Genomic DNA, 144179 nt, shown 5'->3' with positions numbered 1-144179 from the left:
AGTTGCTATAAAATTTTCATTAGTTTCTAGGGTTCTAAAAACGCTTATTCTGTCAAGGATTTTTTTTTTTTTAGTTGAAGTGTAGTTGATTAACAAGATTGTATTAGTTTCAGGTATACAGCATAGTGATTCAGTTTTTGAAGATTATATTCCATTATAGGTTATTATAAGGTATTGGGTATAGTGCTATACAGTAAATCCTTGTGGCTTATCTATTTTATCTATAGTAGTTTGAATCTGTTAATATCATAATGCTAGTTTGTCCCTCACCCTTCTCCTTCTCCCATTTGATAGCCATGAGTTTAATTTCTATGTCTGTGAGTCTGTTTATGTTTTGTATTGCAATTCATTTGTATTATTTTGTAGATTCCACATATAAGTGATATCATACAGTAACTGTCTTTCTTGGTATGAATTATTTCACTAAGCATAATATTCACTAGGTACATCCACATTGCTGAAAACGCAATATTTCTCTTTTTAATCACTGAATAATATATATGTGTATATATATACATATATGTATATTAATACATATATATTAAGAAGATATATATATATATATATATATATTCTTAATCCAATCATCTGTTGCATTGTGTGCATGTATATTTTCAAATGAGTGTTTGCATTATTTCCAGATATATATTCAGGAGTGGAATTGCTGAATCATATGGTAGTTCTATTTTAATTTTTAAAGGAACCTCCATACTGTTTTCCACAGTGACTGCACAAATTTACATTCACACCAACAGTGTAGGAGTGTTCCCTTTTCTCCATATCCACTCCAACATATTATTTGTAGACTTTGATGATAGCCATTCTGACAGATATGAGATGATAACTTGTGGTTTTGATTTGCATTTCTCTAATAATTTGCAATGCTGAGCACCTCTTCATGTGCTTGTCAGTGATCTGTATGCCTTCTTCGGAAAAATTTCTTTTCAAGTCTTCTGTCCATTTTTTAATTGTATTGTTTGGTTTTTCAGTATTGACTATGAACTGTTCATATATTTTGGATATTAATCCTTTATTGGTTACATTATTTACAAATATTTTCTCCCATTCTATAAGTTGTCTTTTTGTTTGTTGATGGTTTACTTTGCTGTGCAAAAGCTTTTAAGTTTGATTAGGTCCCATTTGTTTATTTTTGCTTTTATTTCTTTTGCCTCGGGACACTGACCTAAGAATATATGGTTACAATTTATGTAAAAGAGTGTTTTGCCTATGTTCTTTTCTAGGAGTTTTAAGGTCTCATGTCTTATGTTTAGGTCTTTAAAATATTTTGAGTTTATTTTTGTATGTGTTGTGAGATAATGTTCTAAACTCATTGTTTTACATGTGTCTGTCCAGTTTTCCCAGCACCACTATCTTTTCTCCATGTATATTCTTGCCACCTATGTCTGGATAAATTAACTGTAGATGTGTAGGTTTATATCTCAGGGCACTATTCTGTTTCACTGATCTATATATCTGATTTTGCGCCAATACCATGTTGCTTTGATTACTATGTCTTTGTAGTATAGGATACAAAAGCATAACTTTCTCAGAGGTATGGGATAGTTATATCTCCAGCTTTGTTCTTTTTTTTTAATCAGGATTGCTTTGGCAATTCAGAGTATTTTGTGATTCTATATAAATTTTAGGATTATTTATTCTAGTTCAGAGAAAATGTCCTCAGTATTTTAATAAGCATTGCATTAAATCTGTAGATTGCTTTTTGTAGTACAGTCTATTTTAATAGCATTGATACTTTGAATCCAAGAGCACAGGGTATCTTCCATTTCTTTGAATCATCTTCAATTTCCTTTATCAATATTTTATACTTTTCCACTTGTACGTCTTTCATCTCCTTGCTTAAGTTTATTTCTAGGTTTTTTTTGTTTGTTTTTGTTCATTTGTTTTTGGATGTGATTTTAACCAGGATTTTTTTTTAACTTTCTCTTTCTGATATTTCATTATTAGAGTATTTAACATAAATGTAACAGATTTCTGTATATTAATTATGTATCCTGCAACCTTGCTGAATTAACTTAATGATTCTAATAGTTTTTGAGTGGAGACTTTAGGATTCTCTATATAGAGTATCACATCATCCTCAAATACTGACAGTTTTACCTCTTCACATCCCTTTGGATAACTTTTATTTCTTTTTCTTGTTTGATTGCTGTCACTAGGACTCCTAATACTATGTTATATAGAAGTAGTGAGAGTGGGAATCCTTGTTTTGTTCCTGAATTTCACAGGAAGACTTTCAGCTTTTCACTGTTGAGTATCTTGTTGGTTGTGGGTTTGTCATAAATGGCCTTTATTATATTTCCTCTATACCCACATTGATGAAAGTCTTTATCATTCATTAATGGATGTTGGATTTCGTCAAATGTTTTCCTAGGTCTTTTGAGATGATCATGTATTTTTGTCTTTCCTTTTGTAATATAGTGTATCATATTGATTGATTTGCATATGTTGAACTATTCTTGTGACCCTGGAATAAATCCAACTTGACGATCGTGTATGATAATTTTATGTATTGTTAGATTAAGTTTGCTAATATTTTGTTGAGAATTGTTGCATCTATATTCATCAAAGATGTAGGCCTGTAATTTTCTTCTTTTGTAGTGTCTATATCTGTCTTTGGTATCAAGATGATGGTGGCCTCATAGAATGAATTTGCAAGTGTTCCCTCCTCTTCAATTTTTTGGAATAGATTGAGAAAGGTAGGTATAAGTTCTTTGTATATTTGGTAGCATTCCCCAGTGAAGCCATCCAGTCCTGGACATCTGTTTGCAGGGATTTTTTTTTTTCAAATTACAGATTCTATTTCACTTCTAGTGATCAGTCTGTCCAATTTATCTTTTTCTTCTTCACTCAGTCTTGGGAAGCTGTGTGTTCCTTGAAATTTGTCCATTTCTTCCAGGTTGACCAATTTGTTGGCATAACAGTTTATAGTATTCTTTTATGATTTTTTTTTGTATTTCTGTGGTATCAGTTGTTATTTCTCCTCATTCATGTCTTAATTTGTTTATGTAGGTCCTCTTTCTTTGCTTCTTGGTGAGCCTGGTTAGAGGTGTGATAATTTTTTTTTTTACATTTGAAAAATAAAAGCTCTTGGTTTTATTGATCTTTGCTTATTTTCTATCTCTCTTCTATTTCTTATCTCTCTCATCATTATCATTTCCTTCCCTCTGCTGACTTTTGATTTTGTTTGGTTTTCTTTTCCTAATTCTTTTAAGTGGCAGGGTAGGATATTTATTTGATATTTTTCTTGTTTCTTGAGGAAGGCCTGTATTGTAATGTAGTTCTCTCTTAACACTTTTTGTTGCATCCCATAGATTTTGTAAATTTGTGTCTTCATTGTTGTTTGTTTCTAATTATTTTCTGATTTCTCTTTTGATTTTATCATTGACCTATTGTTTTTTTAGTAGCATGTGTTAATTCTCCATATGTTCTTTCGTTTCCCTTTTTTGTTTTTGTAGTTGATTTCCAGTTTAATACAGCTAGGGTCAGAAAAGATGCTTAATATAAATTTCTATCCTCTTAAATTTGTTGATGCTTTGTTTGTGACCTAGCATGTGGTCTGTCCTAGTGAACATTCCATGCATGCTTGATGAGAATGTGTATTCTGGTTTTTTGGATGTAGGGACTGTAAGTATCAGTTAAGTCCAACTGGCTTATTGTGTTATTTAGGACTTCTGTTGCCTTGTTGATTTTTTGTCTGCATGATCTGTCAGTTTATGTCAGCGTTAAAAGTCTCCTACTCTTATTGTATTATTGTTAATTTCTCTCTTTATGTTTTTTAGTATTTGCTTTACATATTTAGGTTCTTGTGTATTGGGTGCTTATATATTAATGAGTGTTATATCCTCTTCTTGTATTGATCTCTTTATCATTATATAATATCTTTTCTAAAAAATTTATTTTATTCAAGTATAGTTGATTTACAATGTTGTGTTAATTTCCACTGTACAGCAAAGTGATTCAGTTATACATATATATACATTCTTTTTCATATTCTTTTCCATTATGGTTTATCACAGGATATTGAATATAGTTCCCTGTGCTTTACAGTAGGACCTTGTTGTTTATCCATTCTATCTATAATAGTTTGCATCTGTCAATTCCCAACTCCCAATCCGTCCCTCCCCCATTGCCTCTCCCCCTTGGCAAACACAAATCTGTTCTTTATGTCTGTGATTCTGTTCTGTAGATAAGTTCATTTGTGTCATATTTTAGATTTCACATATAAGTGATATCATATGGTATTTGTCTTTCTCTTTCCGACTTACTTCATTTAGTATAAAAATCTCTAGATCCATTCATGTTGCTGCAAATGGCAATATACTGCCCTTCTTTGTCTTTCATTATAGCCTTTGTTTTTAAGGTCTATTTTGTCCAATGCAAGTATGGCTATCCCCACTTTCTTGTTATTTCCATATGTCATTTCCATCTCCCCACTTTCAGTGTGTGCCTTTCGCCCTGAAGTGGGTCTCTTGTAGGAAGCATATTGCAAGTTATTGATTTTTTTTAAATCCAATCAGCCACCCTATGTCTTTTGATTGGAGCACTAAGTCTATTGACATTTAAAGTAATTATTGATAGGTATGTACTTATTACCATTTTATTCCTGTTTTCCAGATGTTTTTTGTTTGTTCTTTTGCTCTTCTTTTTGTTTTTCCCTTTGTGGTTTGAGTATTTTCAAACCACACTTTTGTACTATGCTTTTGTACTACTTGTGTAGTCTGCTTGAATTACTTTCTTTTTCATTTTTGTGTATCTATTGTAGGTCTCTGATTTGTGGTTATGTGGGGTTCATATATGTTGACCCATAATTATATCTACTTGCTTTAAACTGATAGTCATAATTTCAAAAACACATTCTAAAAGATCTACATTTTTTACTCCCCTTCTCCACATTTTGTGTTTTAGATGTCTTATGTTATATCTTCATGTGTATCACTTTACTCTTTATTGTAACTATAGTTGTTTTTACATATTTTTTTTTCAATTTTTAATCTATTTGCTGACTTATTTAAGTGATCCTCAATCCTTACTATATATTTTCCTTTTCTCTTGGGATTTTCCCTTTCCTGTAGATTCTTGCTTCTTTTCCATTTAGAGAAGACCCATCAACTTTTCTTTTAGAGTAGGTTTAGTATTGCTGAATTCTTTTAGTTTTTGTATGTCTGAGAAATTCTTTATCTCTCTTTCTATTCTAAAGGATAAAATTGCTGGGTAAAGTAACCTAGATTGCCAGTTTTCCCCTTTCAGGTCTTTGATTATGTCATTCTTTTCTGGCCTGCAAATTTTCAGCAGAGAAATCAGCTGATAAGCTTATGGGGCTTCCCTTAAAATTGACTCTGTTTTTCTCTTGCTACCTTTATAATTCTCTCTTTATCTGGTTTTTTTTTTTTTGCCATTTTAATTATGATATGTCTTGATGTGGGACCCTCTGTGCTTCTGGTACCTGGATATCTGTTTCCTTCTTTAGGTTTGCGAAGTTTTCAGTCATATTTCTTAAAATACATTTTCAGCCCCCTTTTCTGTATCTTCTCCTTCTAGAATCCCTATTACATGTACGTGGGCATGTTTTTTTATTATTCCATAGATCACCTGTGCTACTTTCATTTTCTTTGATATGTCTTCTGTCTGCTGTTCTGATTGGGTGATTTCCATTATTCTGTCTTCCAGATCACTTATTCATGGTTCTGTGTCATCTAGTTGGCTATTCATTGCTTCTTGAATGATTTAACTATCAATTTTTGTTTGAGTTATCTTTATATTTTCTATTTCCTTGTTAAAAAGATCTGCTTTTATGTCAATAATCTCTCTCAATTTAGTTAACATTTTTACTACCACCTTTTTAATTCAGTGTCTGGTAGACTAATTATCTCTTTATTTTTTCAGGGGATTTCTCTTGGCCTTTTGATTGGGAGTATTTCCTCTGCTTTTTTATTTTACCTATCTTTCTCTATCTCTATGATTTTAAGAGTAACAGTTATCTATTGTGGTCTTGAAGAGGTATTTTTATGTGGGAGCACCCCTGTGTAGACAGCATGTGTTGAATGTCTTTGGTATCAGGGCTGGTTTTGATGTGGACACCAGCCATATCTTTCCTCAGGGTATGCTGGCCTCTATCACTTTGACAGTGGATGTGGTTGGTGTCAGAAGACCTGAAGCTTGCACAGTGTGTGAAGTGGGACTTGCTTTTTGCTCCATGGTTATTGCTACCCTCTTAGGGGTGAGGCCTGCTCCCTACTTGCTATAGCAGAAGCCCTGAGGGTCAGGTTTGAGCAGGCTTTGTTCCTTTTGAGTTTGTGTTTTGCTCCAAAGCAGGGGAGTACTGAAGTAAGTGAGGTTCATGTGCTCACAGAGGTCTGATGCACCATGTGTGTAGACATCCAGAGCTCTGCTGAAACACAGCCCAAGGTCACATACTTTCACCTGTTTTGGTTGTCCCAGAGCTACTGCAAATGCTATGGCATGGAGTGGGTGGGGCCACAGTGTTCACCAGGCTAGGGCTGGGGATCAGGGTGTTGTGGCAGTAGGAACTGAATTGGCTGCACTGCTGTCAGGGATCTGGGCTGTTTCTGGGATGCTGATTGAGCTAGCACCAATACTGGCTGCCACTGCCCCACCTGAACCACATACCAGGTCCCTGAGCCTCCTCTGAATCCTTAAATCAGGTCTTCTCCCAGATCCTTTCTGCCCCAGATGCAGCACCAACCTGTAGCATGAAGTGGGCAGGAGCAGAGCATTCACTCAGCTGGGAACAGAACAGCAATGTGGTGCTGATTGGGGTGGTTCCCAAGATGTGGTTTGAGTAAGAGCCAACAATGGCCACCACTGTCCCACACAGACCACACACACCCCATGCTCCCAATCTGTGTCTCTAGATAGTCTTCTTCCAGAACTTGTCTGCTCCAGACCTCGTGCTGTATGGCATTGAGTGGGTGATACTGGAGCATTTACTTGACTGGGAGTGGGGACCACAGCTTACTGGTCAGAGTGCCTCCAGTAAATGTCAAAAATGTCTGCTGCTGCCCCACCCAGACCACACCCCAGGCACCCGGGCTGGTTCTGCAAAGCTAAACCAAATCTTTTCCTGAGCCCAATTGGTCCAGATCCCGTGCCAGGCTGTGTTGTGGAATGAGCAGTCTGAGGTGTTTGCCCCACTTGGATTGCAGAGTGTGGCAAGGCAGCAGCCACTAGTGTGGAGCTCTCTCCATCCTATTTGTTGGCAAGCCAGCACTTGCACCCTCTTTGTAAGTGGGGTCTAGGCTTCTCCAGCCCTTGAATCTGTCCCAGTAGTTCTCCTAGTAGCCATGTCTCCTCTGTGTAGATCTCTGGAACACCATGTGGCAAATGGGATGCTCAGTCTGTGGCTTGACCTGCTCACTCCCCAGAATGAGGGTCCACCCATAGACCATCTTTTCCTTTCAGATCTTTTCTGGGGGTGGAGGTTCTGATGCTATATCTCTTTTCCATCCTACCTGGTTATGTGGAAGTCTTTTTTGAGCTTTGTTTGCATAGGTATGCTTCTGCCAGTTTCCAGTTCGTTCCCTGTGAGAACTTTTCCACACATAGATGTATTTTTGATGTTTTTAAGGGGGGCAGTGAGCTCCATATACTTCTATTATGCCACCTTGCTCCAATTCTCTTTGTCAGTTTTGCCAGCTTAATGATTGTTCCAGTAGAGTGAGCTCCCTGCTTTGCCATTTTCCATGTTGTCACTCTTGTAATGTATTTTTTATATGATTTATACAAAACAAATAACAGACTATTAAGACAAAATACATGAATTACAAATGGAAATAATTCTCTTACTTGTATTTACAACTTACTTATGAAGATATTCTCTATGGGATCTAGACTATTGACAAGCTTTGCTAAACCTTTGAATTCTATAATATAATCAAATTATTTCCCAAGCTTGTCCTTTTAACAATTGTCTTTATGTTTCCTCAAAATCTACTTAGTAGAATTTAAAAAGTAGTAAAATTTCTTAAGCAAATGTCTTTTAAAGGGATCTTATTCTATGTATTCTAGTACATTTTATTGGAAGTCAAGCATATAGTATTATAGTATCTAAGAAATTTTTAATTATATAAAAATTATAAAAAATTTTAAAGGGATTTATCATTTTCTTTTAATATAATCATGAATGGGTTAAACCAAGACTGAACATCTTAAATTTTTTAGGCTACAAGTGATTGTAAACAACTAAATTCTCCCCTAAAGAATCATACTTCTCCCCAGAAGATGTAAGAAACCCACCTGAGGAACAGTGTTGTTACACTGCACAGACTAACATACCAGATAATTTTTCCCCTCTACATTTCATTTCAGTTAAAAATGAGAAATTAACTGAAGAAGAGAACTTATTTTGTAATAAATTTTTAGAGTCAATTCCAGTTTTGTTTATGCTATAAGGATATACCACATTTGTTTATCCATTCATCAGTTGATGGATGTTACCACTTTTTGGCTACTAGGAATAATGATGCTATGAATATCAATATACAATTTTTGTGTGTGAACATATGTTTTCAGTTCTTTGGTGGTGTATTCCTAGGAATGGAATTTATGGTCATATGGTAACCCAATGTTAAACACTTTTAGGAGCTTTCAAAATGTTTTCCAAAGGGGCTGCATCATTTATATCTGTTGTTTATTTTGTTCACTGCTGTATCTCCAGCACTCAGACTATTGCATAGTAGGTCTCAATAAATAGATACTGAATGAGTGAATAAATGAATGAACATAGTTCTTGTACTTATTAACAAGTTTTCTCTCAAATTAGTGACAAGCTCTTATTTAAAAGAAGAGGTTTTAAGGAGGCATTCCTAATCTCATTCTCTTTAGTTAAAGCAGAAAAGAATCTTAGATAGTTACCTACAACTCAGGAGCACATGTTTTCTCAAGAAATAATCCTCATGAGCATCACTTAAGAATACAGGAATTACACATTCAAAGTAACATGAGAAGAAATGGTGGGAGTAACAAAAGTATATATATAATATATATTATCATTTATTCATAATTAAAACTTACTAATATCATCTCAGTTTGTTAGTGTATATACTAATAAAAACAAGGTGAGGGACTTCCCTGGTGGTGCAATGGTTAAGAATCTGCCTGCCAATTCAGGGGACACAGGTTCAATCCCTGGTCCAGGAAGATCCCACATGCCATGGGGCAACTAAGCCTGTGTGCCATTAAGCCCATGCACTGCAACTACTGAGCCTGTGTGCCACAACTACTGAGCCCATGAGCCGCAACTACTGAAGCCCACATGCTAGAACCCATGCTCTGCAACAAGAGAAACCACCTCAATGAGAAGCCTGTGCACCTCAAGGAAGAGTAGCCCCCACTTGCCGCAGTGAGAGAAAGCCTGTGCACAGCAACAAAGACCCAACACAGCCAAATAATAATAATAACAATAATAATAATAAAGAAAAGAAAGAAAAAAAAACAAGGTGATAAGATTGAACCTCATAAAAGGTGGTTTTCTATTTGTTTATGCAGTGGGCACATATTACATTCCTCTCTCTAGGCAACTGAACACTGTAAAAGAATAAAGTGATTGCAACTACATTAGCAGAAACAAATAGCTCTACTAGACAAGGTGCTTCCAGCTTGTTGACAGTTTCAGAGTTCTATCTGTAATCACACAATATTTGGGTATATATTTAAAGGTAATATTTGCCCTATGTACTCCAGATACTTGAGTAAAAACAACTTGGAAGCTGTTCCTATTTTAAATTCCTAAGAAATTCGTTGTGTTCTCATTCACTATTAATGCTACTAAGGGTTATGCATGTGAATGCAAGGAAACAATAATTTCTTAATTATCAGATATTGATGTGTTGCTGTATTTTGAACACCAGGTCAGCACTTGTTTCACCTTGAAACAATCGGTGAGCTGAAAGAATTCTAAAACCACTTAACTATAAAGTAGAATTTGTTTTCTTAAATAATGTCAATGATAATGAAATATAGGCTCACATGGAGAAATCATTTTCATTTAATATTTTCATGTTTCTTGCATCTAATTTAAATGATAGTAGGATATTTATCTAAATTTATTTTGATGCTGTATAATGAGATGCAGTTCAAAGCAAAGCATTGATAAAAAGAGATGCTTGGATGTTCTTACAATCAGGATGGAAAAATGTGAACTCTATGAAAGTTTAAGGGAGACAGCAAGACTGCCACCATTTATTTAATTCCTGTAAAATATTAAGCATTGGGATCTCAGCTTTACATACATTATCTCATTTAATCGTCACATCATAGATAAAGTATTATAATCCTCAGGTTTATAGCAAATGATTCTGAGATTTTAGAAGCTTTATTGATCAAGAATGCTAAAGGAGGAAGTGGCAGTGCTGGGATTTAAATTTAGGTTGCCTCTAAAGCCCAAACTCTTAACTACTCAACTATCATACTTTGTTCAAAATATTACTGTAACTTTATGTTTTGGTGTTTTCTTCTCTTTTTCCCTGCGGATCGCGGGCCTCTCACTGCTGTGGCCTCCCCCGTTGCGGAGCACAGGCTCCGGACACGCAGGCCCAGAGGCATGGCCCATGGGCCCAGCCGCTCCGCGGCATGTGGGATCCTCCAGGACCGAGGCACGAACCCACGTCCCCTGCATCGGCAGACGGACCTTTAAACACTGCACCACCAGGGAAGCCCCTATTATTGTAATTTTAAAATAAGCCCCTTTGTAAACTTTAGGTTCATTCTAAACAATATTATTATTATTATATAAATAGCCTTTTCATATTCAATAGTAATACATGGTTGTTAAATAATTAGATAATACAGAATGAAACTATCTAATCTTATCAGTGCTCAGTGTTCAATTACAGAGAACAGAATCTTTTTTTTTTTTTTGAGAACAGAATCTTTTCCACCACTCTAAACCAAAAGAGATTTTACTAAATACTAAATGGCTTACAGAATTATTGTAAAGAGTAAAGAGACAGATTCTAGGTTGTGCTGTCAGAAAGAATGCCGGAGCCATACCACAGGGAATTACTGATTCTTAAATGATTAGAAGTTAGAATTCAAAATAATGCCATCACTACCAGGACTGGGAAACTGTTCCACAATGTACTCTGTGCATTCTATACTACACAACGGCAAAATGGATGTCCCATGGTCAGCTTCTTGACAATCACATTACAAGTGACTCAACATTGGGACCCCTTTGATGATGTAGCAAAAAATCAAATGATTCTATGACTATGCTTGTGAGAAGAAATGGAAGTAACAAAAGTATATCTACTGCCTCACTTGCACCTTCCAAGTTTCCTGCAATAACATGGGGTTTGTGGGTGTTAAACAGATACAGAGCCCAAGCTGCAATGGAGCCTAAGGAATGGAATTTCTAACTTTCTAGTCTCTACAGAATAGGAAAGCATCTGAGAAGAGGTTGGAAGAGGTGTTGAGCACCAGCCATCATAGCTGCTAAGCCCATCTGACATAACCACTGTGAGCATTTGTTGCTTTTTCTTAATATTTATAAATCAGTAAGTTTGTGCATCTCTATAATCTGATTATTTTTTTATTGAATAGCTGAGTCATATTCAATTTTATGGATATACCACAATTGATCTAATAAATCCCCTATTTAGAAATGCAGACAGTTCCAACATTTTTAATATTACAAACAATGTTTCAATAAATATTTTTGTTGCTAAATCAGTGAACACATTTATAATATTTTCCTTAGGATAAACCTTTAGAAGTGAATTTCTAAGTAAAGTATGCAATACTAATTTTAGAGAAATATATATCAATTTATCTTCTTACTAGCAGTGTACACAATTACCCATTTCCCCCCCAAATCTGGCCTACATTGGGTCTTATCACTTTTTAAAAAAGATTATCATATTACTAAATTTTGTAGTTACTTGACTATTAATTAGGTGGGACTATTTGGGGGCTTACTTCTGGTATAAAGTCTTAGAAATAATTCTTGGTTTTAAAGAGGGCACAAAGAACAACGGTTTTCCAAATGTGGTCCCTGGACCAGCAGGAACTTAGAAATGCAAATTTTTATACGCCCACCTCAGACCTACTGATTCAGAAACTCTGAGAGTGTGGGCCAGGGTTTGTGTTTTAACGAACACTGCAGATGATTCTGATTCATGCTAAGCTTTGAGATCACTAATTTAAAAGATAATTAATGGCTACTCCTACATCCCTTTTTTAAATAAAAATGTTTTACACTTAAATTTAAATTCATTTATACACACATGATATAAAAATTTACAAAAATGACCATATCAGTCTTTTTTTTAGTGAAGTCTTTGAAATACACTCAAATTAATGGCAAGAATTTTAAAGTAGTAACCTCTATTTTTGTAAGCAAGAGATGCAAAGAAAATTATATTCTTATATGTTTCTGGTAGAAATGTGATTTTAAATGTGATTTCATATAGCAGAATTCTCTTCTTTGGGAACCTAGGTAATATAAATGAAATTTTCAGTATGTAAGGATCTAGGAAGTTCACTGCAACATACACCACGCACTGCTACAATATGTGTCACTGCATTATAGAGGGATCCATAGTGACGAATAACTAAAAGTAAAGTGAATTTCCATCAGTAGGGAAATTACTGAATAAATTATGGTATATCATCACATTGAAAAATTTATTGTCACTTAAAATTAAAGCTACCCAGTTGAAGTGAAGGAATTTTCATTAATTACAGTTGGGTAAGAACTCTACCTTTCTGGGTAATAGACAATGCTAGAACATCTGTTTATACATGTCTATCCATATACTTATTAAATCATATGAGAGAGGAGAAGAATGTGACAAGATGTATACTAAGTTCTTAAATTGTATAACTATTGGGGGTAGTATTGGTTGCTAATGTGAATGGAGAGGTAGAGAAAGGTCATACTTTTATCATTATATGCTTTTATCAATACACCTGCCTCGTTTAATAGTCTTTTAATCTCATTTTCCTACCCCATAAGCATCTCATGAGGATAGGTGAGAAGCAGCAGCATACTGCAGTAGTTAAGAACCCAAATTCTGCAACCTTAAGGACTTACTCCAAATCTAGGTTCAACTACTAATGGCTATATCGCTTAAGGAAGGCAACTTTAACTCTCTGTGGCTCAGCTTTCTCATCTGTAAAGTGGGAAATAGCACCTATCTCATAAGTTTGTTGTGAGAATTAAGTTAATATATGTGAAAAGATTAAACTATGCCTGTCACTGTTCTAAATGAGTTAATATATGAGTTACTATTTGCTTACAAAGTGTTTCATTTTATTTATTTATAAATTATTAATTTATTTAATTAACATTACTATTAAATTAAAAAATAAAATGTATAAAAGTCTTGACACAAAGCAGGTGCTCAAAAGTTAGAATTGTTCCTAAAATGCAAGTGACCACCTTCTTTCTTCTCAAAGGACATATTCCACTACTATCACATGCTCTTTCTTCTAACACCTATTCTCTCAACTTCCCTGGGAATATAACAGTTTATTAGTTTCTGCTATACTCTGGTGTTTCATTTCTTTTTTCTTCCAGTTTTATTGATATGTAATTGCCATACAGCATTGTGTAAGTTTAAAGTGTATGACATAATGATTTGACTTACATACATGATGAAATAATCACCACAATTGGTTTAGTGAACTTCCATCATCTCATATAGATACAGAATTAAAGAAATAGAAAAACATGTATGTTTTTCCTTATGTTGAGAACCCTAGGATTTACTCTCTTAATAGCTTTCATTTATAACTTACAGCAGTATTAATTATCTTTATCATACAGTACATCCTTAGTACTTATTTATCTTGTAACTGGAAGTTTGCACTTTCCGACTGCCTTCCTCCAACACCTCTTCCCCTCACCTTCTGCCTCTGCTAGCCACAAATCTGCTTTTTTTCTATGAGTTAGTTAGTTAGTTGGTTACACTTTGTTTCTGAATTGTAATTGACCTTCAACACTATGTTTGTTCCTAGCCCATAACGTAGTGATTCAATATTTCTGTACATTTTTAAATGATCAACATAATAAGTCTAGTTGTCATATGTCACCATACAAAGATATTACATAATTATTGATTATATTCCCCACACTGTACATTTCATACCTGTCACTCATTTTTCTGGTAACTGAAAGTTTGTACCTCTTGATCTCCCTCACCTATTTCTCTCCTTTCTCCATACCCCTCCCCTCTGGCAACCAATGTTTCTTCTCTCTAACTGTAGTTCGGTTTCTGTTTAGTTATGCTTGTTCATTGGTTTTGTTTTTTAGATTCCACATATAAGTGAAATCATACAGTATTTGTCTTTCTGAGTCTGACTTATTATACTTAGTATACTACCATCTAGGTCCATCTATGTTGTTGCAAATGGCAAGATTTCATTATTTTTCATGGCTAAGTAACATAACTATATATATATATTCATTTATTGATGTGCACTTAGGTTGCTCCCATATCTTGGCTATTGTAAATAATGTGCAATGCACAGGGGTGTATATATCTTTTCTAATTAGTATTTTCATTTTCTTTAGATAAATACCCAGGAGAGGATTTGCTAGATCATAAAAATAGTTCTATTTAATTTTCTTTAGCTCTATTTTTAATTTTTTTGTGAAACCTCCACACTGTTTTCCATAGTGGCTGCACCAATTTACATTCCTACCAGCAGTGCACAGGGTTTCCTTTCCTCTACATCCTCACCAACTTATTTATTCATTTGTTTGTTTATTTATTTATAATACCATTCTAACAGGTGTGAGGGGATATCTTACTGTGGTTTTGATTTGAATTTCTCTGATTAGTGATGTTGAGCAGCTTTTTATGCGTTTATTGGCCATCTGTCTGTCCTCTTTGGAAAAATGTCTATGCGGATATTCTGCCCATTTTTTAAATTGTTTTGTTTTTTTTTTTTTTGACGTTGAGTTGTATGACTTCTTTGTATATCTTGGATATTAAACCCTTGTTGGATATATCATTTGCAAGCATCTTCTCCCATTCAGCAGGTGGTCTTTCCATTTTGTTGATTGTTTTCTTCATTGTGCAAGAGCTTTTAAGTTTGATGTAGTCCGATTTGCTTATTTTCCCTATTGTTTCCCTTGCCTGAGGAGACACAGCCATACAAATATTGCTAAGACCAATGTTAAAGAGCATACTGCCTACATTTCAGGTCTTACATTTAAATCTTTAATCCATTTTGAGTTTATGTTTGTATATGGTGTGCAAAAGTTTGATTCTTTCACAAGTAGCTGTCCAGTTTTCCCAATATCATGTATCGAAGAGCCTGTCTTTTCCCCACTGTATATTCTTGACTACTTTGTCATAGATTAGTTGCCCATATAACTTTGGGTTCATTTCTGAGCTCTCTATTCAGTTCCATTGATCTATGTGGCTGTTTTTGTGCCAGTACTGTTTTGATGGCTACAGCTTTTTAGTATATTTTGAACTCAGGGAGCATTATACTTCCTGTTTTGTTCTCCTTTCTTAAGATTGTTTTGATTACCTGGGGTCTTTTGTGTTTCCACACAAATTTTAGATTATTTTTTCTAGTTCTGTGAAAAATGTCCTTGGTATTTTGATATGGATTGCACTGAATCTGTAGATTGCTTTGGGTAGCATGGTCATTTTAACAACATTTTTTCTAATCCATGAGCACGACATATCCTTCCACCTGCATCACCTTTCATCAGTTTCTTATAGTTTTCCAAGTACAGGTATTTTACCTCCCTACTTAGATTTATTCTTTTTAATAAGATTGTAAATGGGATTATTTTCTTAATTTCTCTTTCTGATAGTTCATTGTTAGTGTGTAGATTTCTCTATATTAAATTTGTATCCTGCAACTTCACTGAATTCATTGATGAGTGCTAGTAGTTTTTTTTAATGATTTCTTTAGGATTTCTATGCATAGTATCACGTCACCTGCAAACACTGAGAGTTTTACTTTTTCCTTTCATTTGGATTCTTTTAATTTCATTTTATTGTCTGACTGCTGTGGCTAGGATTTCCAATACTATGTTGAATAAAAGCGTGAGCATTCTTGTGTTCTTCCTATCTTAGAGGAAATGCTTTCAACTTTTTACCATCAGATATAATGTTAACTGTGGGCTTATTGTATATGGCCTTTATTATGTTGAGGTATGTTCACTCTATATCCACTTTGTTGAGAGTTATTATCACAAATGTTTAATTTTGTCAAAAGCTTTTTCTGCAACTATTGAGATTATCATACAATTCTTATTCTTCAGTTTGTCAATAGTGTATATCACATTGAATGATTTGCATATATGAAACCATTCTTGCATCCCTGGGATAAATCCCATTTGATCATGTTGTATCATCCTTTTAATGTATTGATGAATTTGGTTTGCTTATATTTTGTTGAGGATTGTTGCATTTAGGTTAACCAGTGATATTTGCCTGTAATTTTCTTTTTTGTGTGACATCCTTGTCTGGTTTTGATATTGGGATGGTGCTGTCCTCATAAAATGAGTGTGGAAGCATTCTTTCCTCTGCAATTTTTTGAAATAGTTTGAGGTTAGGTGTTAACTTTTCTCTAAATGTTTGGTAGAATTCATCTGTGTGGCCATCAGGTCCTGGACTTTTATTAGTTGGAAGTTTTTTTTGATTACCAATTCAATTTCATTACTGGCCATTGGTCAGTTCATATTTTCTATTTCTCCTGATTCAGTTTTGGGCTATTGTACATTTCTTGAAATTTGTCCATTTCTTTTTGGTTGTCTATTTTATTGGTGTATAATTGATCACAGTAATCTCTTATGATCTTTGTATTTTTGTGGTCATGGTTATAACTTCTTTTTCATTTATGATTTTATTGATTTGCGCTCTCTCTTTTTTATTGATGAGTCCTGATAAAGGTCTATCAATTTTGTTTATTTTTTTTCAAAGAACCAACTCTCAGTTTCACTGATCTTTTTTTATTCTTTTTTTTTTTTTAGTCTCTACTTCATTTATTTCTTCTGTCATCTTTATAATTTCTTTCCTTCTACTAATTTTGGGTTATGTTTGTTCCTCTTTTTCTAGTCCCTTTAGGTTTAAGGTCAGGTTATTTATTTGAGATTTTTCTAGTTTCCTGATATAGGTTTTTATTACTATAAACTTCCCTCTTAGAACTGTTTTGCTGGGTCCCATAGATTTTGGATCATTATGTTTTCTTTTTCATTTGTCTCCAAGTATTTTTTTATTTCCTCTTTGTTTTCTTCAGTGATCCATTGGTTGTTTAGTAGCATATTGTTTAGCCTCCACGTTTGTGTTTTGTGCAGTTGTTTTTTTTTTTGTAGTTTATTTCTAGTCTCATAGTGTTTTGATCAGAAAGGATGCTTGATATGATTTCAGTCTTCTTAAGTTTACTGAGACTTGTTTTATGGCCTACCATGTCGTGTATCCTGGAGAATGCTCCATGTGCACTTGAAAAGAATGTGTATTCTGCTGCTTTTGGATGGAATATTCTCCTCTCTCTGTCTCTGTCTCTCTGTGTCTTCTGTCTCTGTCTCTCTCTGTCTCTCTCTCTATATATATATTCCATCTTGTGTAATGTATTGTTTAAGGCCAGTGTTTCCTTATTGATTTTTTGTTTGGATGATCTGTATTGATGTAAGTGGGGTGTTGACATCTCCTATTGTGTTACTGTCATTTTCTCCCTATGTCTGTTAATATTTGCTTTGTATATTTAGGTGTTCCTCTGTTGGGTGCATATATATTTACAATTATCAAATCTTCTTATTGGTTCAATCCCATTATCACTATGTAATGTCATTCTTTGTCGCTGGTTAAAGTCTTATTTTAAAGTCTATTTTGTCTGATATAAGTATTGCTACCCCACCTTTCTTGTTGTTTCCATTTGCATGGAATACCTTTTCTACTGTGGTATTTCTGAAACAGGTAATTAAAGACTTTTATTTCTGATAACTAGAAAGAAGGCAATAGGGCTAACAAATGACATACATTAAGTTATTCATTCATTCATATTTATCAAATGACTGTTACTGCTGGCACAGCACAAGGCAATTGGAAAAGAGCAGTAATGAATGAAGAAAAGTTCTCTATGTACTAGAGTTTATATCAAATTAATTATTCAATTTAAATTATGACATAGAGAATAAAAAGAAAGCACAAAGTCAAAGAATTCAGTAGAGAACAAAGAAAATAGGCAGAGGTCAAGTCAGGTAGGGCTTTACAGGCCATATGCAAGGTATTCTATATATCTAAAGCACAATGGGAAGGCAATGGGATGACATAATCAGAACTTTCCTTTTAAACAGTTAAATATGATGGATTGAAGATGTGTTTTCCTGCCCCTCTTGAAATGACACTGAAATGACAATACAGCAATGAAAGGCTATAAATCCAATAGGACAAAAAGAATAGGAGAGGACACAGGAGTTGACAAAAAATGTCAATACCTTTACAAGATAGAAGAAGGTGGAGTAGTAACTGCCTTCCTGAGTAGAGGGAGATTAAACCTCTAGAGGCAGATAAAAAATGAGAAGTTAGTGCACCACCTCACAGAGCCTCAGAAAAATGCAAATATGAAGATACTTGTACTGATTCTGCAGAAGTTGGGGGTAGGGTGAAAGGCTAAAAAAGGTGGGGTTAGGAGTTAGTGTAATTCTCTAAGTGTCTTGAGGCTCAAGTCTGCACCCATAAAATTCTTATGGTCAGGTGATTACACTTCTCCAATCTTGCAAATAAAAGTGTTTTTCCCTGGAGATAGAAAGGCTCCAGAAACAAGACAATAGGATTTCAAGAGGGCAGATTGAGGCATGAGAAAAAGGAGGGTTAAGTAAAAGCAGACAGACTTTAATTATTATCCCACATCTCTAATGAAAGATTAGATAGTCCTTCTCTGATATTTTGGGATGCTCCACTTCAAAAGTACGCTGAATCATCCTTCAGTGAAGCTCACTGGTTGTAAGCCTTATTAATGCATTTCAACTCCATATTATAGTGTTCTTAAATAGAAATAGAGAGCATTTACATCTAGTCATTTTTATCAGCAGACACCTGAGAAAATCCCACAACATGAAAAACAACAAATAAACAAACAAACAAACAAAAGTTATTCAGGGACACATAGTTTTACAGGCAGAAGCCCTGTGTGTCTCCCTTTGCCTGGCAAAACAATAAAGCTATCTTTTTCTACTTCACCCAAAACTCTGTCTCCAAGATTTGATTTGGCACCAGTGTACAGAGAGGCTGAGCTTTGGGTAACGGTTTTGGCAACCATGAAGGGAACAACTTGGGGATGGTTCCAGGGGTGTCCCTGAAGGCCAGATCACCTTGGACCCTTGCCTGGAAAGGCTGAGCCCCAATCATACCCTGTCCAACACTCCAGCAGCTGGACTCTGAGGTTGGAATAGATGATAGAAGAGGGACAGCCCTAGCAGCTGCACTTTTGCCTTGAGGATGTTCCTCTCTTCCTCCTGCCTGGACCACCCTAGACTTCCTCCTCCAAGAAATTATTTTGGGGAAGCAGAAAAGATAGCATCTTATGTTGTGACCTCTGCCAGAATCTGGGTCTCCCCTCACCTGGAAACTTCCTTATATCCCTCCAAAGCTGGCAGAAAAGATGCTGCTGAAAGTGTGAAAAAGAGCAATGACCTGAGCAGCAGCTTGAAGAAAAATGGAAGGGACTCTATGATGTTCTTATTACTAGTCAAGCTTCTCTAAAATTGCATGGAGTAAAACTGTGGGTACATCACACTGGAGTAAGAAGATTACCAGAGACGAACCAGCCAAGCCTGCCTACAGCCAGTGAGCAGACTCCCAAGAAGCAGACATCTCACCCTTTGTGAAATTGTTTGTTTTGACAAATGGAATGAAAGTTCTGTTTTCTTATCCTTTCTCATACCTTTTACTACAAAACTATAGATTCATATACTGATTCTTTCAATAATTTTAACTGCTAGATATGTGGTCAGCTTCCTATTTCCAGGTCTTCAGGATTGCCTTAATGGGTTTTCCCCATACAGGGAATGGTTTGAAAACAACTGGCTCTAAGTCTCTCCAAAGTGCCAAGCCTGGACTAGGTTTCAGGCTTATTCCTAAGGGACTGAGATCTTAATCATATAAGACTTAGATCTGGGACTTGGAACTCAAATATTTCTAATTCAGTATCTATTCCTCCAAATTTAGGCAGGACTACACCGCATCTCAGCAGGAAGTAGTCACAGCAGTCATCACCCTATTCCCTCAAAGATTTGGGAAAGATAAAACTGAAATGGGGATTAAAATCAAGTCCCCCTAAAACCAACTTCCTCTGCCGAGTTTATGATTAACATCTCTATTATCCAAAATGACTGTTTCCTCTCTTGTCCAACATCTGTTCTCCTCAAGATTGAGGAGTATCAAAGAAAAGGGGGTAATGAAACCAAGTGGGGACCTGTGGGGCTCCTCGGCATGGAGGCCTTTTTGTCCCCCATTTCTTTGTAGGCAAGACTCCAGCCTCCATGACTTTCCCTGAGTTCCAAAGGGCAGATTCAAGCAGATGCTAATCAAGAGAGGAGCAGCCAAGAAACCACCTTAGGCAAGATTAAAGGGACCAGAGTAGCTCATCAAGATTAGGAGACAGACCACCTGAGATGAGATTAAGAGAGTGCGTTAGTCAGAGTTCTCTAGTGACAGAACAAATAAATTTCAGAGGTAGTAAAATTTTTGGTTGGAAGAACCCCTGCATGATCATTTACTAAAATGAGAGTGTAATAGATGACAAGCCATTGTTTTGCAAATAATTAATGGATAATTCTAGGTCTCTCATTTGATCTGCATGAATTTTGGTTTATTGACATACCAGTTTCACAAAATGAAAGCACAGCTCGAAGTCCAAATCCCTATTTGTAGTTTTCTTTTTTCTCTTTTCTATTGAGGGAATGGTATTCTTTAATCCACACTTTTGGTATTTTAATACTTAAATTGCTACAGTTCATGATACGCTAAAATGTGGTGATCATTTCACAATGTACACATAAATCATTATGTTGTACATCTTAAACTCATTCAATGTTATATATCAATTATATCTCAATAAAACTAGAGCAAAAAGAAGTTATTCAGAGGGAAAAGACACAAGACAGAAGCAGTGAAAGAAAGTTAAATATAACAGTTAACATGGTCCGAAGAAAAGTACAGACTATATGTCCATGAAATAAGAAACAAAAACAATCAATAAAAAGTATGGGGCCTTCCCTGGTGGCACAGTGGTTAAGAATCCACCTGCCAATGCAGGGGACATGGGTTCGATCCCTGGTCCAGGAGGATCCCACATGCCACGGAGCAACTAAGCCCACGTGCCACAACTACGGAGCCTGCATGCTAGAGCCCGCAAGCCACAATTACTGAGCACGTATGCCACAACTACTGAAGCCTGCGCGCCTAAAGCCCGAGCTCCACAACAAGAGAAACCACTGCAATGAGAAACCTGCGCATGGCAACGAGGAGTAGCCCCCGCTCGATGCAGCTAGAGAAAGCCCACGCGCAACAATGAAGACCCAACACAACCAAATAAATAAATAAAATAAAGATACGTGTTTCCCAAATCGCCCTTCCACTGAATGTTGGAGGTTTGTGTAAAAAAAAAAAAAGTATGCATATCTTAAAACTATAATAGCTGAAATTGTAGAAATTTAATAGAAAGTTCATAAAAGAAAGTCAAGCGTACAGATAGCCAATAGGCACATGAAAAGATGCTCAATATCACTAATTACCAGAGAAATGCAAATCAAAATTACAATGAGTTATCACCCCACATAGTTAAGAATGTCCATCATCAAAAAGTCTACAAATAATAAATGCTGGAGAGGGTGTGAAGAAAAAAAAACCCTCCTACACTGTTGGTGGGAATGTAAATTGGTGCAGCCTCTATGGAGAACAGTATGAAGGTTCCTTAAAAAATTAAAAATAGTTACCATATGATCAAGCAATCCCAATCCTGGGCATATATCCAGATAAATCTCTAATTCAAAAAATACAAGCACTGCAATGTTCATAGCAGCACTATTTACAATAGCCAGGACATGGAAGTAACCCAAATGTCCATCAACAGATGAATGGATAAAGAAGATGTGGTACATGTCTACAATAGACTACTACTCAGCGATAAAAAAAGAATCAGATAATGCCATTTTCAGCCACATGGGTGGACCTAGAGATTATCGTACTAAATGAAGTAAATCAGACAGAGAAAGACAAACTTCATATGATATCACTTATATGTGGAATCTAAAGTATGATACAAATGAACTTATTTATAAAACAGAATCAGGGCTTCTCTGGTGGCGCAGTGATTGAGAGTATGCCTGCCGATGCGGCGGACACGGGTTCGTGCCCCGGTCTGGGAGGATCCACATGCCGCGGAGCGGCTGGGCCCGTGAGCCATGGCCGCTGAGCCTGCGCGTCCGGAGCCTGTGCTCCGCAATGGGAGAGGCCACAGCGGTGAGAGACCCGTGTACCACAAAAAAAAAAAAAAAAACAGAATCAGACTCACAGATATAGAAAACAAATTTATGGTTACCAAACAGGAAAGGGGGAGGATAAATTAGGAGTTTGGGATTTGCAGATATGAACTACTGTATATAAAATATATAAACAACAAGGTCCTACTATATACTACAGGGAACTACATTTAATAACTTGTAATAACCTATAATAGAAAAGAATATGAAAAAGAATATATATATACACATACATATATCTGAATCACTTTGTTGTACACCGGAAACTAACATAACATTGTAAATCAACTATACTTCAATTTTCTTTTTAAAAAAAGAAAATAGGGCTTCCCTGGTGGCGCAGTGGTTGAGAGTCCGCCTGCTGATGCAGGGGACACGGGTTTGTGCCCCGGTCCGGGAAGATCCCACATGCTGCAGAGCGGCTGGTCCCGTGAGCCATGGCCGCTGAGCCTGTGTGTCCGGAGCCTGTGCTCCGCAATGGGAGAGGCCACAACAGTGAGAGGCCTGCATATCGCAAAAAAAAAAAAAGAAAGAAAAGAAAGTCAAGGAAATTTCCCAAAATTTCAACTGCAAAGAGTAGGGGGTGGTAGAGATGGAAAGCAGAAGAATAACAAAATAAAAGATTCAATCCTGGTGGTCCGAAATCCAACATAAAGGAGTTCTAGACAGATGCAAGAAATAGAAAGAAATAGAAAAATAGAAAGCAAAGGATTATCAAAGGAATAAATCAATAGAATTTCTCAAAATTGAGTCTCTGAAATGTTCACTGAATATCTGTCAGGATAAATGAAAACGTGAACACAATGGAAAAGAGAAGACACCAAATCTTCCAGAGTGATGAATCAGATTGATTAAAATAGAATAGGAGCCAGAATAGAATAGGACTTCTCAATAGCAATACCCATGCCTGCAAGCCAGAAATCTGGTCATCATCATCACCACTTGGGTGTGAATGACAATGCCATTCTCCAAATTAAGAAATATAGAAAAGGCTCAAGCATGTACAGGAAGTTAGAATTGGGCCCTTATGAACCTGAGCTACTATAGAACACAGAAAAGGAATGTGGTAAAAATTTAAGTAAATTAAAATGTAATATTTGCCTCTGATCTTCATTTTCAGAGTGAGCTCAGCTGTTTTGATATTTGCTCACTCTCTTACTTCCTGTCTTTGGGGTCAAGTAATATTTGAAATTATTTGAATGAAAAAAAATGTTGACTGCCATATCAGTAAACAAAGGGTGTTGCAGCCATCAAGCCATCACACTGCAGCCACCCCAAAAGTGAGCCTTTGAGGGAACTCAGGATAGAAACAGAATGCCTGCCATTAAGCAGTCAATCACTGCAGCAATCCTTGCAAAGGTGCACCCTGAGGAGACTCAGGATGGGAAAGCACAGGATATTGGACCCACATAGTTAAGGTGCATATCAAAGGAATGATTTCAATGAGCCCAGACTCTTGCATCTTCCCATATATAGAAAAGTGCTAAATTCCTTAACTTAAGCTATCTGGTTTTCTTTAACAGTAATCTTTTTATGTTCAGACTACCTGGTTTTTGTTGCAAAAACTCCCATATATCCTGAATCCTCCCTTACCTTTTTGGAGTGGTCCCTCAGAGTGATCTAAGAGTCCTGTCTCCCAGGCTTGGGCTTGAATTCCTCAGAAAATCCACCAAATAAAACGTAACTCTCAACTTCTAGGTTGTGCTTTTTTTTTTTTCAGTCGACGATAGTTTCAGGAATGATTCACAAGTTCCCCTTACCTCAGGTAGATCTCTACCTAAGAAGTTAACTCCCTCTCCTCCATATTTTGAAAGGGGTATGGGAAGAGGAAAAAGAAAGAATTGGAAAAGCATTGAGCAAGCAGGGATATCAGGGAGTACTGAATGTCCAAAATGACCACTCAAGAGGCTAGTTTAGCTTACACAGGAATTCTCATAGGATCTTCCCCCCCAAACCAATTCCTCCTCTACTTAATGCAAAGGTCACTCAGAATGAAACTGTGACAAAGACCCTTACAGCCTGTACTTTTTGACTATCAATGTCTCACATTAGCACAGCAAATGGTGTTCAGTGTCAGCCTAACCTGTTCTCCCGTTCCTTACTACTTTAGCAACTCCTTCAGAGTGTTGGTGAGGAAGTATATGAAAATCTGTATTGCATGGTTTATTAGGCTCTTATTAAAATAGTTGGCAAAGAAATTTAAAGACTGTGAGTTTAAATTCTTGTCATCTTATCCTTAATCATTGAAAAAAAAAATGACTTTCACTGCAGTTTCTACTTTCCCAAAACTCTTACCTGAGCTTTAATAAGTGACATAAAATCCTGACTTGACCCACCTGTTAATGAACTGTGAGATGGCCTAAAGATGCCATCTCTAGATGGCCTAAAATAAATCAAATCCTTATGGTATTAATTTTAGAAGAAAGCAAAAATATTTCAGAAAAATGAATTCAGAAAAATGAATATCCAAGTGAAATTAACTCTGCTTGTTGTGGAAACACAGCAGTAGGAATAGTAATAAACAACCAAATAGTAGGAACAGCATAAACAAATACCAGGAAAGTTATTTTCAGAATTTGCTTACTTAATAATATTTAACACTGAAATCAAACATAAGAGGGTCATTAGAGAGACATTCTGCCTTACCCCACATAAGCAAGTAAGTAGTATAAAATCACTGATTTGGTCATCCCACACAAGAGCTCATATAGTAAATATGAAAACACAGCATTACATTACAAGTTGTTTCATATGGGTCTGTCTAGAGTGTGGAGGACTGGAGGGCAAGGACAATTGGAAAGGGCCTTACTAAAATCTGTTACAGCAGGACCCTGAGGGGCCTTCCTGAGTACAGAATCTCCTCTCTGCCCCCAATTTCTTGATTGTAAAAAAAAAGGCATTAGTCTTCAAGGTCTTCACTGAGTTCCAAAGAGAAGGCTCAAGCAGTTAATGATTAGGACAATAGAGTCACAGGACGGCTAGTTCCTCCTGAAGATAGATATACAATCTGATGTGTATCTTTGAGTTATTCTGTAGAAACTAAGACACCCCCCCCCGCCCACCAAGGTGGAGGATGGTGACTACATGCTCACCACAAGCATGTAGGCCCCAGACTGGTTGGAACCAGAAGGTTGAGGTTTCCAAAACATCAGCCTATTACCTCACCATCAACCAATCAGAAGAATGTCCACAAGCTGATCACAAAACATATGACCTTCTTTCCTAACACTGTCTTTAAAAACCCTTGCCTGAAAGCCATTTGAGCATAAGCTGCCTGTTCTTCTTGCTTGGTGCCCTGCAAATAAATCCTTACTTTGCTGCAAACACCCACTGTTAGAGTTTGGCTTTCTGTAACATGGGCACAGGAGCCCTTGTTCAGTAACACTTATCTTTAAACATAGTGGATATTCAAGATTTTTTTAAATGACAGTGAAATTATTTCTTTAGTCAATCTGATCTAAAAAAATCCCCAAATCGATGTGCATTAAAAAAAAAAAAGGAAAGGAAGCCTGCAGATTTTACTTTCTCTTAATTCATGACAAAAATAGTCCTAGTTATACCAATTGTCCTATGAATCAGGTCAAAATGATTCAACTAATAAATGCTCCCTCCTGGGATGTTATGCTGAATATTTATAGTAAGCTTTACCAGTGTTCTTACAGAGGAAATAATTTATCACAAACTGTCAAACAGTTTAAAATAAAACAATCTATTCTACAGGAGCAAAACCTGCTGCCCCAAAATGTCTCTTTGGCATGTAGATTATTTTGAGCTGAAAACAACAGTACCAAAAAGACTCAGGAAGAAAACTTCAACCTTCCTCCTAGCTGCCTAAAAATATGTAGATAGAGCTGTCCAGGAAGGGAGCTATCATCATAGGTAACTATTGTATGAACTAGATGTGTAGACTGGGAGGAACCTAGCAAGGTCTCTTTGTTAAAATTTCTCTTGTCTCCATGTTGCCGAGAACACACTTGTTTACCAAGCATTTGCTTTCCCATCTCCATGTGAATTGCCTTCCTCCCCTTCCAGGTACCAAACCACTACCCCCAACACCGTTTTTTGCCTTTAGCTGAAGAGGGCTTTTAAGGTGAGGGCTGCAGCCATTTTGGTGAGTTACTCATTTTTCCTGAGTCTCTCCCACTGTATACATGTTATATATATATTTTTTTCTCCTGTTGATTTGTTTCAAATCAATTTAATTCTTAGACCAGCCTGAAGAATCAAGATGGGTAGGGGGAAATTTCTTCCTCCTCAACAAGAACAAATTCAGGATATTCCACTTCTAAAGTAAAGAATCCTTACCTAACAAAGGTTAAATCAATCTTCAGGTTATAATATGGGATCAAACTCTGCCTGAAAACAATTTAAAAGCAATGTAAATGCATTTCCTGTAAACTTGTGGCACGTGTTTATTAGCATTATTTTGTAGCTTTAGCTCCATTAGTGATTATCACTCATTTGCATTAGAGAATTATGAGTCCAAGCCCCTCAGTCATCTTCTCGACTGAGATAAACACCTGAAAACATTTCCTCAGGTTAAGCAGTTGTGTGTGTGACAGATTTGAAATTAACCCTCCTCCCCTTTAACAACTGTGGCTTGTCTTTTTCAGTATTTAAGTCACTTGAAAGGGTGATAAACGGGTTCAGGTTATGCAGTCTCAATTGCCAATTCCAGATTAGTGGACAGAATCCTAACTGAATATTAATAGAAATAACATATTTTGTTTTGTGATCTCCTAAGTTTAATAAAGAAAAAAATCAAAAAGGCAATAAATTAAAATTTGACTATTCAGTTTGTTTATGCATAAAGAAAAACTGAACTGGGTAATCAGTAAATGCACCTCATGGTGAATTTCACTACTAGTAATAAAAAGACCTCTTGGGTTGAATATTCTGTCTCTAAACAATCATAGTTAGAAATCATTTTTAAAATGCTTTCCTGGTATGTCTTCTTTCTATAGACATCTAGTTTTATTACTCATCTACTCGTTTTTTCAATTTAACTTTTTCAGTTTGTTTTCAGTTGTAATGACTTTTCAGAAAAGTAGAACCGGATAGAACACATCCGTAGTCACGTTGGAGAGAAGAGGGGATTGGGGTACGGAGGCTGAAAAAGGTACAGAGAAAACCAAGATTTCTCGCCCTCCTGTGCCCCTAGAAGAGCATCCCCAGCCTCCGCAGGACGACCCAGCAGGGGAGCCGGGCCGCCCCTCCCCCATGGTCTCCCCCTTCCCCCGGGGACTAAAGAAGGGGGACGGCGCGTTCTATTGGGGGTCACCGGGCCGGCGCCAGGCTGCGATTGGAAGCGCCCCCGTCAGGCACCCGCCAGAAACACAAGCGCTGCAGCAGTCGAGGGCTTTAGTTTTTTTACGTCCCCCGCCCCCTGCCCTCCGCACTCCATGCTGGGTCTCTCTCCAGCTCGCTTGGGCTCGTTCGCGCCTCGTGAGAGTTGGCAAAAACCTCGCAGCCGCCGCTGCCGCCTCCGCCTCGCCCCGATTACCGCCCCAGCCTCTCCCCCTTCTCCCGAGCCCTCCGCTCCCGCCATGGGGCCAACATGGGGCTCCTAAATTGCCGCCTTTTAGCTGCGCGCTCTCCGGCCAAAGTCCTCGAGGGCCGGTTATGGTTTACGGCGCTAGAGGGGCCAGCACAGAGGTAACGGGAAGGGGAAAGGACGGCTAATTGGGGGAAACAAGGCCAAACGATGAGTTTCCAAAAGGAGGACGGAGTGAGCAGCCTGTGCCAGAAGGCGCTGCATATCGTCACCGAGCTGTGCTTCGCGGGCCAGGTGGAGTGGGAGAAATGCTCGAGCATCTTCCCCACGGACAGGGGCAGCCAGGGCGGAAGTAGCACAGGTAATTGGGGGAGGGCTCCGCTCGCGACCTCCCAGTCGTCTGGGACCCGCGTCCTCTCGGCTCTAAGCTCCCGGGTCCTGAGCCTTCAGTGCGGCGCCGGCGCATCTTTGGGACGCCGCGCTTTCCTATCCTACCTCGCTCCTTCCTTCTGGTCAGCTCCTGGTGACTTCCAGCGTGGACTCTTCGGGTTTTGTCTCCTCGCCTCCATCTGCCCGGCTTCTTCCACTTCTCTGGTCCACTCCATACCCGCCGGCGCCGTCTCTCGCTCCCAGGCGCCTGCACCCCCTCTCTCTGAGCTTTCCCACGCCTCCGATCTCCCTCCCGGAGTGGAGGGGCGAGCGCGAGCGGCGGCGTCCGACCATTAGCCGAGCGCTGCCCTCGGGGGCCATTCGCCACCCGGACTCTGGTTGCCCTAGCTTGTCCCGTGGGTGGTGGGTCGCGGCTTGGGGAGGGGGCCAGGCGGAAGAATCCGGGCGTGGACGCAAAGAGCCGCGTTGGAAATGGGGCTGCCTTGGCCCCCGAGAGCAGAAAGGATCCCTGCAGGGATAACCCGCGGCCGCAAGCTGTCTAGCATTTGACAGTGTGCAAAGCCCTTTAATACATATGACTTTATAGGGCTTCATGACAACGTTGGCCCAACAGCAGGGATTATGGATCCCATTTTTGACGCGACAGGTAAGGCTCAGCGCACATACAGATTTAGGTGGAACAGAGGCAAAGGGTTATAAATCCTTTCTACACACGTGCTCATATACCCCCCAACACAGGCACCCTCTCTGCTCCTTCAAGAAACTTGGGGGGGAAAACGGGGTGGGGTGGAGGAAACACATCGACCTTCAGAAATCTGGAGGTGGAAAGAAGTCTCAGGTGACAGATTTTTCTCAAAGGGGTGTGGGGAGCGTATCAGAGCCACTGTTTTGGTCATGCTTGGGGGAAAGGGTTTTTTACGACCTGCGCTATGTGCAGCCTGTTGTGCTGTTGACGCGGGCGAGATGGATTCCGGGAGTTGCTGGCCGCGTGGCTTTAAGAGTCCCTTGTGAGAGGGTCACTTGTTGCTTTGGGAGAAGAACACTGGTTGGGGATTTTCGTCATCGGGCTGGAAGGTTATCATTCCTTCTGTAGGGTCTTGTTTCTTTCCCCTTACTTTCCCGTCATTTTAGTCACCTGACAGGGCTTCGTGGGTTGAGGGTAACCAAGGCAACAGGTAAGAGCTGGACCGTAGCTCAGTGTGGAACGTGACGGTGGAGAGCTCTGTGCTGGGGAGGAGGCAAAGAGGGCACGGTTAGTGATCCCCTCATCCACTACCACCAAAGACAAAGGGAGAGGGGATGGAGGTGGAGGAGAGATGTGGTTTAGTCTTCGCGTACCATTATTTAAGTGGAATATTTGCACTCTTAAAATTCTCTGATCTTGGCAATAGGAACCACGAGAGGCTTCTGTATGCACTTGGCAGAACCTGAGGAGTTGTTGCTATTTGGACCCTGGAGCGGAATGATACTTAATTGCTTCTGTACATATTCTGGAAACGTAGACATTTTGTGAATTTTTATAAACACAACAGAGTCTTCCATTTGTTCATCAGGTGTTAAATTGCTAGGAATGTATGAAACTCAACTACTATTGGAAGGCACTGGGTGAACATTGTGTATATGCTTGTCTTGTGTATGGTAGCTAAGCATGAGATAAACACTCAAAATAGAGTGAACTTAAAATCCTGTGTGGTGAATGGATAAGTTGCTCTGAAATGTCTTTGATGATACACTAGCTAAAGATAAGACTAAGAGAAGGAGGTGAAGTGAAAGAAATGAGAGTATTTAAGTTTAAAGATCTGTACTTTGGTCATTTAACATTTGATACTGTGGATAAAACTACTGATTTCCACCACCACCCCACCACTACCCCTTGTGATCATACACAAAATAGTGGTTTCCTGGGTCTCAAATTGATTGATAATGAGGAAAATTTGAAGGTCGGAAAACAAACACTAGCTCTTAAATCTTTATAAATACACAATTATCAGCTTAAGGTAAAGCACAGTATATGAATTGTAGAAAGGGTTCTGAGCCCGTCCTAAGCACTACAAGAAGTAGTTGTAATCCTAATTCCTTTTGGACTTTCCCCTGGGAACAAAAAGTGGACAAAACATAGTCTAAAACAATTACATGGATATTTTTCTGCCCTTAGGGGAAAATATGTACTATTCAAATGGGGTATTCAATTTAATATATGAATATTTGTTCAATGGCTGTCACTAGAAAAGACATCCTACTAGGTTGTGTATGAGATATAAAGATGCACAAGATTGCTTTACATTTTCCATTTGTAAATCTATGCAACAATTAGAAGTACAATATTTTAATCTGCAAATATACTCCCAATACCAATATATATCTATGAAACGGATCGAAGATTATTTACCAAGTCTTTAATTATATTAATTAGCCACTCAGCTTCACTTTGTTCTTTAAAGTAAACTTTCTTATAACTTACGTACTTGTGTCCTTTATTAAAGATCCCTACGTAAACACACTTACAGTAGGCGAGCCTTCTACTCACTGTTTGTTTAAAGAGAAACACATTATTGGTAGGAGGACATGGACATTGAATGGTACAGTGGTTTTTTACTTTCAGCACTGCCCAGATGGTGTCAGGTATTCTAAGGTTGCAGTGACAATTGCAAGCTTCCAGATTGTGTATATTTTTAGATTCCTTCATATAAGTGTAAAGGCAGAGAAGTGCAGGTGTAGTTCTCCTTTGGTCTCCATGGTGGATTTGTTCTAGGAGCCCCCACAGATAACAAAATTTGTGATGCTCAAGTTCCTTATATAAAATGATGTAGTATTTGCATGTAACCTACAGCGCTTCCTCCCATATACTTTATATCATCTCTAGATTACTTTTAATACCTAAATCAATGTAAATGATTATGTAAATAGTTGTAAATACAATGTAAACATAATGTAAATAGTAGCCTGTGTAACAAATTCAAGTTTTGGTTTTTTGAACTTCCTGGAATTTTTCTTTTTTTAAAAAATATTTTCAACCTGTGGTTGCTTGATCCCATGGATATGGAACATGGATACAGAGGGTTGACTGTAATCCTAAAGTTATTCTACCTTAAAGAAGTCATGAATCATATATATAAATAAGATATTCTCCTAATGTTTTCTTTAATGCCAGTAAGGAGCAGCTTCACCATTCTCTTTACCATTTACTACTACAGCAGTAGCAGAAGCAGCAGCAGTGTTATTGACTTGAGGATCAAGCAATTAAGTTGACAGATCCCATATTTTAGTAAACTTTACAAAAACTTAACTGCAGATGGCAACACTAGTTAATTTACTCTTTTGGAATAGTTTTTTTAGAGACATTATTGATGCCAACATTACTAGTACACTGGAAAGTTCATCATGTGCTATTTTTTTAGAAAATCAGATTTTTGCAGTCTTCTTGCCACTGATTCTCCCTGTCCCCCTAAATAGATAGATCACCCACTAAATTCATTAATTTATTGATATAATAGGACTTAATGCTATAATGCTTAGGGAAAATACAAAACAATATATTGGCCTTAAATGTGATTTTTCATACATACTGTGATTGAATATACATAAGAGTTTTTGAACTTCATTTGAGTTCATTTCTGGTCAGTCTTTAATTGCTTCTCCATATCCAAATCCCTATGAGGTTTTAGGAAACTTTGTTGCTTGAAAAGCAGACCTCATAAATGCAGCTAATCAAACCCACTTAAGCTCATAGTCGCATCACAACTGTATAGACCTAACCATAATTTAAATATTTTAAATAAACATTTAATTCATTAATGTTATAAATTTTCACTTTTACACTTTCAATTTAGTAGTAAAAATTCTAAAATAAACATTTAAACAAATTATTCTAAATTCATATGTGTGTTCTTCAATTTCTTAGATGTGGGAGCAAGTAGGTATTTATATGGCAAACACTTTCACTGAAGTTACTTGACTAATAAGAATGGTACTGGTACCATTAATTAAATGTTGTGCACAGTTGTTCAAGTTAATGTAAATGTAGAATTAATATACAATCACAGATTATAAATCATTTATAAATCATTTACTCAATTACAAATATATGTAAAGATTTCTCATTTGGAAACTCCATTCAATTTTCTACCTCTGTGTGAATTCCCTGTCAACAAATTAGCCAATAAATTTGGCTAATTTAATACGATATTTGGTACGATACTTGATACCATATTTTATTGAATCTAAGATGCTATTGATTACAAGACACAACATTATTTTATATGATACCAAAAAAGGAAAAAGAAGGATGCAAATTAAATTATGCTTTCTTATCACATAGAATTTTTTCTTTTATACTTATGGAAAAACTTCTAAAAGTTAGACATGAATTTTTAATATCATATATCACTCTTGTACAAATATAAAAAGGAAAGTATAAAAGACATATAGGTTAAAATAATTTAAAAATTAAAGTTTTGAGTCTGATTCTTCTGAATGGCTTTTTGATTGAGAATTGGTGATACCTTTGTTTATCCTCTCATCATTGGACTCTTTGCCATCAAGAATGCTGTCAAGACTAGTAATGATGCACTTTTTTCCACGCAGGAATTCATAAGATATAAAATCTAGTGTTGTTGTGCTCTAAAGCTAGCTGTACAGTTATGTCGAATGTTGGCAATGTTGCCAAACTCACCTGACCCAACAAAAGTTTGGCTTATGAAGGTTACGGGTCTGTTTCACTATTTTCTCCAGTATTTTCTTCCAAGCCAATTTAGACTCATTCTGCGACTTCCGATGCTGATGTATTTGCTTTAGCACATACACAGAGAAAACTATGACACACTTACTTAATGGCTATTAGCAATTGTAACAAGCTTGTTATTCTTCATCCAGCTGCGTGGAACGTAGACATTAAGCTTGCCATCTTGGACTTTAACGAGAAAGCAAAAACCTGTGAATAGAAAAGCAAAAATATGGAAGAAACCAGGATTCCAAACACCTGAAGCTGATGTATTTGCCCTGCTTTCTTATGCTGAGCCAATTAATTAAATGAGAGAGAAATAAACTTCTATCTTGTTTAAGTCAGTGTTTTTTTGGTCCCTTATTGTAGAAATCAGAATTATGCCCCATTATAATAATAACACCATATGAAGAGTATAAATAAGTTAACTTCAAAGATAATTCCAAATTTTCATTTTAGAGGCAGCTTTCCTCAGCTTTCTCTGAATAAGAGTTGTTGGTTTGAGTTTTATTACCTCTTGTTCTCTGCAGAATGTTGCCATAAACATGGTCTGTCGTCAGGCAAAAATGAGGACAACCAAAGAAACAAAAGACTTGGAATATACAAGAAATTATAATTTCTGATTAATTGAGAAATTACTTCTTTGTACATTTTGAGAAATTAAAAAACTAGAATTTTAAAATTTAAAAAAATGATGCAGAAAGACACAGATAAGATTATCAACTAAGGCAGTAGTAATTGGAATTGAGAGCATACAAATTGGCCTATGCTTTTCTGCATCGTAGCCATCTGCATGGTTAATAGGTAATTAGACCTAACAGTATTTACAATCCATAGTAATTAAGACCATGCAAATGTTAGACTTTAGCAAAGTTCTGTTTTACTAAAAGATTCTGAGGAATTAGCATTTTTTGGCTTATTCTATTTTCTGATGAGGGTGGTCTTTCCTGTTTTTTTCATAACAATGTCACTTTATTTTGAGATATTAAGACATGATAAAACAGTAAGATCTTTGATCTTTACAAATCAGTCAGAGATATAGAGTCAGCCAACCAGACAGATAGATAAGTAGATACATATCGGTGGAAGCAATAGTTATGCATATGTATGTAGTCAAATCAGAGTTTGAGCAATTTTAAACCTAATTATCTTTGAGTCTAATCTAATTTTTGAAATTTCATTTACTCTAATTTTACCAAGATCTAATTGGGTGAATGGCATATAATGGATTCTTTTCAATTATCCAGAGACATTAAAATTTTGAGCTAGAGAGATCCTACTCATCAAGCTTGCTCATTAAAATGGGCAATTTCAAAGTCTGTGTGAAGGCAAACCATTCATATTCATCACCCTGGCCTCAGAATGGTTGGCCCCTTTGCTCCAGTGATCTTCTCCTCCTCTCCACATTACCTCATTTCTTTTATGATCATGCTCAAACACTAGTCATTATGTTAAACAATACTATTTTAGAATTATAAATTCAAATATTCTGAGCCCCAATGAAGAGCTCCTATGCTTTTATCTTTCTCATTTGGAAACTCCATTCAGTTTTCTACCTCTGTGTGAATTCCCTGTCAACAAATATTGCATCATACTTACGATACATCATTTCATCATCGCAATCATTTTCTCCTTTGAGGTTTATCACATTCTCCTGGGAGGGTAGGGGGTGCTCATTCATGGATAAATTCATCTGCTTCTCTATTCCTACACCAAAGAAACAATATTTAGGAGGTTTTAAAACCAGGCAGACGAGTATCACTCTTAGTCTCCAATTTCAAAAGAACCCTCAATTCTGACCAGACATCCTTTGTTTTCCTATTCAATTTTCTCCTGTTCTCTAAAGTTCATATATCAGATTTTCCGCACTCTGTTTAAATATTCCAAATTATTCCCCAGTATCCCAAAATAACTGGCAGTTGACCCTAACTCCTATTTTGCAGAGAAAATTGTACTTACAAAAAAGAATTCCCTTGTCTTCCTGCCTATACCTATAAACTTACCTGATTCCAGAACCATCCTCCTTTTCTTTTCTTTTTTTAACATCTCTATTGGAGTATAATCGCTTTACAATGGTGTGTTAGTTTCTGCTTTATAACAAAGTGAATCAGCTATACATATACATATATCCCCATATCTCCTCCCTCTTGCGTCTCCCTCTCACATTTCTTATCGCACCCTTCTAGGTGGTCACAAAGCACCGAGCTGATCTCCCTGTGCTATAGGGCTGCTTCCCACTAGCTATCTATTTTAGATTTGTTACTTTATATAAGTCCATGCCACCCTCTCACTTCATCACAGCTTACCCTTCCCCATCCCCGTATCCTCAAATCGATTCTCTACCTCTGCATCTTTATTCCTGCCCTGCCCCTAGGTTCTTCAGAACCTTTTTTTTTTTAGAGTCCATATTTATGTGTTAGCATACAGTATTTATTTTTGTCTTTCTGACTTACTTCATTCTGTATGACAGTCTCTGGGTTCATCCACCTCACTACAAATAACTCAATTTTGTTTCCTTTTATGGCTGAGTAAAATTCCATTGTATATATGTGCCACATCCACTTTATCCATTCATCTGTCGATGGACACTTAGGTTGCTTCCATGTCCTGGCTATTGTAAATAGAGCTGCAATGAACATTGTGGTACATGACTCTTTTTGAATTATGGTTTTTTCAGGGTATATGCCCAGTAGTGGGATTGCTGGGTCATGTGGTAGTTCTATTATTAGATTTTTAAGGAACCTCCATAATGTTCTCCATAGTGGCTGTATCAAATTACATTCCCACCAACAGTGCACTTTTCTCCACACCCTCTCCAGCATTTACTGTCTGTAGATTTTTTGATGATGGCCTTACTGACTGGTGTGAGGTGATACCTCATTGTAGTTTTGATTTGCATTTCTCTAATGATTAATGATGTTGAGCATTCTTTCATATGTTTGTTGGCAATCTGTATATCTTCTTTGGAGAAATGTCTGTTTAGGTCTTCTGCACATTTTTGGGTTGGGTTGTTTGTGTTTTTGATATTGAGCTGCATGAGCGGCTTATAAATTTTGTAGATTCATCCTTTGTCAGTTGCTTCATTTGCAAATATTTTCTCCCATTCTGAGGGTTGTCTTTTCATCTTGTTTATGGTTTCCTTTGCTGTGCAGAAGCTTTGAAGTTTCATTAGGTCCCATTTGTTTATTTTTGTTTTTATTTCCATTTTTCTAGGAGGTGGGTCAAAAATGATCTTCCTGTGATTTATGTCATAGAGTGTTCTGCCTATGTTTCTGCTAAGACTTTCTGGCCTTACATTTAGGTTTTTAATCCATTTGGAGTTTATTTTTGTGTATGATGTTAGGGAGTGTTCTAATTTCATTCTTTTACATGTAGCTGCCCAGTTTTTCCAGCACCATTTATTGAAGAGGTTGTCTTTTCTCCATTGTATATTCTTGCCTCCTTTATCAAAGATAAGGTGACCATATGGCCGTAGGTTTATCTCTGGGCTTTCTATCCTGTTCCATTGATCTATATTTCTGTTTTTGTGCCAGTACCATACTGTCTTGATTACTGTAGCATTGTAGTATAGTCTGAAGTCTGAGAGCCTGATTGCTCTAGCTCCATTCTTCTTTCTCAAGATTGCTTTGGCTATGTGGGGCCTTTTGTGTTTCCATACAAATTGTGAAATTTTTTCTTCCACTTCTGTGAAAAATGCCATTTGTAGTTTGATAGGGATTGCATTGAATCTGAAGATTGCTTTGGGTAGTATAGTCATTTTCACAATGTTGATTCTTCCAAGAACATGGTATATCTCTCCATCTGTTTGTATCATCTTTAATTTCTTTCAGCAGTGTCTTATAGTTTTCTGCATACAGGTCTTTTGTCTCCTTAGGTAGGTTTATTCCTAGGTATTTTGTTCTTTCTGTTGAAATGATAAATGGGAGTGTTTCCATAATTTCTCTTTCAGATTTTTCATTATTAGTGTATAGGAATGCAGGAGATTTCCTTGCATTAATTTTGTATTCTACTACTTTACCAAATTCATTGATTAGCTCTAATAGTTTTCTGGTGACATCTTTCGAATACTTTATGTATAGTATCATGTCACCTGCACACAGTGAGAGCTTTACCTCTTCTTTTCCGATTTGGATTCCTTTTCTTTCCTTTTCTTCTCTGATTGCTATAGCTAAAACTTCCAAAACTATGTTGAATAATAGTGGTGAGGGTGGACAACCTTGTCTTGTTCCTGATCTTAGAGGAAATGGTTTCAGTTTTTCACCATTGAGAACGATGTTGGCTTTAGGTTTGTCATATATGGCCTTTATTATGTTGAGGTAAGTTTCCTCTATGCCTACTTTCTGGAGGATTTTTTATCATAAATGGGGTTAAATTTTGTCTAAACCTTTTTCTGTGTCTATTGAGATGATCATATGATTTTTCTCCTTCAACTTGTTAATATGGTTTATCACATTGATTGATTTGCACATATTGAAGAATCCTTGCATTCCTGGGATAAATCCCAATTGATCATGGTGTATGATCCTTTTAATGTGCTGTTGGATTCTGATTGCTAGTATTTTGTTGAGGAGTTTTGCATCTATGTTCATCAGTGATATTGTTGTGTAGTTTTCTTTTTCTGTGACATCTTTGTCTGGTTTTGGTATCAGTGTGATGGTGGCCTCGTAGAATGAGTTTGGGAGTGTTCCTCCCTCTGTTATATTTTGGAAGAGTTTGAGAAGGACAGGTGTTAGCTCTTCTCTAAACGTTTGATAGAATTCACCTGTGAAGTCATCTGGTCTTGGGCTTTTGTTTGTTGGAAGATTTTTAATCACAGTTTCAATTTCAGTGCTTCTGATTGGTCTGTTTATATTTTCTATTTCTTCCTGGTTCAGTCTCGGAAGGTTGTGCTTTTTGAAGAATTTGTCCATTTCTTCCAGGTTGTCCATTTCATTAACATATAGTTGCTTGTAGTAATCTCTCATGCTTCTTTGTATTTCTGTAGTGTCCGTTGTTACTTCTCCTTTTTCATTTCTAATTCTATTGCTTTGAGTCTTCTCCCTTTTTTTCTTGATGAGTCTGGCTAATGGTTTGTCAGTTTTGTTTATCTTGTCACAAACCAGCTTTTAGTTTTATTCATCTTTGCTCTTGTTTCCTTCATTTCTTTTTCATTTATTTCTGATCTAATCTTTATGATTTCTTTCCTTCTGCTAATTTTGGGGTTTTTTTGGTTCTTCTTTCTCTAATTGCTTGAGGTATAAGGTTAGGTTGTTTGTTTGAGATGTTTCTTGAGGTAGGATTGTATTGCTATGAACTTCCCTCTTAGAACTGCTTTTGCTGAATTCCATAGGTTTTGTGTCATTATGTTTTCATAGTCATTTGTTTCTAGGTTTTTTTATTTCCTCTTTGATTTCCTCAGTGATCTCTTGGTTATTAAGTAGTGTATTGTTTAGCCTCCATGTGTTTGTATTTTTTCCATTTTTTTTCCTGTAATTGATATCTAGTCTCATAGCATTGTGGTCGTAAAAGATACTTGATACAATTTCAGTTTTCTTAAATTCACCAAGACTTGATTTGTGACCCAAGATATGATCTATCCTGGAGAATGTTCAATGAGCACTTGAGAAGAAATTGTATTCTGTTGTTTTTGGATGGAATATCCTATAAATATCAATTAGATTTGCCTTGTTTAATGTATCCTTTAAAGTTTGTGCTTCCTTATTTATTTTCACTTTAGTTGATCTGTCCATTGGTGAAAGTGGGGTGATAAAGTCCCCTATTATGATTGTGTTACTGTCGATTTCCCATTTTATGCCTCTTAGCATTTGTCTTATGTATTGAAGTGCTCCTATGTTGGTTGCATAAATATTTACCATTGTTATATCTTCTTCTTGGATTGATCCCTTGATCATTAGTTAGTGTCCTTCTTTGTCTCTTGTAGTAGTCTTTATTTTAGAGTCTATTTTGTCTGATATGAATACTGCTACTCCAGCTTTCTTTTGATTTCCATTTTCATGGAATATCTTTTTCCATCCCCTCACTTTCAGTCTGTACATATCCCTAGGTCTGAAGTGGGTCTCCTACAGACAGCATATATATGGGTCTTGTTTTTGTATCCATTCAGCCAGACTATGTCTATTGGTGGGAGCATTTAATCCACTTACATTTAATGTAGTTACCGATATGTATGTTCCTATTACCATTTTCATAATTGTTTTGGGTTTGTTATTGTAGATCTTTTCCTTCTCTTGTGTTTCCTGCCTGGAGAAGTTCCTTTAGCATTTGCTGTAAAGCTGGTATGGTCATGCAGAATTCTATTAGATCTTGCTTTTCTCTAAGTTTTTTAATTTGTCCATCAAATCTGAATGAGATCCTTGCTGGGTAGAGTAATCCTGGTTGTAATTTCTTCCCTTTTATCACTTTAAATATGTCTTGCCACTCCCTTCTGGCCTGCAGATTTTCTGCTGAAAAATCAGCCATTAACCTTATGGGGATACCCTTGTATGTTATTTGTTGTATTTCCCTTGCGGCTTTTAATATTTTTTCTTTGTATTTAATTTTTGATAGTTTGATTAATATGTGTCTTGACATATTTCTTCTTGCATTTATCATGTATGGGACTCTCTGTGCTTCCTGCACTTGATTGGCTATTTCCTTTCCCATATTAGGGAAGCTTTCAACTATAATCTCTTTAAATATTTTCTCAGTCCCTTTCTTTTTCTATTCTTCTTCTGGGACCCCTATAATTGGAATGTTGATGCATTTAGTGTTGTCCCAGAGGTCTCTGAGGCTCTCTCCAATTCTTTTCATTCTGATTTTCTTTATTCTGCTCTGCAGTAATTATTTCCACTATTTTATCTTCCAGGTCACTTATCCATTCTTCTGCCTCAGTTATTCTGCTATTGTTTCCTTCTAGAGAATTTTTAATTTCATTTATTGTGTTGTTCATCATTGTTTGTTTGCTCTTTAGTTCTTCTAGGTCCTTGTTAAACGTTTCTTGTATTTTCTTCATTCCATTTCCAAGATTTTGGATCCTCTTTACTAATTACTCTCAATACTTTTTCAGGTAGACTGCCCATTTCCTCTTCATTCGTTTGGTCTGGTGGGTTTTTACCTTGCTCCTTTTCTGCTGTGTGTTTCTCTGTCTTCTCATGTGCTTACCTTACTGTGTTTGGGGTCCCCTTATTGCAGCCTGCAGGTTTGTAGTTCCCGTTGTTTTTGGTGTCTGCCCCTAGTGGCTAAGGTTTTTTCAGTGGGCTGTGTAGGCTTCCTGGGGAAGGGGACTAGTGCCTGTGTTCTCGTGGATGAGGCTGTGTCTTATGTTTCTGATAGGCAGGACCATGTCTGTTGGTGTGTTTTGGTGTGTTTGTGACCTTATTATGATTTAAGGCAACCTCTCTGCTAATGGGTGGTTTTGTGTTCCTGTCTTGCTAGTTGTTTGGCATAGAATGTCTAGCACTGTAGCTTTCTGGTTGTTGAATGGAGCCTTAGCATTGAGATGGCTATCTCTGGGAGAGCTTTCGCTATTTGATATTATGTGGATCTGGGAGGTCTCTGGTGGACCAATGTCTTGAACTCAGCTGTCCCACCTCAGAGGCACAGGCCTGACACCCTGCCAGAGCACCAAGACTCTGTCAGCTATACAGCTCAGAAGAAAAGGGGGAAAGAAAGCAAGAAAGAAAGGAGGGAGGGAGGGAGGGAGGGAAGGGAAGGGAAGGGAAGGGAAGGGAAGAGAAGGGAAGGGAAGGGAAAGGAAGGAAGGGAGGAAGAAAGGGAGGAGAAAAGGGAGAATGAAAGAGGGAAATAAAGGGAGAAAGAAAGAAGAGAGAAACCAAACCAAAAACAAATCCACCAATGATAACAAGCACTAAAAAGAATAGTAAAAACAAAATAAAGAAAAAAGAAAAAACTGACAGACAGAACCCTAGGACAAATGGTAAAAGCAAAGCTATACAGACAAAATCACACAAAGAAGAATACACATACACACTTACAGAGAAAAAAAATTTTAAATATATATATCTATATTTTAAAAAAATAAATAAATTTTAAAAAGGAAGAGAGCAACCAAATCACTAAACAAATCTACCAATGATAATAAACTCTAAATACTAAACTAAGATAAACATAAAACTGGGAACCAGTCAGTCACATACAGCAAACCCCAAGTCTACAGTTGCTTCCAAAGTCTACCGCCTCAATTTTGGGATGGTTCATTGTCTATTCAGGTATTCCACAGATGCAAGGTACATCAAGTTGATTGTGGAGATTTAATCCGCTGCTCCTGAGGCTGCTGCGAGAAATTTCCCTTTGTCTTCTTTGTTCGCACAGCTCCTGGGGTTCAGCTTTGTACTGGCCCTGCCTCTGCGTATAGGTCGACTGAGGGCATCTGTTCCCGCCCAGACAGGACAGGGTTAAAGGAGCAGCTGATTAGGGAGCTCTGGCTCACTCAGGCTGGGGGGAAGGAGGGGTACAGTATGCGGGGCAATCCTGTGGTGACAGAGGCCAGTGTGATATTGCAACAACCTGAGGTGCACTGTGTGTTCTCCCGGGGAAGTTGTCCCTGGATCATGGGACCCTGGCAGTGGTGGGCTGCACAGGCTCCCAGGACGGGAGGTGCAGATAGTGACCTGTGCTTGCACACAGGCTTCTTGGTGGCTGCTGCAGCAGCCTTAGATCTTCATGCCCATCTCTGGGGTCTGCGCTGATAGCCGCAGCTCGTGCCCTTCTCTGGAGCTCATTTAGGTGGCGCTCTGAGTCCCCTGTCCTCGCGCACCGTGAAACAATGGTGTCTTGCCTCTTGGTCAGGTGCAGACTTTTTCCCAGACTCCCTCCTGGCTAGCTGTGGTGCATTAGGCCCCTTCAGGCTGTGTTCACACAGGCAACCCCAGTCCTCTCCCTGGGATCTGACCTCCAAAGCTGGAACCTCATCTCCCAGCCCCCACCCATCCCAGCAAGTGAGCAGAGGAGCCTCTCTGGCTGGTGAGTACTGGTTGGCAGTGATCCTCTGTGTGGTGATCTCTCTGCTTTGCCCTCTGCACCCCTGTTTCTGTGCTCTCCTCTGTGGCTCCAAAGATTCCCCCCACCAACCACCCCGTCTCCGCCAGTGAAGGGCCTTCCTAGTGTGTGGAAAATTTTCCTCCTTCTCGGCTCCCTCCCCAAGGTGCAGGTCTCATCCCTATTCTTTTGTCTCTGTTTTTTCTTTTTTCTTTTGCCCTACCCAGGTACGCAGGGAGTTTCTTGCCTTTTGGGAAGTCTGAGGTCTTCTGCCAGCATTCAGTAGGTGTTCTGTAGGAGTTGTTCCACATATAGATGTGTTTCTGATGTATTTGTGGAGAGGAAGGTGATCTCCATGTCTTATTCCTCTGCCATCTTGAAGGTCTCCTGCCCATCCTTGTTTTCTTACAAAGGAAGACATGATCCAATCTTTTCACCTTTGCTTCAGACTCCACCCATGGTCACCTTTTATGAGACTTTACTATTAATTATTCATTCTGCTTAATTTTCTATCTCTTCTTGTCTACTGATTCCTTCCCATAATTAAAATATGCTAAAATATTGCACATCCAAACATCATCAATTCCATGTGCTACTGTTTCCCTCTTCCCTAAATACAATGTCCTGAAGGAACTATCTACACTCACAGAATTCACATCCTCACTCCCATTCATTCATTAAACCACATTCATCTGTTTAACAGTTTCTGCTTCAGTAGTCTCCTTGAATGCACTAAAGACCTACTTGTTAAAGTTAATGGATACTTACCAACCTTTGTTTTAATTGAACTTACTTTAACTTTTTATGCTGTTTACCACTTCTTAAAATATTCTCTAAACTTCTATGAAAGCACATTGGCCTCATTTTTTTTCATACTTCTACTCTTTCCCAGCCTTCTATGCAGGCTCTTTCTTCTTTAAAGTTATCTTTCTTTTATTATTGGTGTCGTCAGGAATCTGTTAAGGGGCTTTTATCTTCTCTTTCATGGATTCAGATTCTACTATTTAAGAAAGTCCTTCAATTTTATCTTGAGTTGCAGTGACCAACAGCTTACTCAAAATTTCTATTTGCATGTTGGGTATGTACTCCAAACCCAGCACAGAAGTCATTGTCTTCCTCACTTCAACAACCTGTTTGTCTCCCAGTGAATCACATTCTTGTCCTTCAATCTTCACACTCTTTCACTAGAGCCTTGATTTCCCAATGTGCTCTGTTTCCCATTTCAGCCACCCTTGTTCAGAACCACTATAATCTCTCATGTGGATGACTACTATAATCTGTTAACTATTTTTTCATCTTCTAGCTGGCCTCCACTCTTATCTTCTCCCTAGCCAGAAGGTAATTTCTGATATATATATTCAACCATTTCATACCTTGACTTAAAAAATGTTCCTGGGACTACTTATTTGAATTTGAACTAAGTCCAAACTCATAACATCCTTCATGTCATAGCCAAATACTGAATCATAAAAACTCATTTTAAATGTTTTGATGACTTTATAAATTCTCACAGATCCTCCCTTAATCTTTTGAGAGTCAGATTCTTTTTTTATCTTGTTAAACAAATTTTGTTGAAAAAAAAGTCATAAAGACCTAAGAATTAAACTATTGGTTTTGTTTTTAAATACTTTTAATAATTAGTCATAATTTCAATAATAAGCAACGTAAAAAGTGTGTAATACAATAAGCTTCTTTTTATAATTTTAGTTTTATTTTTCTCAATAAAATTCTAACTGATGCAACTTCTTTCACTTCTTGCTGTTGTGGGGAAATCTCTTCCCCCCTTGCTTTACATTTCTGGATGGAAGGAGCTACAAATAGGATAATCATGGAATCTTGGCCTACCCCATCCCTAAGAAATGACTTACATGTTTCCCCCTTTTCTTTGAGTTATAACCTTGATATCCTCAGGAAACAAATATTCTCTACTCCTTTGTGTAGTAAATTTTATAGGGTCAAGTACCCATGGGGAACACATGTGGTTGTCCAGCCAGGACTGTGACTGTATGGGCTAGTCTAGTTAATTCAAGGTGATATATTAGCAAATCCACTTTCTAATGGACCTAAGCTGATATTCACTTTTTTTTTTTTAATTGCTACCTGCTTGAACTGTTTCTCTGAGCACAACTGAGTAGGAAAATAGAATCTTATTTATTAACTTCCTGAAACATTAATATTTACTTAGAAATTTTGGTCTCCATTATAAGCAAATTCACTCCTTTCAGTACTAAATAGCATTAGAAGATGTGTTTCTCTTCTAACTAATCTGTGAATCACCATTCAATCCATACTCAATCCATACCTATGCCTCTTTTCCCCTAGGTACTCTTGTTTAAAGAAAAAAAAAAGTTGACAATAGTAGCAACCTATTGTTGCACTTATGCAAATTATGATGCTAAATAATTTACATACATTTCCTTATATAAAACTCACAACATTCCTATGAAATAAATATAAACTCCCCCATTTTACTGAGACTCTTAATGTCTAAACAATTTGCCCAAAGTCACACAGTGGTGGAGTTGACATTTTAACCCAGGTCTAAGTGGTTTCACAGTATAAGTTATATTATACTATTTTCCTAGTATAAGAATTTCTACATATTCCCTGCATATCACTCAACTTTTAGCCATCTTGAAGTTCACAGACATTTGAGTGTCTTTTCAGATAATTCCCCAAATGTGTATTCAGTAGCTCCATAAATATTTTTTGACCTTGTGATATATACTAGACACTAAAAATAAAAAGGTAAATAAAAGGAGTAAGTGTATTGGTAGGATGGGAGCATTTGGAGAAGCAAAATAAATAGACATCCACAATTCCTTGTCCACAATTATGAAACCTCCAAACCTCTGAAACCTGAAAATTATTTTGCAAATTGTCCAATCTGGGGACTTCCCTGGTGGCGTGGTGGTTAAGAATCCGCCTGCCAATGCAGGGGACACAGGTTCGATCCCTGGTCAGGGAAGATCCCACATGCCACAGACCAACTAAGCCCATGCATCACAACTACTGAGCCTGCGCTCTAGAGCTCACAAGCCACAATTACTGAAGCTTGCGCACCCCAGAGCCCGTGCACCACAACAACTGACCCCACATGCTGCAACTACTGAAGTCCACGGGCCTAGAGCCCAAGCTCTGCAACAAGAGAAGCCACCGCAATGAGAAGCCCACACACTGCTGCGAAGAGTAGCCCCCCCTCACCGCAACTAGAAAAAGGCTGTGTGCAGCAAGGAAGACCCAAAGCAGCCAAAAATAAATAAAAATTTTAAAAAATTGTCCAATTTGGCACCAACACGTTACCTAAATTGGCATTAAGTTGCTTACAGTCTTCAGTGATCCCACTCAGTGTGACTGATCCATATATTTCATTACATATATATTAATGTGTTTGGTTACTAGATGTTATCCCAGATAAGGTATACCATACTACCTTTCCAATATCCAAAAGAAAATAATTTTTGAAACCATCATGTCCTAAGTGTTTGGGATAAAAGATTATAGGCCAATAAATTATTACTAGTGCTATGGTAGTGGGTGTGCTTTAAAGGCCCTTAGGGACAGAGGAGGCAGAGAGAGCTTCAGGGAAGAGGTACTACTGGATCTAGTTTTTGAAGCATGAATACAAATTTGCCAGGCACCCAGACAGGAGGAAAAAACGCCCTGGAACTATTTGAAACAGCCCGAACAAAAATCGTGAGAGAGTAACTTGTGGTCAGGAGAAGGAGAATAGGTAGTAGAGTGGCAGAAGAATGAAGTTGGGTCAATAGCCAGGGGTCAAATCACAAAGACACTGTGGAATGCCATGCAAAGTTTAGATTTGACCAGATTGGGTAATTTGGAAGGATGTTAGGCTAAAAGAGGTAAGATGACCATTTACTAAGTTTCCAGAATATGACTTGATTCCCGCTACTCTGGTACAGTTGATAGTACAGCCTTTCACTTTCAAAAGTGACTTGGTTTGGATGAAGTATTTTATGAACCACATTAGTGAGAAGGGAGATGTGATATTGTGCATATATATTTAGTCTTCTTCCACAGTTCCTGGCTCACAGCTCCCAAAACCCTTAGAATTTCCTTAGTGATGAGAGCCATGTCTTTTAGGTTAATGAGGTGATTTTTGGACCCCACCTAAGGATGAGGGCTGTTTTCCAGAAGAATCAACCATGTGATTAGAGGGTTGGAACTTTCAGTCCCACCCCTGCTGACCTCCTGAGAAGGGAAAGGGGCTGGAGGTTGAATCAGTCACCAGTGGCCAATTATTTACTCAATCATGCCAATGTAATGAAGCCTCTATAAAAACCAAGAAGGATGGGGTTTGAGAGCTTCTGGGTTGTACATGCAGAAATTTGAGAATATTGTGCTCTGAGCTTCCATGCCCTTTCCCCATACTTTGCCCTATGATCTCTTCCATCTGGCTATTTCTGAGTTATATCCTTTTATAATAAACTGGTAATCCTTTTATAATATATCCTTATATCTTTTTATAGTAAACTGGTAAAGAAATTAGTTTCCTGAGTTCTGTAAGCTGCTCTGGCAAATTGATCAAACCCAAGGAGGGGTCGTGGGAACCTCCAATTTTTTGCCGGTTGGTCAGAAAACTACAGATAACAACTTGGATTTGCTACTGGCATCGGAAGGGAGGGGGGCAGTTATGCAGGACTGAACCCTTAACCTATGGAATCTAATGCTACCTCTGGTAGGCAGGTGTCAGAATTGAGTTGAACTGTAAGAACACCCAGTTGGTATCCAGAGAATTGTTAGTGGTATGGGAATTCCACCCCCCCCACACACACAAGTTGAAACTGGGTCAAAGAACCTAAAAACAGGGGGCATTTTCAGTTATAGACTGAAAACTCTTTCTGTCCTTTCCTCTATCCCACATTGTCCTGCAGTTTCCTTATATCTTGGCTTTGGCTCCAACTGAGTTGAAGTTAACCACTGAAGAAGTTAATTGAGTTAAAATATCCAGAAAAATATAATGTAAGTGGAGCTGAAAACACACGAAAGTTATGAAGCCATCATTGGCTTCCTCCATTTTAAAACTGTAGTTAATAATCAGGAAGCACATTCATTTTATAATTTTTCTCTTTCCCTCAAGGTATGGTGCTAATGGATAATTTCAAAATGTAAAAATAAACTACAAAATATAAAATATGATCACACATTCCTCACCAATGGAATATAAATGGAAAATATATTCAATGTATCTTTAGCTAGCAATTGAAAAATAAAGGAAAATATTAGTGTCTATGTATCATAGCATGTCAAAATTAATTTTTATTCTTATAATTAAGTAACAATAAAAACTTGGAATTATTTCAATTTCTTAATGGATTTCCATCAGCTACAAATTGAGAGTTTAACCAGAACCATTTTATCTCACTAATCAGAGAAATAAACAACCTATCATTTCCCCATCAGGTCAGTGAAAATTAAAATACAACAATATTTCTCTGAAATTGTAGGAACTAGTAAACTTATATGATGTTTTTTGTTAGTCAGTCTGGGGTTCTTTTTGGAAATACCTAGTAAAGCTAAATAATGTGCGTAACATGTGACCCTGTGGTTCTATTTCTAGATATTTACTTTAGATAAATATTCACAAATATGCACAGGGACAAGAGTACAAGGATGCTCATTGTAGCTATGTTGTAATAGCAAACAGTGGGCATAATCCAAATATCCATCATGATGAAGTATTATGGAATGCTGTGACATGAAGTTAGACCTCAAGTATTGTTGAATTTAAAAAAAGCAAACTGAATAAAGAAATATGCAGTAGCCATTTATATTAAAAAATTGTATTAAATAATTCTATATTTTATAGTTACTTAAGAGATATTTGTTTGTATTAGTGCTTGGGCTGGACAGACACACACCAAACTGGGGTTAGTGGTTGCTTTGTAGGAGGGGTGGGACCTCCTGGATTTACAATGGTGGTTAAAGGAAATTGGATTTATTCTTTAGTTTTCTAGGGCTGCCATAATCAAGTACTACAGACTGGGTGGCTTAAACAACAGAATCTTATTCCTCAGAGTTTTGGAAGCTAGAAGTCTGAGATAAAGGTGTCAGGAGGGTTGATTTCTTCTGAGTCCTCTTCTCTTTGTCTTGTCGATGGCTGCCTTCTCCCTGGGTCTTCACATGGTCTTCCTTCTGTGACTGTCTTTGTCTTTATCTGCTCTTCTTATAAGGACACCAGTTATATTGGGTTAGGGCTCATCCATATGACCTAATTTTGCCTTAATTACTAATTTAAAAGCCTCTATCTCCAAATACACATTCTGAGGTACTGGGGTTTAGGACTTTAACTTATGAATTTGGAGGGGATGGAGGGACAGACACAATTAAGCATATAACATATTTCTAACATCTTTATTTAAAACAAAGCAACAAAAGAAATTGGTTTCATATTTGGCACTGATGCTAAACAAAGTTGTAAAAGAAAAGTATAAGTTTATCTAAATCTAGAAAAATTTCCCTCATGGGAAATCTGTTTGGTCTTCCAAACTTTAAGAGTGCTATAACACCAGGTTGCTAACATTGGTTATTTTAGGAAGGTGAAAATGGAAGTGGGTAGGGGGATATTCTTAACATTTTTTAATGCTTTTACTTTTTAAAACAATTGTAGATGTGCAGAAAAATTTAGGAAAATACTACAGAGTTCCCATATTTCCCACACCCAGTTTCTCCTATTATTAACATTTTACATCAGTATGGTACATTTGTTACAGTTGATGAACTAATATTGATACACTGTTAACTAAAGTCCATACTTTATTCAGATTTCCTTAGTTTTTACCTAATGTCCTTTTTTTTTTTTTTTTTTAACTCCAGGATTCCATCTAGGATACCACATTGCATTTAGTTGTAATGTCTCCTTAGTCTCTGGGTTATGACAGTTTCTCAGACTTCCTTTTTTTTGGACAACATTGGTGTTTTTTTGTAGAATGTCCCTCTACTGGAATTTGTCTTCTGTTTTTCTCATGATTAGATTCAGGTTGTTGGTTTGGGGAGGAAGACCACAAAGATAAAGTGCCATATTCATCACATCCTATCAAGGGTATTAACATGATTTGTCACTGTTGATGTTCCCTTTGATCACCTGGGTAAGGTTAGTATTTTTCAGATTTCTTCTGTGTAAAGTTACATCGTTTTTGCCCCTTTCCATACAAGTACTCTTTAGGAGAAAGTCACTTTGTGCATGCCACAGTTAAGGAGTGGAGAGCTATGCTCCACTTCCTTGAGGGCAGAATATCCACATAAATTTTTTGGCATGCTTTTGTTTGAGAGATTTGTTTCTTCTCTGCCATTTGTTTATTTATACAATCATTAACTTTTTTTTTACTATATCCCTTTTAATTATTTTACATAGTAAGCATATATTAATTTTGTAATTATTTTAATTTTAAAAATTAATTAATTTACTTATTTTTGGCTGCATTGGGGTCTTCATTATTGCGCATGGGCTTTCTCTAGTTGCAGGGAGAGGGGGCTACTCTTCATTGCAGTGCATGGGCTTCTCATTGCGGTGGCTTCTCTTCTTGCAGAGCATGGGCTCTAGTAACAAGAGCTTCAGTAGTTGTGGCACTCAGGCTCAGCAGTTGTGGCTCATGGGCTGTAGAGCACAGTCTCAGTAGTTGTAGCACACAAGCTTAGTTGCTCCGTGGCATGTGGGATCTTCCCAGACAAGGGCTTGAACCCGTGTCCCCTGCATTGACAGGCAGATTCTTAACCACTGCACCACCAGGGAAGTCCTTGTAATTATTGTTAAATAAGAATATTTTAAAGATATTTAGATAAGAAATCATCAACCAATTTTGGACTTTAGAAATTAGGAGCATGAAAGCTTATTAGAAAGGACCTATGGAGTTTGAAAATACAAATAATTGTGCACCCATTCTCTATTAGTAATGTGTTATTCTCATTTATACCATAGAAAGCAGTTTATACAAATATTTAACATTACCTGCTTAGAGAGTAAGAAGGTTGCATCTTTAGATCCAACATGAAGCAAACAGAAGCCTTTCTAGTTGTATACAGTTTCAGAGCATCTTAAGCTTCATGACTTCAAGGCAGGTTGCATGTAGCTAACCTTCATTTTGCAAACTCTTGGAACGTTTGTACTATACTTGGAAATGATATGTACATATCATGCTTTTCTTGTATACAATTGGAAACTTTCTGGGAAAGAAATTTTTGTCTCCTTTGAGAATTTCCAAACATAATTATTAATATTTCCTCCCTACAAAGATACTTAAAAGTAAATTTTTGAAACTCTAAATCAGCAAACTATTAATAATAACCATAATATCAAATTATCCCACTGTTGCTGCCCTATTACATACACTATCAATGACTTAATATTTCTTTACATTGTAATTTTTTCCAGATATTTCAGTCAGCCTGTTAGCAGTTGTTGTCAGCTTTTGTGGCCTGGCCTTGTTGGTTGTTTCACTTTTTGTCTTCTGGAAGTTGTGCTGGCCTTGCTGGAAGAGCAAACCTGTGACTTCCAATGTCAATACCCTTCCACAGAGCATGTCAAGTGCTCCCACTGAAGTTTTTGAGACTGAAGAGAAAAAAGAGGTTAAAGAAAATGGAGAACCAGCACTAAAAGCTATTGAGCCTGCAATAAAAATCAGCCACACTTCCCCTGATATCCCAGCAGAAGTCCAAACTGCTTTAACAGAACATTTAATTAAACACGCACGTGTGCAAAGACAAACTACTGAGCCTACATCTTCATCCCGGTAAGGAAAGATCAAATATATAAAACTATTTGTGATGTGTGTGTGTGTGTGTGTGTGTGTGTGTGTGTGTGTGTGTGTTGTATGTGATTTTCTAAGAGAAAAATTGAGGTGGGAAAGGAGAAAAGAAAAGACAAACAGGAGAATGAGAAAGACACAGGAAACAGATAATAGAATAAGGAGGGAATTGGCAGGACAGAATAAATAGGGATGAAGAGACAGAAATTAAGGACAAAGAAGCCAAATAGAGAGCAGTACCATGAAAGGGGCTTACTGGAATTTGAGCTTTCATTAAAATCATCTAATTAGAGTTTTGTTTTGTTTTTTTTTTTGCGGTACACGGGCCTCTCACTGCTGTGGCCTCTCACGTTGCAGAGCACAGGCTCCGGACGCCCAGGCTCAGTGGCCATGGCTCACGGGCCCAGCCGCTCCGCGGCATGTGGGATCCTCCCAGACCGGGGGCACGAACCCGTGTCCCCTACATCGGCAGGCGGACTCTCAACCACTGCGCCACCAGGGAAGCCCGAGATTATTATTTATTGACTTTTTCCTTTGAAATATCATTGTTTGATCATTGCTATTTGCAGTCTTTCAATTTAGTTTAAAACAACAAATAAATATCAAGAAAACAGCCATTTGCAATGCGTTTCATGAAATCATCCACAAGTTCACAGTCAAAACTGAGTAACAGAGACTAATGTTTTGTCTACAGTTGTTTAGCACCTACCCCATAAACTGCTGGAAAATTTCATTGCTTATTTGAACTCACATAGACCAAACTCTTATACTGGTGAAAGTATGGTAAGTTCCACAAGAGCTTTGGTGAATATCGAGCATAGCAAGGCGTGTACATGAAAGGAAGGAAGAGGGAGACCTCCTTAAGGAGATACATTTTAAGGAAGTGCATTTTAACTCATCCTGGAAAAATCAGCAGAAGTTTGCTTGGAGGAAAATAATTTGCTGTGGTGTGTATTGAATTGTGTTAACTGTAAAGGGAAAAAGATTCTTGTGAAAAAACATTTTTTCTACTAAGTATGGTCTTCAATCTTTAACATGAAAAACATGTTAGTAGCAGTGTTCCTCTGATTCCCAGAAGTAGCAACTAATTTTACACTAGGACAGGGTAAAAATCAATAGCAATGGGGGTGAGTGCTGTTTTCTGCTAACTGATTGACTTCCTAATCTTACCTTCCTACTTCTCTAAATCAAAGATGCATCCAAGCTTTCTGACATGACATACTTTTTGTGGGTTTGGAAATCTATCAAGTTGAAAAACTTCATGGGTCATGCTTGCTACTAGGATTGAAAGAATATTCAATATATCTTTTATAAAATAAAAAAGGATTGTATCTATAAATAACTTGTCTTCTTTCTGAAATAAATTCCAGAGGGATGAGTAAGAATAATTGTTACTTCGGGGATGAGAAACTTTGGGGTAGGGAGGATGGATGGAGGTCTTATACTTTTCTGAGCTATTTAAATTTTATAACCAAGGTATGCCTCATATTTAGTTATTATGTTGACAAGTTTTCCTGAGCAGTGCATTTGGGTTCATTTTTATAATCCAGTATACATTCATTTAAATTTATTTATGGATATTTAACTATAAAATAGTTATCCCATGTGTCACTTCTTCATATTTATAGGAAAAACTGCTTCAAAATTATCTCATGTGGTTGGTTACTTCATTGTCGTTACTATCAGAACTGAAAACTGTGGCCAACTATGGTATTTAATAAAGCCTTAACATACCCAGAAATTTCAGGGTAAAAATGTTCAATTAACCTACAAAACATTTTTTTAAAATATTGATAATGGCTATGACAATATATCAACTTAGTATTCAGAATTATTCAACTCTTTTAGTTGATAAATGCACCCTACATAAGGACACTCAATTAATGAAGACAAATTGAGGTAAACTATGAAAATAGCTTGCCTTTCTTTGTGCAGATTTTTTTTTGGAAACCTCAGAAAAATGAAGTACTATCTCCAAAATATTATTTGCTGAATGTAAACATACAGCTTATCTGATTATCCCTAGCTAGGGGAGAATGAAAGAATACATACTGAGAACACATGTGTGAAGACTTGGTTTTGGTTGCAGAATTGGTTTCTAGAAATGAAATGCAATAGGGAATGACAACAGGTCATTTTAGCCCTGGATTTCTCAGTTATTACATGAAATTGAAGAAATCAGAAAAAAAAAACTTTTCTCTCAATCTTAAAAATTGGATTGTACATGTACATCTCATATTTTCTTAAGAGAAAAAGTGGAATACAAATTCATAGTTCTGCTAGAACTTTGATATAATTTCATTGACCTCTTTGAATTTCCTTGTTTATGAGTGGCTGAAGAAGGAAGAAAAAAAAGTATTGTTTTTGAGTGCCTGCAATTTAGTCACTGTGCCAGGCATCCTTCCTGATAATCCTCTGCCAGCCTGTATGAAGTAAGTATTATTAATTATCCCCATTACTTGTGAGTTAACTGAAGCCCAGAGAGAGTTTAAAAATTGCCTAAAGCCATGCAGCTTGTGAAAGTTAGAATTCAGATTTATCCAGATTGATGGAACATGTTTTAAGAGTTAAAGCCAAGGGAATATGGATTTTTGCAACCAAAGATTGTTAAAGTCTGCTGCGGACAGGTAGTTTGGAGGTTGGAGAATGAGGGCCACTTCCTGCTCATTCTGCTCAGTTAGAAATGTGGAATTATATGTGGTTATCACGAATAACAAGGGTCATGAGTTTAATCTATTTGGCCTTGGGATGAATTCCTTGTAGAAAACTTGATTATTCCTAGTTCTCAAAACCCCTCATCTATATAATTACTTCATCATACTAAAAATTACCTTTATATAGAGAGGAAGGGGAAATTGCTGAGTTTATTATGCAGACAGAGAGATCCAGGGCACATCATTATAAATCAGATTATTCTGCTCAAATGCTAACTTTTCACTGAGGTCTAGCAAATCAGAACCGCCCCCTGCCCACCACCCCACCACTCACACATGCACACACAGTAAATTTAACTTTAATGCTTGGTTTCCTCACCTTATTAATATATCCTAGCTCTAGTCTGGTGTTGGGACTCCATTTTATTTGGCTCAGACAATAGATGACATATCCTCTCAAGTTTTATTTGTCACTATTCTTAAGCAGCATCTTGATTAGTTAACAGCATTGCTGGAAACTGCCACATTTCCCAAGTTCTCATCCTCCTTTTCAAATACCCGGACATTCGGCCCCATCAGCCTGCTGGCAGCCAAACAACCCAACAGACGTCTGTGTTTTTCTTATTATTAACATTATTATCACATCTGTCTTGATTGACTGTTGATTCATCCAATAGCCTTACTCAGTAGATACAGTCAGCAGATATAACTTTTAGGTATAGTCAGTGTATTCTACATACTCTGTCCACTCTGCAAACTCTAGTGAACTGGAAAAAAATCCACAACATAATGCAGAGAGATAAGATACCAACTTCAATATAAGGAACTACAAGTGCAAACTATGTGGTGGAGAATGTGGAATTAAGATAATTAGAAAAATCATTTTTAGCTGAGGCATGGAGAAGTCCCATTAAACTGAGACCAAAGGAAACTAGGAATTCACATAAAGACAATTGGAAAAGGGTATGCATTCCAGATGGAAATATTTTATGTGAAAAGACACAGAACAGCAAATCTTATCATGAAAACAGCAGGTACGTTGCCTTGATCAGAAAATAGATGTCAGTGGAGGAATAATGGAAGATAAAGTCAGCTGGAATTAAAGTCTGAGGAGGCCTTGGAATCATGGCCAAAATTGTTCAAGGTCTGTCCTGTCAAAAATATTTGCAGCAGAAGAGTCCCTTGGATAAAGAGCTGTGTTTTAGGAAAATTAATTTGACAACAGTTTGTAGGACAGACCATAGAAAAAGGCATCTATTTTGAAAGTAATATAGTAGTTCAGGCATGATAAAAATCTTACAACATTTTGAGTCCATACTGCCCCACACATATAGCTCTACACTGCCTTCTTAGGCAGAAAACCTGCCAATTTTATTTCTGTACTGATCTTGATACCTAGACAAAGCACTGTAGGAACTCAGGGTATATTTGTTGAATTTTAAAAAATCAGTAAATGAATTTTATGACTTCATTTTATCTATCCAAATGGATCTTTCATGGTTGCCAGTTAGAAGGGTGCTTGGTCTTTTTATCATCCTCCTGTAGACCTCAACTCTCTGCCTGTGTGCTTTTGCTTATGCTGCTTCCCTTGTCTAGAATGATAAACTCTTTTTTATCCACTATAAGATCTTTAAGGAAAATGCATCTTTTTCTGTCCAATTATAAGCTATTGTCCTTTAAAGCCATAGCTACAGTCTAGCAATTATTTATTTTCTTAATGTTGAGCTCTAGCTGTGTGCCAGACCTGAGATGTTAATTTCTCAAAGAACAAGTCTGTATAACCCACTTTAATGTGCTCCTAATTTCTTCACTGGGTAGGTGCATAATAAGCATCAAGTGAGTGATTTGGATTGACTGATGATCTCTCCACTTTGCTTTGCTTCTTTAAAGACAGTATCAGATGGTGAGATAAACAGTGCTAATATTAGAAGAAGGTTAATGATGGTATACTCCCAAGGATGAGTATGAGGACCTATTTTCTGTGCATTCATTAATAGTGTGAAATGAGGTGAATTGTAAGCGGCAAAATATTTGTTGAGGATGAGAAATCATGTAGGTTAGCCACTGTTAGAGAGGATTCTAAGTACCTACTGAAAATAATTTGGAAACCTAGTGACAGATCCATTTGAACATGAACAAAAGCATGACATGGAAAGAAATCATTGACTCATATGTGCTGATGGATTTACAATTAGCTATGGTTGTTTAGAAAAGTAATTCTTAATATCATCACACATAAAGTCAGAAAGAGCACTCAATGTAGATTGTTAAAAGAGAAATGAAGAATTACATAAAAATATGTAATACTAGAGTGCATAGTTTTCTTTGAGATTTTTTAAAAAGTTAAGTCCTTCTCAAAAGATAGCAAAAATTGCAATTTTCATTCCAAGATACTGTAAGGAGTGGAAGACAAGATGTTACACAAAGGAAGAATTTAAATGGTATTTAACCAGCTAGGATATCAAGAAGCAGTGCTTGGCCAGAACAATAGAGAACCTGAGATCTAACTCCTTGAAATAAAAGTTCATAAAACATGCTGTGCCGGTGCTTGAGGTGGTTAAATAATCTCCGCTATGAAACATATGTATTTGGTATATAAACTAACTTCTGAAATGGGGTGGCTCTTTGATCCAAGGTCAGAGATAAAACCTTATAAAATGTATTCAAACTTGGAGAGTTTGTTTTCTGGCACTGATAAATATTATCTCCTCTTTACAAGCACTAATTATAAATTGATTAGGACCTTCTTCTTCATAGTACAAATAATTCTTGGGAAGTTGACTTTTATTAGTCACAAGAATCTTGTAGTAAATTATTTCATACAAACTCCAACAGACATTTCTTGAATCCCAGCATGTGTTTATTATGAAATTCATGAAAAGATTAATAATATTTAGTTATGCTATTATAAAGACTACTAGTAGAAGGGTTGGGGATTGGAAGGTACATCTGAAACAAGTGATTTCAATACACTCTTTACAGTATGCTCAAGGAGATGTGGAGGAACAGAAGGAGGGACCCAGGGTGGTAGGTCAACTCAGTTGGAGGACTACAACATTTTTCTTCAAATCCTAGCTGACCTCTCTAGGAGAGAGGCTCATGATAGCCAGCAACATACTTCCAAGTAAGGGAAGGCCTAAATGACAAATTGAGCATAGAAATTTAGAGCTAGAATACATAATTAAGGTCAAAAGACCTTATAGGGACCTAGCAATACCAAACAGAATATTCTTGGATTTATTATTCTGACAAGTAGTTATTCTGAGTTTTTTTAAATTTAGGCTTCATTTTATATTACTTCTTTTCTTTAATATAAAATATTATGTTCTCAGAACTTTATTTGTAGATCAAAAACTACCAACCTAATTACTTCATACTCTATTCCTTTAAATATATGCTGGATCAAAAGCAATTGCTTATCATCTCTTGTTATGATTTGTAAACCTTTTTTTTAACATGGTGAAAGGCCAAGGGACAAGTATTTACAGAATAAGAACATTCATTTCCTTAATTACGATTAAAAAACAAGTTTCCTGTCAATTCTTTGAATAGAATAAAGATAAGTTACTTAAACTAATTTTAAGCATTACATTGCATAATTGAGAAGAAAACCAGTTTTTTCTCGAAACAGCTTTTATTATGATTGGATTGTTAGTCATATGGCTAAATTCTTCAGGGAAAATTTTTGACTTATTTATTCAACAGTATTTATAGAACACTTGTTATGTGCCAGGCATTTTTCTAGACATTTGATACACATTAGGGAACAAAACTCAAAATTCCCTACCTGCATTCTTGTGGAGAGGAACCAAACAACATAACTAAGTCAGTTACATGATGTTTTAGAAGATAATAAGTTCTGTAGAAAATAATAGTGCAAAATAAAGGGGTTGGTAGGTCTGAATGAGGAGATGGAAGGGTGGTCCATGCTGGTGTTTGTGGAGAACTTTCCTTGTGGAGAAGGGAACCACTGCAGACGTCCTGAAGGTGGAATCTGCCTTTTGTGTCCCAACCACAGCAAGGAAGCCAGTGTAGGTGTAGCAGAGAGAACCAGGTGGAGAATGCTAGGAGAAAAATCAGAGAGGTAGTAGGACCCAAACCACTTTTGGCTTTTACTCTGAGTAACATGCAAAGCCACCAGAAAGTTTTTAATCAGAGGAGTGTCATGATCTAACTTGTTTTGAAAGGATTACTCTGTTGTTTTGGGTATATACATTGAAGGAGGCAAAAGGATAGAAGCAGAAAGAACACTATGGAGGCTGTAATCCAGGCCAGAAGTGATGTTGGTTCAGAGCAAGGAGATGGTAGTTAATGATGGATATATATATCTATACCCTGACTGGATTCAGGATATACTTTGAAGATAGAACAAACAGACTATGACACATTAGCTTGGGCATATGAGTAAGAAAAGAGGAGTCAAGAACTGCATGTTTTGGCCTGAGCGTCTGGAAAGATAAAATTGATAAACATGAGGCTGTGAATGGAGTGAGTTTGGGAGCCAAAAACAGGAGATATGGGACTGTTGTGTTTAAGGATTTTGTTAGAAATCTTAGTGGAAAAATTGAGTAAGCAACCAGATAATAACTCTGGAATTCTGGAGAGAATCTGCAAAACATACGTAAACTTGGAGTCCACATAGAGATGGTGTTCAAAGCCAGGAGATGATATCATCAGAGAGGTGAGTGTAGATAAGAAAGAGAAAACCAGAGATGAATCCCAGAAGTACTCCAATATTAAGACATCAGGAACAGCATTGTAGACTGAGAAGTCGAGACTAGTGAAGAAGGAAAACCAGGAGGGTATAACCTGAAAGCCAAGTGAAGAGAGTATGTAAACAATCAGGAGTGATTAACTGTCAGGTGACTATTGTAAGGTCAAGTGGGGTGAGGACCATGGATTGACCGCTGAGTTTAGCAATGTCGGGGAGGCATTATTGACATTTTCAAGAGCTATTATGTCAGAATTGGTATGTGAAAAACTAGTTAGAGTGAGTTTATATAGAACGGGAGAAGATAAATTGGACAGTGGATGTACTATCCTCAACTCTTTCAAGGAGTTTTGCTGCAAATGTGCTAGAGAAACAGCAGTACAGAGAGAGGAAGTAGAATGAATGGAAGGTTCCTATAAGATAGCAGAAATAACAGTATCCTCTTGTGCTGATGGTAATAATCCAGCAAAGAGGCAGACTTAATAATGCAGGAAGCAAAGAGGAGCAGTCTTGAAGGTGACATGAGAGAAAATGGGATTTAATATACAAGTGGAGGGATTGGCTTTAGATAATAGCATGGGTAATTAATCATATCAGAAAGGTAAAATATATGGATACAGATGCTGATAACAGGGTTGATGAGGTGGAAGATTTCTGCTCTTTGCTTCAACCTCATTAGTGAAATAGGAAGTAAGGTCATTAATTGAGATTGGGAATGAGGAAGGTGTTAGAGGTTTGAAGAAAGGTGAGAAGGTGTGAAATAGTCTTGTGAATCTAGCAGTTTGAGAGGGAGAATGGTTTGCTGTTCAGTGTTAGGGTTTAATGAGGAATGTGGTCATGAATTTAAAATGGAACATTGAGAGTTCTTTTATGTTCTTCTCTAGTTGTATTCACTTGCACAGGTACAGGTATAGAAATGATGGAAAGTTGAATTCAACCAGGACTGTGGTTTTGCCCTGCAACTAAGAAGGTAGAGAGCAACAAGAGAATTGGGAATGTATGTGTGAGAGTGGCTCTATTGATTAACAATGGAAATGAAACTGGATAACGAGGGAAAAGTGACATCAAGGAACTAGGGATTATGAAATAGTGATAGAATCAGTGTATTGGAGGTTCTTGTGAGTTGGAAAAGTTATTTGAATTGGAGTATAAGAGGGTGTGAGCTGGAAAGAGGTGTTGCTCAGAGAGAAGCATGTGTGAAATTGGGGTTGTGGAGAGTTTGCAGCTAATAATAATGACGAAATCTGGCTATGCACATAGTAGTAACTGAGGTAAATAGAGAACATTATTAGAGGAGAGAAATTCAAAGAACCTAGAGGCCAAGTAGTTGGAAGAAACTTGTTCACTGCTAGGAATTGAAGCAAAAACATTGTCAAAGAGAGTTAGTGAACCAAGTGATTAAAATCACTTTAAAGGGAGTGATTTGAGTATTAGTAAATGACTAACAATAAGTGGTAATGGGGATATGATCTGTTGACTTGAGTTTTAGAGCCTGGAGTGGTGTATTAGGGAGAATGATGTGAATGTGGTAATGAAGGACAAGAGGAATGGACAACTTCACGTCTAGGACCAATGGAACAAGGATTATTGCAAAAATATCAACCACCACATGAGAGGGGCACAGAGCAAACTGTCCTTGGGGAAGAATCAGGCTTCTACTAAGCAATAATGTGAGAAGAACATTTAAAGAAGAGATTAAAGATATAGAGGATTGTGCTGACATCAGACAATGAATTAATTTCAAAAATTCCTTGTGGTATATTATACAACTTAGTCTGCCTTCATATATGTAGTGCCCTGCATGGTATATGCTCAGATATTTTTGTGCTGAATGAGTCACTCTTGTCATTGTTTCAAATTGAATGGAAAAAATAGGAAACAAATAAAGGTGAAAACTTTGTTTACCAGAAAATTAATTTAGTCTTATTATTTGAGCCTCCTTAGCTATAAAACAGGGTTACAACTTTTAATATATGGTGATAGTTTCCTATATAAATATTATTAATATTAAAACAAAGAGAGATGAACTCCTTGTAAATATATTGAATAAACAAATAAAACACACCTCTTATTTCTCAAGCAGTACCTAAGATAAATTTAATAGTTAGTAAAGACACTGCAAGTAAGAGTAGGAGGATATAGGTTTCCCACTTAAGGAAGAAAGAACTGCTGCAGCTGAGAAGTGAGAGTCAGAGGGAATCTGTTGTCCAGGGTGGTAGACCAGGACATGCTCACACAAGAATGACTTTGTGCCAACTCTGTATCCCCAAACAGGAAACCTAGATTTGAGATTGTCAGAACCAGAGAGTTCATTATGGCATTTGCCCTTCAGCTCCATGTGTCCTAAACTCTAATGATAATTATTAGCAGTATGAAAAATGGTAGGTTTCAAAGTTATCTGTAATATCTCATTTGACCTTCACAACTATGAAAGGATGGTTTTATGGATGAGGAAAGTACACATCAAAAAAGTGAAGTGACTTGCCCAAAGTTGCTGTTACTCCATAGGGAGGCTGGGACCAAACTATAGTCTGATTTCAGTCCAGCATTTTTTTAATCTCATCTCAGTGTAATGCTCTTCAAGCGCTTTCTCCTGGGTAGTGTGGAAAACTTGGCACGGTTTCCAGTGAGATTCCAGGACTCTACTCACACATTAACCAAAGCAGCTCTGTCCATACATGTTGAACTTCTGGTCTCTGGTTTTGTTTGAAAGAAAGGATCTGTTGGTGAAAAAAATATTTGAAAATTACCATATTAATACATTTTATTCCTATGGCATCAGATAATATTGACTATATCTAGTAGTTACTCTCAGATGTTTCAGGTAGGGTGGGAAAAGTTTCTCCTTCTCCATCTGGAAAAGTACTTATGCGGTGCCTTCCTAGGTTTGAAGGGTAAGAGTGCGGTCAGTAACAGTCAAATGGCCTGTACTTTAATTGGTTGGTATTTGTGTGAGACTAAATAGACACTTACCACTGTCATTCCAAAAGAGAAAAAAAAATTCAAGAAGATAAAGAGGATCTGTGTTGTCATGGCAATAGTTTAACATTGTAATAATTAAAGCTTCTCTTAACTGACTAGCTAAACTGTGACTTAAAACATGAACTATTTACTCTATAATTAGGGCACTGGCTTACTAGAACAAAAATGTTACTGCTTTTTGATTCTTGTTAGAAGGGGCTTTACAGCTGCCCATTTAGATTCAGTGGCATAAGAAATAAATTATTGAATTTTTAGGGAGAGGATAGAAGCTTAAATTATATTATGTTGAAAAGCATTAGGGAGGTGAAATTATAGATCAATTTATTTTAAAAAAGGAATTAATTTCTTGGGGGCTTTTTGCTCACAAAAATAAAAAAAAATTTTAAATTGTTGCATAAGTGAAAGTGATTTTGGCAGAAATATTAGATTGTTTAGTAAAATATTCTAAATCTCTTAAGAATATTGAATGTATTAACTGGATTATACTAGACCTCTTTAATAATTCACAGCAACACATACTACCTGTATTCCTTTCTAAATTCTTATTATTTCTTAAATGCTCCCTGATGGTTTTCTGACCCTAATTTAAGCCTCTGATCTTGTATATCTGGAAAAGATTCAGGATCAAAATACATTTCATAGCATGTTCAATGCATTAAAATGGGGTCAATCTGAGGATCAATCTGGGGAAACAGATCACTTCAAGCTTTAAGTAACTTAGTAAAGACTTTTACGTATATACTCACTTAGATACTGAAACTAAAATATTGGGTCTTAAATTCAGTATAGTTTTAATTAGGAGCTTATTCCCTCATCTGAGATAAAGTTATCCTAGTTTGTTTCTTTATATAGAAATAATTTTTCAATTATGATCAAGTGGAAAAAGGTATAACAACAAGCATAAAGGATTTTGAAGTAAGTGCTGGAGAGACATTGAATTTAAGAGAGAGATGAAAGAAGGAAAGCCAAGCTGAAGGCTACTGTAGAAAGCAAAGTATGAGATGATGAGGATATGGACCAAATAGCAATGGAAATAGAGTAGAATGGACAATTATATGAGATGTCTCAAAGCAAAAAATCAACAGGACTTAGAAAATTAAGCAAATCCCATGAAATAAAGGAAAAGTGATTCAAACAAGCATAATGCAGGATTCCAAGCATAAGTGACTGACAAAAATGTTAGAGCTATTGTCAGAGATTGTGGAAGAGTGAACTGGTTTGAAAGCAAAATAGAGAAAATAATTAGTTTGCTTGAGTTTGGGGCAAAATTAGGACATTTGTTTAGAAATCCCCCTTCAAGACAAAGAGATATGGAACTAGGATTTTGTCTATCTGAGATATATCTAGGGAATCACCAGATTAAAGGTAGTAATTATAGCCCCAAAACTGATTATTAGTCTGATGGAGTGATTGAGAAGAGAAAAGAACAAAAGACCTGGAACCAGACCTTGAGGAAACACATAAGTTGACATAGCTCACGCTAGAAATCATGGAGAAACTATGAGAAGCAGATCTTAATGCAAGTCACATTTATGAGCCATTAGTAAGCTGATATACCTAATGTTCTGGAAATGTTGGAGAGATAAATAGTAACAGTGAGTATAGGACATTCAGTTTGAATTTTAAGAACTATTATTTAGCCCCAAACTCTAAAATTCTACAGTCTTTTAATCCTTAAGAGTTTCTGAAGCCCACTCCATGTTGAAAAAAGGAAAATGTACTCATTTTTTTCTGTCATAACTATATATTCTTTTGAAAAATACACATTCATCTAGTTATCTTAAGTATTAGAAATAACACAGCATAAGAATATGTGGACTTATGTTTTTAAATATTGTCATCACTAAAATGGGAAATTCATAAGACCAAAATATCCAGATGAAAAGAAATCAGCCATTTGAATGATTTGTTTACATAATGTTTACATCTAGATACACCCAGGTAACATTTTGTAGAATATTGAACTTTTTTGGTAATCATCTTTCTTTACAATTGTGTTTAAAAGTTTTGTGCTTATTATGGTACATAAAAATACCAAAAGCTCATAAAAATGTACATATGTGTGTTTTAGGTATTTCTATAATTTTAGGAGAGTTTTTCTTTGAATATTGCATTCCTGGTTTTTCAAAAGTAACTCGTGTGTGTGTGTGTGTGTGTGTGTGTGTATCCATCTGTTTATTGCTGTAGATATAATGCTCCCATTATCCTGGGTGTGGGGTAGAGTTTATATGCCACTGTATATAACATTATCATCAAAATGATCTACTTAAACGATTTTGTGTGTATGTGTGTGTGTACAGACACAATTCCTTCAGAAGACACCTACCAAGGCAAATGCAGGTTTCCAGTGTTGATTTTGGCATGGGCACAGAACCCATTTTACAAAGAGGAGAAACAACAACCAGCATTGGGAGAATAAAACCAGAGCTCTACAAACAGAAATCAGTTGACTCTGAGGGCAACAAGAAAGAAGATGTCAAAACCTGTGGGAAGCTTAACTTCACCCTCCAGTATGATTATGAAAATGAACTTCTAGTTGTTAAAATTATCAAAGCCTTAGATCTCCGTGCTAAAGACTTCACAGGAACTTCTGACCCTTACGTGAAGATGTATCTTCTTCCAGATAGGAAAAAGAAATTTCAGACCCGTGTGCACAGAAAAACTTTAAATCCTGTGTTTGATGAAACTTTTCAGTTTCCTGTAGTATATGATCAACTAAGCAACCGAAAACTACATTTCGGTGTGTATGATTTTGACAGATTTTCTAGACATGACATGATTGGGGAAGTGATTTTTGATAATTTGTTTGAAGCCTCTGATCTCTCCAGGGAAGCCACAGTATGGAAAGATATTCATTGTGCTACCACAGTAAGTTATAATTCCACCAATGTATTCCTTTTTATTTGACCTGCAGTGATATATAAAACTAATTTTTACCCACATTAGTTCTACTAATTCCCTAATTCTATTAGGGAATTTATGTCCTAAATACCTGCAAACAGAGTATGTGATTACATACATACATAATAATTCAGACACTTAACACTATGTAGGTAACATTAGTGATTGTATAAATAAAATAATCTTTTCCTTCAACATCTAACCTTTGTTTCTACACTTCCTGTTTGGGGAAATTCATTACTTCACTGTATTGGACATTTCTGGTAATTTGCCAAAAATAGGCTTTTTCTCTTGTAAAATATTTATCTGTAACCTATTATCAGCACTCAATTTCCTCATAGTTATTATTGACTTTCATTATTTAAGATGATTTTGTTCCTCAGATTAAACCTAAAACGTACTTTGATGCCACTGGAAACTCCTTGATTTGGTCTAAAACAGCCCATTCCTTCAGGAGATTTTGTGGAATTGATAAGATTATAGCATTTGAAATGCTGAATGATCAAGAAGTAATTGTTTACATTAGAACTTTTCCTTTACATTACAAAATGCTTTTTCTGATTATAAAATAATTTAATATTGAAAATTTTAGAAACAGGGTAAAAAACATAAAATTAAATAATCCATAATGCCATGAATTATATGTAAAAACTTGGCATATTTCTTTCTACTTTTTTTTCTATGAATGTTTTAAAATAATTAAGATCAAACCAAGTTTAAATTTTTTCACACTCACTTTTTTTGTGCTATATATGTTTTAGTACATGATGTTTAAATATATGATCCATTTTCCTAACCATTCTTTTTTTATTGGACATTTGAATTAGGCATAAATTTTGTTAGACTAAAAATTTGTTGCATTCTCTATACATAAATCTCTTTTTTATTCAAGATTATTTGTCCAGAATAGAATTAGAGAAACACAGTTAGGGAACTGGTCTCTTTGGAGGTTAGATTGCTAAATTTTTTTCATTTATTAGTTTTTAAATGAAGGCATTTAATTTTTTACTACCAGGTTGTCTTAACATCTTTTGTCTAAGTTTTACCACAAATTATAAACTAGAAATGTTGAAGTTTTAGACAGTGACAGGGATTATTTAAAAAATAAGAAAACTTTTTAAAATGCAAAATAGCTCCTTTTGTATTTTCCCTTTATTAATGTTTTACTAAGTACAACCAGTATTTAGGGTTATTAAATTTTCATTATTGGGTTTTTATTTCATGGTCTCCACTATGATAATCTATTAGGGAACAAACTGGATTATATTTCAAAGGCACATTGGGGCTCTTTTGATTTCATTTTTTTTTCACTTTATTACTTATATTCCTACAGGGATAAAAGTGGTGAAGAGTGAATTTTACTGTTTTAAATATATGACACCTTCTGTAGAATTCTACAAATGCAGATAATTATTAATTATTAGGTTATTTCTCTTGATTTGCCAATCTTATATTAGTCCTTCTTTTATTCATTCAACAATTATTTGCTGATTGCCTACCCTGTGTTTGATGTACTGTAAGTACTAGGGATGCAACAAACGTTACCATAAAAAACTGTTTTGTTCATATATTTGGGTACAGGTAAGTAACCCCTAAATGAAGTCTAAAAATTTACATAATTTTATAGGTGATTGACAGTGGATTATTTTTTTACATTCATAAGTTTTTGTATTCCATACTGGTCCTTAAAAAACAGTAAGAATCCCTTGTGGAAGCTTCAATTTTTGACTGCTAATAGAACATAAACTGGGTTTTTTGGTAAATATTAATGAATTCTTCAATTTTATTTTCAACTCTCCCATGTGCTTGAAGTATTAAATTTTTATTTCTGCTGTAAAAATTACCACAAATGTAGTGTCTTAAAATAACACAAGTTTATCACCTCATATTTCTGTAGGTTAGAAGTCCAACATAGGTCTTATTGGACTAAAATCAAGGTATTGGCAGGGCTCTGTTCCTTTCTGGAGCCTCTAAGGTGGTCCATTTCCTTGCCTTTTCCAGATTCTAGCAGTCACGGGCATTCCTTGGTTTAGATTTAGCCCACGTGAGCAATCTAGGGTAAGCTTCCCATCTCAGGGTTTATAATCTTAATTACATCTGCAAAGTCCTTTTTGCCATGTAGGTAGCATACTCAGGTCAGGATATTAGGAAGCAGCCATCTTTAGGGATGCCTTTATTCTGCCTACCACAGCATAGACATTTTCATTTCAGTATTCTGGATATGAAAGGAAGTATGCAGATAATAAAATGTATTATTAAATTATTCTAGTCAAACGACGTTTCTCTTTAACTGGAACACTGAGCCACACACTGTTCTAGATACTGTTTATGACTTTTTTGTTGCGAAGATAGTGATGAAACCTAAATTTCTTGACTACGGGACCAAAGTTCACAATATACACTAGCATCATCTTTATGGTTAAAGTAGTATTTAATTAAAACTTCTCTTAAGCTTTTGAAAAATTATTAAACAATTTTATATTCTCAGATTAATAAAAATGAAAAAAATAATGTGAGTTGAAATTTGCTTAAGAAACTGTCTTTTCCTACTCACACGTCTTTAATTTTAAGTAATTTCACACAGAAATTATAGAATGTTCTAGAAAGAAGGAGAAAGGAAAGAAAGTAATGTAGTCATATGCCCTCACTAAATACTTGTTGAATAAATAACTTAGCATATTTGCATATAAGGCCAAGTGAAAGAATGTATGTTAGTAAAAATCTCCCAGAAGAAAAAAAGAACAGTGCAATGATGTACCTTTTGATATGCTTGGTTATATTTGTTGACATTAACTGCTTTCTGTAGGCAAAAATTATTCAGTGTGTAGCACAATTTCATATGTAAAATAAACCAGAAATATTTTAAATTTATTGTTAAAAAATCCTAAATGGTTGAAACAAGAGGCACGTATCATGTATTTATAATTTTATTACCAATAAATTATTTCTATGCAAGAGGGGTTAATATTTTTATCAGGAATTAGCAGGTTTTTTTTAAATTTCAGGTTGAACGAAAAGAAAACAATAAAGGCGTGTCTTTATTCTGTGCAAAAAATTAGTTTTCACTTTAGAGCTGTATATTACAAATATGGCAAGCCAGTCAGCTCTTCAACTAACATAAATATCTTCAACATAGGGAAAATCACATTGGAGGACAGTGTGTACCCTATGCCTCTACTTCTGTAATGGGAAAGAGAAATATATATTCATATTCAGTTATATATACAAAAAAAGTTCTATATGAGGAGACACAAGAATTTAATAACAGTTGCTAACCTATTGGCAAAAAAAGTAGAAGCTGGATGAATATGGAGAAGGAATGATTTGCAACATATTCCTTTATATACATTTTAAGCTTAAACTATGCGAGAATAATATTATTCAGATTTTAATTAACATTTTTTCAAAAAGTCCTGTATAATAACGACTAATGTATTTTGAATATATAAATGTAGTTTTCTTATACACACTCAAGAATCCATTGAAAGTTTACATAGATAAGGAAAAGCTTTCCTTCTTTAGAACAGAACCACTTCATTTTGCGTATTTATTTATTTACTCATCTATTCAAATAACATTTTTTCAGCACCAACTATGTTCTAGACACTTAGGAATTCTCAAGGGAGGAAGTTGTGTGTGTGTGTGTGTGTGTGTGTGTGTGTGTAACCACATTGACCTGGTTTATAGCTATAAAATGCTTGAATCTATTATCTTCTAACTAAGTGTCTATCAAATATTATTTTTTTGAATATTTCTCTTTTGTAAAGTTCATTTATACTATTTTTTAGATCCCACTTATCAGTGAAAGCATATAATATTTGTCTTTCTCTGTGTGACTTACTTCATTTAGTATGACAGTCTCTTTATTTCATTCTTTATTATGGCTAAGTATTATTCCTATTTCACCATATGTGTATATATGTGTGTGTGTATCTCTCTCTCTCTCTCTCTCTCTCTCTCTCTCTCTCTCTATATATATATATATATATATATATATATATATTACATCTTCTTTATGCATTTATCTGTTGATGGATGTTTAGGTTGCTTCCATGTCTTGGCTATTGTAAATAGTGCCACTACAAACATTGAGGTGCACGTATCTCTTCAAATTAGAGCTTTCCTCTTTTCTGGATTTATGCCCAGGAGTGAGATTGCTGGATCATATGGTGCCTCTATTTTTAGTTTTTTAAGGAAACTCCATACTGTTTTCCATAGTGGCTGCACCAATTTACATTCCCACCAACAGTGTAGGAGGATTCCCTTTTCTCCACACCTTAGCCAGCATTTGTTTGTAGACATTTTAATAATGGCCATTCTGACTGATGTGACATGATACCTCATTGTAGTTTTGATTTGCATTTCTCTGATAATTAGCGATATTGAGCATCTTTTCACATGCCTATTGTCTTCTTTTTTTAAAAATCTTTATTGGAGTATAATTGCTTTAAAATGGTGTGTTAGTTTCTGCTTTACAACAAAATGAATCAGTTATACATATACATATGTTCCCATATCTCTTCCCTCTTGCCTCTCCCTCCTTCCCACCCTCCCTATCCCACCCCTCCAGGCGGTCACAAAGCACCGAGCTGATCTCCCTGTGCTATGCGGCTGCTTCCCACTACCTATCTACCTTACGTTTGGTAGTGTATATATGTCCATGCCTCTCTCTTTCTTTGTCACAGCTTACCCTACCCCTCCCCATATGCTCAAGTCCATTCTCTAGTAGGTCTGTGTCTTTATTCCTGTCTTACCCCTACGTTCTTCATGACATTTTTTTTCTTAAATTCCATATATATGTGTTAGCATACGGTATTTGTCTCTCTCCTTCTGACTTACTTCACTCTGTAGGACAGACTCTAGGTCTATCCACCTCATTACAAATAGCTCAATTTCATCTCTTTTTATGGCTGAGTAATATTCCATTGTATATATGTGCCACATCTTCTTTATCATTCATCCAATGATGGACACTTAGGTTGTTTCCATCTCCGGGCTATTGTAAATAGAGCTGCAGTGAACACTTTGGTACATGACTCTTTTTGAATTATGGTTTTCTCAGGGTATATGTCCAGTAGTGGGATTGCTGGGTCATATGGTAGTTCTATTTGTAGTTTTTTAAGGAACCTCCATACTGTTCTCCATAGTGGAGAACATGCCTATTGTCTTCTTTGCATATCTTCTTTGGAGAAATGTCTATTTAGGTCTCCTGTCCATTTTTTGAGTGGGTTTTTGTTTTTGTTTTTGAGTTGTATGAGCTGTTTGTATATTTTGGAAATTAAACCCTTGTCAGTTGCATCTTTGCAAATATTTTCTCCCAGTACGTAGGTTGTCTTTTCATTTTGTTTATAGTTTCCTTTGCTGTGCAAAAGCTTATAAGTTTGCTTAGGTCCCATTTGTTTATTTTTGCTTTTATTTCTATTGCGTTGGGAGACTGACCTAAGAAAACATTGCTACAACTTATGTCAGAGAATGTTTTGCCTATGTTCTTTTCTAGGAGTTTTATGGTGTCATGTCTTATATTTAAGTCTTTGAGCCATTTTGAGTTCATTTTTGTGTATGATGTGGGGGAGTGTTCTAATTTCACTGATTTACGTGGGGTTGTCCAGCTTTCCCAATACCATTTGCTGAAGAGACTGTCTTTTCTCCACTGTATATTCTTGCCTCCTTTGTTGAAGATTGACTGTAGGCATGTGGGTTTATTTCTGCCTCTCTATTCTGTTCCATTGATCTTTGTCTTTTTTGTGTGCCAATACCATGCTGTTCTGATTACTGTAGCTTTGTAGTATTGTCTGAAGTCTGGAAGGGTTATGCCTCCAGCTTTGTTATTTTTCCTCAACATTGCTTTGGCAATTCTGGGTCTTTTGTGGTTCCATATAAATTTTGCGGTTATTTGTCCCTCCCTTCCGGCAACCACCAGTTTGTTCTTTGTATCTGTGAGTATATTTCTGTTTTGTTGTGTTTGTTTTGTTTTTAGATTCCACATATGAGTGAAATTACATGGTATTTGTCTTTCTCTTTCTGATTTATTTCATTTAGCATAATACCCTCAAGTTCTATCCATATTATTGCAAATGACAAGATTTTATTCTTTTTCTATGACTGAGTAGTATTCCATTGTATACATCTATACCACATCTTCTTTATCCATTTATCTATCAATGAAAACAGGTGGCTTCCATATCTTGGCTACTGTAAATAATGCTGCAATGAACATAGAGTTGCATATATATTTTCAAAAGAGTGTTTTTGTTTTCTTCAGATAATACCCAGTAGTGTAATTGCTGGCCCATATGGTAGTTCTATTTTTTCATTTTTTAAAGGAACCTCCACACTGTTTTCTACAGTGGTTGCACCAAGTTACAATTTCCACCAGCATTGTATTCTCTTTTCTCCATGTCCTCACCAAAAATTTTTTCTTGTCTTTTGATAATTGCCATTCTGACAGGTGTGAGGTGGTATCTCATTGTGGTTTTTGACTTGCATTTCCCTAATGATTAGTGATGTTGAACACCTTTACATGTGTTTATTGGCCAACAGTATGTTTTCGTTTGAAAAATGTCTATTCATGTCCTCTTCCCAATTTTTAATCACGTTGTTTGCTTTTTCAATGTTGAGTTGTATGAGTTCTTTGTATATTTTGGCTATTAACCCCTTTTCATATATATGATTTGCAGATATCTTCTCCCACTCAGTAGGCAGCCTTTTTGTTTTGTTAATCGTTTCCTTCCCTGTGCAAAAGCTTTTTTAGTTTGATCTAGTCCTATTGGTTTAATTATGCTTTTGGTTTCCTTGCCTGAGGAGACACATCCAAAAAAATATTGCTAAACCAATATCAAAGAAGTTACTGCCTGTTTTCTTCTAGGAATTGTATGGTTTTGTTTCTTACATTTAGGTCTTTAATCCATTTGGAGTTTATTTCTTTATATGGTGTGATCACCATATAAAGAATCAATTTGATTCTTTTGAATGTAGCTGTCCAGGTTTCCAACAACATTTATTGAAGAAGCTTTATCTCATTGTATTTTCTTGCCTCCTTTGATGTAGATTAATTGCCTAGCTAAGTGTGAGTTCATTTCTGAACTCTCTATTCTGTTCCATTGATTGTTTTTGTGCCAGCACCATACAGTTTTGATTACTGTAGCTTTGCAGAATAGTTTGAAGTCAGGGAGCATGATACCTCCAGCTTTGTTCTTCTTTCCCAAAATTGCTTTGGCTATTCAAGGTTTTTTGTGGTTCCATAAAAATTTTAGTGTTATTAGTCCTAGTTCTGTAAAAAATGCCATTGGTATTTTCATAGGTATTGCACTGAGTCTGTAGATTGCTTTGGGTAGTATGGACATTTTAATTGTATTGATTCATCCAATTCATGAACACAGTATATTTTTCCATTTATTTGTATTGTCTTCAATTTCTTTCCTCAAAGTCTTGGAGTTTTCAGAGTAAAGATCTTTCACCTTCTTGGTTAAATTTATTCCTAGATATTTTATCCTTTTGATGCAGTTTTAAATAGGATGCTTTTCTTTAGTTCTCTTTCTGACAGTTTGTTATTAGTGTATAAAATGCAACAGATTTCTGTATATTAGGGTTTTTTTTTTGCAGTACATGGGTCTCTCACTCTTGTGGCCTCTCCCATTGCAGAGCACAGGCTCCGAATGTGCAGGCTCAGTGGCCATGGCTCATGGGCCCAGCCGCTCCGTGGCATGTGGGATCTTCCCGGACCGGGGCACGAACCCGTGTCCCCTGCATTGGCAGGCAGACTCTCAACCACTGTGCCACCAGGGAAGCCCCTGTATATTAGATTTTTATCCTTCAACATTACTGAATTCTTTTATTAGTCCTACTACTTTTTTGGTGGAGTCTTTGACATTATATATAGTGTCAGATCATCTGAAAACAGTGACAGTTTTACTTCTTCCTTTCCAATTTGGATGACTTTTATTTCTTTTTCTTGACTAATTATTGTGGCTAGAAGTTCCAGTACTATGTTGCATAAAAGTGGCAAGAATGGGCATCTTTGTCTTATTCCTGATCTTAAAGCAAATGCTTTCAACTTTTCACCATTGAGTATGATATTAGCTATGGGTTTATCATATATGGCCTTTAGTATGTTGAGGTATACTCCTTCTAGGCCCACTTTGATGAGAGTTTTTATCATAAATTAATTTTGAATTTTATCAAATGGTTTTTCAGTACCTATTGAGATGATCATATGATTTTTATCCTTTGTTTTGTTAATATGGTGTATCACATTGATTAATTTGTGTGTATTGTACCATCCTTGCATCCCTGGAATGAATCCAACTTGATCATTCTCTCTTTATCTTTAACTTTTTCCATTTTAATTATAATATGCCTTGGTGTGGATATCTTTAGGTTCATCTTGTTTGGGACTGTCAGTGCTTCCTATACCTGGATGTGCACAGGTTAGGGAAGTTTTCAACCATTATTTCTTCAAATACATTTTCCGTCTCTTTGTCTTTCTCTCCTTTTTCTGGGAACTCTGTAAATGTTATAATGCTTGATTTTTATCCTAGAGGTAAGGTCCCCTAAACTCTCCTCATTTAAAAAAGAAAATCCTTTCTTCTATTTGCTGTTTTTATTGGGTGATTTTACTATTCTATCTTTTATATTGCTTGTTTTTCTTTGTCATATAATCTGCTGTTGATTTCCTCTAGTGTATTTTTATTTCATTTATTGTACTCTTCATTTCTGATTGATTCATTATTATATTTTCTAAGTCTTTGTGAAGTTCTCACTGAATTTTCCCATTCTTTTCCTGAGTTGGGTGGACATTCTTGTGACTGTTTCTATGAACTCTTTCAGTTAAATTACTTGTTCCCATTTCATCAGGGTTTTCTCTGGGGTTTTATTTTGTTCTTTTGTTTAGAACATATTCTTCTGTCTCCTCATTTTGTTTGACTTTAGTTTTTGTTTCTATGAATTAGGCAAAACAGCTAATTCTCTACAGTCTTGATGGAGTTGCCTGTGTGGCTGAATCTCCTGTGTATATTGCTTGTGCCTAGTGGCTTTGGTAGGCTGGCTGGAGTGGGAGCAGTCCAGGCCAAGTGTGGTTTCTGGGTAGTGCTGTGCCTGAGGCCACTTTGGTGGGGCACTGAAGCTGGTTCGGGTCAGTCTGGAGGGCAGTACTTTGGGAGTGCTACACTGGATGTCACCTTGGCAGGATGGCTGGGGCTGGTGCTGGAGTGGGTATGGGCTGGGAGGAGTCCCAGAGGGACTCAAACAATGGTGAGTCCCTGGTACCTCTGACCCCAGAGAGGGGCCAGTAGTGCCCTGCTCATTTGGCAGAATCTCTAGGATTAGTAAATGGATTTTCTTTTCATATAGTTTAGATGCTCTTTAAACTGCCATTTTTTTCACGGTATCCCAGAACAGGTGAGTATGTGCCTGGGCCCCTCAGCAATATCTCCCCCTACTGCAGGTTACTGCAATGAGGGTGTGGTTCCCATAGATACCATGTCTCTGTCTTTCCTACCCATTTCTATATGGTCTTTTTATGTGCAGTAGCTGTTCAATCAGTCCTCAGGTCTTCTGGAGGAAATACTGTATATGTAAAGTGTAGATTCAGTATGTCTGTGGGAGAAGGTGAGCTTAGGGTCTTCTTATCCTGCCATTTTGCCCTTCACCCCAACACCTACTCAACTTTTTTTTTTTTTTTTTTTTTTTGCGGTACACGGGCCTCTCACTGTTGTGGCCTCTCCCATTGCAGAGCACAGGCTCCAGACCCGCAGGCTCAGTGGCCATGGCTCACAGGCCCAGCCACTCTGCGGCATGCGGGATCTTCCCGGACTGCGGCCCGAACCCCTGTCCCCTGCATCGGCAGGTGGACCCCCAACCACTGCACCACCAGGGAAGCCCCTACTCAACTTTTAACAACAGACTGTTAAAAGGGACTTTGTCTCACAAATATTTTATTTTCAATAAATCACCAAAGCCTAAGTTCTTTAGTGACTAGACTTCACTTCCTCTCAACTACAGGCAGAGACAGAGACAGAGAAAGACAGAGAGAGATAGTGGCCCATGAATGGTAGACAAGCTACATGGCAATTGCACTCTTTACATTTAGAACAATGTAGGAACTTAAATGGGAAATTATGTAGATGCTATGAATATAGGCAAAAAAAATCATCTTGCTTTTTAAACAACCTCAAATATTATGATTCAAAATTTAACTTTTAGATATGCATTAACTTTGAATTTTTGTTTTGTGCAGCAGAATGCTGTAATGAATATTACAGGAATGTAATACTTAAACTGCTAATAAAAGGCTAATATAATCATTGTTGTGGACTCTGGAACAAACTGACCATGGCTTTGCATCCTTGCTGTGTCATTTATCTGTATGTCTTTGAGCAAGTTACTAGATCTCTCTAAGTCTTAATTATCTTATCTGCAAAATGGGGATTATGAGAAGGTGAACCATAGTTTGTTGAATAGACTAAATAGGTGCCTAGCATAGAGCCAGACGTTTGCAAATGCTCAGTATACATTAGCAGCCAAGAAGTATAAACAGAATGATATCACTGGAATATGGTTTTGGTTGTTGTAGTTGACATATTAAACAGGAAAGAAGATCTTGGTGCTAAAAATGGCTATGTCCTATTATAATAGTGAAGATAGTTTTAGGTGGTATGCTTTTCTATTTAGGTTGGAAAGTTTTGTGTGAGAGATAATTTAAATCTATTTAGTTACTGTATGCTCTGATTCAGTGAGTAGATACTATTTCTTCTTTTATGATATATATACTCACACTGATAGCTAGCATGCCCCTCATCTCCCACCTGACTTGACTCTTCCTTTCCCACTGGGCATGTCTCCTCCTCTTGTTCCCCTCACCAACCTCTGCATGCACTTATAAAGTGTATCTTATGAAACCTCAAGAGTTAATGACACTGGTTATCTTCCGTATGTTCCTTTCCAATATTCTTCACCCTGTTCGGTGCCTTAAGTGGCTGGCCTATTTGTCCGCAAACTCTGCTCTCTGAGTTCTGGCAAGAGCTGTTAGGACAGAAGGAGAATGACATTTGGATATGTATTCTCTTTAGATCTTTCTCTGAGAGATTGCCTCAGGATGGCTATGTCCTTTAGCTGAGGGTACCGTTCCTCTCAAATTAGGCTATTCTTATTACCACTTCTTTCTGAATTCAGGTAAATGTCCCCACCCCCTTGCCCTTTCAGACATAGGGGTCATTACCACCTCTACTCTTACCCGCACCAGGGCACCACACCATCTCTTGTGATTTCCATACTTCCTGCTCACATCACTGTAGATGGGCCCATCATTAAGCCCTCTGGAATTACTCTAATTTGTGTGTGTCGTTTGTTTCTTCTTGTATCCTTGAATGATACCACAAAGAAAGGAAATGATTCCTGATTACAAACAGTTTAATTTCCTGTAACGTTCTTAGACCATGCCATGTGTCTAAGATGTTTCGTGTGTTTATTACCTTTAGGGAAGCTAAATTAATCCATTAAATTCTTGATAATAAGACAAGGCCTTCAACCACAAAAAGAACCATTACATTGTTGAAATTTTCTAATCTTTTGTTTTTTTTAACATCATTATTGGAGTATAATTGCTTTACACTGTTGTATTAGTTTCTGCTGTATAAAAAAGTGAATCAGCTATATGTATACATATATCCCCATATCCCCTCCCTCTTGTGTCTCTCTCCCACCCTCCTTATGACACCTTTCTAGGTGGTCACAAAGCATCAAGCTGATCTCCCCGTGCAATGCAGCTGCTTCCCACTAGCTAGCTATTTTACATTTGGTAGTGTATATATGTGAGTGCTTCTCTCTCACTTCGTCCCAGCTTACACATCCCCACCCCCATGTCATCAAGTCCATTCTCTAGGTCTGGGTCTTTATTCCTGTCCTGCCCCTAGGTTCTTCAGAACCATTTTATTTTTTTTTTAGATTCCATATATATGTGTTAGACTACAGTATTTGTTTTCCTCTTTCTGACTTACTTCAATCTGTATGATAGACTCTAGGTCCATCCACCTCACTACAAATAACTCAGTTTTGTTTCTTCTTATGGCTGAGTAATATTCCACTGTATATATGTGCCACATCTTCTTTTTCCATGCATCTGTCAATGGACACGTAGGTTGCTTCCATGTCCTGGTTATTGTAAATACAGCTGCAATGAACATTGTGGTACATGTGTCTTTTTGAATTATGGTTTTCTCAGGGTATATGCCCAGTAGTGGGATTGCTGGGTCACATGGTAGTTCTATATTTAGTTTTTTAAAGAACCTCCATAGTGGCTGTATCAATTTACATTCCCACCAACAGAGCAAGAGTGTTCCCTTTTCTCCGCACCCTCTCCAGCATTTATTGTTTGTAGATTTTTGGTTGATGGCCATTCTGATGGGTGTGAGGTGATACCTCATTACAGTTTTGATTTGCATTTCTAATGATTAGTGATGTTGAGTATCCTTTCCCGTGTTGGCAATCTGTATATCTTCTTTGGAGAAATATCTATTTAGGTCTTCTGCCCATTTTTGGATTGGGTTCTTGGTATTTTTGATATTGAGCTGCATGAGCTCCTTGTATATTTTGGAGATTAATCCTTTGTCAGTTGCTTCATTTGCAAATATTTTCTCCCATTCTGAGGGTTGTCTTTTGGTCTTATTTATGGTTTCCTTTGCTGTGCAAAAGCTTGTAAGTTTCATTAGGTCCCATTTGTTTATTTTTGTTTTTATTTCCATTTCTCTAGGAGGTGGTTCAAAAAGGATCTTGCTGTGATTTATGTCATAGAGTGTTCTGCCTATGTTTTCCTCTAAGATTTTGATAGTGTCTGGCCTTACATTGAGGTCTTTAAACCATTTTGAGTTTATTTTTGTGTATAGTGTTAGGGAGTGTTCTAATTTCATTCTTTTATATGTAGTTCTCCAGTTTTCCCAGCACCACTTATTGAAGAGGGTGTCTTTTCTCTATTGTATATTCTTGCCTCCTTTATCAAAGGTACAGTGGCCATTTGTGCATGGGTTTATCTCTGGGTTTTCTATTCTGTTCATTGATCTATATTTCTGTTTTTGTGCTAGTACCATACTGTCTTGATTATTGTAGCTTTAGAGGTTAGTCTGAAGTCAGGGAGCCTGATTCCTCCAGCTCCATTCTTCTTTCTCAAGATTGCTTTGGCTATTTGGGGTCTTTTGTGTTTCCATACAAATTGTAAAATTTTTTGTTCTAGTTCTGGGAAAAATGCCATTGGTAGTTTGACATGGATTGCACTGAATCTGTAGTTGGCTTTAAGTAGTATAGACATTTTCACAATATTGATTCTTCCAATCCAAGAACATGGTATATCTCTCCATCTGTTTGTATAATCTTTAATTTCTTTCATCAGTGTCTTATAGTTTTCTGCATACAGGTCTTTTGTCTCCTAGGTATGTTTTTTCCTAGGTATTTTATTCTTTTTGTTGCAATGGTAAATGGGAGTGTTTCCTTCATTTCTCTTTCAGATTTTTCATCATGAGTGTATAGGAATGCAAGAGATTTCTGTGCATTAATTTTGTATCCTGCTCTTTTACCAAACTCATCGACTAGCTCTAGTAGTTTTCTGGTAGCATCTTTAGGATTCTCCATTTATAGTATCATGTCATCTGCAAACAGTGACAGCTTTACTTCTTTTCCGATTTGCATTCCTTTTATTTCTTTTTCTTCTCTGATTGCTGTGGCTAAAACTTCCAAAACTATGTTGAATAATAGGGGTGAGAGTGGGCATCTTTTTCTTGTTTCTGATCTTAGAGGAAATGTTTGCCATTTTTCACCATTGAGAATGATATTGGCTGTGGGTTTGTCATATATGGCCTTTATTATGTTGAGGTAAATTTCCTGTATGCCTACTTTCTGGAGGGTTTTTATTATAAATGGGTGTTGAATTCTGTCAGAAGTTTTATCTGCATCTATTGAGATTATCATATGGTTTCTATCCTTCAGTTTGTTAATATGGTGTACCATATTGAGTGATTTGCGTATATTGAAGAATCCTTGCATTCCTGGGGAAAAAAACAATTGATCATGGTGTATGATCCTGTTAATGTGCTGTTGGATGCTGTTTGCTAGTATTTTGTTGAGGATTTTTGCATCTATGTTCATGAGTAATATTGGGCTATAGTTTTGTGTGTGTGTGTGACATCTTTGTCTGGTTTTGGCATCAGGTTGATGGTGGCGTCATAGAATGAGTTTGGGAGTGTTCCTCCCTCTGCTATATTTTGGAAGAATTTGAGAAGAATAGGTCATTGCTGTTCTCTAAATGTTTGATAGAATTCACCCGTGAAGCCATCTGGCCCTCAGCTTTTGTTTGTTGGACGATTTTCATCACAGTTTCAATTTCAGTGCTTGGGTTTGGTCTGTTTGTATTTTCTACTTATTCCTGGTTCAGTCTTGAAAGATTGTGCTTTTCTAAGAATTTGTCCATTTCTTCCACGTTGTCCATTTTATTGGCATATGTTTGCTTGTAGTAATCTCTCATGATCCTTTGTATTTCTGTAGTGTCAGCTGTTACTTCTTTTTCATTTCTAATTTTATTGATTTGCATCTTCTCCCTTTTTTTCTTAATGAGTGTGGCTAACGGTTTATCAGTTTTGTTTATCTTCTCAAAGAACCAGATTTTAGTTTTATTGATCTTTGTTATCATTCCCTTCATTTCTTTTTCATTTATTTCTGATCTGATCTTTGTGTTTTCTTTCCTTCTGCTAACTTGGGGTTATTTTTGTTCTTTCCTTAATTGCTTTAGGTGTAAGGTTAGGTTGTTTATTTGAGATGTTTCTTGTTTCTTGAGGTAGGATTGTATTGCCATAAACTTCCCTTTTAGAACAGCTTTTGCTGCATCCCATAGGTATTGGGTTGTCATGTTTTCATTGTCATTTGTTTCTAGGTATTTTTTGATTTCCTCTTTGATTTCTTCAGTGATTTCTTGGTTATTTAGTAGTGTATTGTTTAGCCTCTATGTGTTTGTATTTTTAACAGATTTTTCCCCTGTAATTTAAATCTAGTCTCATAGCGTTGTGGTCGGAAAAGATATTTGATATGATTTCAATTTTCTTAAATTTATCAAGGCTTGATTTGTGACCCAAGATATGGTCTGTCCTGGAGAGTGTTCCATGAGCACTTGAAAAAAAAGTGTAATCTGCTGTTTTTGGAGGGAATGTCCTATAAATATCAATGAAGTCCATCTTGTTTAATGTATCATTTAAAGCTTGTGTTTCCTTATTTATTTTCATTTTGGATGATCTGTCCATTGGTGAAAGTGGAGTGTTAAAGTCCCCTACTATGATTGTGTCACTGTCAATTTACCCTTTTATGGCTGTTCATATTTGCCTTATGAAATGAGGTGCTCCTACGTTGGGTGCATAAATATTTACAATTGTTATATCTTCTTCTTGGATTGATCTCTTGATCATTATGTAGTGTCCTTTTTCTCTTGTAATAGCCTTTATTTTAAAGTCTATTTTGTCCGATATGAGAATTGCTACTCCAGCTTTCTTTTGATTTCCATTCGCATGGAATATCTTTTTCCATCCCCTCATTTTCAGTCTGTATGTGTCCCTAGCTCTGAAGTGGGTCCCTTGTAGACAATATATATATATATATACAGGTCTTGTTTTTGTATCCACTCAGCCAGTGTATATCTTTTGGTTGGAGCATTTAATCCATTTATATTTAAGGTAGTTATCAATATGTATGTTCCTATTACCATTTTCTTAATTGTTGTGGGTTTATTATTGTAGGTCTTTTCCTTCTCTTGTTTTTCCTGCCTAGAGAAGTTCCTTTAGCATTTTTTGTAAAGCTCGTTTGGTGGTGCTGAATTCTCTTAACTTTTGCTTGTCTGTAAAATTTTAATTTCTCTATCAGATCTGAATGAGATACTTGCTCTGTAAAGTAATCTTGGTTGTAGGTTTTACCCTTTCATCACTTTAAACATGTCCTGCCACTCCCTTCTGGCTTGCAAAATTTCTGCTGAAAGATCAGCTGTTAACCTCAGGGGGATTCCCTTGTATGTTATTTGTTGCTTCTCCCTTGCTGGTTTTAATATTTTTTCTTTGTTTATAGGTTTTGATACTTTCATTAATATATGTCTTGGCATGTTTTTCCTTGTATTTATCCTGTTTAGGACTCTCTGCTTTTCCTGGACTTGATTGTCTATTTCCTCTCCCATATTAGGGAAGTTTTCAACTATAATATCTTTAAATATTTTCTCAGACGCTTTTTTTTCTCTTCTTCTTCTGGGGCCCCTATAATTTGATGTTGGAGCGTTTAATCTTGTCCCAGAGGTCTCTGAGACTGTCCTTAATTCTCTTCATTCTTTTTTCTTTATTGTGCTCTGCAGTAGTTATTTCCACTATTTTATCTTCCAGGTCACTTATCCATTCTTCTGCTCAGTTATTTTGCTGTGGATTCTTTCTAGAGAATTTTTAATTTCATTTATTGTGTGGTTCATCATCATTTGTTTGCTCTTTAGTTCTTCTAGGTCCTTGTTAAATGTTTCTTTTATTTTCTTCATTCTGTTTCCAAGATTCTGGATCAACTTTACTATTATTACTCTGAATTCTTTTTCAGGTAGACTGCCTATTTCTTCTATTGTTTGGTCTGGTGGGTTTTTACCTTGCTCCTTCATGTTCTGTGTGTTTCTCTGTCTTCTCATTTTGCTTAACTTACTGTGTTTGTGGTCCCCTTTTCACAGGCTGCAGGTTCGTAGTTCCCATTGTTTTTGGTGTCTGCCCCTAGTGGGTGATTTTGGTTCAGTGGGTTTTGTCGGCCTCCTGGTAGAGGTTACTGGTGCCTGTGTTCTGGTGGGTGGGGCTGGATCTTGTCTGTCTGGTGAGCAGGGCTGCATCTTGTGGTATATTTGGGGGTGTCTGTGAACTTAGTATGATTTTAAGCAGGCTCTCTGCTAAAGGGTGGGGTTGTGTTCCTGTCTTGCTAGTTGTTTGGCATGGGCCATCCAGCACTGGAGCTTGCTGGCCATTGGGTGGAGCTGGGTCTTAGCGCTGAGACAGAGATATCTGGGAGAGCTCTCGCCAGTTGATATTATGTGGGGCTGGGAAGTCTCTAGTGGTCCAGTGTCCTGAACTCAGCTCTCCCGCCTTAGAGGCTCAGGCCTGACACCAGGCTGGAGCACAAAGATCCTGTCAGCCACATGGTTGCTGGCCTTGGAGAGTCTCCTAGGGAAGAAAGCGACTGCTGCAGTTCACCCTGGGTACATAGACACCAGCGGCGGCCATTCCTAGGATCTGATTCTACTGTGAGGAAGGCGGTGCTGGCAGGCACCCTAACATTTTCTAATCTTTTTTACACAGAGAATTTCCAAGGGCTTCCTTACACTGGAATTTCACATTTCATCGCAACTGAATTTCTGCCTTTTAAAAATCAATATTTCAGTGTTAATAATAATCGTTTATTTAGAATAGTCTAAAACTTGCCCCAATTTATGATAATTTTATAGGTTTCAAAACATATATTTGTGAGTCCAGTTTCTTTAGAAATATAACCTAGAAACACATAAAATGCTCTACACATCCCTATTTTTTAAGTAGAAGCTACTGAATATTTAACCTTTAAAGGAAATTTAACCTTTCCTTGTTAGTGGTGATCTTTGTGACCATTAATTATGATAGTAACTTTAAAAAGCAGATTTTAATTTTTGTCCATTGTTCTTCTATTACACTATTTTCTCTCCATATAAGTATATGTGCTTCCTGCATTCCTTACTTCTCCAATTTTGTTACTTTTAGGTTGTATAATAAAATATCTAAGTTGGAATAATTATATATAAGTAAAATCAATATGTGTTAAATAATGATCTGAGATTTTGTTCTCAGAGTAAACCGCAGAGTAAACCGCATGAGTCAGAAGTGTTTTTATATTAAACCGCATGAGTCAGAAGTCTTTTTATATTAACGTAAAAGTTCATGAGTATGTTCTGAGTAGGATTTTGAAAGTCTAGATCTTATTATCATATTATTTTAGAATTTGTAGAGAGTTCAAGTGATCCTTTCATTTTATAGTTAACAAATGGAGGTCCAGTGATAATAAAATCACTTAAATTCACACAACTGATTAATAGAAGGTTCAAAACTAGATTTAAACTCTTAGTTCAGTGTAGTTTGCCCTGAACTATGTTAGATTTTTACCATGCTTGAAACATGCTAAAAAGATATGAAAAGAATTAATTTTTTTAACATGGAAGTTCACTTTTGGTTTACAAAATTAAAATTTCAAAATACATAAATTGAAGACATTTTTAAAAAGATATTTATGACAAAATATAGGTATAAAACCTTTAAAATTTATAATCCTGTCAGATCCATCTTATTAACAACTTTTATCAAAAATGCATGAAGAACTAAGCAATGACTCTTGGCCTTATTCAAAACAGCAGTCAGAATCAGTGTTATTTCAGGAAATTTCTAGGCTAATTTTCTTCTTAGATGTAATTGGTGAAAAATCCATATAGAAGTATAATTTAATTGGATCAGTTGTGTCTTTCTGTATTGTAATGCTTGGAGGTTATAGGACATAGAGAGAAGCTTTTTATCCCCATGATGTTCTAGCAATATATGTGAGTCTGTTGCAAGTTTTAGGAATTTAGTGTAATTCTACAGGTAGTGTTGAGTTAAAACTGTTCCTTTCTCTCTTGCATTTAACTAGTTCAATTTTTAACATTCTCTTACATAATGAAAAGGATAAGCAGTTGATTTTTAAATGTGAATGTTCAAAATATTCTCCTCTTCCTCTATGATAGACTGCATTAAATAGCTTACTAAAATTCAGGTAACTGATTTTCTAATTTTTAACAAAATTTTGTAAGAAATATAGTACTTCATTCGCTAGCTTTGAAATCTAAAGCCATGAAAACAAATTTGAGTTTGTTCTTCTGGCTAGTAAAATGGGAAGCAGTATTTCCATTTGGGAAAGTCACAGAGGAAAGCAGAAAACCACAGGAACTCAAAGTGAGTGCCCTTTAGAATCATGGATTTGAGTTCCCTTTAGAATCCTGGATTTGCTACCATCAAGTCATATCACTTTGGGGAAATTGCTTAACATTTCTGAACTTGTTTCCACAACCAAAAAAAAGAGGCTTATAATAATATCAACCCCACAGGAATAATTTTGAAAATAAAATAAGATAATAAATATGCAGTTCCTGTAAAATTTAAAGTTGCTAATTTTCAGTTATCCCCAACATTCTGTAATCTTGCAAACAAAGAAAACAGCTATTTGTTATCCACTTGGTTACTAATATCCCAATTCCTTCCATGTTTTAAATGTCTTACCTTAATATTTAACTTTCTTAAATGTATTACCATCACAATTTTTTAAATGAATGAGATATTCTTTACTGTTATCCTCAATCTTAAATTGAATAAAACATGACAAGTTATAAAAGACTGTGCTATGGCATACACTGCATTAGGTCTTTCTATAAATTTAATTAGTTCACTAAACCAAGGATCTTACTGACTGAATACCAATTTTATTTATGTTTTTGGAGTACTTTTAAATTTTTATATATTCTATGCATAACTCCACGGTAAGTAAAGGGATCCTTTACAAGTGTAGGCACCTATGAAATAACAGTCTAGAGAAGAGCTTAGATAACCAGAAGCAGAAAATTATGTCCAAACGGGCTGTTATCATACCAAGTATACTGAAAATGTTTTCATTTATAATCTATTTATTTATAGAGAAACAAGTATGATATATTGCCCATCCAGTGAAAAATAATGACTAAGAGAACATTTTTGTAACACAGGCTGGTTACCTGCTATGCCTATTTGTAGACCAAGGATCTTAAATCTATCAATTCAACAAATTTCTATTTAGTTCTCCTATTTACCAAGCACTTTTCTGGATGTTTTAGGACATAAAATGTCCCCAATCTAAAAAGGCTTACTTTGTAGAAAAAGGAGACAGGTAATAATGAAAGAAATATTAATATGTCCAATGAATGGAAGTGCTATATGAAACATGAGGCAGGGTAAAAGACAAGAAGTGGCAGTGAGGTGCGGCCACTCTTCATAGGAGGGTCAGATAAGGCCTCTCTGATGAGAGTGATAGATGAGGGTCAGATCATCTAGAGACTTCAAGTCATGGAAAGAACTTTGAGTTTTATTCTGAGTGACATGTGAGACCATTGATGGCTTTTGATTAGAGGTGAGCCATGGCTTCATTTATTATCAATAAGATCTCTGGCTACTATGTGGGGAATAGACTTTGTGGGGGAGGGGAGGAACCAAGTAAACCAATTTCTTATTCTTTAAAATTCATCCAGTTCAAGTATCTACATAGAGCAATACTGAGAGGAATTTCTTCAATTAGGAATTTTGTAATGATATTTAAAAGCATCAAACACTCTAAGGACTGCTGTACACAGTTTACTACACAAGTTTCTATGCCCCATCTATAAATGGTGATTAAGGTTTGAGAATAAGTCTCCAGTTCCTCTCAGCAAGAAACTTATGATATCTCTTAACCAAGTACAATGAGGAGTTCTTATCAAATGTGTATCCTCTTATTGTGTCCCAAGTTCTTCTTGTCCCAGTGTCTATATTAGGCTACCGCCTGTTTGCTTCAGGGTCCTTATTATGCAGGTGGTTAGGAGAATTGATTTGTTAAACCCAGGAAAGGTTGTTTTAAGGCCTCAGCTCTATCTCTTCAACCTGAGCACTTGATGACTCCTGGTACCTAAGTCTATGGCTGTGTTGGATAGGATAAGAGCTAAACCAGTGTGTCAGGTAGAGTTATTTCCTGCTTAGATTGAGGGCTGAAAAGAATTCTCCCACTGAGAAGAAACAATAGCACTATTAAATAGCATCCCCGGCAATAATAGCTCTTGGTTGCGACCATTAAGCACTTAATGCTCAGTAGGGTTCCTAATGGTCCCATCTCTAACACTGCCACGCTCTCTGCCCATTCCTGCCCTGACATCAGCAATGTTTCACCTTATCTTTGTGCCATGGCCAAGCACAGTGCTTAATATTATATGCTTAATACAAAGTCATTCCTTGCTTCTTGCAGAAATACTAGCAGGTCCTGCTAAAGGACACCAGGTGAGCATTTTCTCTATTTTTAAGTGGAGATGATGGGAAAAATCCAGGAATGTAACTAGGTTTTGTGATAGGACCCTCCTCTGGCTGTTTCTTCCCCACATTCATTGAACATGATGAAATTTGGTTTAATCAGCATCACTGGGAGAAAGATAAAGGGCAGGGAGGAAGTGCTGTGTGAAAATTTTGGTTCTTTGGAGGAAAATGAGGGAAGTGGGCTAGAAACTGGAAAAGGATTATAATGTTAATTACATTCCCTAATTTTATTCTTTCAAAAAGCTTCTTCCTCCTTCTTGTTTGCTTCCCATAGTCACTAGACTGCTTGTGCTGGCTGAGTGGAAGAGATGGCCAGATGTACAAAGAAATGAAACAATTTGTCCACTTTAGGATACATTTAATTCTGAAATTCCAATGCACTATAAAATTATAGCAAACATAATACCAGATCACACTAGCATAGAGGGATCTACAAAGAAATAAGTTCAATAAAACTAGTAGATAAGTATCATGTAACTTCAGCCCCCCAAACCTTAGTGTACCTTTAAATGGCTCAAAAGTGTTTTGAGCCATATATGGACATGCCCTTGCACACTTCTAGGGGTTTCACTCACAAAGCCCTCAACATTCATGGACAGTGTCTTTGCTCAGTTGATCTCTGATTACTGAGTAGTCTTCAGTTCTTCAAACAGTAGATGTCCCTGCTGTCCCTGAGGTCATGACCTGGCCTGATATTTTTATGATTTATTCATTCAATATGCTTGTTTATTGAGCATCAACCTTATACCAGTCACTGACCCTAGAAAGTTTGTTATAAACAAGAAAAAATAGTATTTTTTGAACATCTACTATGTGTCAGTCTGCAAACTGGACCCGTGGCATACATTATCTTTGTCTATTATCCCCTTTAAATCTAAATGCAACCTCTCCAGGTAATTATTATTAGCCATGAAAATGGATCTCATCCTGACTGCAGAGAAAATCTGGGTTGATCTGAGTAAGTATTCCTGAGAAGGGATCCTGAGCCAGTGATCTCTGTTTACCTTCTGGTCATGCTTAGATACTTCAAAGCCTCACCCCACAGCTTCTTTATATGCTGCTCCCTCTATTTTTAATTCCCTTTACCATTAGTCATTCCTCAAGATTCAGATTAAAAGTCACCCACCCCTGAAGTCCTCCTAGATCCTCATGGGAAGAATGAAGTATTTTTCATCTCTATTCTCATAATTAGAACCTAAGAATCCCTCTTAAAAATGCTTACAACACTGGTTTTAAAAAATGTACTTCAAAATCAAGCAGACAAATTCCAGTTTGTCCCCTAGTTAATTGTGTGGTGTTCTGAGAGGTTATGTGACTTGTCTAAAATCCCATGTAAGCCCTATGAGGAGGAAAATTTTGTCTTGATCATCAGTGTTCCCTCAATGCTAGAAGAGTGTGTGCCATTTTGGATGTTCTCAATAAACATAAGCATGCTAATAAATGAATGAATGTTTACAGATTGACGAGATATTTGATACAGCTGGAGTGCAGAGTTTGGGGGTTTGTTGTGTATAACAAGAAATTTGTAAAATGAAGGTAGAAAAAACTTAGGGACAAAATTGTTAGGGACCAAATGTGTCATATTGAGGAATATGGACTGTACTGTAGGTCCTGTGTGTCCAACACGTATCAGAGAGTCAAACACAATCCGATTGAAATTTTTAGTAGAGCCAGGGGACAATATAAATGACACTGCACATTCATTGTCCAGTATGGTCTTTTCTCACGAATCTCCAACAAATTCAACCCTATGCTCTCTGCCTTAAGGATTGGATCCTTCCTTATCTAAGCCACATTGTCTGGAAATTTAATTGATAGCCATGTTTTATGACCACTTATTCTTGAACTTGAAATCAAGTTATTAGCACCAGTTGATCCTTTCTGGTCTTTCCAATGAGGCTTTGCCAGCTCTGTAGCACAAAAAGACTAAAAGGGCCTGTCCATACATTCCTGAACATATCTGAGCTATGTATACTATTTAGTCCTCATTTTACTGGTGTTTAAGACTACAAAGTTTTAGAGCTGGAAAATAAACTAGTTTATCTCTTTGAAAACCCTCATTTTATACCAAAGAAACTGAGGCCAAATGGGGTTAAATGGATTGATTGAGGTTAAGTTCCATGATTTTCTCAGGTGGATGAGAGGTGTGGGTCAGAGAGAAATAAGTATTTTACTGTAGTTTGAATTCAGAAGACCCACTTTGGGTCTTCATTTCACTGTAGCTTCATTTCATGAAGTAATTTAGTAACTTAATGAAGAAGCTCATTTTAGCCAATAACGTATCATTTAACGATGTGAGAAAAACTATCTGTTTTCTTACCAACAAGGAAGTGAGGAAGGCAGGCTGCATTTAGGGTGCTAGGTGGATGTGATGACTGCTGTCACCATGGCAACCAATTGTTCATTTAAAGATTTTTTAATAAGTCTTGGTGATTCTTCCTAATATATCTCCGAATTCAAACCTGTCTTCAGCCAACGCCTTCCTATGCCTGTTTATTTCAATGGTCCCTCTCTTCTGTCTTTTTCCATCCTAATCTAGCCTACTCAAAATAAAGAAACATTTTTTAAACTATCCTTTTCATTAGCATCATTATTTTTTTTGAGTGTCTGTTCATGCCAGGCACTTTAGATGCATGATACCTACCTTGCGAGGCAGATGTTATTATCCCCATTTTACTTGTGATCAAACTGAAGTTAAAGGAGGTCATGTATTTTTGCCATGTGCTTGGGAAGTAGTACATGGAAGATATAGGATTTCAACTCTGGCTTTTCTGACTCAGGAACCTATGCCCTTTCCATTCCGCCAAGCTCCCAGTCTTTCATGTTACCAAAATCTTTGGATCCCTGTTGCCCAGAGAAGTCACCAAGCCAACTGCATCTAGCCTTAAACCTCCCCCAACAGGTCACCAAAATCCATATTTCTCAACATAAATTGCCCATTCTTATTTCTGAGTATTAATCATAGTACACACATAGAGCTTCATTCCTCTTTTCCCTGTAAAATCCAATCTCTTTAATCCTTCAAAGCCCAATGTAATGATTATTTCCCTCCAGGAGTGCTTCCCTTGGTTATTATAATAACTAGTTTTTGAGCCTTTAAACTGCCTCCTCTCCATATCTTGAGCTCACTATTTGTTCAGTTAGTCCTGAAATAAGATATGTAATGCAACTATTTGCATATCAATTTATCTTTCCAATGATTTTCATTTTAATTTTGGAGAGAGAGTATGTGTAAAAACTTTATAACTGTGAATATGTTTGTGAGGCTGACTGTAGCCAGTCATCAGAAAATGATCTTTATCTCCCCAGCTCTATGTCTGTGGAACCAGGTTGAAGAAATCAAATATATAGTGCCTGACCTAACCTCAGTGTTAGCTTTTTTTCATGAGCCCTTTTTCCAAGTATGGATTCAGAAGATTGTCACTGTGAATGTTTCACCAATTACATTGGTGTGTATAAGAATGAAATAAAAGTCATCCTACTTGAAAGAAATTTTATGAAACATGATATTCTAGACTTTATAGTAGGCTTTCAAATAATTATTTGCCCAAAGGCACAAAAGTTGTTCAAAGTTAATATGGGAATTTCATTTTTATATCGAATTACAGTAAATGAGATTACCCATATAATAATTTTCAGAAACTCAAAGCATTTCTCATTTTAAGCCAAAATTATCACTTCAAACATTTTAAGGGTTTTGGACAAAAATAACTCTAAAAAATAGTGTACACTTCTCTACCTTCTTAAACAAAACATATAGGATAATTTTCCCTAGCTTGATGACTCAGTCATCATTTTGAACATCAATTACTCTTCAAGTCTGTAATAAAATATCATTTTTAAGTTACTGAGGAGTTATTAGTGTTAGTTACCCTTGATACAAAATGATTCTAGATTGCTATCCTTTTTAGAATACAGTATTTGCTTCTTTTTTATACGCTTTGTGTCTTTGTAGCTATCATTTATCTCTGCCTTTGCTAGACCTAGTGCTGTTAGTTTCCCCATCTTTACATTTCACATGTGTGTTTTGAACTGCTATAGACTGATATACCAAGTAAACATTCTTCTTAGAATTTTGTATAAAATAGTAGTAAATGGGTGTTGAATAAGAGAAGATGTAGTCTCCTTATATAAGAGAATTTTATTGCATAACTTTGTTATATTTATGCTGTATGTTCAGAGAACTTTCAATTTATTTCCTGGTTCTTTGCTGGGCATTAGAGGGTTCAGATTGTTCAAACTAAGACTTTCCTTATAAACTTCAGTGATCTGGGGCAGACAGAGGCAAATAAAACTCAACCTCATCCTTGGAGGTGGGCTATAAACACACAGACAGATTCAGTGGTGGGTACTGAAATCAGTGCACATTGTAGCTCAGAAAACTGTCACCAAAATCTGGAGTTCTGATGTTACTTTTGTGATAGGACCTTTTTAAAGGTCATACAGCCATTTACCTTCGTTAAATTCATTTCTCATAGTTATCTCTTATATTTCTTCCAGATTTAAAAAGTTGAAGAATATTGGTATTTATCCTAGAGAGTATTTTGCCCTTTTCCATATGTAGGCAGTTTTAGTTCTTTCACATTCATACTTCCTGAAGGAAAAAAAAAATTATTCTAATGAAGATTCAAATTTTTGTGCAGTTATTATGCATGCATACTATACATTAATTTTCCCTACTCAGTTCATTCTAGTTTCCTTAAAACTCCTGACTGTATGGAATTTAAATATTTAAGTAGATTTCTTACTACTGCTGTAACAAAAAGCCAACTAGCTTGTCATACGAAGTTGCTCAGAGATGTCCTTTAATCATGCTCTTTGCTTTCAATTTATTTAGGCTAGTTCTTTGGTCACTCCCCAGTTTAACCTCTTTATATTTGCCAATACTCATTAATAGTCAAAATTATGTGGCAACTGAATTCATAGAAAGGATCTTTGAGAGATGAGACTAAAGATAGCAAACTTTCTTTGTTCCAGCCAGTAAACATGTGATACATCTAAAGAAACAGAAAAATTACTTCTACAGATGGTGTGATGTGTAAAAATAAAACCATATCAGTCAGACATGTGAAAATGTTGTATTTACTAATCCTTTTAGATGTCTCTGTTTGTGTACTTTTTTCTGCTTATATGTAGTTCATTTCCTATTGACTTCTAAGTATTTCATCTCTGAGATCATGTCTCCTATTTCTTTCCTAGCTTCTCCATCACCATCCCCACCATGTTTCTTGGTGGGACTGGTATCTTGTTCTACATTTATAAAGGGATCCCTTAAATTTTACCAGCTTTCAACAAAGTATGATTGATAGTTCCAGGGAGGTGAAATGTCCAGTAAGGGAAAGAAGGATGGCTACCAGATAGAGAACTTCAGTCCATTGACTGAGCCTAAAGAAACACTTGGAAAAAGAGAAAGAGAAATAAAGAATCAGATAAAACTAAAATTCAGACTTCTTTTCTTAGCTCTTTATAGCCTACTCTCTTCCTCCTCAACTGAGATCTTCAAGGGCAGAATCATGCCATTTCTATTTTGGTATCTATAGCACCTACCAGTGCACTTAACAAATAATACTCAGTATTTACTTGGTGATGAAAAGAATGAGTACTAGAAGGAGGTTGTACTCTTCCTGTTTTTTCTCAGGCCTCTTCTCCTTTTGGATCTTTCTCGCTATTTTGGATCTGCAGCAATCAAACAGCCCAGAGGAGACCCATTTGGATATACTTTTGTTTTAAAATAATTATTTTCTTACTATTTTTTCTCAAAAAATAATGCTTTTTATTAGTTTTTCGCTTGTCCAGTATTACTGAGCACCTGATATGTGTAAGGCCCTGCTCCATGTGATAGCAATGGACAAAACAGCATGCCTTATCATATGCCAGATACTATGTGCCTTGGACTTTATTTACATTATCTCAATTGAAAACCCCTGTGGAGACAGCATTTTCCTCAATCTGAAAATGAAGTTTCAGAGAGTCAAAGCTTAATTAAATTTCCTAGGATCTCACAGCCAAGAAGCAGAAAACAGGAATCAACTCAAGTTTAACTGACTCTAAAATTTATACTCTTAATTGCTGAGCTCTACTACTTCTAGACCATGAATAAAGAAATGGGAATTACATAAATCAGAAGCTAAACTGTAAGGATAAGTCCAATAAATGTTAATAGTTCTTCATGAAGAATTTTAAAAAACCAGTTTTATGGACCTGGATGCATAGAAACTTATTTCCCCCCATATTAAATCTACCACAGTTTGTCTTACCAGGAATATATATATATTTTTTTTTATCTGAAGGATGTCACTTTATTTTATTTATTTATTTTTTTAACATCTTTATTGGAGTATAATTGCTTTACAATGTTGTGTTAGTTTCTGCTGTATAACAAAGTGAATCAGCTATATGTATACATATATCCCCATATCTCCTCCCTCTTGTGTCTCCCTCCCACCCTCCCTATCCCACCCCTCTAGGTGGTCACAAAGCACTGAGCTGATCTCCCTGTGCTATGTGGCTGCTTCCCACTAGCTATCTATTTTACATTTGGTAGTGTATATATGTCCATGCCACTCTCTCACTTCGTTCCAGCTTACCCTTCCCCCTTCCTGTGTCCTCAAGTCCATTCTCTATGTCTGCATCTTTATTCCTGTCCTGCCCCTAGATTCTTCAGAACCATTTTTTTTAAGATTCCATATATATGTGTTAGCATATGGTATTTGTTTTTTTCTTTCTGACTTATTCACTCTGTTTGACAGACTTTAGGTCCATCCACCTCACTACAAATAACTCAGTTTTGTTTCTTCTTTTGGTTGAGTAATATTCCATTGTATATATGTGCCACATCTTCTTTATCCATTCATCTGTCAATGGACACTTAGGTTGCTTCCATGTCGTGGCTATTGTAAATAGAGCTGCAATGAACATTGTGGTACATGTGTCCTTTTGAATTATGGTTTTCTCAGGGTATATGCCCAGTAGTGCGATTGCTGGGTCGTATGGTAGTTCTATTTTTAGTTTTTTAAGGAACCTCCATACTGTTCTCCATAGTGGCTGTATCAATTTACATTCTCACCAACAGTGCGAGAGGGTACGCTTTTCTCCACACCCTCTCCAGCATTTATTGTTTCTAGATTTTTTGATAATGGCCATTCTGACTGGTGTGAGGTGATAACTCATTGTAGTTTTGATATGCATTTCTCTAATGATTAGTGATGTTGAGCATCCTTTCATGTGTTTGTTGGCAATCTGTATATCTTCTTTGGAGTAATGTCTGTTTAGGTCTTCTGCCCATTTTTGGATTGGGTTGCTTGTTTTTTTGATATTGAGCTGCATGAGCTGCTTGTATATTTGGGAGATTAATCCTTTGTCAGTTGCTTCATTTGCAAATATTTTCTCCCATTCTGAGGGTTGTCTTTTCATCTTCTTTATGTTTTCCTTTGCTGTGCAAAAGCTTTTAAGTTTCATTAAGTCCCATTTGTTTATATTTGTTTTTATTTCCATTTCTCTAGGAGGTGGGTCAAAAAGGATCTTGCTGTGATTTATGTTATAGAGTGTTCTGCCTATGATTTCCTCTAAGTGTTTTATAGTGTCTGGCCTTACATTTAGGTCTTTAATCCATTTTGAGTTTATTTTTGTGTATAGTGTTAGGGAGTGTTCTAATTTCATTCTTCTACATGTATCTGTCCAGTTTTCGCAGCACCACTTATTGACGAGGCTGTCTTTTCTCCATTGTATATTCTTGCCTCCTTTATCAAAAATAAGGTGACCATATGTGCATGGGTTCATCTTGGGGCTTTCAATGCTGTTCATTGATCTATATTTCTGTTTTTGTGCTAGTACCATACTGTCTTGATTACTGTAGCTTTGTAGTATAGTCTGAAGTCCCAGAGCCCAGTTCCTCCAGCTCTTACCAGGAATAATTTGATTTAATTCCCTTAAACAGCTCTTTGAGAAGCATCCTAAATGTGCATTGTTCACACTCATTTTCATTTGTCCACCATCTATGCAGCCACTCACAGCAAATTTATCTATACTTGGGTACTGTGGACAGTTTTATTTTACAAATGAAACAAAGCAGGTCAGCTTTTATCCAGATTAATTAATAATCTTTTCATTTCTTCAAAAACTGCACTGAAGGCCAGCTATGTACCTTCATTAAGATGTGAAAATAAGATAAATAAGAGCCGTGCTCTCCTAGACCTTATATATTGGAATTGGGGAAACAAAAAATAAATGTAAAAGGTGATTTCTTTTGATGAGAAGTGCTATAAAAAAATGTGAAGGATATGTGAATGAGGTGGGTATAGGATAGGAAGAGGGAAGGCCTCACTGAAGAGATGCTGTTTGAGCTGAGTCCTACATGGTGAGGAGGAGTCAGCCATGTAAAGATATGAGAGACAAAAAGAAAATGCAAAGGTCAAAAGCAGGAACAAATGTCATTTGATTGAATAACAGAAAAAAATCTCTTGTGCCTGCATAAGAGTGAGCTGAGGGAGAGACAAGAGATTAATAGAGTGATAGGTGGGTCCAGATCACATGGGGCCTCCTTATATGTATGACTTTGTAATGCATTATCTAAACAAACACATATTTAATAATGGAAATAGACATTCTTAATAATTATATCAGGGCAGTAGGTATAAATCTGGAATTTCTTAGATTACCAGGATTTATAATTACCCCATTTATGCCTAGGTAAAGAATTTGAATTTTATTCCAATATAGTTGTGAGCCTTTAGATGGTTTTAAGCAGGAAAGTGAAATAATGTGATTTGCATTTCATAAGTGATCACTTTGCTTTTGAGATCAGTTTTAGAGACTACTGAAGTAATCCTGGCAAGAAGTGATATTGGTTTCAATGATAGTAATAGAGCTGAAAAGAAAGTCAGTAATTTCATATATGTTTTGTAGATAATGTAGACAAGACATGCGTTCAATGTGTTAAGGGTGAGAGAAAAAGAAGAATGCAAGTGACTGCTAGGTTTTTGCCTACAGCCTTTGGGTGAATTATGATATCATTTCCTGATTTTGGAAAGATGACAGAGGAATTGGTTTCAGAAGATGATTGGGAATGAATAGAATCAGCAGTTTGATTTTGACTGTGTTAAGTTTGAGTTTCCTGTTAGAAATACAAGTGGATATATCAAATGAGCAACTGGGATATACTCTTTTTTCTTACTCTGTCTATTACAGCTTTTTTGCAATGCAATCTGTAGCCTCAATAAAACAATTTAAAATGGCATTCAAATATTCCACTAAAGCGATTTTTCACTCTATTATATTTTGTTTTCAATATCTGGTATTTGAAGTTGCTAACATTACCAATTGCCTTTCTAGGAAAGTATAGACCTGGGTGAAATCATGTTTTCCCTTTGTTATTTGCCAACTGCTGGACGTATGACATTGACAGTCATCAAGTGCAGAAATCTGAAAGCTATGGATATCACCGGCTCATCAGGTATGCACACAATTGGCTAGTGGGTTCATTCCCAAATAAAATATTCCACATAGACAAAGTTATACATGGCTCTTGAATTACTGAGTTCATTTGTCTGTTGTGGGACACTATAAAAGTAGAAAAAGAGATTACCAAATAAAGTGCTCCAAACACCTCTTTAGTTTACATTATCATTATGAAATTTTTAAAAAGTATTATCAAATAGATAGACTTTGAACTTGGGTTTTTATTTTTATTTCTTTCTCTACTGATTTAGTTCTTTCTCAAACATGCATTATTTACTATACACTTCCCTGCTTCCAACTAGTCAGTTGCTTATAAAGGAATATCCTTGGACTTTAAGCCATTCAATTTAAACTTGTGTTACTCTACAAGTAAGAGTCCTAGGAAGACATATTTAGACTGAATTTATCTCCCTCACCTGATCTGCAAAGAAATAACAACATTCCAAGACCATCATTTGCATTTGCTCTCTTACCACCTTTCTAACTAAAAATTTGGACAACAGGGACTGAAAGAAATAATAAAGTAAATAAATACTCCTTAAAATTTCTTAAAGATATTCTTGAAGAAATTTCTCTTGTGCTAACTTTGTTAAAGAGGTAAAATCACATCATTCTCTTTAATCCCTTCATTTAGATCACCACAGTTCTGAAGGGTTATTTGTAAGTTAATAGGTGAACTCTGGCACAGCTCTGTGGAAGAAAAAATGATAAAGACAGAGTAGGGAGTTCAGTAGCATTTGTTGAATTAAACAAATAAGAAATAGTAATGGAGATATAGTAAAAGATGACATGGGGAGTAGAATCTATAACTTTTTGGTTCTTCAGAACAAAGAAATAAACTAAATTTGCATCACAAAAAGTATGAGGAAACTCTCAGTTCTAATGTAGAGAGAACTCCAGGATATACTAAGTGAATAAAAAATGAGGTACAAGAGGGCTTCCCTGGTGGTGCAGTGGTTGAGAGTCCGCCTGCCGATGCAGGGCACACGGGTTCGTGCCCCGGTCCGGGAAGATCCCACATGCCGCGGAGCGGCTGGGCCCGTGAGCTATGACCGCTGAGCCTGCGCGTCCAGAGCCTGTGCTCCGCAACAGGAGAGGCCACAACAGTGAAAGCCCCGTGTACCACAAAAAAAAAAAAAAAAAAAAAAAAGAGGTACAGCATAAATATGGATATCATGCTCCCTCCTATGTAAGAATGAGGAATCTTAGAATATATATCATGTTGCTAATATTTGCATGAAGAAATACTTGAGTGATACACAAAAACTGAGTGATGGAGAGGTATGGGGACAGATGGGAGGGAGACTTCTCACTGCACATCTTCCTTATCTCATTTTTGAACTATGTCATGAATTTCCTATTCATTTTTTAAAATTTGCAATGCATAGTTGAAATATAAAGATAGAAAAAAAGCAAATAAATTCCACAATCATTTTGGTGAAAAGGTCATAGGTAAGTAAATGCTGACAAACTTAAACAGCACACTGCAAATTATTGTTTATTTTACTCTTTCTACCATGTATCAAAAGAGAACCAAATTTCAAGACAAGCAAACAACATCAAAGTTGTAATTAAGTGCAAGACTACTTTTTATTTATATGAAGCTTCTCATCAGGGGAGTGCATGTTTTGAGAACATCACCTCATTAATTCTCACAACAGCCTTGTGAATCAACTAAGGAGCCAGTAAATTGTCCTTGTCACTAGTAGAGAAATGTCATCAGAGACATGATGGGGGTAGCAAACAATAAACTAGGACTCGTTCTCATTGTTAATGAGAGGCCTAGGCCTGGAAGCTCATACATAGAATTATATCACAAAAATAAGCTTCTTCCTTAGAACATATTTCCTATTATTAAAACATTGAAAAGTAAATAGGAGTCTGTTTCTGCTTTATAAATAAGTTAATTTGTATCATTTTTTTTAGATTCCACGTATAAGCGATATCATGTGATACTTCTCTTTCTCTGTCTGATTTACTTCACTTCTTAGTATGATAATCTCTAGGTCAATCTATGTTGATGCAAATGACATTATTTCATTCTTTTTTTGAGTATTATTCCACTGTATATATATACTACATCTTCTTTATCCATTCCTCTGTCGATGGACGTTTAGGTTGCTTCCATGTCTTGGCTATTGTAAATAGTGCTGTAATGAGCACTGGGGTGCATGTATACTTTTGGACCATGTTTTTCTTTGGATATATGCCCAGGAGTGGGATTGGAGGATCAGGTGATAGCTCTATTTTTAGTTTTTACGGAACCTCCATACTGTTCTCCATAGTGGCTGCACCAATTTACATTCCCACCAACAGTGTAGGAGGGTTCCCTTCTCTCCATACCCTCTCCAGCATTTATTGTTTGTGGACTTTTTGATGTTAGCCATTCTGATTGGTGTGAGGTGATATCTCATTGTAGTTTTGATTTGCATTTCTCTAATAATTAGTGATGTTGAACATCTTTTCATGTGCCTTTTGTCCATCTGTATGTCTTCTTTGGAGAAAAGTCTATTTAGCTCTTCTGCCCATTTTTTGATCAGGCAGTTTGTTTTGATGATATTAAGCTTCACATGCTATTTGTAAATTTTGGAGACTAATCCCTTGTCGGTCACATCATTTGCATATATTTTCTCCCATTCTGTGGGTTGTATTTTCATTTTATTTATCATTTCCTTTGCTATGCAAAATCTTTTGAATTTAATTAAGTCCCATTTGTTTATTTTTGTTTTTATTTCCATTACTCTGGGAGATGCATCAAAAATGATATTGCTGTGATATGTCAGAGAGCCTATGTTTTCCTCTAAGAGTTTTATAGTTTCCAGTCTCACATTTAGGTCTTTAATCGATTTTGAATTTATTTCTGTGTACGGTGCTAAAGAATGTTCTAATTTCATTTTTTCACATGTAGCTATCCAATTTTCCCAGCACCATTTATTGAAGATACTGTCTTTCCTCCATTGTATAGTCTTGCCTCTTTTGTCGTAGATCAGTTGACCATAGGTGCATGGGTTTATTTCTGGGCTTTCTATCCTGTTCCATTGATCTATATTTCTATTTAAACAGACTCACAGACTTAGAGAATGAACTTATGGTTACCAGAGGGGAAGGGTTGGGGGGACAGATAGTTAGGGATTTGGGGGTTGACATGTACACACTGCTATATTGAAAATGGATAACCAACAAGGACCTACTGTATAGCACAGAGAACTCTGCTCAATATTATGGGACACCTAAATGGGAAAAGAATTTGTAAAAGAGTAGATACAGGTATACGTATAACTGAATCACTTTGCTGTACACCTGAAACTAACACAACATTGTTAATCAACTGTACTCCAATATAAAATTAAAAGTTAAAATAAATAAATAAATAGGAAACAGCCATTGAACATTTCCCTTTTACCTTGTTTTCCTCTATATACCCTATTTCCAGCCATAAAATGTGTTTTTTCCCCTTGATACAAATGCTTATGAAATATACAGAGACATTTTTCTAGAGCCTAAAAATCACCATTTCATTCATTTGCTCAAATAAATTAATGTTGCCATGTTTTTGGCTTATTCTAATGAAATAAGTTTTGTTACTTTGTTACATTGATGGAAAGAGAGAAAAGATGGTTGTGGTGCTACAGTTGGAGGGTAACTATAATGAAAAAAAAATGAAGGTAGAGCAGACACTGATTGTTTTGACCACCTAGCATACTCACCCCAATGCCAATACCCTCTCCCAAAACCATGCCTCCTTTTTATAAAAAGATACAAAAAGTAAGGCTTTTTAAAGAAACTTTTGATAAATATTGTATAATTTTCTATAATACTGTAACAGTTTTTCTACTTAAGGTGGCAGGGGTAAGAAAGTAGAGATCAGTCAGCTAGGGCAGAACTTGTTAACAATTATTTGACCTCTTTGGCCCATAAAAATATAGCCTGACTAAAATTTTATCTTTCCAGTTGACATTATACAGACAATTCATATGAGGAAACTTCCCTGAGAACATCTGTAAACCAAATATCACCTTTTCATTGTATACTGTTGAGCATTTAATAAATGATTTGTAGTGATCATTTCTTCAATCCAAACTCTTTATCAAGCACTATGACTAAAAAGGTACTAAGATTAGTACTTTTTCCAACAATTCAAGACAATTCCCACATAGTTTTTGCTAATTTCAATTCACTGTGATTATATATACTTATCTAGATACAATGTTGCTCTTTCATAAATTTTAGCCTTCTTATTCTAAATCATTTTGAAGGAAATTAAATTTAATACAATTATTTTTACTTGTTAGGATTACATTCCCTAGAAATCACTTGGGACAAAACGTGTCCTCAAATAGCTGTGACTAAAAGACACATTATAGTTTAGACTGGCTCTTGATAAACTAGTGAGTTTTCTCTGTTGTATTAAACACAGTGATCAAGTTAATTCTTTTCTAGTCCATTCAGTAAGAAGTCCTAGAGAGTCTATTACCCCCAATTATGCCATTTGAATTTAAAACCGGTAACACTAAAGGGCTTAATATACTACTTTTCTTATTTAGTAACAATTAACCACAGTTTTATTTATGCTTTGTACTATTACTTTCATTTTAATAAAATTGCCTTCCCGTGATAGATCCTTATGTCAAAGTGTCTCTGATGTGTGAGGGTCGAAGATTAAAAAAGAGGAAAACGACTACAAAGAAAAACACTCTAAACCCTGTGTACAATGAGGCCATTATTTTTGATATCCCTCCGGAGAATGTGGACCAGGTCAGCCTCTCCATTGCAGTCATGGATTATGACAGGTACGTTCATCCCTCTACTCACTGAATAACAGCTACATTTAGTCATATGCAGACCAAATTCAGCTTTTCAGGTTATTTACTGCTACAAGAGTTTTAATTTAAACTGGAATGGATAAAAATTATTCATTCAAAATTAATTTTATTCTATGTTATTATTTATCCTTTATCTTTTCCAAAAGACATCATTCTTAAGTTGAAGGGCAGGATACCTGCAGATGGTGAAAGAATGGGGTACATTATAGGAAGCACTTTTGTGAAGTCTTTTTACAGTAACAACATAAATTACAATCAATGTATTTTGCTTTCCCAGCTGGGCTGGAATATGAATATCATGATACTGAGCTCTATCATTAACTAGCACTGTGAAAGGGCAAGTTATCTCTTAGAAATTCACTTTTCCATTTGTAAAACATCAGTGTAATGTGCAGCTGTGAGCAGTGAGTATTAACAGTGGAAGGTGAATAGTGTCCATAGCGTTATGCCTTGAGGCTTTCACACCAGTCTTAAATCATTGCTTTGTGGATAGTTCTTCCAGTTCACACACTTTGATTACTTCTCCTTTCACAAAATAAATGGCAAACTCCCGAGTGAAGCTCTGAAGCTTCTTCCTGCTGCAGCACCCACTCCTTCCTTTTCTGAAATGTTGCCCTGTATCAACATTTCAGATATAGGTATCTCGTGTATGCGAGATATCTCGTTTGCACGAGATACCTGTGTATCTCATGTCACCCATGCTTTACAGCCCTGCTCAAGGCACCACTTCTGTGTCTCTCTTGGCTAACCAATCTCTTCTCCCTCTGAACTTTTGTCCCACTAAAGGTTTATATGTCTTATTTGATCCTTGCTATATACTTCTTTTTATTGTTTTGCTTTTTATATTTATAAGACTTTCAGAAAGGAATCCTGTATGTTTAACCTACAAAATTATCAGCACATAGGCAATGTCTTATTTTGTTCTAATGATAACACAAGTGGGACAGAGTACACATACACAAATATTCAAAGAGTGTCTATTTTATATCATTATGCAAATGGCAGTAACCAAGACCCTATAACATAGAGACATTAAAAATGGTATCCTCTGGATGAGAGCTAGAAAAATGAAGCGCTGAAAAATACAATGATTTATACCATCTATTTGAAATTAGTTTATATCACAGTTTATAAAACAAGTTGACACAATTTAAAGAGAGAGAGAGAGAGAAATCTTGAATTAGTTAAAATGGCAAACTTTAAAAATGTTGTAATGTTTTCATCAGAAGCCCTTATTCTGCTTTACCAAAAAATTACTCCTATTGATTTCTCACAGCATAGATTGCAGATAAATACAACTGAGGATTCGTCACCCAAATAATTTTAGGGAAATGGACCCTGACAATATATAAAATAGAAAGATTAAAAGTTATTTCTAAAATATGCTTTTTTGGGAAACTTCATATTAAAAGAAAAGATACTAAGCCTACATATCTATTAATACATCAGTGACAGGAAGAAAGTAATGTAATGTCCTAAAATCATCTCAAAACTTTCCTTATAGATAGATGTATGTCAAAATAATCCTCAAGAAAATGCCTTTAAATTCCATTCCATTCTTGAAAAGCAGCTTACCATATGTATGCTTGAGTCAACTGTCTTGATTCAAGTCCTGCCTCTGTCTCTTACTAAGTGTACAAAGGCAGGCAGGTCCCTTAACTTCTGGGTGTTTAATTTCTTTGTCTATAAAATGAGATGATGATAATGATATTCATGGTCATGGTGTGAGGATTAAGTGAGTCAGTACATTTAAATTACTTAGAACAGTGTCTGGCACATAACAAGCTCTTTAAAAATATTAATATCATTATTATTTTGATTTGTTGCTATGAAAACAAGTTATGAATAGAAAATAAGAATGTTGTTCGGTATGCTCTGGTACTATGCAATAATAAGTCAAATGCCATGGTTCAAAATGTAGCCCTGCCCTGTTTAATTGTAATACAAGCAGTAATGTTCACTGACATATCATTTAGAATCAATTAATTATGGTCATTTATACAAGAAAGTGGGTATTGAGCTCTTTGTAAGAAATGTAGGCATCATTATAAAACATTAAACCTTTTGGAAAGAAGGCGATTAGAATTACATCACTTAAAGTTAATGGGTCTGCTACCAAGAAAGAAACTCATCATGTAGGTAAGGACCAGCTGGCATTTCTCATTCACACTATTCTTATTATTGTGAAATGTTCTCAATTTACAGAGCACTAAAATGGTTTGTGTGTGATCCTTTTACAGATTCATTTTTGAATGCTGATCCTGTTTAGTAAATTTTAGCCTACTTAAGACTTTTCATTTGATCTGAAGTAGTTTAATATGTAAAATTATCTAGAACTTACCACAAAATCTACTCTTTTAATCATAAGTTTAAAATTCGGTTTAAGGTGTGTGAAACTTATCTTTGAATGTTGGAATGAAAGCAAAATATTCTCCAAATCATAGGGTAGGACACAATGAAGTCATAGGAGTATGTAGAACAGGACTGGACGCTGAGGGTCTTGGGCGAGACCACTGGAATGAAATGCTGGCCTATCACCGAAAACCAATAACACATTGGCACCCCTTGCTGGAGGTAAGCTCTGGGACTCTCTCACATCTACTCTCTTCTTTATCTCTTGCTTAAATATTATTTATCTGCTAACACTTCACTAATGTTTTATATATTCACCTATTTTTTAAAATAGATATTGTTCTTGCTTTTGTCCCACAGACTCTATCATCCAGTATGAAAAGTTCTGTGTGCCTTGTTGGTTTTTAAAAACCACTAAACTTTCTGAGTTTGATATTCCTTTACAGTAAGCCCATAAAAACTGCAAGCCTATTATTTTCTTTGCATTGTCTGAAAACTTATATCAGTGAGTGGTGGAGCAATCAAGTAAATTCATTACTAACTGGAAACTGAATTTTCCTGCTTCTCTTTTGTGAAAACAGCTACCTCACCTAAACTTCTCCAGAATCCCTAAATAGGGGTACTATCACCTAATACAGCTCATCTATGTAAGGGGACAGATATACATCCACTGACTCTGGTCAGGAAGTAAAAGGGCTCACAGATTTTTAAAAATATTTTTTGTCTGAGTTGAAAGCCTGGCTCTGCTGTGTGACTACATATTACACTCTGTAATAGCAGTAAACTCATAGAGTAAAACTAAATAAAATGCTGAATGTTAAGTGCTTAGTACAGAGTATGGCACAGTGTTTGCTCTAATTATAACTAATATTAATAGTTATATTAACCAGAAGAAGTATCAATACCAGTTTCTATCAGGATTTTTAGCCATGAAGGCAGTTGTCAGAGACTATGGGAGTCTCTTGAAGAGTCTCAAAATAAATAAATAGAGAAGAGTCTCAAAATAAATCATTTATATGACCTGATTAACTGAGAGGTAATGCAGGTTGATAAAAGGTTGTATGGTAGAGGGTGGAATTCATGCAATTTAATAAAAAGTTATGATAGCCACATAGTAAGTGAAGGATACATTGCCATCTCTCCCGTGGATAAGATTCTGCTTCTTGTTCTGTCACTAAGCACAGGGTTGAATAGGAGAGACAGAGCAGTGTAATTAAATGTCAGTGAGCCCTGGTTCTAAGCTCAGCTTAGTCACAAATATGTGACCTTGGCTGTGTTACTCAATACTCTATAGGGAAAATTCGATGAACACTGTATAAACAGCACATGCTCAGACAACAGAGGTGAACTGTCACCATAGATAAGATATCTGCTTTATTATATTAATGTTCCAAATCTTTACCTCACTTCATCATTTAATGTAAATCATAAAAGACAGACAGACATGCAAATGCACATTCACACAGCACTTTCCCCTAAGTAATAGCTCAACGAGTCCTGAGAAGGTTGTTTCATTTCAACAATGTGTATTGTCTAAAGTATAGTCTACTGCTTTACTATCCATTTCCTGATTCTCATCTTTGTTTTCATGTAAAGTTTGAAAAGTGAATATTAAATCTAAGAATCTAGACATGAGAGTAAATTTTTCTGGGCAGAGAACCACACTGAAGGGAGACATGGATTCTAACCCTTGCTCCTCTGGCTGTCTAATCCTAGGCAGACCACGTACTCTGTCTGCAGCTACATTCTCCCATATTTAATGAAAATAGAAAGGCCCACCCCTACAGAGTTCATAGGAATGATGTAGGGAGAAGTGAGATAATGTGGCCAACAACTTTTAACTAATGAAAGGACAGATGTTGTATGACCCAAGGCATATTATACTTATGACTGTTTAATAAGAAGTTATACATTTATATGATGAAGAGGAGCTATGAAATAGGCATGTGTTTGTGTCTGAGAACTTGTGAATATTTTTCAGTCATCGTAGAATATATAGGAAGAATAAGCTACAATATGGGCCTCAGAAGAATATCCCAGATATATTTCTCTAGCAGCTGACTATCAGAGGACAAGTGGGCCAAAAAGATTATGGAAATATACTTTCTCTAGCAAATAGCTTCTTTTTTTCCAACTCCTGTACCTACATTCACTGATCAAACAGAACATAGGGACTGGAGACCTAACAACTGGCTGGATTTTGAATTGTGGGAAAGTGTACATGTGGTACATGTGTAATTATGTTTTGTTGCCACAGCAGGGATTAAAATGAGAAGGGAACAATTATTCAAGAGCTGAGTAAGTTGGTAAGAGGAGACTAAAGCATCACTTGGAAAATCTGGCTACTTGTACCTAGATACAAAAGTTTATTCTATTGTAATTAAACTTTTAAAATACACATAATATTTAAAGACCATGAGAAATTATTCTTTATCACTCGTGGCTCCCATTTTCCCAGTCCCTCTCATCTCATTAATTGCTCCTATTAAAAATCACCTCCTGCCTTAGAGCAAGTGGAATGCAGTCTCTTGTGTCTTGAACCTTCTTGTTCTTACCCAGCAATTGCCCCCGACTGTAGTAAACCATTAGTTATTTTACAATAAGAACTAAAAGCCTGTGATAGAATGTGAAATGAACCTGCAGTTGCTCTGCATGCCATCTATGTACCATGCGCTACCTACATCTCTGTTAGATGTTTGTGTCCCCTCATGATACCTGTGAAGGTGAGTTTTGAAAGGCATGGGTAGTTATGTATGTCTTCTCTTCAGAGGCTTGCATATCAGGGGTGAATATTCACTATTAAAAGGTAACAACAATTACCCACTTTATTATTTTTTACACTAGATCATATATTATGAAATTATTATCTTTCAGTTACCTGGCCGGGCAACCAGTTTTGATAGTCAAGGATCCTGTCCATCTCCCAAACCACCTTCCACACCATAATGCTTTCAAAATAAGACCATTATAATAAGGACCCAGGACCGTGTACTCATCAGATCAAAAAAAAAAAGTGGAAGATTTGATCTCATTTAAAATATATCCTGATAATGAACAAATGATGTGCAATTTTTATTTACCTTTTTGTCTGTTTATTAACTTTGGACATCTTGATGTATTTTACTTGAATACAAATGGTCCTTACATAAGGCTTTTTATTCTTTGTGTCATATGCCAATTAGCACAAAGAATGTTTTCACTGAGTTGTGAATTCTTTGCATAAGCAAAGAATACATTTTTTGAAAATAATCCATACTTATCTAAAATTAAATAGTTAATGCTGCTATTGTATAAAGAAGCACATGTCACATATGTATGGTTTTGACTTTATTAAAACTATGTTCATTTCTAGCTGTGCACATGTTTCTATATGCACTTTAAGGGAAATTCTGAACTTTACTCACAGCATTAAATCCTTGAATAATCAAATTAATATTACTTATCTGATAATATATTCTTTCATTCTCAACAAAATCTTTTCTTGGTGAAGTTTGGCTCTGCTAAACTCAAAACTTTTTCTTTCAAGCTTGTTCTTTAATATATAGAGAAACAAAACTATAATTTGAAGAACCTCTTTGAGTATAAACTAAGAAGTAATATTTAGTAGCTGGAAAATGGAGATTGAGCTATTTGGGCTACTATTTTCTATTGTCTTAAAGTTACATTAGTTCAAACATCTGTAGCACTATTTAACTCATATTTTAAAAATTCTATTACTCTTAATCTCAAATGTAGCATTAGTATTCCTAAGTGAATAGAATCAGAACTCATGAGTCTTCATAAGGTTCTCAAGTACTGTGACATGTTTATTTTGTGACATAAAGCTATCACATAGATCCTGTATTTCTGATAGGCATACTGACACCAAAGGTACAATAAATGTCTGTGCTCATTGTCGTTTGGATTGTACAGAGTAATGGGGACTTTTAAACTCAAACAGAAGTAATTTTTAGAAGTGGGTATCTTCTTAAAGAAAAAAATGACATTTTTCAGCAAATTATAAAACTATACCATAAATAATACAACTTGAACATTTAATATAAATAAATAATTCTTAAGGCCCAGACCCACAGTCTTTTGTGAAAGGCATTTGCCTTCATAAGGATCAAGGATCAGGTCACTAGTCGTAAAAACTATGCAAATGTTTTTACATGACAGAACTTTCCTTTAAATCATGTCAACTTTTTATTGTCTTGTTTCTGGGCCCTATTGGAATATATCTATATTGAATGACCCCCAACCTTACTTTTGAGATGTGTACCATGGATAGTGCATATTTCAAGCTTATCCCAAGAGAGAAGGTTAAACCCCACCCCCCAAAAAAAAACTAAAAAGCAAGAAAATCTGCAGGTAGGCTATAAAAACATATTCATCAGAATGAGAAAATTTTATCAGTAATTACAAAGTTTTGATTTTAGTAAAATCCTTTATTTTTAAATATTAAAAAATACAAAGTTTCAAAAATCTTGAAATTTTGTATGTTGGCATCTCTCATATGATGGTATTACTATTAATTAAGATGTAACTATTTTACACATTAACATTTTAAAGTCAAACGCAGTTCCCTAAAATTTTTCAAAAATGCTTGTGCCATCTTAATGAAAACAAGTATTCCTGGTTAACATTTTCTAATTTAAAATAACTAAAGAAACCTGTTGGACCTTATCAAGCCTAAAAGAACCACTTGCTATAGACAGAATGAGGATGACACTTCCATTTTCTAAGTCTTTGTTTTACTGGAAAATAAAATTGTCAAATGGGAAGATTCAATGAAATAACATATTTGGAGACAATTGTTTATAGGTATTGCTGCAACTTACAATTAATTAGCAACTCTATTTCCTTAGTATAATAATTATTTTTACCTGAAAATATATTTTAAGGGCTTTATATTCATGCTTTTCTTTGCCTCCTATGGAGATAAAGTCAATGTTTATGATGAAAAATGCAAGCAATCAGCCAAAAAGGAGACGTTAATATGGCTATTGTAGATTAAATGTTTAAGGTAATTTTTTTTAATGTTTCCTAGGGATTAGAATAAACTCACCATGACTGAGCATTTGTTAATCTTTGAGAGATTAAGGAGAGAAAATTAGTAACTCAGATTTCATGCATCATTTAAAATGGTAGTTCATATTATAAAAATGTAATTCTACCATTTTCAATACAATACACCATCACTCTGCACAGTCGTGCATCCATACAAACATAACTTATCCTCTTTCTACCTGTGGTTGAAGATGGAATGTTTTTCATTTCAGTATTTAAAATAAGGTTTGATGTTACAGATATCCTCCACTAATTTGTGTGGAACACCACATTTTAATGACAGCACTGACACATTATGAAGTTACAATTTAGGTATATAATGAATACCTAATTCCAGGGACTTATTCAGGGACTTGCCAAACATAAATCTAAGAAAAAGGAACAAGTGTTGACTAATTAGCATAACAACACTGATGTTCTTTTTGGTTTTGTTTCTTTATTTATTTTACCTGATTCACTAAGTAATCAGGTGAATGAGGAAATTGAGTCTGAAAAAATATTGTTTGTGGAGTATATAATCTTCTCACAAAAATCTGAACAGCTGATGCTTTTTTTACCCTGGTTTCTTAATACTTTTATGGACAATTTTAATTTTTTTGTCAGGTCAGCTCTATTTCTAGTACTTTATTTTACATATAAAACTTAGGATGTTAATACATTCATAGTTCAGTAAAAAATATCATCAGGACTAGTGCCAGGGAACTAGAGATGGGAACACAGAACCAAGCACCCACTTTCTTATGCAGTTTTTGGGAGTGATTGCATGTTCTAGTTACTGGAGGGAGCTCACAACTGATTGCTACTGACTCAGGTATTAGATAAAAGCAAAATATATTTGAACCTACTTGGTTGTGATATTTAATTGACACCTGTCTCTATTCTTCTGTAATGTCTGTTATTTTAAAATTGCAAATGCAATAAAAACTATCAGCCTCTTAAGGCTTTAATTTAATGATTAATTGCTTCAAAAATGAAAAATCCAAACTTTCACTTCTTTCTCAACTTTTACTATCCATGAAACAAAATATAACTCATTTCAGAATGAGTTATCAGAAGAGCCAGAGACTATTGCAAATAAAGGGACAAAAAATCTTAACATTGAAAACATTGTTATTTCTTTACCTCTTTAAAAACAATATTCGATATCGTCTCAAATATATTTTCATGGAATGGATTTCCATATGATTTTTTTGCCACTTTAGTTGCAATTATGACCAAGTAATTTAATTACCTGATAATTTTAAAAAATGAAAGAAAGAAAACTAGAGGTGATGAGGATTTAAGAAAATCATTCATCTTCCAACTAAATCTGTTCTTGAAGCAGCTCTGGTTGTTCTGATGTACTTTAATTGATTTAAACTTTTCTAGTTTGTAGGCTGCCGAAAAGAAATGATACAAAAGCATGGAAAGTAAAATAATTTAAATTAAGAATCTATATAACTAAATGGCAATTAAATGCAGATGTTAAAGCATATGGAAATAAAGATATTGAATGCAAAATCAAAAACCAGCTTTGTATTTTAACTTTTAGGAGAAAGTAAATTCTCTAACACTGTTCAAAAAACCCATGACATAGCATTTTAATAGTTACTCAATGATATGGCTCAGGATGTGATTCATCTGAACCTACTAAGACCCATTATTTAAAAGAAACTAGTGAGTTTTTATTTTATATGGGAAAGAGAGTTAATTAAACTAAATGTTTCCAATATGTTATTCAGTGATACTCTTTAAGGTAAGAATTTTCTATTTCATTAAAAGACTTCCTATATTTGTTCAATCTTATATTAAAGTGAACAGAAATTTAGTTAAAGATGCATTGGTAATACCTGTAATCTGGCAATTACAGTTAACCAAAAGGATGTGCATTTGAACAGTGGCAATTAATTAGTATTCAGTTCAAAGGTTTTCTCATCAAAGCAAGAAATTGTTTTTATTTCCACCCTGTTCATTATGAAGATCGGTAACCAGGGCTTGACTTAATAGCATGATAATATCATGCTGTAGAGACCTTAAAAAGAAAGCAGTAAATTAAGGACTGAGGTGGGACTTAAAGATTATTGAATGCAAACATTTTGGATATTAGAAATGGTGATTGAAAAAATAAGTAGAAGATATATATGAGAAAAGATAGGTTTCTTCATGCTTGAAATGATTTAAATACACTTCTATAAGGAGAATTGATTACAATAGTCCTATTTTTATCTCTTCTGAAACACTGGAAATGACTTGCCATTAATGGATCTAAAGCTGCAGATAGTATTTATATGGAAATGTTTTAATCTCAAACTGACGATGATTTCTTTGAAGCTCAACTGGGTCATGAATACCCTCTCCAAAGAGCAAACTATGCCTGATTTTGTCATAAAAGGGTAAAAATAGATCATTTTCTTCAGAAATTTTGTTGTGATTTGTGTCTGCTATGCACAGGATCCCTATTTACTGTACAGGATGGTGGATTTCAATTATATATACAAAATATTTGCATTTATACTTTTTTATAAACAAAAAGTCCAACTCAAGTTTATGTCATTAACTTTTTATTGACCCTTCCAATTGAGATAAATTATTGGGTGCATCTGCAAAATATAGATAAATTATGGAACACATGAAGTGAGATCCTCATTGAAGAATGAAGAATGAAGAAGTCAAATAGAAATATCTCACACTGTAAATATGGTGATTCCACTAATGAATATTCCAAAATATTTGCCAGTTATTCTAAACTGGCAGAATACATGAAAATTCTTCATTTCATACATGACATTGAATAATTTGGATCCATCATATTTGTTTTTTTGTATCCTTCAGTCATTGTTCATAAGGTGGCTTTTTAACTGAAGTTTGTGATATAATATGTAGCCTTTGTTCAAATCAAAATATTTGACTTCTGTATTATAGAACAAAATTTTTTTAATCTTTTGAAGTTCATGTTTCTGGCTTTTGTACATGGTAACCAGCCATTTGTGAAATTTGACAGCATATAATTGTATTACTTAGAACAAATGTTTTGCAACCACCTTTAAAAGATGTTACACATTTCAGTATTTTTACAATGTCTTCTTTAAAATGTGTGAACATATTTGTTAGGTTCAGATGAATTATGAAACAATGAAACCTCAAAGCTGTTGTGAAGTGTACAGTTTATGAGATTACTTTTGTAAAAGAAAAAGGGAAAGCACTTGAAATATAATTTTACTGTTTCATATGTATTTTGAAAAATAAAGTGATTATAAATTATTTTTTCTTGCCTTTGAAGAAAACATCTTTTTCAGATTTAATTTTGAGACATTTATGTTGCTAAGTCTTTCTTTAATAGTCATTATTTTTGGCACTCATTAGAGAGCAGAGTAATTCATTTATCAATAATTCAGTAACTAGAGCAACTGAATATACTTTAAAAACCTCACTTAATACATATCATTATTTTAACAAAATTATAAACTTAAGGTCCTGGATTATTTCCATTAAGGTATAATGAAACAATCATTAGTCAAGTGTTAAGAGAGGTAAATGCCATTTACACATCTTACTACATTTTTTTCATCTGCAAAAACTCCCTATAAATAACTTAGCAGGTGATTCAGTAGTTGGGAATACCAGTTATTTTGTTTGGTTCTGTTTTACCTCAGATTTTCAAAAATATTTTCATAAGGATTATACATACAGCAACTAGTTTTAAGCAATCAACACAGCAGTGAATCAAAGGAAATCATAATCATTGATAAAACAGATGCTCTGTACCTAGAGTCACTGTTTAAAAAAAATACAACTCCTAAGAAGAAGCAAATAAATAAGTCTATGCCTCTGTTTAGAATGCAGGATAATGAGAAGTCAATGATCTGACTTGTCTGGCCTTGCTTAAGTTCCTACATCCAAAATGTTTGAGGAGCCAACATGAAATCTAAGCTGTTTAGATTAGTTTTTTAAGTTGCTTCTTAAAAATATTAGTCAAATGGCAACTCTTAAAGACTTTTGGTTAGTATTTCTAAATGTCTCCCCAGGAAGTGTTTATATTTATATTTGCACTAACAATATATGAGCGTTTCCAGTTACCCTAGTCAGTACTTGGCACTATTATTATTTGAATCTTTGCCAATTTAAACACAACAAAAATGATATTTCATCAGTGTTTTAATTTTATTTATTTTTTATCCAGTGGTATTAAACATTTTTCATATATTTTGATTGGAAATTTGAATTTTATTGCTTAAGACTTTTCTCATTCTTCTGTTGGAATTGTCTTCTTTATTCTTTTTTTTTTTTTCTTTTGTGGTATGCAGGCCTCTCACTGTTGTGGCCTCTCACGTTGCGGAGCACAAGCTCCAGATGCGCAGGCTCAGCAGCCATGGCTCACGGGCCCAGCTGCTCCGCAGCATGTGGGATCTTCCCGGACTGGGGCACAAGCCTGTGTCCCCTGCATCGGCAGGTGGACTCTCAACCACTGCACCACCAGGGAAGCCCTTTATTCATTTTTTAGAGGTTTTTATTCCTTTTTTTTTTAAACACAAAGATATTCTTCATAAGACCACATCTCAAACTGATTTCCATTCTTCAAAGCGGAAGGCATATAATATTAGGTTATAATCTGTAAAGGCAGTTTATACAATCTATACAAATGAAAACTATATAATAAAAATATATGTGAGATACAAAGTACAATCAAAAGTTACCGTGTTTTATCTTAAAAAGCAGGAGTTATTATCTTGACAGTATACTAGATCATTTTGTGCTGTCACTACCAGTGTATCTGAAAGAATTTGAGGACATCCAGTTCATGGATAAGCCATTATTTATGCTATTTTTTAAATTAATTTTTATGTTAGATTTGAACAGTTTCAAATCTATCCACTTTCATAAAATAATACAGAATGAAGGGAAGATATATCCATTAATGTCTACAGAAAATAAAACAAAAAATGTGAACTGTAACCACAATAGGACACTTGCCAAACAGTTTTCATGTTTTTTTAACCTCATTTTTCCTTCAAATGAAAAATAAAATCATCCAAAATTCTACATACAAGTATAAATTATGTGGACAGAATCAACCCCAACTGTGAATGCACTTAGCGAGTCTAATTGTTTAGCTTGTATGCATTTCATGAGCAAGGTTTGAGGGGAGGTGGTGTTTGTTTGCTTTTTATAATTTCCAGGACATATATGACTGAAAATTGTACCTTAAATGAGAAGGTAGACTTGAGTCAGTGACAGGAACTTAAACCAGAATGTAAAGGAACTAATAGATAAGAATTATACTGAGAACACAAGATACAAACAGGCCACCAAACTGCACAACTCCTAGAGGCATTGATCACACTACTCTATGTAAATGGTGCCTGCAACAACACATGAATCTAACCACCTTAAATTAGTGAATAACAAGGAAAAAGCATACTGAAAGCTATAGCGGTACCTTAACCAGAAGCAGTAATTAAAAGCTAGAGTTAAGAATTGGGGAGATTTATTTTTTTTTAACTGCAGAGCACAGCTTTGATCAAATGGTAAGTCTGGATTTTATTCTCTACATATCATGAAATGTAAAAGCTTATATTTATAGAATTTTAAAATATTTTCACATTTGCTGTTTCTTAATTCTTACCAAAGTCATGTGGGTTGTATCACTCCAATTTTACAGAGATGGTGATTGTGGTTAAGAAAGATTAAGTGAAAGCCCAAGGTCACAAAGTAGATGGTGAGACTGGGCTTCAAATCTAGATCTTTGGGCCTCAAATTACAAGCATAAGCAACTTGATGCTTTTCAGTATAACACTTTAAAAATAAAAAAGACAGCTAATTGGATTTTTTGCCTCTTTAGATAAATCACCAAGATGAAAGATGTATAAACTTTATTACCTTTACTCTTCCCTAAATTGAGATCAGTTGTATCTGCCTGAACTACCAATTAGTTAAAGTATATGTCATTTTTATAACATGTAAACCACTATGCAAATAGTAGGCACTAGTTTTATCACCAACATAATTCTCATCATTAATACCTAAAACCCATGAATGGGGTAAATATTTTCAAGTGCCATAAGATAGCATTATCTGCAGATCAATTTGCTAAGAAGAAGGAACTGTCTTCTGATACTGAATTTACCTTGACCTGATGAAAAAAGAGCAAAGATGGGAAAAGAAGGAGTATAGAATCCTGCTAATAATATCTCATTTAAAAATTAGTTTTCGGGAGAGACCTTCAAGATGGCAGAGGAGTAAGAGGTGAAGATCACCATCCTCCCCCAAAATACAACAGAAATACATCTACATGTGGAACAACTCCTACAGAACACCTACTGAACACTGACAGAAGACCTCAGACTTCCCAAAAGGCAAGCAACACTCGACATACATGGCCATGTGGCTGACAGGGTCTTGGTGCTCTGGCCAGCTGTCAAGCCTGTGCCTCTGAGGGGCGACAGCCAAGTTCAGGATATTGGTCCAACAGAGACCTCCCGGCTCCATGTAATATCAAATAGGGAAAGCTCTCCCAGAGATCTCCATCTCAATGCTAAGACCCAGCTCCACTCAACGACCAGCAAGCTACAGTGCTGGACACCCTATGCCAAACAGCAAGACAGGAACACAATGCCAACCATTAGCAGAGAGACTGCCTAAAATCATAATAAGGTCACAGACACACTAAAACACACCACCAGATGCAGTTCTGCACACAAGAAAGGCAAGATGCAGCCTCATCCACCAGAACACAGGCACAAGCCCCCTCCAACAGGAAGCCTACACAACCCACTAAACCAACCTTAGCCACTGGGTCAGAGATAAAACCAACGGGAACTACGAACCTGCAGCCTATGAAAAGGAGACCCCAAACACAGTAAGTTCAGCAAAATGAGAAGACAGAGAAACACACAGCAGATGAAGGAGCAAGGCAAAAACCCATCATAACTAACAAATGAAGAGGAAATAGTCTACCTAAAAAAGAATTCAGAATAATGATAGTAAGGATGACCCAAAATGTTGGAAATAGAATGCAGAAAATACAAGAAATGTTTAACAAGGACCTAGAAGAACTAAAGAGCAAACAAACAGAGTTGAACAAGACAATAAATGAAATTAAAAATTCTCTAGAAGGGATCAATGGAAGAATAACTGAGGCAGAAGAACAGATAAGTGACCTGGAATATAAAATAGTGGAAATAACTACTGCAGAGCAGAATAAAGAATGAAAGGAATAGAGAACAGTCTCAGAGACCTCTGGACAACATTAAATGCCCCAGCTTTCGAATTATAGGGGTCCCAGAAGAAGAAGAGAAAAAGAGAGGGACTGAGAAAATATTTGAAGAGATTATAGTTGAAAACTTCTCTAATATGTGAAAGGAAATAGTCAGTCAAGTCCAGGAAGGGCAGAGAGTCCCACACAGGGTAAATCTAAGGAGAAACATGCCAAGACACATATTAAACTATTAAAAATTAAATACAAAGAACAAATATTAAAAGTAGCAAGGTGAATACAACAAATAACATACAAGGAATCCCCATAAGGTTAACAGATACTCTTTCAGCAGAAACCCTGCAAGCCAAAAGGGAGTGGCAGGAAATATTTAAAGTGATAAAAGGGAAAAACCTACAACCAAGATTATTCTACCCAGCAAGGAACTCATTCAGATTTGATGGAGAAATTAAAATCTTTACAGAGAAGCAAAAGCTAAGAGAATTCAGCACCACAAAACCAGCTTTAAAAAAAATGCTAAAGGAAATTTTCTAGGAAGGAAACACAAGAGGAGGAAAAGACCTACATTAATAAACCCAAAACAATTAAGAAAATGGTAATGGGAACATACATATCAATAACTACTTTAAATGTAAATGGATTAAATGCTCCAACCAAAAGATATAGACTGCCTGAGTGGATACAAAAACAAGACCTGTATATATGCTGTCTACAAGAGACCACTTCAGACCTAGGGACACAAACAGACTGAAGATGAGGGGATGGAAAAAGATATTCCATGCAAATGGAAATCAAAAGAAAGCTGGAGTAGCAGCTTGTCATATCAGACAAAATAGACTTTAAAATAAAGATTATGAAAGGAGCCAAAGAAGGACACTACATAATGATCAAGGGATTGATACAAGAAGAAGATATAAAAATGGTAAACATTTATGCACCCAACATAGGAGCACCCCAAAACATAAGGCAAATGCTAACAGCCATAAAAGCAGAAATTGAGAGTAACGCAATCATAGTAGGGGAATTTAAAGCCCCACTTTCACCAATGGACAGATGATCCAAATGAAAATAAATAAGGAAACACAACCTTTCAATGATACATTAAACAAGATTGATTTAGTTGATATTTATAGGACATTCCATTCGAAAGCAACACAATACACTTTCTTCTCAAGCGCTCATGGAACATTCTCCAGGATAGATCATATCTTGGGTCAAAAATTAACCCCTTGGTAAATTTAAGAAAATTGAATTCGTATCAAGGATCTTTTCTGACCACAACACTATGAGACTAGATATTATTAACACGAAAACATCTGTAAAAATTACAAATACATGGAGACTAAACAATACACTACTAAATAATGAAGAGATCACTGACGAAATCAAAGAGAAAATCAAAAAATACCTAGAAACAAAAGACAATGAAAACACAACAACCCAAAACCTATGGGCTGCAGCAAAAGCAGTTCTAAGAGGGGAGTTAATAGCAATACAATCCTACCTCAAGAAACAATAAACATCTCAAGTAAACACCTTACACCTAAAGCAAATAGACAAAGGAGAACAAAAAAACCCAAAGTTAGCAGAAGGAAAGAAATCATAAAGATCAGATCAGAAATAAATGAAAAAGAAATGAAGGAAACAATACCAAAGATCAATAAAACTAAAACCTGGTTCTGTGACAAGATAAACAAAACTGACAAACCATTAGCCAGACTTATCAAGAAAAAAAACAGAGAAGACTCAAAGGAATAAAATTATAAATGAAAAAGGAGACGTAACAACTGACACTGCAGAAATACAAACGATCATGAGAGATTACTAAAGTAACTATATTCCAATAAAATGGAAAAATTCTTAGAAAAGCAAATGTTCCAAGACTGAACCAGGAAGAAATAGAAAATATAAACAGACTAATCACAAGCACTGAAATTGAGACTGTGATTAAAATTCATCCAACAAGCAAGAGCTCAGGACCAGATGGCGTAACAGGTGAATTCTATCAAACATTAAGATGAGAGCTAACACCTATCCTTCTCAAACTCTTCCAAAATATAGCAGAGGGAGGAACACCCCCAAACTCATCATACGAGGCTACCATCACCCTGATACCCAAACCAGACAAAGATGTCACAAAAAAGAAAACTACAGGCCAATATCACTGATGAACATAGATGGAAAAATCCTCAACAAAACACTAGCAAACAGAATCCAACAGCACATTAAAAGGATCATACACTATGATCAAGTGGGGTTTATACCAGAGATGCAAGGACTCTTCAATGTACACAAATCAATCAATGTGATAAACCATATTAAGAAACTGAAGGACAAAAACCATATGATCATCTCAAAAGATGAAAAAGCTTTTGACAAATTCAACACCGATTTATGATAAAAATCCTCCAGAAAGTAGGCATAGAGAGAACTTACTTCAACATAATAAAGGCCATGTATGACAAACCCACAGCCAACAGCGTTCTCAATGGTGAAAAACAAATCATTTCCACTAAGAACAGGAACAGACAAGGTTGTCCACCCTCACCACTCTTATACAGCATAGTTTTGGAAGTCTTAGCCACAGAAATCAGAGAAAAAAAGAAATAAAAGAAATCCGAAATGGAAAAGAAGAAGTAAAGCTGTCACTGTTTGCAGACGACATGGTATTACACATAGAGAATCCTAAATATGCTCCCAGAAAACTGTGAGAGCTAATCAATGAATTTGGTAAAGTAGTAGGATACAAAATTAATGCACAGAAATCCCTTGCTTTCCTATACACTACTGATGAAAAATCTGAAGCAGAAATTAAGGAAACAATCCCATTTATCACTGCAACATAAAGAACAAAATAACTAGGAATAAACCTTCCTAAGGAGACAAAAGACCTGTATGCAGAAAACTATAAGACACTGATGAAAGAAATTAAAGATGATATAAACAGATGGAGAGATATGCCATGTTCCTGGATTGGAAGAATCAACATTGTGAAAATGACTATACTACACCAAGCAATCTACATATTAAGTGCAATCCCTATCAGACTACCACTGGCATTTTTCACAGAACTAGAACAAAAAATTTCACAATTTGTGTGAAAACACAAAAGACCCCGAATAGCCAAAGCAATCTTGAGAAAGAAAAACCAAGCTGGTGGAAACAGGCTCCCAGACTTCAGACTATAATACAAAGCTACAGTAATCAAGACAGTATGGTACTGGCACAAAAACAGAAATATAGATCAATGGAACAGGATAGAAAGCCCAGAGATAAACCCATGCACATATGGTCACCTTATTTTTGATAAAGGATGCAAGAATATACAATGGAGAAAAGACACCCTCTTCAATAGGTGGTGCTGGGAAAACTGGACAGCTACATGTAAAAGAATGAAATTAGAACACTCCCTAACACCATACACAAAAATAAACTGAAAATGAATTAAAGACCTACATGTAACACCAGACACTATAAAACTCTTAGAGGAAAACATAGGCAGAACACTCTATGACATAAGTCACAGCAAGATCTTTTTTGACCCACCTCCTAGAGAAATGGAAATAAAAACAAAAGTAAACAAATGGGGTCTAATGAAACTTAAAAGCTTTTGCACAGAAAAGGAAAACATAAAGAGGACAAAAAGACACACCTCAGAATGGGAGAAAATATTTGCAAATGAAGCAACTGACAAAGGATTAATCTCCAAAATATACAAGCAGCTCATGCAGCTCAATATCAAGAAAACAAACAACCCAATCCAAAAATGGGCAGAAGCCCTAAACAGACATTTCTCCAAAGAAGATATACAGATTTCCAACAAACACATGAAAGAATGCTCAGCATCATTAATCACTAGAGAAATGCAAATCATAACTGCAATGAGGTATCACCTCACACGAGTCAGAATGGCATCCTCAGAAAATATACAAACAATAAACTCTGGAGAGGGTGTGGAGAAAAGGGAACCCTCTTGCACTGTTGGTGGGAAAGTAAATTGATACAGCCACTATGGAGAACAGTATGGAGGTTCCTTAAAAAACTACAAATAGAACTACCATACTACCTTCTGCACAGCAAAGGAAATTAACAACAAAATGACAAGGAAACCTACTAAATGGGAGAAAATATTTGCAAATCATATATCTAAAGGGTTAATATACAAAATATAGAGAAAAATCATATAACTCAATAGCAAAAACAAACAATCCAATCTAAAAATTGGCAGAGGGCCTGAACAGACAATTTTCCAAAGAGGACATGAAAAGACACACACATCACTAATCATCAGAGCGATGCAAGTCAAATCTGCAATGATGTATCACTTCACACCTGTTAGAACGGTTATCATCAAAAAGACAACAAATAGCTAGTGTTGGCCAGAATGTGGAGAAAAGGGAACACTCATACACTGTTGGTGGGAATATAAATTGGTGCAGCCACGATAGAAGACATGTATGGAGACAAGTATGGAGGTTCCTCAAAAACTTAAAAATGGAATTACCATATGATCCAACAATTCCACTTCTGTGTTTTTATCCAAAGAAAAAACAGTAATTCGAAAAGTTCATGCACCCCCATGTTTTGCAGCATTATTTACAATAGCCAAGATATGGAAACAACCTAAGTGTTCATCAACAGATAGATGGATATAATTCAGCCATAAAAAATGAAGGAAATCTTGCAATTTGTGACAACATGGCTGGACTTCATGGATATTATGCTAAATGATACTATATGATTTCACTTATGTGTGGAATCTTAAAGCCAAACCAAACCAAAACAAACAAAAAAGAACCACACAACCACAACCAAGCTCAGAGAAGGGATTGGTGGTTGCCAGAGGTGGGGAAGGTGTGGGGTGGTGGTAAAGGGGTGTCAAACTAATGAAGGGAATCAAAAGATATTAAACTTCCAGTTATAAAATCAATGTCATGGGTATGCAATGTACAGCATGGTGACTATAGTTAATACTATACTGTATATTTGAAAGTTGCTGAGATCTTAAAGGTTCTAATCACAAGAAAACCTATATAACTATGTGTGGTGACAGATGTTAACTAGACTTATTGTGGTGAAGAATTTGTAATACATTACAAATATCAAGTCATTATGTTGTACCTCTGAAACTAATATATGTCCATTACACCTCAATTTAAAAAAAAAACTTAAATAACCTTTAAAAATTACCTTTAAAAAATTACCTTTAAAAAGTGAAAAGTCAAGCTAAAAATTAAGGATAAGATATTTACAACACATATGATTAAGAAAGAGCTGCAAATTGTATAAATAAATCCTACAAATCAATCATAAGGGCTTAAATAACCCAATTTAAAATGGGCAAAAACATGAAAATCATGAGAGGTATTTTATGGAGGAGGAAATATGTATGGCAATAAACTTATGGATATTCTCCACCTCATTAATCAAAGAAATGCAAATCAAGCTTGTAATAAGATAATATATCATATGGCATTAATTGACAAACTCACAAAGTCTCACAATCCCAACTCTGAAGACCAATAGACCAATAGAATTTCCAATACATTTCTGATTGGAGAGTAATTAAAAAAACCCAACAATTTGGAAGTATCTATTAAACACTGACATATCCAGGTTGGAGCAATTCCACAACTGAGTATATACCCAGAGGAAACTACTTCATCCATGTGTATTAGTTGATAGGATCAAGAATTGACATTGAAACACTGTACAAAATAGGGGGGGATAAAAATAGGAAATGACCTGCACACCTATAGAAAAGTGGTGGATTTTAAAAGTATGGCATATTCAAGAAAAAATGTTACATAACCATGGAATAACTGAATTATTGTTACAAATGACATGGATAAATCTTAGTAACAAAATGTTGACTGGAAACCTTAAAACTGAAGAATTTCTGTGTACACTTTTGTATAATTTTTAATCTTGAAAGGATGTTGTATCATTGCAAACAAAAACTACATACAAACTAATTTAAGAAAGCAATAAAATTAAAACTGTGATAACTGACTAAGTATATACATATAAGTCAATGGAACAGAAATTAGAGTCCAGAAATAAACATTCACACTTATGATCAACTGATTTCTGACAAGGGTGCCAGAAAAATTCAATGAGGAAACAATAGTCTTTGCAACAAATAGTGTTGGGACAAATGGATGTCCACATCCAAATAAATGAAGCTGGAGCCCCAGCTCACACAGTATACAAAAAAATAACTCAAAGTGGATCAGACACATAAATGTAAGAGCTAAAATGATAAAATTCTTAGGAGAAAACATAGGGGTAAATCTTCTTGACCTTGGATTTAGCAATGGTTTCTGAGATATGAAACCAAAAGCATTGACAATCAAGGAAATAATAAACTGAACTTCACCAAAATTAAAACTTTTTATGCTTCAAAGGATACCATCAAGAGCCTAAAAGCACAGCTTACTTAATGTGAGAAACTATAAGCCAGTTATATATCTTATAAGGATCTTATTAATAAATATATAAAGAACTCTTATAACTCAATAATAAAAACTACAAACCCATTTTTTTAAACAGGCAAAAAATATGAAAAGACATTTCTTCCAGATGATGTACAAATGGCCAATAAGCACTGGAAAAGATGTTTAGCATCATCAGTCATCAGGGAAATAGAAATCAAAACCACGAGATACCACTTCACACCCACTAAAATGTCTATAATTTAAAAGACAGATAATAACAAGTGTTGACAAAAATGTAGAAAAATTGGAATCCTCATTGGCAGTTGGTAGGAATGTAAAATGGGCCAGACACTTTGGAAAATTTCTGGCAGTTCCTCAAAATGTTATACATAAAGTTCCACATTACCCAGCAACTCCACACCTAAATATATACACAAGAGAAATAAAAACATATGTCCACAAAAAAACTTGTACATGAATGTTCATAGCAGCATTATTCATAATAAGCAAAAAAGAGGAAACGATCCAAATGCCTGTCAACTGACGAATATAAAGGTAAAATGTGGTATATCCACATATGGAATTTTATTTGGCAATAAATAAAAATACAGTACTGGTGCATACTACAACATGGTGAACCTTGGAAACGTTATGCTAATTGAAAAAAGCCAATCACAAAAGAAAATGTAATGATTCCATTTATATGAAAGGTACACAACAGGCAAACCTATAGAGACAGAAAGCAGTTTAGTGGTTGACTGGGGCTGCCTTGGATGAGGAGACTGGGAGTGACTACAAAGGGAACAGGATTAATTTTGGAGCACATGAAAATGTTCTAAAATTAATTGTGGGAGGAGGAGCTTCAAGATGGTGGAAGAGTAAGACGTGGACATCACCTTCCTCCCCACAAATACATCAGAAATACATCTACATGTGGAAAAATTCCTACAGAACACCTACTGAACACTGGCAGAAGACCTCAGACCTCCCAAAAGGCAAGAAACTCCCCACATACCTGGGTAGGGCAAAAGAAAAAAGAATAAACAGAGACAAAAGAATAGGGACGGTACCTGCACCAGTGGGAGGGAGCTGTAAAGGAGGAAAGGTTTCCACACACTAGGAAGCCCCTTAGCAGGCAGAGACTGTGGGTGGCGGAGGCAGGGAGCTTCGGAGCCACAGAGGAGAATGCAGCAACAGGGGTGTGGAGGGCAAAGCGGAGAGATTCCTGCACAGAGGATCAGTGCCGACCGGCACTCATCAACCTGAGAGACTTGTCTGCTCATCCACCGGGATGGGTGGGGGATGGGGGCTGAGGCTCGGGCTTCGGTCGGCTGGGGTTGGCTGCGTGAACACAGCCTGCAGGGGCTAGTGCCTCACAGCTAGCTAGGAGGGAGTCCGGGATAAACTCTGGAGCTGCCGAAGAGACAAGAGACTTTTTCTTGCTTCTTTGTTTCCTGGTGCGTGAGGAGAGGGGATTAAGAGTGCCGCTTAAAGGAGCTCCAGAGACGGGCGCAAGCCACGGCTATCAGCACAGACCCCAGAGACAAGTATGGGACCCTAAGGTAACTGCTGAAGCCACCAAGAAGCCTGTGTGAAAGCACAGGTCACTATCCACACCACCTCTCCCGGGAGCCCGTGCAGCCCACCACTGCCAGGGTTCCGTGATCCAGGGACAAATTCCCCGGAAGAACACACGGCACACCTCAGGCTGGTACAACGTCATGCTGGCCTCTGCCACTGCAAGCTCGCCCTACAACCGTACCCCTCCCTGCCCACGTGCTGAGTGAGCCAGAGCCCCCAAATCAGCGACCCCTTTAACCCCGTCCTGTCTAAGCGAAGAACAGATGCCCTCAGGCGACCTACATGCAGAGGGGGGTCCAAATCCAAAGCTGAACCCCAGGAGCTGTACAAATAAAGAAGAGAAAAGGAAATCTCTCCCAGCAGCCTCAGGAGCAGTGGATTAAATCTCCACAATCAACTTGAGGTACCCTGCATCTGTGGAATACCTGAATAGACAATGAATCATCCCAAATTGAGGAGGTGAACTTTGGGAGCAACGATATATTTTTTTTCCCCTTTTTCTCTTTTTGTGAGTGTGTATCTTTATGTTTCTGTGTGTGATTTTGTCTGTATAGCTTTGCTTTTACCATTTGTCCTAGGGTTCTCTCTGTCCAGTTTTTTTTGTTTGTTTGTTTTGGTTTGGGTTTTGTTTTATTTATTACTAAAAAATTTTTTTTCTTAATAATACTTTATTTTTTATTTTAATAACTTTATTTTAATTTACTTTATTTTATTTTCTCTTCTTCTTTCCTTCCTTTTTTTCTCACTTTTATTCTGAGCTATGTAGAGGACAGGCTCTTGGTGCTCCAGCCAGGTGTCAGGGCTGTGCCTCTGAGGTGGGAGAGCCAAGTTCAGGACACTGGTCCACAAGAGACTTCCCAGCTCCACAAAATATCACACGGTGAAAATCTCCCAGAGATCTCCCAAGGCCAAGACCCAGCTCCACTCAACAACCAGCAAGCTACGCTTCTGGACACCCTATGTCAAACAAATAGCAAGACAGGAACACAACCCCATCCATTAGCAAAGAGGCTACCTAAAATCATAATATGGCCACAGACACCCCAAAACATACCACCAGACATGGACCTGCCCACCAGAAAGACAAGATCCAGCCTCATACACCAGAACACAGGCACTAGTCCACTCCACCAGGAAGCCTACACAACCCACTGAACCAACCTTAGCAACTGGGGACAGACACCAAAAGCAACGGAATCTACGAACCTGTAGCATGTGAAAAGGAGACCCCAAACAGAGTAAGTTAAGCAAAAGGAGAAGACAGAGAAACACACAGCAGATGAAGGAACAAGGCAAAAACCCATCATACCTAACAAATGAAGAGGAAATAGGCAGTCTACCTGAAAAAGAATTCAGAATAATGATAGTAAAGGTGATCCAAAATGTTGGAAATAGAATGCAGAAAATAGAAGAAACGTTTAACAAGGACCTAGAAGAACTAAAGAGCAAAGAAACAGAGTTGAACAACACAATAAATGAAATTAAAAATTCTCTAGAAGGGATCAATGACAGAATAACTGAGGCAGAAGAATGGATAAGTGACCTGCAATATGAAATAGTGGAAATAACTACTGCAGAGCAGAATAAAGAAAAAAGAATTTAAAGAAGAGAGGACAGTCTCAGAGACCTCTGGGACAACATTAAATGCAGCAACTTTTGAATTATAGGGATCCCAGAAGAAGAAGAGAAAAAGAGAGGAACAGAGAAAATATTTGAAGAGATTATAGTTGAAAACTTCCCTAATATGGGAAAGGAATTAGTCAATCAAGTGTAGGAAGTGTAGAGACTACCATACATGATAAATCCAAGAAGAAACACATCAAGAAATATTAATCAAACAATCAAAAATTAAATACAAAGAACAAATATTAAAAGCAGCAAGGGAAAAACAACAAACAACACAAAAAGGAATCCCCATACTGTTAACAGATGATCTTTGAGCAGAAACTCTGCAAGCCAGAAGGGAGTAGTGGGACATATTTAAAGTGATGAAGGAGAAAAACCTACAACCAAGATTATGCAAACCAGCAAGGAACTCATTCAGATTTGACAGACAAATTAAAAACTTTACAGAGAAGCAAAAGCTAAGAGAATTCAGCACCACAAAACCAGCTTTACAACAACTGCTAAATGAACTTCTCTAGGCAGGAAACACAAGAGAAGGAAAAGACCTACCATAATAAACCCAAAACAATTAAGAAAATGGTAATAGGAACATACATATCGATAATTACCTTAAACATAAATGGATTAAATGCTCCAACCAAAAGACATAGATTGGCTGAATGGATACTAAAACAAAACCCATATATATGCTGTCTACAAGAGACCCACTTCAGACCTAGGGACACATACAGACTGAAAGTGAGGGGATGGAAAAAGGTATTCCATGCGAATGGAAATCAAAAGGAAACTGGAGTAGCAATTTCCATAACAGACAAAATAGACTTTAACACAGAGATTATTACAAGAGACAAAGAAGGACACTACATAATGATCAAGGGATCAATCCATGAAGAAGATATAACAATTGTAAATATTTATGCACCCAACATAGGAGCACCCCATACATAAGGCAAATGCTAACAGCCATAAAAGGGTAAATCAACAGTGACACAATCATAGTAGGGGACTTTAATACCCCACTTTCACCAATGGACAGATCATCCAAAATGAAAATAAATAAGGAAACACAAGCTTTAAATGATACATTAAACAAGATGGACTTCATTGATATTTATAGGACATTTCATCCAAACAAACCAGAATACACTTTCTTCTGAAGTGCTCATGGAACATTCTCCAGGATAGATCATATCTTGGGTCACAAATCAAGCCTCGGTGAATTTAAGAAAATTGAAATCATATCAAGTATCTTTTCCGAACACAATGCTATGAGATTAGATATCAATTACAGGAAAAAATCTGTAAGAAATACAAACACATGGAGGCTAAACAACACACTGCTTAATAACCAATAGATCACTGAAAAACTCAAAGAGGAAATCAAAAACTACCTGGAAACAAATGACAATGAAAACACAATGACCCAAAACCTAACGGATGCAGCAAAAGCAGTTCAAAGAGAGAAGTTTATAGTTATACAAGTCTACCTTAAGAAAAAGAAACATCTCAAATAAACAACCAAAACGCACATCTAAAGCACTTAGTGAAAGAAGAACAAAAAAACCCCAAAGTTAGCAGAAGGAAAGAAATCATAAAGACCAGATCAGAAATAAAGGAAAAAGAAATGAAGGGAACGATACCAAAGATAAATAAAATTAACAGCTGATTCTTTAAGCAGATAAACAAAATTGTTAAAACATTAGCCAGATTCATCAAAAATGAAAAGGGATAAGAGTCAAATCAATAGAATTAGAAATGAAAAAGAAGTAACAACTGACACTGCAGAAATACAAAGGATCATGAGAGACTACTGCAAGAAACACTATGCCAATAAATGGACAACCTGGAAGAAATGGACAAAGTCTTAGAAATGCACAACCTTCCGAGACTGAATCAGGAAGAAATAGAAAATATGCACAGACCAGTCACAAGCAATGAAATTGAAACTGTGATTAAAAATTTTCTAACAAACAAAACCCCAGGACCAGATGGCTTCACAGGCGAATTCTATCAAACATTTAGAGAAGAGCTAACACCTATCCTTCTCAAACTCTTCCAAAATATAGCAGAAGGGAGAACACTCCTAAACTCATTCTATAAGGCCACCATCACTCTGATACCAAAACCAGACAAAGATGTCACAAAGAAAGAAAACTACAGGCCAATATCACTGATGAACACAAATGCAAAAATCCTCAACAAAATATCAGCAAACAGAATCCAACAGCACATTTAAAGGATCATACATTATGATGAAGTGGGGTTTATCCCAGGAATGCAAGGATTCTTCAATATAAGCAAATCAATCAATGTGATACACCATATTAACAAATTGAAGGAGAAAAACCATATGGTCATCTCAATAGATGCAGAGAAAGCTTTCAACAACAATCAACACCAATTTGGGATAAAAAACCTCCAGAAAGTAGGCATAGAGGGAACTTTCTTCAACATAATAAAGGTCATATATGACAAACCCACAGCCAACATCATCCTCAATGGTGAAAAATTGAAACCATTTCCACTAACATCAGGAAAAAGACAAGGTTGCCCACTATCACCACTCTTATTCAATATAGTTTTGGTAGTTTTAGCCACAACAAGCAGAGAAGAAAAAGAAATAAAAGGAATCCAAATTGGAAAAGAAGAAGTAAAGCTGTCACTGTTTGCAGATGACATGATACTATAAATGGAGAATCCTAAAGATGCTACCAGAAAACTAGCAGAGGTAATCAATGAATTTGGTAAAGTAGCAGGAAACAAAATTAATGCACAAAATCCCTTGCATTTCTATACACTAATGATGAAAAATCTGAAAGTGAAATTAAGAAAACAATCCCATTTACCATTGCAACAAAAAGAATAAAATATCTAGGACTAAACCTACCTATGGAGTCAAGAGACCTGTATGCAGAAAATTATGATAGTGATGAAAGAAATTAAAGATGATACAAATAGATGGAGAGATATACCATGTTCTTGGATTGGAAGAATCAATATTGGAAAAATGTCTCCTCTACCCAAAGCAATCTACCGACTCAATGCAATCCCTATCAAACTACCACCAGCATTTTTCACAGGACTAGAACAAAAAATTTCTCAATTTGTATGGAAACCAAAAGACCCCGAAGAGCCTAAGCAATCTTGAGAAAGAAAAACGGAGCTGGAGGAATCAGGTTCCCTGACTTCTGACTATACTACAAAGCTACAGTAATGAAGACAGTATGGTACTGACACAAAAACGGAAAGATTGATCAATGGAACAGGATAGAAAGCTCAGAGATAAACCCATGCACATATGGACACCTTATCTTTGATAAAGGAGGCAGGAATGTACAGTGGAGAAAGGACAGCCTCTTCAATAAGTGGTGCTGGGAAAACTGGACAGGTACATGTAAAAGTATGAGATTAGATCACTCCCTAACACCATACACAAAAATAAGCTCAAAATGGATTAAAGACCTAAATGTAAGGCCAGAAACTATCAAACTCTTAGAGGAAAACATAGGTAGGACACTCTATGTCTTAAATCACAGCAAGATTCTTTTTGACCCACCTCCTAGAGAAATGGAAATAAAAACAAAAATAAACAAATGGGATTAATGAAACTTCAAAGCTTTTGCACAACAAAGGAAACCATAAACAAGACCAAAAGACAACCCTCAGAATGGGAGAAAATATTTGCAAATGAAGCAACTGACAAAAGATTAATCTCCAGAATTTTTACACAGCTCATGCAACTCAATAACAAAAAATCAAACAACCCAATCCAAAAATTGGCAGAAGACCTAAATAGACATTTCTCCAAAGAAGATATACAGACTGCCAACAAACACATGAAAGAATGCTCAACCTCACTAATCATTAGAGAAATGCAAATCAAAATTACAATGAGATATCATCTCACACCAGTCAGAATGGCCATCATCAAAATATCTAGAAACAATAAATGCTGGAGAGTGTGTGGAGAAAAGGGAACCCTCTTGTACTGTTGGTGGGAATGTAGATTGATACAGCCACTGTGGAGAACAGTATGGAGGTTCCTTACAAAACTACAAATAGAACGACCATATGACCCAGCAATCCCACTACTGGGCATATACCCTGAGAAAACCATAATTCAAAAAGAGTCATGTACCAAAATGTTCATTGCAGCTCTCTTTACAATAGCCTGGAGATGGAAACAACCTAAGTGTCCATCATTGGATGAATGGATAAAGAAGATATGGCATATATATACAATGGAATATTACTCAGCCATAAAAAGAAACGAAACTGAGCTATTTGTAATGAGGTGGATAGACCTAGAGTCTGTCATACAGAGTGAAGTAAGTCAGAAAGAGAGAGACAAATATCGTATGCTAACACATATATATGGAATTTAAGGAAAAAAAATGTCATGAAGAACCTAGGGGTAAGGCAGGAATAAAGGCACAGACCTACTAGAGAATGGACTTGAGGATATGGGGAGGGGGAAGTGTAAGCTGTGACAAAGCGAGAGAGAGGCATGGACATATATACACTACCAAATGTAAGGTAGATAGCTAGTGGGAAGGAGCTGCATAGCACAGGGAGATCAGCTCGGTGCTTTGTGACCACCTGGAGGGGTGGGATAGGGAGGGTGGGAGGGAGGGAGATGTAAGAGGGAAGCAATATGGGAACATATGTATATATATAACTGATTCATTTTGTTGTAAAGCAGAAACTAACACATCATTGTAAAGCAATTATACCCCAATAAAGATGTTAAAAATAATAATAAATAAATAAAAGACAGTATGGTACTGGCACAAAAACAGAAATATTGATCAGTGGAACAGGATAGAAAGCCCAGAGATAAACCCACACACATATGGTCACCTTATCTTTTGTAAAGGAGGCAAGAATATAGAGGGGAGAAAAGACAGCCTCTTCAGTAAGTGGTGCTGGGAAAACTGGACAGCTACATGTAGAGGAATGAAATTAGAACACTCCCTAACACCATACACAAAAATAAACTCAAATGGATTGAAGACCTAAATGTAAGGCCAGACACCTTAAAAGGTGTCTTGGAGGAAAGTCTTGGAGGGAAACATAGGGAGAACACTATATGACATAAATCACAGCAAGATCCTTTTTGACCCTCCTCCTTGAGAAATAGAAATAAAAACAAAAGTAAACAAATGGGACCTAATGAAACTTAAATAGGATTGGCTATATATTCACTTTAAGGTAACTATTTATTGGCTTTAAGGCAATATCCCCACAGCAAAGGAAACCATAAACAAGACGAAAAGATAAACTTCAGAATGGCAGAAAATATTTGCCAATGAAGCAACTGACAAAGGATTAATCTCCAAAACATACAAGCAACTCATGCAGCTCAATATCATAAAAACAAAACACCCAATCCAAAAATGGGCAGAGGACCTAAATAGACATGTCTCCAAAGAAGATATACAGATTGCCAACAAACACATGAAAAACAAGTACCATACACTAACACATACATATGGAATCTAAAAAAAAAAAAAGAAAATAGTCAGAAGAACCTAGGGCCAAGATGGGAATAAAGATGCAGACCTACTAGAGAATGGACTTCAGGATACGGGGAGGGGGAAGAGTAAGCTGGGACAAACTGAGAGAGTGGTTTGGATATATATACACTATGAAACATAAGATAGATGGCTAGTGGGAGGCAGCCGCATAGCACAGGGAGATCAGCTCGGTGTTTTGTCACCACCTAGAGGTCCACACATATAGATAGAGGTCCTATAGAGGTCCACCTATAGGATAGAGGTCCACCTATCCCACATAGGGAGGGTGGGAGGAGGCAGATGCAAGAAGGAAGAGATATGGGGACATATGTATATGTATAACTGAGTTACTTTGTTATAAAACTGAAACTGACACACCATTGTAAAGCAATTATACTCTAAGATGTTTAAAAAAAATAAAATTAATTGTGATTGGTTTTACAAGTATGGGAATATACTAAAAACCATTTAATTATATACTTTAAGTGGATGAATTGATTTGTATATGAATTATATCCCAATAAAACTGTTACCAAGAAAAGAGAATGACAAACAAAAAATTTAGGATAGTGTTTATTTGGAAGTGGGAACTAGAAGAGTAGAATAAGGATGAATAAATGTACAGGTATAAATAACTAGAAATGGTCTAGTTCTTAAGATTTGAGTTCACAGTTGCTCTTTATACTACTAAATATGTATATTCACCATACCAACAAGCATAAAAGAGGGCCTTGCATGGACCAATGAAGACAATTTGTCTACAAGCCAAACATTATGATTAAAACAATTCTGTGCAACTGAGATTCATTTAAAAATTCATTAATTAGCAGTTATTCTGCTATATGTTGTATATCACATTCCCAGTTCACAAAACTGGATCAGTGGATCAAACGTGGTTAATCGAATCTGTTAAACAGAGATAAAAATTTCATTTTATAACCTAAAATGGTAAATGCAAAATTAATAGGCATTGTTCTCTTTAAATCTCTCTTCTATCAAGATCAAGAATTATGTCTGTGTTCATTCTCCCACCGTCCCCATGTCCCCCATGCCCCCCATGCCTATGTTCCCTTTTGAATAAATCTGTTTCATTTTATTTATACTACAGTCTCAGTCATCATATGGGGAAATGAAATAGTAGCATTGCTGGCCAAAGAACTGACATACAAAAGTAGCGATGGAATAGAGATTGAGGAGAGTGTTCTTACATTATAAAACATAGTTTATAAATAGTCTCACAAAATTTTTAGTCTAAAAGTTTTTATTTTGTTTATAGATTTAGTAACTTTGAAATATCAGTTTTAGTGGGTTTTTTTGGTTCTTTATTTGGTTGGTTGGGGTTTTTTGTTTTTTGCATAAATTCCTCTTTACTCTCCTCGATGGTTATGTTTCTCTTCAATGCTTCGCCTTTTGAAAAGTGAGGATTGGCTATATATTTACTTTAAGGTAAATATTTATTGGCTTTAAGGCAATATCCCCACTCCTTAATAAATGTGATGTAGAAGTTTTAAGGTAAAGATAAAATCTGAATCTGGAAGCCAATTTCAGCAAATCACTTCAATTATTAGCCAAGTTTCATTTTTGAAACATTGTTTCATATAACCCATGATGTTATACAATTCAATGTGTTTCCAACAAACAATATTATTTTCTACATGGTACACCTTTGCCTTCTTCGCAAATATTTTGGGAAACAAAATGCCTATCATGTCTCAGATGCATAATGTCATAAAAATATTTTAAAGTGCAGAGTATTTTGGAATTCCTTACAATGCCTCACCATTGTTCAATCTAAACAATGAATTTTCCACATCATCACTAAAATTCAAATTTATATATATGCCACACCTATGAGCACAGATATTATTTAAATTAACTTTGATTTCTTTGACTCATTATAATAAACTCTTAAGTTGTTTACAGCTGTCCCTTCAACAACAATAAAATTTAAGAATCTCTCCTTCAATTTTGATATTTAATTCAGCTGTCTTACATGAACTGACATCTGTCATTTATTTGTACACCAATATTTCCACCAGAAACTACTAAATAAATCCAAAAGGATCTACTTACCAATGCCATGCAGCATTCTAGTCCTTATGATTCTATTTTAAATTTGCACAATTCTATTGGAATACTGTCTTATAAGCTAAAACATTGGGATAGTTCTGAAGTAGATTATCTTTCTTAAATATAGACTTGGTTGTCTAAGTAAATATAGTAACTATTAATTTCAAGTGCATTCTAGTATTTTAACCTGTTGTGATTAGATAATATAATTATAATTGTAAATATATAATTCTAATTATCAGCAATAGTTTTACCATGAAATTGGCATTCAGTCCTCAATTGTATTGATTTTAAAAATTATTTAATGTCCTTTATATTTTCTGAAAATTTCCAATGTTGTTAGAATATTTTATATCATAGTTATTTTTCATGGGTAAATTTTTATTATTAGAACAAATGACACAAACAAGGGACTTCTACATCTTACATATAAAATGATGAGAAATATCTGAACCAAGATGTTTTAAAATTTCAAGTTTTATTTTAAAGTTTCCTTGTTTTAAAGGTAAACTTTTGTAGATACTATTTTTCTCTTCTTTTCGTGACTTTCAAAACAAGCAGATAATTATAACCTCATATTAGAACCTCAAGGTGTTCTCCTTATACTGCACCAGATGGAAACTTCTTGATAATAATAAAATATTTGTTTGTTTTACATTCTTGACTTAGTAATTGAATGAATAGAAATTGTTGTGAAAATGTTATGTACGGTTTGAATATTGCACAGTTTAAAAGTCATCACAGGTATCAAGAAATAAATTATATCCAACCACAGCTGAAATTTAGGAGACTTTGTGTATTCACATGATAATATTGTACAATGTCGCCATAAACAAGCAAGCATGCTTGAACAGGCTGTATGCAAGACATAAGCAGGACAGAGATAGTAAGAAGGCAGTAAGAACATCAGTTGTGTCATTTTCATTGGCTTTCTGGCTGAAAATATTCAAGTGTTCACCTTGTCACAAAACAGATGGAAACATGATTTATCTCTTACATTACAGATTAGCTATACTTTAAAAAAATTACCACATTTTAACAGTTGCACATTCTCACCCTTCACATTTTGGGTATGGTACAGGATATATGTATCCCCAAAGTTCATTGACCTTATTCTTAAGATCAGAAAGTAGAACAATATTCTCTGAGTTTTGCAGAGAAAAATATTGAGATAATAATTCTACACAAGGCTGAATTTGCATTCAACTATAAGTACAAGAAAAAGATATTTTTAGATGTACAAGTATACAGGAACTATAGTATATATATACACTTAATACAAAATATTTGAAGAAGTAATTTAACAAAATGAGAAAAGAAGAAAAAAGCAAAGATCTTAAGAATACAGAAGTCACAGTATAAAGGAATTATCTCTAAGAAAAAAAGCTATTTTAAAAACTTAATAAATATGAAATTATTATAAAATTTAATATAATATAAAAATATCTTGAAAAAGAATATAGGATATAAAATATTAAATTATAAGAAAGACAAATTTCATATTTCACTAACAAAATCTGGAAATGAAATGGGGAAGAGTTGGCAGAAGAAAGGCAAGTTTAATGTGCTATAATGCATGGAGGTTGTTATAAATGCTTAGATGCAAATATTAATGGAAAATAATTGGTTATAGTTACCTAAAAACAGATATTACTATAATAAAAACAAAGAATACTCTTTCTAAATTACCAGAGAGAAAAAACAAAGTAGTCAATATAGCAAAAGACCATTAAAAAGGAAAACAATAAGAAAAGATTTAAAGAACAATAAATTATAAACAAGACAACATAAGGTCAAATATCAGTTAAGCTAATCAAAGCAAGTTAGAAACCTCAAATTTTTATATCAAACAGTGTTGAATTAAGTAAATAGCATGAATGTCTAACAATTAAGACTTTGGCAAAATAAGTTATGTCACATAGTGCACTAAAAAATCACATTTCAGAAGAATACTTAATGATAACAGAAAATTATTTTTATAAATTTTAAAGAGAAATTGTAAACAAAAGATTTGATTTATAATATTAGCTGCCTTCTGAAGAGAATAAGCACACAGCAGTGCAGGTAGAGTGGTCTCAACTGCCAGCTCGTTACATTTTGATACATAGAAAGAAGTTTAAAAGAAGATAAAGTTGTGACTGTTTCAGGAGAATGCATTTTGGCGTGATTGTTTTTTTGCTTTATATATATTTTTTACTATAAATGCCAGGGATTTTCGAAAAAGGAGAAAATTCTCTAGTCATTAGTTTATTCAATAAATATCTACTGAGCAGCTATTCTTCTTTTTAAATTTTAATTTCTTTAAACATCTTTATTAGAGTATAATTGCTTTATACTCTAATATGTGGTGTGTTATTTTCTGTTTTATAACAAAGTGAATCAGATATACATATACATATATCAATTATAAATATGTCCCCATATTTCTTCCCTCTTGCATCTCCCTCCCTTCCATCTACCCTATCCCATCCCGCTAGGTGGTGACAAAGCACCGAGCTGACCTCCCTATGCTATGTGGCTGCTTCCCACTAGCTATCTATTTTACGTTTGGTAGTGTATATATGTCCATGCCAATTCTCACTTTGTACCAGCTTACCATTCCCTCTCCCCATATCCTCAAGTCCACTCTCTAGTAGAGCTGTGTCTTTAATCCCATCTTGCCCTTAGGTTTTTCTTTTTTTTCTTTTTTTTTAGATTCCACATATATGCATTAGCATACGGTATTTGTTTTTCTCTTTCTGACTTACTTCACTCTGTATGACAGATTCTAAGTCCATCCCCTCACTAAAAATAACTCAATTTCTTTTCTTTTTATGGCTGAGTAATATTCCATTGTATATATATGCCACATCTTCTATACCCGTTGATCTGTTGATGGACACTTAGGATGCTTCCATGTCCTGGCTATTGTAAATAGAGCTACAATGAAGATTTTGGTACATGACTCTATTTGAATTATGGTTTTCTCAGGATATATGCCCAGTAGTGGGGTTGCTGGGTGGTATGGTAATGCTATTTTTAGTTTCTTAAGGAACCTTCATATTGTTCTCCATAGTGGCTGTATCAATTTACATTCCCACCAACAGCGCAAGAGGGTTCCCTTTTCTCCACACCCTCTCCAGCATTTATTGTTTCTAGATTTTTTGATGATGGCCATTCTGACTGGTGTGAGGTGATACCTCATTGTAGTTTTGATTTGCATTTCTCTAATGATTAATGATGTTGAGCAGTCTTTCATGTGTTTGTTGGCAGTCTGTATATCTTCTTTGGAGAAATGTCTATTTAGGTCTTCTGCCCATTTTTGGATTGGGTTGTTTGTTTTTTTGTTATTGAGTTGCATGAGCTGCTTGTAAACTTTGGAGATGAATCCTTTGTCAGTTGCTTCATTTGCAAATATTTTCTCCCATTCTGAGGGTTGTCTTTTGGTCTTGTTTATGGTTTCCTTTGTTGTGCAAAATCTTTGAAGTTTCATTAGGTCCCATTTGTTTATTTTTTATTTTATTTCCATTTCTTAAGAGATGGGTCAAAAATGATCTTGCTATGACTTATGTCATAGAGTGTTCTGCCTATGTTTTCCTCTAAGAGTTTGATAGTTTCTGGCCTTACATTTAGTTCTTTAATCCATTTTGAGCTTATTTTTGTGTATGGTGTTAGGGAGTGATCTAATCTCATAATTTTACATGTAGCTGTCCAGTTTTCCCAGAACCACTTATTGAAGAGGCTGTTTTTTCTCCACTGTATATTCTTGCCTCCTTTACCAAAGATAAGGTGAACATATGTGTGTGGGTTTATCTCTGGGATTCCTATCCTGTTCCATTGATCTATATTTCTGTTTTTGTGCCAGTACCATATTGTCTTGATTACTGTAGCTTTGTAGTATAGTCTGAAGTCAGGGAGCCTGATTCCTCCAGCTCCGTTTTTCTTTCTCAAGATTGCTTTGGCTATTACGGGTCTTTTGTGTTTCCATACAAATAGTGAAAATTTTTGTTCTAGTTCTGTGAAAAATGCTGGTGGTAGTTTGATAGGGATTGCATTGAATCTGTAGATTGCTTTGGGTATTAGAGTCATTTTCCCAATGTTGATTCTTCCAATCAAACAACATGGTATATCTCTCCATCTATTTGTATCACCTTTAATTTCTTTCATCAGTGTCTTATAATTTTCTGTGTATAGGTCTTTGGTCTCCTTAGGTAGGTTTATTCCTAGATATCTTATTCTTTTTGTTGCAATGGTAAATGGAAGTGTTTTCTTAATTTCACTTTCAGATTTTTCAGCAATAGTGTATGGGAATGCAAGAGATTTCTGTGCATTAATTTTGTTTCCTGCTACTTTACCAAATTCATTGATTACCACTACTAGCTTTCTGGTAGCATCTTTAGGATTCTCCATTTATAGTATTATGTCATCTGCAAACAGTGACAGCTTTACTTCTTCTTTTCCAATTTGGATTCCTTTTATTTATTTTTCTTCTCTGATTTCTATGGCTAAAACTTCCAAAACTATGTTGAGTAATAGTGGTAAGAGTGGGCAACCTTGTCTTGCTCCTAATGTTAGTGGAAATGGTTTTAGTTTGTCACCATTGAGGACAATGTTGGCTATGGGTTTGTCATATATGGCCTTTATTATATTGAAGAAAAGTCCCTCTGTGCCTACTTTCTGGAGGGTTTTTATCCTAAATGGGTGTTGAATTTTGTCAAAAGCTTTCTCTGCACCTATTGAGATGATCATATGGTTTTTCTCCTTCAAGTTGTTAATATGGTGTATCCCATTGATTGATTTGCGTATATTGAAGAATCCTTGCATTCCTAGGATAAACTGCACTTGATCATGGTGTATGATCCTTTTAATGTGCTGTTGGATTCTTTTTGCTAGTATTTTCTTGAGGATTTTTGCATCTCTGTTAATCAGTGATAATGGCCTGTAGTTTTCTTTCTTTGTGACATCTTTGTGCAGTTTTGGTATCAGGTGATGGTGACTTCATAGAATGAGTTTGGGATTGTTCCTTCCTTTGCTATATTTTGGAAGAGTCTGAGAAGGATAGATGTTAGCTCTTCTCTAAATATTTGACAGAATTCGCCTGTGAAGCCATCTGGTCCTGGTCTTTTGTTTGCTGGAAGATTTTTAATCACAGTTTCAATTTCAGTGCTTGTGATTGGTCTGTTCATATTTTCTGTTTCTTTCTGGTTCAGTCTCGGAAGGTTGTGCATTTCTAAGACTTTGTCCATTTCTCCCAGGTTGTCCATTTTATTGGCATAGAGTTGCTTTTAGTAATCTCTCATGATCTTTTGTATTTCTGCACTGTCAGTTGTTACTTCCCCTTTCTCATTTCTAATTCTATTGATTTGACTCTTATCCCTTTTTTTTTTTTGTGTGTGTGAGTCTGGCTAATGGTTTATCAATTTTGTTTATCTTCTCAAAGAACCAGCTTTTAGTTTTACTGATCTTTGCTATCATTCCCTTCATTTCTTTTTCATTTATTTCTGATCAGATCTTTATGATTTCTTTCCTTCTGCTACCTTTGGGGTTTTTTTTGTTCTTCCTTCTCTAATTGATTTGGGTGTAAGGTTAGATTGTTCATTTGAGATGTTTCCTGTTTCTTAAGTAGGACTGTATTGCTATAAACTTCCATCTTAGTACTGCTTTTGCTGCATCTCATTGGTTTTGTGTCATCGTGTTTTCATTGTCAATTGTTTCTAGGTATTTTTTTATTTCTTCCGTGATCTCTTGGTTATTAAGCAATGTGTTGTTTAGCCTCCATGTGTTTGTATTTTTTACAGATTTTTTCCTGTAATTGATATCTAGTCTCATAGCATTGTGATCAGAAAAGATACTTGATATGATTTCAATTTTCTTAAATTTACCAAGGCTTGATTTGTGACCCAAGATATGATCTATCCTGGAGAACACTACATGAGCACTAGAGAAGAATGTGTATTCTGTTGTTTTGGATGGAATGTCCTATAAATATCAGTTAAGTCCATCTTTTTTAATGTATCATTTAAAGCTTGTGTTTCCTTATTTATTTTCATTTTGGATGATCTTTCTATTAGTGAAAGTGGTTTGTTACACTCCCCTACTATGATTGTGTTATTGTCGATTTCCCCTTTTATGGCTGTTATTATTTGTCTTATGTATTGAGGTGCTCCTATGCTGGGTGCATAAATATTTACAATTGTTATATCTTCTTCTTGCTTTGATCCCTTGATCTTTATGTAATGTCTTTCTTTGTCTCTTGTAATAGCCTTTATTTTAAAGTCTATTTTGCCTAATATTAGAATTGCTACTCTAGTTTACTTCTGATTTCCATTTGCATGGAGTATCTTTTTCCATCTCCTCACTTTCAGTCTGCATGTGTCTCTAGGTCTGAAGTGGGTCTATTGTAGACAGCATATATACGGGTTTTGTTTTTGTATCCATTCAGCCAATCTATGTCTTTTGGTTGGAGCATTTAATCCATTTATGTTTAAGGTAATTATCGATATGTATGTTTCTATTACCATTTTCTCTATTCTTTGGGGTTTGTTATGTAGGCCTTTTCTTTCTCTTGTGTTTCCTGCCTAGAGAAGTTCCTTTAGCAGTTGTTGTAAAGCTGGTTTGGTGGTGCTGAATTCTCTTAGGTTTTGCTTGTCTCTAAAGGTTTTAATTTCTCCATCAAACCTGAATGAAACACTAGCTGGGTAGAGTAATCTTGGCTGTAGATTTTTCTCCTTCACCACTTTAAATATGTCCTGCCACTCCCTTCTGGCTTGCAGAGTTCCTGCTGATAGATCAGCTGTTAACCTTATAGGGATTCCCTTGTGTGTTATTTGTTGTTTTTCCCTTGCTGCTCTTAATATTTTTTCTTTGTTTTTAATTTTTGATATTTTGATTAATATGTTTCTTGGCATGTTTCTTCTTGGATTTATCTTGTATGGGACTCTCTCTGCTTCCTGGACTTGATTAGCTATTTCCTTTCCCATATTGTGGAATTTTTCATCTATAATCTCTTCAAATACTTTCTCAGTCCATAACTTTTTCTCCTCTTCTTCTGGGATCCCTATAATTTGAATGTTGGTGTGTTTAATGTTCTCCCAGAAGTCTCTGAGACTATCCTTAATTCTTTTCATTCTTTTTTCTTTATTCTGCTCTGTGGTAGTTATTTCCACTATTTTATATTCCAGGTCACTTATCCTTTCTTCTGCCTCAGTTTTTCTTCCATTGATGCGTTCTAGAGAATTTTTAATATCATTTATTGTGTTTTTCATCACTGTTTGTTTTCTCTTTAGTTCTTTTAGGTCCTTGTTAAACGTTTCTTGTATTTTCTCCATTCTAGTTCCAAGATTTTGGGTCATCTTTACTATCACTATTCTGAATTCTTTTTCAGGTAGACTGCCTATTTCCTCTTCATTTGTTAGGTGTGTTGGGTTTTTGCCTTGCTCCTTCATCTGCTGTGTGTTTCTCTGTCTTCTCATTTTGTTTAACTTACTGTGTTTGGGGTCTCTTTATCACAGGCTGCAGGTTCATAGTTCCCGTTGTTTTTGGTGTCTGTCCCAAGTGGCTAACGTTGGTTCAGTGGGTTGTGTAGGCTTCCTGGTGGAGTGCCTGTGTTCTGGTGCATGGGGCTGGATCTTGTCTTTCTGGTGGGCAGGTCCATGTCTGGTGGTATGTTTTGGGGTGTCTGTGGCCTTCATATGATTTTAGGCAGCACTGTGTTAATGGATGGGGTTGTGTTCCTGTCTTGCAACTTGTTTGGCATAGGGTGTCCAGCAGTGTATCCTACTGGTCGTTGAGTGGACCTGGGTCATGGCATTGAGATGGAAATCTCTCGAGATTTTCACCATTTGATATTACGTGGAATAGGGAGGTCTCTTGTTGACCAGTATCCTGAACTTGGCTCTCCCACTTCAGCAGCATAGCCCTGAATCCTGACTGGAGTGCCAAGAGCCTGTCATCCATGCAGCTCAGAATAAAAGGGAGAAGAAAAAGAAAGAAAGAAAGACAAAAACAAAGAAAGAGAGAAAGAAAGAAGAAAAGAAAATTAAATTAAATTAAAAAAATAATTATTAAGAAAAAAAGTTTTTAAGGCAAAAAAAGAAAAAAGGACAGACAGAACCCTAGAACAATTGGTAAAAGCAAAGCTATACAGACTACAGACAAAATCACACACAGAAGTATACACATACACAGTCACAAAAAGAGAAAAAGGGAAAAAAAAATATATATATATATATATATATATCATTGTTCCCAAAGTCCACCTCCTCAATTTGGAATGATTCGTTGTCTCTTCAGGTATTCCACAAATGCATGGTACAAGTTGATTTTGGAGATTGAATCTGCTTGAGCAGTTATTCTATATCAGCCATTCTTCTGCAGACTTAAAATTCATCAGTGATCAAAAATACAAACATAAACAAGATCTTAGAGTAATTAAATTCTAATCAGAGAGTCAGACAATAAACTGTACATAATCAATAGATAAAATATGTAAGGTAGAATCTGATAATGGTATTAAATGAAAAGAACAGATTAGGAGGAATCACTCGTGCTAGGAATGGTGGGTTGTAATTCTAAATTGGGCTAGGGGGACTTCCATGGTTGTGCAGCCATTAAGAATCTGCATGTTGGGGACGAGGGAAAGATGGCGGAAGAGTAAGACGCGGAGATCACCTTCCTCCCCACAGATACACCAGAAATACATCTACACATGGAACAACTGCTACAGGACACCTACTGAATGCTGGCAGAAGACGTCAGACCTCCAAAAGGCAAGAAACTCCACACGTACCTGGGTAGGGCAAAAGAAAAAACAGAGACAAAAGAATAGGGACGGGACATGCACCAGTGGGAAGGAACTGTGAAGAAGGAAAGGTTTCCACACACTAGGAAGCCCCTTCACGGGCAGAGACTGCAGGTGGCGGAAGCAGGGAGCTTCAGAGCCGTGCAGGAGAGCACAGCAACACGGGTGCAGAGGGCAAAGCGGGGAGATTCCCTCACAGAGGATTGGGGACGACCGGCACTCACCAGCCTGAGAGGCTTGTCTGCTCACCCGCCGGGGTGGGCGGGGCTGTGAGCTGAGGCTTAGGCTTTGGTCGGATCACTGGGAGAGGACTGGGGTTGGGGGCGTGAACACAGCCTGAAGGGGTTAGTGCACCACGGATAGCTGGAAGGGAGGCCGGGAAAAGGTCTGGAGCTGCCGAAGAGGCAAGAGACTTTTTCTTCCCTCTATGTTTCCTGGTGCACGAGGAGAGGGGATTAAGAGTGCTGCTTAAAGGAGCTCCAGAGATGGGCATGAGCCGTGGCTAAAAGCGTGGACCCCAGAGACAGGCAGGAGAGGCTTGCTGCTGCTGACACCAAGAAGCCTGTGTCTGAGCACAGGTCACTATCCACACCTCCCTTCCTGGGAGCCTGTGCAGCCCGCCACTGCCAAGTTCCCGGGATCCAGGGACAACTTGCCCGGGAGAACGCACAGCAAGCCTCAGGCTGGTGCAACGTCACACCTGCCTCTGCCGCCACAGGCTCGCCCTGCACTCCGTGCCTCTCCCTCCCCCCAGCCTGAGTGAGCCAGAGCCCCTGAGTCAGCGGCTCCTTTACCCCGTCCTGTCTGAGCGAAAAACTGACGGCCTCCAGCAACCTACAGGCAGAGGCGGGGCCAAATCCAAAGCTGAGCCACTGGGAGCTGTGAGAACAAAGAAGAGAAAGGGAAATCTCTCCCAGTAGCCTCAGGAGCAGCGGATTAAAGCTCCACAATCAACTTGATGTACCGTGTATCTGTGGAATACATGAATAGACAATGAATCATCCCAAATTGAGGAGGTGGACTTTGAGAGCAAGGTTTATGATTTTTTCCATTTTTCCTCTTTTTGTGAGTGTGTATGTTTCTGTGTGAGATTTTCTCTGTATAGCTTTGCTTCCACCATTTTTCCTAGGGTTCTATCTGTTCGTTTATTTTTTTAATTTTTTATTTTTTAATAATTATTCTTTATTTTAATTATTTTATTTTATTTTACTTTATTTTCTTTCTTTCCTTCCTTCCCTCCTTTAGACAACGAATCATCCCAAATTGAGGAGGTGGACTTTGAGAGCAAGATTTCTGATTTTTCCCCTTTTCCTCTTTTTGTAAGTGTCTATGCTTCTGTATGAGATTTTGTCTTTATAGCTTTGCTTCCACCATTTGTCCTAAGGTTCTATCCATCCGTTTTTTTCTTTTTTAAATTTGTTTTCTAAATAATTATTTTTTAATTTAATAACTTTATTATATTTTACTTTATTTAATTTTACTTTATCTTCTTTCTTTCTTCCATTTTCCTTCCTTCCCTCCTTCCTTCCTTCCTTCCTCCCACTGTCCCTCCCTCCTTCCCTCCCTTCCTCTCTCCCTCCCTCCTTTCTTTCTTTCCTTCTTTTCTTTTTCTTCCTTCCTTCCTTCCTTCCTTATTTCCTTCCTTTCTTTCTTTCTTCCTTCTTACTTCTACTAATTCTTTCTCTCTACTTTTTCTCCCTTCTATTCTGAGCCATGTGGGTGAAAGGCTCTTGGTGCTGTAGCCAGGAGTCAGTGCTGTCGCTCTGAGGTGGGAGAGCCAACTTCAGGACATTGGTAAACAAGACACCTCCCCGCTCCACATAATATCAAATGGCGAAAGTCTCCCAGAGATATCAATCTCAATGCCAGCACCCAGCTTGACTCAACGACCAGCAAGCTACAGAGCTGGACACCCTATGCCAAACAACTAGCAAAACAGGAACACAACCCCACCCATTAGCAGAGAGGCTGCCTAAAATCATAATAAGTCCACAGACACCCCAAAACACACCAGCAGACATGGACCTGCCCACCAGAGAGACAAGATCTAGCCTCATCCAAAAAGAACACAGGCACTAGTCCCCTCCACCAGGAAGCCTACAAAACCCACTGAACCAACCTTAGCCCCTGGGGAGAGACACCAAAAACAACGGGAGCTATGAACCTGCAGCCTGCAAAAAGGAGACCCCAAACACAGTAAGATAAGCAAAATGAGAAGACAAAAAAAACACACCACAGAAGAAGGAGCAAGATAAAAACCCACCAGACCTAAAAAATGAAGAGGAAATAGGCAGTCCACCTGAAAAAGAATTCAGAATAATGATAGTAAAGATGATCCAAAATCTTGGAAATAGAATAGACAAAATGCAAGAAACATTTAACAAGGACCTAGAAGAAGTAAAGATGAAACAAGCAATGATGAACAATACAATAAATGAAATTAAAAATACTCTAGATGGGATCAATAGCAGAATAACTGAGGCAGAAGAACGGATAAGTGATCTGGAAGATAAAATAGTGGAAATAACTGCTGCAGAGCAGAATAACGAAAAAAGAATGAAAAGAACTGAGGACAGTCTCAGAGACCTCTGGGACAACATTTAACGCACCAACATTCGAATTATAGGGGTTCCAGAAGAAGAAGAGAAAAAGAAAGGGACTGAGAAAATATTTGAAGAGATTATAGTTGAAAACTTCCCTAATATGGGAAAGGAAATAGTTAATCAAGGCCAGGAAGCACAGAGAGTCCCATACAGGATAAATCCGAGGAGAAATATGCCAAGACACATATTAATCAAACTGTCAAAAATTAAATACAAAGAAAGCATATTAAAAGCAGCAAGGGAAAAACAACAAATAACACATAAGGGAATCCCCATAAGGTTAACAGCTGATCTCTCAGCAGAAACCCTACAAGCCAGAAGGGAGTGGCAGGACATACTGAAAGTGATGAAGGAGAAAAACATGCAGCCAAGACTACTCTACCCAGCAAGGATCTCATTCAGATTTGATGGAGAAATTAAAACCTTTACAGACAAGCAAAGGCTGAGAGAGTTCAGCACCACCAAACCAGCTTTACAACAAATGCTAAAGGATCTTCTCTAGGCAAGAAACACAAGAGAAGGAAAAGACTTATAATAACGAACCCAAAACAATTTAGAAAATGGGAATAGGAACATACATATCAATAATTACCTTAAATGTAAATGGACTAAATGCTCCCACCAAAAGACACAGATTAGCTGAATGGATACAAAAACAAGACCCTTATATATGCTGTCTACAAGAGACCCACTTCAGACCTAGAGACACATACAGACTGAAAGTAACGGGATGGAAAAAGATATTCCATGCAAATGGAAGCCAAAAGAAAGCTGGAGTAGCAATTCTCATATCAGACAAAATAGACTTTAAAATAAGGACTATTAAAAGAGACAAAGAAGGACACTACATAATGATCAAGGGATCGATCCAAGAAGAAGATATAACAATTGTAAATATTTATGCACCCAACATAGGAGCACCTCAATACATAAGGCAAATACTAACAGCCATAAAAGGGGAAATCGAAGTAACACATTCATAGTAGGGGACTTAAACACCCCACTTTCACCCATGGACAGATCATCCAAAATGAAAATAAATAAGGAAACACAAGCTTTAAATGATACATTAAACAAGATGGACTTAATTGATAATTATAGGACACTCCATCCAAAAACAACAGAATACACATTTTTCTCAAGTGCTCATGGAACATTCTCCAGGATAGATCATATCTTAGGTCACAAATCAAGCCTTGGTAAATTTAAGAAAATTGAAATTGTATCAAGTATCTTTTCTGACCACAACGCCATGAGACTAGATATCAATTACAGGAAAAGATCTGTAAAAAATACAAACACATGGAGGCTAAACAATACACTACTTAATAATGAAGAGATCACTGAAGAAATCAAAGAAGAAATCAAAAAATACCTAGAAACAAATGACAATGGAGACACAACGACCCAAAACCTGTGGGATGCAGCAAAAGCAGTTCTAAGGGGGAAGTTTATAGCAACACAAGCCCACCTTAAGAAGCAGGAAACATCTAG

At 36.1% G+C, this 144179-nt stretch overlaps 1 protein-coding gene across 1 annotated transcript; it reads left to right on the top strand.

Moving 5' to 3' along the window:
• Positions 1-27871: 27871 nt before the first annotated feature.
• SYT10 (synaptotagmin 10) lies at positions 27872-105332 on the top strand. The gene is made up of 7 exons (XM_004284905.4): positions 27872-28344; positions 50462-50819; positions 63482-64049; positions 94532-94652; positions 99276-99447; positions 101925-102054; positions 104707-105332. The coding sequence occupies exons 1-7, from the start codon at positions 28194-28196 to the stop codon at positions 104776-104778; spliced, it is 1572 nt and encodes a 523-aa protein (XP_004284953.1). The 5' UTR covers positions 27872-28193; the 3' UTR covers positions 104779-105332.
• Positions 105333-144179: the final 38847 nt, after the last annotated feature.

Source organism: Orcinus orca, chromosome 11 (genome assembly GCF_937001465.1).
Source record: "Orcinus orca chromosome 11, mOrcOrc1.1, whole genome shotgun sequence".
Taxonomy (NCBI): domain Eukaryota; kingdom Metazoa; phylum Chordata; class Mammalia; order Artiodactyla; family Delphinidae; genus Orcinus; species Orcinus orca.
The sequence above is the reverse complement of the archived record's forward strand: the minus strand, read 5'-3'. Positions and strand labels throughout refer to the sequence as shown.

Excerpts from the sequence above, each read along its gene's own strand:
- SYT10 (XM_004284905.4), top strand. The coding sequence starts at position 28,194 with ATGAGTTTCCAAAAGGAGGACGGAGTGAGCAGCCTGTGCCAGAAGGCG. Across the intron at positions 94,653-99,275 it reads GGATATCACCGGCTCATCAG|ATCCTTATGTCAAAGTGTCT; the intron begins GTATGCACACAA and ends TTCCCGTGATAG. Across the intron at positions 102,055-104,706 it reads ATTGGCACCCCTTGCTGGAG|TTACCTGGCCGGGCAACCAG; the intron begins GTAAGCTCTGGG and ends ATTATCTTTCAG.